The sequence below is a fragment of the Pongo pygmaeus genome, chromosome 5 (assembly GCF_028885625.2).
Source record: "Pongo pygmaeus isolate AG05252 chromosome 5, NHGRI_mPonPyg2-v2.0_pri, whole genome shotgun sequence".
NCBI classification, from domain to species: Eukaryota; Metazoa; Chordata; class Mammalia; order Primates; family Hominidae; genus Pongo; species Pongo pygmaeus.
This window is the reverse complement of record NC_072378.2, coordinates 79135130-79279308: the sequence shown is the minus strand read 5'-3', so window position 1 is coordinate 79279308 and position 144179 is coordinate 79135130. Positions and strand designations below refer to the sequence as shown.

Genomic DNA, 144179 nt, shown 5'->3' with positions numbered 1-144179 from the left:
TATGGGCATTGCCACATGATTAAACCCCACTAAATATAGTGCTTCTACCCAAATTTCCAGTCAAATATTAATTCTTGTAATTGACAATACCTGTGAAATGTGAAAACCTAAAAATGGGAAATATTTAACATAATGCCTCTGATGAGACAGCCCATGAAAAATTTTATGACCAAAATGTACAGGGAAATACCAGAAATCTCTCTCAAAGTTTCGCACTCAGCTGACATGGATTTTAAGGTCATCACTGCTTTAATTTTTAAATTTAAAAAATTTTTAATTTTTCTTTGAGAGTTGAGGGGGATAGGTTGGTGTCAATATCAAAACACCTATATTAAATGATCCTGTTCTACATAAAACTTTGAAGGAAATAAAGTTGCATTATGCACCCTGCTTTGGTGAATTTGTTTTCTACATCTATATAATTTATTTATTTATTTTTTATTTATTTTTTTGAGACAGAGTCTCACTCTGTCACCCAGTCTGGAGTGCAGTGGCGCGATCTCAGCTCACTGCAACTTCTGCCTCCCAGGTTCAAGCGATTCTTGTCTCTTAGCCTCCTGAGTAGCTGGATTACAGGGGTGTACCACCACACTTGGCTAATTTTTGTATTTTAGTAGAGACAGGGTTTCACCATGTTGGCCAGGCTGGTCTTGAACTCCTGGCCTCATGTGATCCGCCCACCTCGGCTTCCCAAAGTGCTAAGATTACAGGCATGAGCCACTGCTCCTGGCTTATATAATATCTTTGGTCTTCAATTTTCATCTCTTTACTTAACAAAAACTTAATCCCAGAAAAGGAGCTGATAAGTTAAATCCTATTAAGATATAAACAACTGGAAATTGACTCCTGGGGTTAAACCTCAAGCCAACACTAAAAAATTCAAACAGTGAAATTTTAAATAAAATCACATTTTAAACTCAAAAATATGTTAAAGAAACTGGAAGTTTTGCCCCAAAGCATAAATAATTTCCATGAATGAAATACCTTAGCTAAATTCTGCATTTATAAATGGATGTATATAAAATTTTGCAAGTTCTAGTCATTTTTAAATTTATTTAAAATTCTATGGTGAGCCAAAGTCATTTTGGAAAATTTCTTTATCCATGGTGGATGCATGTGACAATATATAAATGTGTTTACATTCATTATTGCAGTATTTATAATAGCAAATAAAAAAGCAACGGAAACAATATAAATGTTCATCTATAGGGCAGTGGTGAAATGATTGATATACAATGAAATATCATGTAACCTTGTTTTGGCTATTTAAAAAATTGTGGGCCAGCTGTGGTGGCTCATGCCTGTAATCCCAGCACTCTGGGAGGCTGAGGCAGGAAGATCGCCTTGAGGCCAGAAGTTTGAGACCAACCTGGGCAACATAGTGAGACCTCATCTCCACAAAACAGTAAAAAAAATTAGCTGGGTGTGGTAGTGCCTGCCTGTAGTCCTAGCTAATCAGGAAGCTGAGGCAGAAGGATCACCAGAGTTCAAGAGTTTGAGGCTGCAGTGAGTGGTGATTGTGCCACTGTACTCTAGCCTAGGTGAGAGAGAGAGACCCAGACTCAAAATAAATAATAAAAAATTGTGATAAAATACACACAACATAAAATTTATCATTGTAACTATTTTAAGTGTACAGTTTAGTTTAGTGATATGTAATGTGAAAATTGGCAGAATCAAAATGAGGTCATTTGTGCTTTAAAAAAACCAAAACCGGCCAGGTGCAGTGGCTCATGCCTGTAATCCCAGCACTTTGGGAGGCCCAGGTGGTTGGATCATGAGGTCAGGAGATCGAGACCATCCTGGCTAACACGGTGAAACCCCATCTCTACTAAAAATACAAAAAAAAAAAAAAAGCTGGACATGGTGGAGGGAGCCTGTAGTCCCAGCTACTCAGGAGACTGAGGCAGGAGAATGGTGTGAACCTGGGAGGCGGAACTTGCAGGGGGCCGAGATGGCGCCACTGCACCCCAGCCTGGGTGACAGAGTGAAACTCCGTCTGAAGGAAAAAAAAAAAAAAAAAAAAGCTAAAACGCTGACAAATAGAACTGGGAAAGGCGATGAAGGGAGGTTTTTCGTGAAAAATGCCTGATAACAAAAACTATCACAAAAGACTGCAAAAACCACAACCTTGCAGTTTTTACTCAAAAAATACTTCTGCAAGAACATCTGCCCAGCAACTGCCTGTTTAACTTCAAACTGGCATCAGTCTTGTTATTGATCCTTGCAGCCAGGGACAATTATCTCAAAACAATTATGTAATCATCCTCATTTACCTTTAAAAACTTCTGTCTTCTTTTACCTCCCTGAATACACAGCTAGCTGACTATGATACACATATTCCCACTGCAATGCCATATTCCTGAATAAATATCCTTTCTAGAGAGCTTTTCTCTGTTAGTTATTTAGGTTGACAGTAACTATTTTAAAATGAAGTTGATCTACCTGTGCTAAAATAATAAAAACTGAGATACATAGTAAAATGGCAAAATACAGTGCAGAATGGTGTGTATTCAACAAATCTACCATTTCTTCTTTGCTTTTAAATGTCTTATTTGAAATACATTTTAAAATAAGTAATGTACGGATAATAATGTGTCATCCATGAACCTACTCTTGCAACTGGCAATTCTTAACATTGGTCATATTTCTTTCAGAGTGTGTGCGTGTGTGTGTGTCTGTGTGTGTCTGTGTACGGTGAGTGTATATGCAAAAAAAATCCAGACAAATTTGAAGTCTTTTCGTCCTTCATCCCCTGTCCCTTGCACCTTACTCACCTCTTGAGAATCACATGGGTTTAGTTTGTATCTATTTTTATATTTCTCATACATATGTAACATAGATACAATATTATTATTTCTGTTCCTTTTAAAATTTGCATAAATGCTATGACCTCTTCAATTTGCTTTCTTATTTTTCTACACTCTGAAGCTTGTTTTCTCCATTCAACATAGTTTTTGAGTATGAATGCCAATTGTGTTTTTTGTTGGAAGGATATGTATATATGCTTGTTTCTGCACTACAGCTTCCGGGTGAGACACAAGATGCTGTTAATGGCATTCACATCTGGAAAGAGGTGATGGGAATTAGTAGTGGGAGTTAGGACTTTAACTTTCCATTTTACACCTTCCAAAGAGTTTGAAATTTTACAATTGTTGTCATTTTGTAATAAAATAGTTAATCTAAGGTACAAAAGTTTTATCCTGCTCCTGTGGCAAGGGGTGTGAATACATTATGGCAGGTTATATGGGTTAAATGCTTTTTCCCTGACAACACACCATGTTGCTCAGGTGAAATGGGGCTGTGCAGTACACGGTGCATTATGATGAAAGCAATACAACTTTTGGAGAAATTATAGGTTCTAAGGGGTGGGGATGGGGCAAGAGATTACACAGAAGGGGCCCACTACCTGAGCTTAGTAAAACTGAAGGAAATCTGTCTGCTAGGGATGCAATTAAGAGGGATGGAGAAGATGACTGACAGGGCCACACATTACATGTACAGAGGAAACACATTGTAATGGGAGTGAATAGATCTGATTTCAAGTACTGGTTTAGTCACTAACAACCATGAGTTTGGCTAATTTACTTAACTCTCTCATTTTAGTTTTTTAGTTTTTTTCCCTCGATAGAATGAGACACAAATTTCTCATTCACTCATTCATTCGTTCATTCAGTAAATGTTTACTGAAGCTCTAGTAGATGTCAGGCATGCTAGGCACTGTATTAGGTGCTGACAATATAAAGAGGAACAAGGTGGAGTCCATCCCTCATGGAATTCTCCACCTTGTACCACTGGAGTCTGGCTGTCATTTTGAGTCTAGCCACCAAAGGCTAGAAATAGGCAGAGTGCCAACCAAAAGATGCTAGTGAGTTCTGAGAACTTCCCTGGGCAGATTTGATGTTGCTACAGCAGAGGCCAGATGATGGAGAAGAGAATAGTTACTCTGTGGGTCTCAGCAGGAGTCCTGGAATGAAAACAGAAAAGATTCCCCTTTTTCTTGAAACTGGGGGAACTTGGCTTCAACTGAGGAGAAACAGATGAATTAGAACTATGGCCAGAAGAGGGATATAACATGAGTGACAGAGAAGGAGATATTTGATTTTTTTAAAAACTTAAATCAAGATAAATGAGGACACAAAATTTATTATATCTGAAGTTCATACTTAAAATCTCTTTAATTTTTTAAAGTGTGTGAAAAAATGGCCAACCACCATCTCATGGAAGATGGATAAAATGGGGATGATAATAGCTACTTCACAGGAATGCCATAAAAAAAAGAATAAATTTTAAAACCTGTTAATATGTGATATAAACTTATAAAGGACTTTATAAGCATGAGTTTTTTATTATTATTATTTTATTTGGAGTTCTATTAATATAAGATGTAGATAATATTCTTTCTAGAAGTTGTTTCATTTCCTGGGTTCGTGAAAAGACACAAGTCCAGTTGGCCCTATCTATCTGAAATCTCATTTCCACCTTAAACTCTTACATATTTGTAAAGACTGTCATTTCTAGAGGCTGCATTATGTGACCTAGTTCAGCAGGGGCCTGGTAACACTTACGGAAATTATGACAAAATCCAGGAGGGGAATTCAGTTGGGCATTTAAGTCAGAAACACACAAACATACCCCAGAACCTTATAAGTCCTTATAGGGTTTGGCCTGTGAGGCAAATGTGGAATTTGTTTTCCTTGGAGCCTCTTCTATTATTCCTAATTATAGCACATGTATTTTCATTAGCATCTGAAATATTAAAAACCATGTTCAATGCCTTCTAAGTTAATAATGACTATGGTAAAATTTGTGTAGTATCTCTTTTTAAAAATATATTTACACCATTCTACCAAAAAGACAAATGCACCTGTATGTTCATGGAAGCACTACACATAATAGCAAAAACATAGAGTCAGCTTAGATGCCTATAAATGGGCAATTGGATAAGAAAATATGAGACATATACACCATGGAATACTATACAGCCATAAAAAAGGAATGAAATCATGCCCTTTGCAGCAACATGGATGCAACTGGAGGCTGTTATCCTAAGTGAATTAACCCAGGAACAGAAAACCAAACACTGCATGTTCTCATTTATAAGTGAGAGCTAAACATTGGGTACACATGGACATAAAGATGGGAACCATACACACTGAAGATGAAAAGAGGGAATGGCGGGGGGGAATGTTGAAAAACCACCTATTGGGTACTATGCTCACTACCTGGGTGAAGGGTCAATCGTACCCCAAACTTCAGCATCACACAATATACCCTTGTAACAAACCAGAAAATGTACCCCTTGAATCTAAAAGTTGAGAAAAAGAGTTTACAATTTTTATCACAGAAGATACAGCATTCAATAGCTACATGTTTAGAAATAAATAAGCACATGTTTAGAAATAAATAGGCCCCAAGATAAAATACTTTTGAAATAGCATGTTTTTGTTGCTGTTGTTTCTGTGAACACAGTCAGGGAAGGCAATTTCATAGCCCAATACAATCAGTAGCCTCAAAAGATTTTCTGGTATTCTAATGACGGAATGTCTTATGCATACATAACTCAAATTCAACAATTTCTAGTCATCATTTAAATGAGAGACTTAAGTATGTTAACAATTTAAGAGATGTTTACATAAAAAGAAATCATCTGGACTTTATAATTATCCAGTCCAAAAGAAAATTATGGGGCACTTCTCTGTATTTCCCAAAGGAAATGGAACAGAACAATTGAAAAGGAAAAAAATAAAATATAATAAATATTTGGAAAACAAAAAGGGGGAATCATATCATTTGAAGAAAGACAAGTTGCCATGATTTGTGCGATAGCTTTTGGCTAATTCAAATTTTGAGAGAGAATTTCGTGCATGTGAGAGGCACATACATCTTTAGAAAAAGCTCCAAAACTCATTCCCCTTTTGAATTGTTCTCCTCTTTAACCTTAGATGATGTGGAGATAAACTCAAAGCTCAAACGTTAGGAGGAAATATCTGAAAGAAAGTCATATACCAGACCAGCACAATTCCTAGAAACGAAGGACAACTAGAGCAAAATCCAGTTAAGGAAATACTCTTGGCCAGAAGCAGTGGCTCATGCTTGTAATCTCAGTACTTGGAGAGGCTGAAGTCAAAGAATGGCTTGAAGCCAGGACTTCCAGACCAGTGTGGGCAGTATAACGAGACCCCCATTTCCACACACACACACACACACACACACACACACACACACACACACGGAAAACACTGTCTAGGTTTCCACCAAGCAGCAGAGAAGGGACAGAGGTGCATTTACTCATTTTGTAGCAAATGGAATACAGCCCGATAAAGAATTCCAACATATCCAAGTTTCAAAAATGAAAGTTTCTATTTTTTTTCCCAAAAACTACTACTCTATTGACACTGCACTTAGACGCATTTTTCCAAGTAGGTAATAGATTACCTCAAACACATATCAGACTGATTCCATAACTTGTCAACTTGCTTAGTTATTAAACCAGGGTGATTGTCTTTCTTAAGAATGAGTTTCTTCCACTTAAAATTTCTGTTTCACCTTTAATTTAAAGATCTCACCTTTAATTTAAAGATCTCACCTTTAATTTAAAGATCTCTTCCACAGATGAGCTTGAAGCTCTGGAGGCTTAGATGGGAGGACATGGAGGGGCTGTTGGGTCAGGGAGGATGGAAATGTCTTTATGCAGCTACACAGAGCACGTTGCTTTCCCTTTCATGGTGTTAACAGAGACAACCCTGCCTCCATGGTAAAGAGGTCGCTGTCCTTATTCTTTTGTTGATATAGCTCCATTATCTAGAATTATCCCAAACAGCTTTCCTAGGCACCATGGCCCAACTCGAGGGCCTCAGTCACAGGTACACACTTGGAACTTTGGAGACAGTGCTGTCCTTTCCACCAGGATATGCCGCTATACCAACTTTCTCCCACATGGAAACACCGAGGCAGGTCATCAAGCTCAATGACTAAGAATCATTCAAGACCAGAGATGTACCAAGGGTGGTGGGAAGGACCCACCCCTTGCAGGCAATAGGCAGCAAATTGTCTGTAGAGAATTTAAAAACAACAATAAAATTGACTATAAGTCAGTCTGCTTTTTTATCATCACCACACACTGACAATACTATGTAATGTCAGTGATAAAATACTTCTCCCTATAAATAACTTTTGTTGGTCTAAGTTCTGAATAATAACTGATTATTGTGTGTATGTGCTTCTGATTAATAGATTTTTATTGTTATCCTTTATTAAATATTCCATATGGAACTTAATTTGGAGAAATCCCTTTTAATCAGTTGGCTCCCAACACACAGGGATTCAGTAATTTGCATTCTTTATGATGAGTAAGTTTATAAAAAATAAAGTTTGATTTGGACATAACCATTGTGGTACTCCATGTTTCTACTTTTAAATAGTGACTCAAAATTAAATAATGATAGCACAGAGATTGGAAAGAGAAGGAAACAGAATTAGAGAACTTCCATTCTGTTATTCTATGTGGGCCCTTGGAGATTTTATTTGTGTTTCAGATGTAACAGAGTAAAGCAGTGCAAAATGTTAGGTATGGTACATCTGGTTGGTAGATGGTAATTTCAGTTTGTATATGCAGTATTTTAATGAATTTGAATAATAGCTTTAAAGAGTTGAAATATGCTTTCCTTATTAAATTGTTGACTAAAGAATGAATCAAGAAAATAAAATATTAAATCAGTGGTATCATTTAGTAGTGGCAGATATTTTTAAAAGCATAATACTTAAGAATTCTTTCTGCTAGCATTCTCCCTGCTTCAAACACTGACACAGTGTGCAAAGTGGTCAGAGATGACCATGCTGAAGATGGTAAAGTTGAAATAAAGGAAATATTTTATTCTTGGGCTTCTTTTCTATTTCTGGAAGACTGTTGCTGAGCTCTCAGAAGAGAAGTTGAAACAACTGAGTGGTGATGGGCAGACATAATCGTCTCTTGTGGTCAATGATATGACAGATACTCACAGTGGTGACAGGCACAAATCAAAGAAATAATTCCCAATCTTTATGCATATCTTCTGTAAACAATTATTTGAATTTTTGCAGGGTTCACTCTTTTGGAAGCATTGCTTTACACATGGCTCTTTTGGTATTTCAGAAAACAATTTATTCATTCATTTAACTCTTACCTCATTGATGGGAAACATTGCAGAATGTGCCTGACAATGAAATAGACCTTCCCAGAGTAAATGGGATGCTCATTATAAAGCTGCACAATCCAAGTAAGTTTGAAAAGTTAATTTTGATCTTCAAATACTATACAATCCAAAAAAAATATGGACCCAAGAGGATTAGTTTAAAATTCTTCTCTGTTGCATGCAATTGTTTTTCCTGCGTTACCTTTTTTAGTTTGAAGTTTTAGATGAGGCTAAGATCCCACAATATTTACAGGCAGCCCAAATCAGTCTTGAACAATGTACAGTGAAAAACAAGCTTTAAAGTTGTTGCTTGAAGATCAAGACACAGAAATTATGAAGAAGACTGTAATTATGCCATAAAACATTGAAGGGACCAAAAACCCACCAAAATGGAATCAAAGTGAAAATATCTGAGCTATAGCAGATGCAGAAAGAAATCTTACCTGAACATTTTTGTCTTCTATCTAAAGCAGAGCTTAAGAGAGTCAGCTGCTACAAATACCCTTCACCTCCCAGAGGGGGGTCTCCAGTTAGGGAAGTAACTGACCTTAGACCCCAGGACATTTCCCCCAAAAAAGTTGTGTAAACAAGCCTCACAGAATCTTTCATCCTTGGAAGCCCTAATACCACTTCCACTCCCCTAATTAAGCTGGTAGAGAAATTGTATCCCTAGATGTCTGGGGAGCTGCTTTCTCTAGACAGCACTCTGACATATGTAACTAATTTTTCTCCTGTTAATCTGTCTATTGTCCATTCTCGGGTTCCTGATCATTCAGACCTAAGTTGGCAGAGCAAAAGTTTTCTCCCACAACAACATGTAAGAAAATGGGTATTGACATTTTTAAAAATCAAATTTTGCAGAAGAATGCGAGGACAAATAACAGGAGATGCTGGTCATACATTGCTAGGTGTTAGAAAAAGGGCTAAAATTGAACCGCTTTATTGTTCTTACCAAGAAATGGACATTAGTTCTAAAGCAAAGGATCAAATAAAGTCTCTGATTTTTGTAGCAGAAGAAAAGCTTTGAAAATTTTAACAAAATATGATATAAACTTACATACATTTACTTAAGGTACTTTAGTGAACATTTTTTGATTGAGACATTTTAAAGCTGCTAGAATAAAACTCAAAGAAAAAAAATGACATTCTCAGTATTGCAATTTCTGTATTATCATGAGATGGGATTTTTTTGAATCTTTGCCGAACTTAAGCTTAAGACCTTTCCCTACTATTTGTAGGGAAATTCACATGTGTTGCTTTGTGTGGAAAAAAAGGCTTTGAAATTAAAATTAATAAAAAATGTTCTTGGATCAACCATGAGGAAAGATAGATTGAAAAATCTGGCTATACAATCATTGAACGTGAATATGCAAGGAAGATCCATCTTGACAAAATTAAGGCTTGAAACTAGAACCTGTAATGTTATTCATTACTGTGACAGGTCAATATGAAGACATACATTTTTCTCTTTTTTTAAAAAACTCATTAATGTAATTAAAATATAGTAAACCATTACTTTTTCTTTTTTTCTGCAATAGTTTACAATTTAGAATGACCAAGAGGCCCGTTATTCAATCACTTCTTCTGTTGTATCATCATGATCACATTTACAAAAATCAGTACAACAGTTTTTACTGTTTACATTTCTTTTCTGCCCATTATTATTACTTATTTCAGGTTGTGATCATGATAGTGCTTTTCCAGATGCAAAAATGTCATTTGAATATTTCATAAGAATTTGTTTATGTAGACATTCCAATTGCTTATATTCTCAGTCTAGTTACTAAAGACTGACTGGGTAATACCAATGCCTCTTTGGCTTTTTCTACCAGAACAAAGTCACACAACATCATATATTATAAATTATATGATAGTAATTTATAAATGTTCTTTGTCCACAGAATCAGAAGAGCATTGAACTCTGAAGAAACCCAAGCAAATTAGAAATCCATATAATAGAAAAATTCCGCTTAAAGGGGCATAAGCAGATTAAATTAAGATTTAAAATGTATTAATTTCTCTATTTACTGAAGTAATTTTGTCATAGAGGAGTGGGGCACAAAAAAAATGGTTGATTCTGGGTGTCAGATGTCCTAGGTGAGCACTGGGTGTGCCAGTCATTGAGATCCCTCCTCCTTAGCCTTCCCTCCCAAATTTGCCCCCTCCCAGCCTGTCCCTCATCCCTCTGGGCTTTCTTATTTTAATCAGGGAATCTGAGATTTAAATGGAGGTCTGGTGCTAGCAGGAGAGATCAACGAACCTTAGACCTATTGATAAATCAAGAAACCATAGACACCCTTCTATTCATTTTTTTGTGTTAGAATGCAGAGGTACTGAGTACCTTTTGTTCTCAGAATTGATTTTGGTCTCCAATTCTGGAAAACAGGAAAGATTTTGATCAGCCCCTTATACCACCACACAATTTAGAATGACCAGGAGGTCTGTTATTCAATCACTTCTTCTGTTGTACAAGGTAGGCATTGCTAAATGTGAAAGCAGTGATTTGGGTTTAATGAGATAATTTCAAAACTTTCCTTAAAAATAACTTTTTCAATTCTCAGCTTCAATTTTAAGTATCTTACATCACTTCAACTTGTAGTTTTAAAATAAAGTGGTAGATAATTTAAAAATATGTAATAATATAACTTTAATGCACAGAGGAAAATAATATGAGAAATTCACTCTTCTTTCCAGCTGCTGCAATACCAACAGGATTTGCAGTAATGGAAAACTCAGCTTTCGTTTCCAGTTGAAATGGATAGAAATGGTGCCAATATGCAGTGTTATTTTGTAAAGATGTACATTTATTAAATTAGATTTTAAAACTTGAGACTACATGACATAAATCCTCTCTAAAATTGTTCGAAGTTGCTCTCAGGCAAGTCATATTCCAATTTCTTCATCTGTTTTTGCTTCCCTAGGCCAGAAATATGAGCATTTGAGGGCAAGTGATTCTCTTTGTGGTTCCCTCCTGGGGAGAAGTCATCAGTGCAGCCCTGCAAATGAGCAGCTGATGCTGGTTCCCTGGTCGATGAACCAGAAGGCTGGGCAAATGGAAGCCAGCTTTTATTTTTCTCTTTTCCTCCTGTTACTGGCTGGTAATTTAGGGACTTGAGATCAGCGTGTATTTGATTTTCTCTGGGTATGCCAACCCCTTCAGGTGGAGCCCTTGCAATAGCATTGCAGAAAGGGAAAGAGAAAAACAAGATAAAGAAACTTATGTGTCTTTTGATTTGGAAGGAGGCTTATGAATTTTGTTATACCATATACTGCATGAAAAGAGAAACTAAAAGAGAAACTTCAGGTTTTTGTATGTCTGCTCACCATTTAAAGAGAATATTGGTTCCAGTTCACTAACACAGAGGCAGGAAAATTTGTAAGCTGAATGCAATTATCATGATTAGTGGCTTCCTCAGAAAATCTTTAAAATTATGCATCTTTCTCTTTTAACAAAAGGATATCTAGATTTGATATTCTAAAAAAGAATCCCAAAATGTTGAAGGACTGATACTTCAAAGGAAAACAGCTAAATCATAAAGGGGATACAATATGGTCTTGATCTACATAATAAGTGTTTTTAATTTGGGCTATCCCAATGGTTATTAGGCCATTTCTTTCCTGTCATTTCTTAAAATATCAGTACTTTAATGAAATACACTGGAACTGAAATAAATATTTTCATATTTAATGAAGAGTAGCTCCCTTTTCTACAAGTCACAAACCATTTTGGTTGAGTACCTCAAAACTTTTTAAAATTTCTTAAACCTCTCTTTCAGATCAATGCTTGCCTAGATAAGAAATCAATTGTGAAACTACAAATAGATGTGAACTTGAAATAAAATACTAGTTGTGTTAATTTTATTAATTTATGCCTCATGACATCAACTGAGGCTACTACTGGATTTTGTCTGTTCAACAGGCTTTCTAATCCCCTTCCTTTCAAAACAGACCCTGGTCCTTTGGCCACAGAGATGGGTTTAGGTGTGAGTTTCTTATCCAGCTGGGCCAATCACCATTCTTCCCTGGATTGATAAATGAACACTCAAGAAAAAAGTTCTCTCTTTCCAGCTGGGCTACAAAATTGGGACTGCCACAGGATCAGTACCCTGCCATAAGGAGACCAGTAGGAGACAGTAACCATGCACATAAGATTTGAGGGCAGGTGAGGAGAAAGAATCCTGGCCCCAGTGATCTCCAGGTCTCCTCTCTCAGCCCTGGTTCCTGAAACCCTTTCTTTAGATTTGTCATCTACCACAGTATCATCTCCAGCTTCCTGAGCAAAGAATCAGCTCTTTTTTTTCCTGCTAAAAAATCGTTTTAGTTTCTGCAAGTTGCAGCCAAAATGTCCGCACTAATATATGTGCCATTTTTACAGCACTTACTTTTTAAGTTTAGTCTTTTGTTCACATACAGGAAGCCTTTTTTTTAATGTGTCATTATATCTGATCTGTTACCTTTGAAAATGCACAGAGATGTGTAAGGATCACCATAATCAAGATATGCAACAGTTTCATCATACCCCAAAATACCCTTGTGCTACCTACCCCTTTACAGCCAATCCCTGAACCCAAGCTCAGCCACTGAGAACAAATAATCTGTTCTCCATCCCAATAGTTTTGCCTTTTCCAGATTGTTATATAGATGGAACCATAGAGAATACAGCCTTTTGTATCGGGCTCTGTTCACTTAGCAAAGGGATTGGCAAACTTTCTCTGTAAAGGGCCAAGTAATAATTATTTTTGTCTTTGTAGGCCATATAGTCTCTTGCAACTATTGAAATCTGCCATTGTAGCATGAAAACAGCCACAGACAATGCATAAACGAATGGGTGTTACTGGAATTGGCTGCAAACCAAAGAGTTTGCTGACACCTACTTTAGCATCATACATTTGAGGGTCATCCATCTTGCCTGTATTAATAGTTTGTTCCTTTAGATTGCTGAGTAATATTCCATTGTGCAGATGTATCACAGTGTATTTATCCATTCAACAGGTGAAAGGCATTCTGATTGTTTCCATTTTTTGGTGATTATAAGTAAAATTGTGCCATAGTCTGAATATGTCCTTCAAAATTTATATGTTGAAACTTAATTACCAATATAATAATATTAAGAGGTGGGACCTTTGGGAGGTGATTAGGTCATGAGGGATCCTCCCACGTGAATGGAATTAAGGCCCTTATTAAAGAGGTTTTATATAGGGTTCAGCCCTTTTGCTCCTCTAGTCTTCCGCCAGGTGAGGACAGAGCATTTGTCCCCTCTGGAGGATGCAGCAATAAGGTGACATCTTGAAAGCAGAGAGGCTGGGTCCTTGCCAGATTCTAAACCTACCGGAACCTTGATCTTGGGCTTCTCCACCTCCAGAACTTTAAGAAACAAATTTCTGTTCTTGCCAGATGTGGTACTGTCACTTATAGTACCAGCTACTCAGGGAGCTGAGATGGAGGATTGCTTGAGCATGGGAGTTTGAGGCTGCAGTGAGCCAAGATCATGCCACTGAACTCCATCCTGGGTGACAGAGTGAGATCCTGCCTCAAAAAAAAAAATCTGTTCTTTATAAATTACCCAATCACAGGCATTTCATTACAGGAGCACAGACGAGATTAAGACAAACTGCTGTCAACATTTGTGTACACATTTTTGTATAAGCTTGTTTCATTTCTCTTGGGTAAAATACCTAGGAGTAGGATTGCTGGGCTGTATAGTTGCTTGTTGCTTGTTTAGCTTTAAAAGAAAATTATGGGGGTCGGGGAGGGGCCAAGATGACTGTCTAGAAGCAGCTAGTTTGTGCCACTCTCACAAAGAAAAGATAGAGTGGCCAGTAAACACTAGCTCTTCAACTGGATCATTCCGGAGGGCACATTGGGATTCATCAAGAAAATAATGTGACCCACAGAAAACAGGGAAGAGCAAGAAAGGACAGCTGCCCACCAAGGATTGGCGTGGAGCCAAGGGAGGGTCCCCACCATGGAAAAATGGTGAATGAGTGAGATGCCCTGGGACCTACACTTCTGCCATGAACCTTTGCAATCCTAGGCACAGGCGATCCCCCCAACCCCTACCCACTAGAGCCTTCAGACTGACACTGAAAACATACCAAGCACTCTCTGAGACAACAAGCACAATAAAATTAGAAATCAGTACCAAGATCTCTCAAAACCATACAATTAAATGGAAATTAAACAATCTGCTCCTGAATGACTTTTGGGTAAACAATGAAATTAAGACAAATATTAAGAAGTTATTTGAAACTAATGAAAATAAAGATGCAAAATACCAGAATGTCTGGGACACAGCTAAAGCAATGTTGAGGAACGTTTATCATGCTAAATGCCCACATCAAAAAGTCAGAAAGATCTCAAATTAACAACCTAACATCACACCTAGAGGAACTTGAAAACCAAAAGCAAACCAATCCCAAAGCCAGCAGAAGAAAAGAAATAACCAAAATTAGAGCTCAACTGAATGAAATGGAGATGAGAAAAACCATACAAAAGATCAATTAAACCAAAACTTTATTTTTTGAAAGAATAAATAAGATTGATAGACTACTAGCTAGACTATTAAAGAAAAAAAGAATATCCAAATAAAGACAAATGAAAAAGCGGACATTACCACTGATCCCATAGAAATATAAAAAAACCCTCAGAAACTACTATGAACACCTCTATGCACACAAACTAGAAAACCTAGAAAAAATGGATGAGTTACTGGAAACACACAACCTCCCAAAATTGAACCAGGAAGAAATTGAATCCCTGAACAGACCGATAATGAGTTCTAAAATTGAATCAGCAATAAAAAAAAAAACTGCCAACCAGAAAAAGCCTTGGACCAGACAGATTCACAGCCAAATTCCACCAGATGTATAAAGAAGAGCTGGTACCATTCCTACTGAAACTATTCCAACAAATTGAGGTGGAGGGAATCTGTCCCAACTCATTCTATGAATCAGAATGATACCAAAACTTGGCAAAGACACACACACAAAAGAAAACTTCAGACCAATATCCCTGATGAACATAGACTGAAAAATTCTCAACAAAATATTAGAAAACTGAATCCAGCAGCACATCAAAAAGCAAATCCACCATGATCAAGAAGGCTTTATTACTAGGATGCAAGCTTGGTTCGACATATGCAAATTGAATGTGATGCGTAGCATAACTATAACTAAAAACAAAACCGCATGATCATCTCATTAGACACAGAAAAGGCTTTCAGTAAAATTCAACATCCCTTCATGCTAAAAACCCTCAATAAGCTAGGCAATGAAGGTAAATGCCTCAAAATAATGAGAGCTATGTTTGACAAACCTACAGCCAACATCACACTGAATGGGCAAAATCTGAGAACCTTGAGAACCAGAACAAGATAAGGATGCCCACTCTCACTACTCCTATTCAACATAGTACTGAAAGTCCTAGCCAGAGCAATCAGGTAAGAGAAAGAAAAAAAGGCATCCAGATAGTAAAAGAGGAAGTCAAACTATCTCTCTTTGCAGACGATATGATACTATACCAAGAAAACCCCATAGTCAAGGTGAGGGAGAGCATTAGGACAAATACCTAATGCATGCAGGGCTTAAAACCTAGATGATGGGTTGATAGGTGCAGCAAACCACCATGGCAGATGTATACCTATGTAACAAACCTGCATGTTCTGCACATGTATTCCAGAACTTAAAGTAAAATGAAAAAAGAAAAAAGAAGCCCGGGCATGGTGGCTCACGCCTGTAATCCCAACACTTCGGGAAGTCAAGGCAGGTGGATCACGAGGTCAGGAGTTCGAGACCAGCCTGACCAACATGATGAAACCCTGTCTCTACTAAAAATACAAAAATTAGCTGGGCATGGTGGTGCACGCCTGTAATCCCAGCTACTCAGGAGGCTGAGGCAGGAGAATCACTTGAACCTGGGAGGCAGAGGTTGCAGTGAGCCAACATCGCCACTGCACTCCAGCCTGGGTGACAGAGCAAGACTCTGTCTCAAAAAAAAAAAAAAAAAAAAAAAAAAAAAGAAAAGAAAACCCCATAGTCTTCTAGGCTTCTAGGTATAGCATCTTTCTTCCAGGGTTTATAAAACCCTAGAAGAAGACCTAGAAAATACCATTTTGGACACTGGTCTGGACAAAGACTTTATGATGAAGACTCCAAAAGCAATTGCAACAAAAACAAAAATTGGCAAGTGGGACCTAATTAAACTAAAGAACTTCTGCACAAAGAAAGAAACTATCAATAGAATAAACAGACAACCTCCAGAGAAGGATTAAATACTTGCAAACTATGTATCCAACAAAGGTCTAATATCTAGAATCTATAAGGAACTTAAATAAATCAACAAACAAAAAACAAATCACCCCATTTAAAAATGGGCAAAGGACATGAACAAACACTCTCAAAAAAGACGTTCATCTGGTCAACAAGCATATAAAAAATGCTCGATGTCATTAATCGTTAGGGAAATGCAAATCAAAAGCAAAATGAGATGCCATCTCACAGATGTCAGAGAGCTTCTGACAAGCTCTCTCTCTCTTTGCCTGCTGCCGTCCGTGGAAGATGTGACTTGCTCCTCCTTGCCTTCTGCCATGATTGTGAGGATTCCCCAGCCATGTGGAACTGTAAGTTCAATTAAACCTCTTTCTTTTTTAAATTGCCCAGTCTTGGGTATGTGTTTATCAGAAGCATGAAAACAGACTAATACAGGGAAGGATGTCTTAGTCTGCTCAGGCCCTTATAATAAATTTCCATAGACTGCATGGCTTGAAAACAATAGAAATTTATTTCTCACAGTTCTGGAGGTCAGAATTCCAAGATACAGGTGCCAACATGATCAGGCTCTGGTGAAGGCCCTTTTCTGAGCTGCCTACTGTAGACTTACCACTGCATGCTCTAACAGTGAAAGGAGCAAGGCAGCTCTCTTGGGCCTCTTTATTTTTTTTTTTTTAGAGACAGAGTCTTACTATGTTTCTCAGACTGAACTCGAATTCCTGGGGTCAAGCCATCATCCTGCCTCAGCCTCCTGAGCAACTGAGATTACAGGTGCACTACTGTGCTCAGCTGGGGCCTCTTTTATTAAGGGCACTAATCCTCACCATGAGGCTCCATTTCCATGACTTAATCATCCCCCAAAGACCCCACCTCCTGATATCATCACCTTACAGGTTAGGATGTCAACATGTGAATTTTGTGGGGGAACAAACATTCAGCCCATTGCAAAAGGGGATCCCCAATATTCAGCTGCATCCCTTCCCCAGTCTTTTGGCTAGAAAGAGGTAGTTTCTCTGGTAATTTTTGTTGTCCACACCCACTGTGCAGTTCCCAGAATTGGCTTACCTTCAGGTCAAAGTTGGGAGATTAAGGAGAGAAAGAAATACAGAAATACAGAAAGCTCATGATTGTGTTGGGTTGTGCTTCAAGTTTTGGTGTTCCTTCCCCATCTACATGCTATTGTTTACTTTTCAAAGTCCTCAAGTAGTTACTTTTTAAATTTTGTCCAGATTTTAATTATCATCAGTGAGGGATGGTCTATATTGGGCTTACTGAATCTTGGCCAGCACCAGAAGTACACACTGCTTATTTTTAAGGCTAGTCTTTAAGGTTTTTATATTATACTAAAAATTGAAAGTAATTTTTTTTCTCCTTATTTGGAAACTATGTTCTGTTTCTGTTTACGATGTCCTATTATGTCAGCCTCTATGCCCTACTGAGATTATGCTCTTAATCTGGCCCTTTATCATCGTACCTATAACCTGAGAAATCCTTATTTCCTTTTTGTGTTTGATTTGTATATTAGACTATAATGAGACAGTTCAATGAGAAAGTGCCAGATTATTAAAAATAAAAATCTTGTATTATATGAGTTTTTGATTCTCTCAGAGAATCTGATCACTTAGAACTACCAAAGATTCAGTATTTATCTGATTTTTCAACTGTATTGGTTTTCTTTTGACGTGAAAGATATGAAAGAACACACCAGGAGAGAAAGCAGAAGAACAGAACTATGTGTGCACATCCTGCTTTCCCATTACCCACGTTCCTGAAACTTCTTAAAAATGCACAATGGGTCGTACTCCAAATTCCCAACAATTAAAAGTATAAGACAAGAGAGATGAACTTTAATCCTGAAGCTACCATTTGCTGGTTATGTGACCTTTGATAATTTACTTAATTTCTTGGATTTAATTTTCTTGTTTGTTAAATGGGTTAATGGGACAACGTCTCTAAAACTTTTCTTACATATACACTATGGAATACTATGCAGTCATAAAAAATAATGAGATCATGTCCTTTGCAGCAACATAGATGGAGCTGTAGGCCATAATCCTTAGCAAACTAAAGCAGGAACAGAAAACTAAATACCACATGTTCTCACTTATAAGTGGGAGCTAAACAATGAGAACACATGAACACAAAGGGGAAAAACAGACACAGACAACCAAAGCAAAAATTGAAAAATGGATTAAATCAAGCTAAAGAGTTTCTGCACAACAAAGGAGACAATCAATGAAGTAAAGGGACAACCTATAGAATGGGAATAAATATTTGCAAACCATCCATTTGACAAGGCATTAATAACCAGGCTATATAGTGAACTCAATTCAATAGGAAAAGAACAAATAATCCAATTGAAGAATAGGCAAAAGATCTGAATAGACGTTTCTCAAAAGAAGGCATACTAATGGCCAAAAAATGTGTGAAAAAAAAGATCAACAGGGAAATGCCAATCAAAACCACAATGAGTTATCATTTCACCCTAGTTAAAATGGCTGTTATCAAAAGACAAAATAAATGCTAGCAAGGTTGCAGAGGAAGGGGAATGCTTGTACACTGTGAGTGGAACGTAAATTAATACAGCCACTGTAGAAAAGAGTATGAAACTTCCTCAAAAAAACTAAAAATAGAACTACCATATGATCCATCAATCTCAGTTTTTGATAGATATACAAAAGAGATATCTGCACTCCCATGTTTATTGCAGCACTATTCATGATAGCCAAGATATGAAATCAACCTAAGTGTTCATTATTGGATGAATGGATAAAGAAAGTGTGGTACATATACACAGTGGAATATGATTCAGCCATAAGAAAGAATAAAATCTTGTCACTTGCAGCAATGTGGATGGATCTAGAGGACATTAAATTAAAGGAAATAAACCAATCACAGAAAGACAATGTTGCATGTTCTCAATCATTTGAGAGCTAAAAAAATTGATCTCATGGAGGTAAAGAGTAGAAAAATGTTTACCAGATGCTGGGAAGAGACATCAGAGGATGATGAGAGATTGATTAATAGGTACAAAAGTACATTTAGATAGAAGGAATAAGTTCTATTTAATAGCACATTAAAGAGATTATAGTTAAAAATAATTTATTATATATTTCAAAATAGCTAGAAGATTTGAAATGCTCCCAACACAAAGAAATGATAAATATTTAAGCTGATAGATATACAATTACTCATATTTGATCAGTACACATCATATACTATATCAAAATATCACATGTCCCTTGTAAATATGCACAACTGTTATGTATTCGTAAAAATTCAAAAATATTTTTAAAGAATTTAAAATTTTAAATAAATCTGAAAAAATAAGAATGTCAAATAAACACATACAATGTTTTTCATAAAACAATTGGAAAAGTCTAAGAAATTGTGACAACAAATCACCAATAGATGAAAATATTAACTTTGGGCAAATTTGTTAGGTTTGGCCAATCTCAGTTCCCCTTTCCTTCCTGTGGTTTTATACTTTAGAAATTTAGATAAATATTACCATACCATATGTATATTTTGAAACTTTCTTTTTCCTTCGACTGTAGCCCACTGACACCTGCTCCTCTTGTTCATTCACATGACCTGCTTTATTGTTTACTATCGAACAACTGTACAAACATTTATCCATTCTCCTTTTGGCAACTGTTATATTGTTTACTGATTTATACTACTGCAAACAATAATGTCTTGTTTCTACCATCTTATTTTGTATTTTCTGCTTTATTTTTCTTTTCTTTAAGTTTTCCCCTCCAATATTTTATGCATTACAAATTACCCGTATTTTTTTAGCCAGTCAAATTTAGCAGTGGGTTGGGGGGGGAGTATACTACTCTTAATTTTAAAATATAAATATTTAGCTATATATTCTTCTAAGAATGTTTAAGGTTTTTCAGTATTTTAATCTTACCGTGTAGGACATAGACCTTAGCATGCTTTAACTAGTCATTGAGCAACTCTCCTGTTATTTTCATCTGATTTTAATTTTTACGTTTTGTTAACAAAAATTAGGAGAACCTGTATAGTCAATAGCTAATTAAGACTTGTTTTATGATGAATTTTGTTTATTGTAACTAAGGCCTTTTGAATTTGTTTCTTTTTGCACAGTCCATCCTTTAATAATCTTTCAGTGTGGGTTCATGAGTATGGGTATGAAAAATATCATTTTTTTCTTTACAATTCAGTGATTTAAAACATTTATTTATTTATTTTGAGCTATAGTTTTCTATCTTTATTTCTCAGGCACTTTTACCATTAAGAAATTGTTTTTAGATTTTTTATTTATTTATTTTTTATTTTATTATACTTCAAGTTCTGGGGTACTTGTGCAGAACGTGCAGGTTTGCTACATAGATATACACGTGCCATGGTGGTTTGCTGCACCCATCAACCCGTCATCTACATTAGGTATTTCTCCTAATGCTATCCTCCCCTAGCCCCCCCAACCCCCTGACAGTCCCTGGTGTGTGATGTTCCCCTCCCTGTGTCCATGTGTTCTTATTGTTCAACTCCCGCTTATGAGTGAGAACATGCAGTGTTTGGTTTTCTGTTCTTGTGTTAGTTTGCTAAGAATGATGGTTTCCAGCTTCATCCATGTCCCTACAAAGGACATGAACTCATCTTTTTTATGGCTGCATAGTATTCCATGGTGTATATGTGCCACATTTTCTTTATCCAGTCTATCACTGATGGGCATTTGGGTTTGTTCCAAGTCTTTGCTATTGTGAATAGTGCCACAATAAACCTACATGTGCATGTGTCTTTATAGTAGAATGATTTATAATCCTTTGGGTATATACCCAGTAATGGGATTGCTGGGTCAAATGGTATTTCTGGTTCTAGATCCTTGAGGAATCGCCAGACTGACTTCCACAATGATTGAACTAATTTATACTCCCACCAACAGTGTAAAAGCGTTCCTATTTCTCCACATCCTCTCCAGCATCTGTTGTTTCCTGACTTTTTAATGATAGCCATTCTAACTGGCATGAGATGGTATCTCATTGTGGTTTTGATTTGCATTCCTCTAATGACCAGTGATGATGAGCTTTTTTTCATGTGTTTGTTGGCCGCATAAATGTCTTCTTTTGAGAAGTGTCTGTTCATATCCTTTGCCCACTTTTTGATGGAGTTTTTTTTTCTTGTAAATTTGTTTACGTTCTTTGTAGATTCTGGATTTTAGCCCTTTGTCAGACAGATAGATTGCAAAATTTTTCTCCCATTCTGTAGGTTGCCTGTTCATTCTGATGATAGTTTCTTTCATTTATAATTTATCTAGCCTTAATAAAATTCTGGACTGGAAATTTTTGTTCCTTTAGTACTTTAAAGATATTAGTGTATTATCCTCTGTCATTCATTGTTGCCAGTGATAAATATGCTGTCTGATTGGCATTCCTTTGTAATAATAGCTAACATGTTTCAAGTGCCTACTCTGTACCATATGTTGAGTACAAATTTTAACTCACTTCTACTTCACCACAACCCTCATAGGCAAGCATTGTTAATATTTTCTTTTACTAGATAGGGAAACAAGAGCACCAAGAGTTGAAGTATCTTGATCAGTGTCCACAGCCAATTAGTGGTAGAGCTGGGAGTGTGTATTTATCATGCTCTGAGTGTGTTTTGGGACCAATGAATTATATCTTTCTCCCTTTTTTTCTTTTTCTTTTTTAATGAAAGTAAATTTATTAAGTGAAGGAATAAAGAATGGCTACTCCATAGGCAGAGCAGCCTGTATCTTTCAACTCTGCAAAATTCTGAGCTCAAATCTCTTCAAAATCTGTGCTTTTCCACTATTCCCTTCTTACTCTTATCAAACTCTTATGTTGGCAAAGGCATTGTGCATGGTTGTGCAGATAACCCACTGCATGACCCTGGGGGCTGTTCAAACCAGAGTAGTCTATGTGTCTTCTCTTTTTGACTTATTTTCAGGCAATTCACCAAAAGACATTTTCATCAATTATCAAAAAATTGAGGTTTAAATAAAGAAATTTCTACTACATGTTTGTAAATTAGCTATTACATATCTGGTGTTCCAGGGAATAAAATTGTTTCGGATCACTAACTGCCAAGTAATTCAGGTTGACCTCAATTTCTCAAATAAAAATAATAATGACAATGATAATAATACCTTTCTTGTGTGTCATGTTCCACTGTCTTAAAAATAATTCATGTGCAATATTTAACCTAATTTTTACCACAACCCTGTGAGTTCGTTTGGAAGTATGGAATAATTATACCTATTTGACAGATAGGGAACCAGATCTTAGAGAAATCAATTAACCAGATCTTAGAGAAATCAATTAGCCTATGTAAGGTTACAAAGCTATTGAAGGCCAATTGGACCCATGTCTTCTGAGTCTTAAACTGTTCTTACAACATTTTAAAGAACTAAAAACATTCACAGAGAGGTTCAAGAGCAGAATAAGATCTTTGGAAATCAATAAGGTCTAGCGTAGCACCATTGACTTATCATTACTATGATTAATTTTACCATAAAATAAACTGTATTAAGTAACACAATAAAATATAATACAGGGTGAAAAAAATTTTATTAGACATGCAGTTGTTTAATTGCCAGTGGTTTTCCATGACTGAATGAAGTCTAGGCACCATAGCATGGTATACATTGCCTTTTACATTTTGGGTTCTCCTCCCATTTTTCTGGTAGCTTTTCTTATTATTCCTGTTCCTAGTACTCTAATTTTTCATCATTCCTAAAATACCTTTAGCCATTTCAGAGCTGGCATTTCTCTTTTCTCTGATTTCTGCCTCCTCTACAGGGCCCGTGGAGCAGATCACCTGTGAGGTTCCTGTGGATGAGATAACCTAATCTGTGACTTCTTTGCCAGTTATCTTCTTTTTATGTGTCTCTTTCTTTTCCACTGAACTGTGAGCTCCTAGAGAATGGTGGCTTGTCCTTATTTAAATCCACACAGTTCTTAGCACAGGTCTTGGGCCACACACAGTAATTACGTTACATTTTATGAATGAATGGACAAAATGAAACAAAAAAGTACTTCCAATATAACATTTTTATGAAGTTCTACAATTTGAAGCCACCTTTATATGTCAATGCCTGCTATGGTTTGAATGTGTCTCCAAAATTCATGCTGAAGCTTAGTACCCATTGTGGGGGTATTAAGAAGGGGGGCCTTTGGGGAAGTGATTAAGTCGTGAGGGCTCTACCTCATGCATGGATTAGTGCTTTACAAAAGGGCTGGAGACAACTAGCTTAGGCCCCTTTGCTCTTTTGCCCCTCCACCATGTGAGGACACAACATTTGTCCCCTAATACTGATGCCTTGATCTTGGACTTCCCAGCCTCCAGAACTATGAGAAAATAAACTTCTGTTGTTTATAAATTACCCAGTCTCAGGTATTTTGTTGTAATAACAGAAAACAGATTAATACCTAACCTTTTACTTTCAAGCTCTCTGAAAAATACTAAGTACTACATTAATATATGACAAAGGAACGATGAAAAAATTAATCAATGAATGAGTTAGTGGATCATAACAATAAAATATTTTAATACTTCTTTTTTTTTTTTTTTTTTTTTTTTTTGATACGGAGTCTCCCTGTCACCCAGGCTGGAGTGCAGTGGCGCGATCTCGGCTCACTGCAAGCTCCGCCTCCCGGGTTCACGCCATTCTCCTGCCTCAGCCTCCCAAATAGCTGGGACTACAGGCACCCACCACCACGCCCAGCTAATTTTTTGTATTTTTAGTACAGACGGGGTTTCACCGTGGTCTCCATCTCCTGACCTCGTGATCCGCTCGCCTCAACCTCCCAAAATGCTGGGGTTACAGGCGTGAGCCACCGCGCCCGGCTTTTAATACTTCTATCTGTGGGGTTTAATAATACCTACTCTCACTTTAAAATTTAATGTAGTCAGTTTCATGTACAACTAACTCTTACTTTGCTGACATTTAAATCTATAAGCTCACAAACTTAATCCCTAAAATAAATGCAATGTAAAAGCTTTAAAATTTGTCAAGGAATCTGAATGAAGGAGTATGGGCAAATACAACTTGCCATGTTAGATATTGATTTCATCATTTCTGACCCTGGAAAATACAATCGATGTTTATCATGGCAGCCGATGAGGAATGGTGGGGGTTAAATGAGCTTCCTGTGTGTATTCATTCTGATTATAAGTGAAACAAAAGGGATCCACCATGAATTATGTCTGTGGTGAAGTTGATTAAACCTGTATGCACCGTCACAGTGTGACTGAAGTGTTATCGAATCTGTGGTAAGTTGCCCTTCTGAATGCTGTTTGCCTTGCGGGAACAGCAGGCAGGCAGCTCTTCCTCAGTTCAGTGATTTTACTGCATATATACAATCTCAGCCAAGTGCAACAGAAAATACTCGGCAGCACTGGAAAGACAGCCAAGCCATAAATGACACAATGGCTGTTTCAGAGAGTCCCAATGCAAGGAACGGTGCTGTTTGATAAGCGTTAAAAAAGGGGCAAAGTACGCAAGGCATTCCATTACATTGTCAAAGCCAGATTAGAGAAAATCCTGTCTGTTAATTTTGTAAGCAGGCAAGGAGGGAGAAATATAAGCAAATATTCAAGGAGAAAAAAATATAAAAGCACTGTTTCACACCTGACCAAGTACATGTACAACTAACTCTTATTTTGCTGACATTTAAATCTACATTATAAGAGGAATTTAAGAGCTATTGAGGGAGGTGCTACTACGGAGACAGAAAATTCCATCATGTGGTTCTGTGTGCTGGTCTACTGTCCCTTATCCATTTAAAAAATATTAATAAGGCTCTTGCTAGGATACATAAAAGATGTAAAGGAAGAAGTCTTTGCTTGGTGAAAATGCACTTTGGCATTTTCAATTGGATTATTGTCAGAGGTTATAATGCAGAGCACCAGGTTTTTGCATGAACACATTTCCCTACACAGAGTCCAGACAGTTCTGTGTTACACTGCATTCCATGATCAGCTTATCATGGAGATATTTCTTTTGGGAAGCATTTAGCATCTTTGGGGTTTAGGAATGTTGTTTAGGAAATGATTTCTTCCAGTCCCTTAGCATTAGTATTTATTTTAGCAGAGGGCAAGAGTTAGGGGTGTTTTACTTATTTACATGTTTATTCAGCAATTTACTTATTTCCTAAGGCTTTTTATTAATCTCTTCTTTTCTTAGGCCATCTTAGAAATCTCTGTAAAGCATGTCAATAAAAACTGAATTATACTTCCTTTGCAACTAGATATTAATGCTAGGTGTCAGTCACTTATAAAGTCCTGCATCTTTTTTACTAACACAATCATGAGAATGAGCACAGGCCCAAAATCTCATAGGCTAAAATATCTGCCAAAATGGAAATCAGGAGGCACTTTTCCTTGTGTGGGATTCTGTTTTTGGGCTTTCAGAGCAACTGGCTACAAGCATGTTAATGCAATCATCACAAGTTGAACATGAGAATTGGAGAAGGTGGGGGAAACATCAGGAAATGTGAGTACAATGCATTTTGGAGGCCTTACCTTATTTAAAATAATACTCCGATATGTTATTCTAGGCTTCTGAGGGATAAGCTGCCTCTCTCTGTTTTGACTATATTTTCTCAATTATTTGGCATTTGGAACAAATACTTTTTACATTGCATTACACTGTGTAATTCAACAAACATTTTAAAGCTTCTGCTTACACTGTTCAACCGAGAAATGTCAACATTTCTTAGGAGACAAGGAGCCCTAAGACCCCGCTGGTACTCACCTCTGCACCACAGAACCAGAGTTCACTCCCTTCTCCAGAGTCGTATGTTAGAAAGTCTAACTGACTGGAGCATAAACAGCGGGAAGTTTCTGGAGTCTAAATTTTACATAGGAGGCTATTTAACCAATTTTATGTTAAAATTACTAATACTACATGATAGAACTGAATGTAAAATTCACATGAATTTTTAAGATAAAGCACAGCTCCAAAGAAATACCCTCCTGAAGCAGTCTGAAGGCCTCTACTCCTCTGCTGTAAGTGGTACCTAGGGAGAAACTGTGAGAACATTCTCTGCAAGACAAGTTATTCAGCATGGAGCACTGGGAAGTAAAAAGAGTTTAGCCAGGGTCTTTTTTACTCGTGGAGCTTGTAATTAGGAAGTAGCAGAGGTGTTTACCATGAACACAAACAAAAACTGCAGAAAGATACCAGGGAAAGATCAGTTCTGATAAACAGAACTACCATGTGAGTGTTGGTACCTGAAAAGGGCCTAGAAATTAAAGTAGAGTTTCAACAGGTAGAGTGTGTGGAAGGGCTTTCTGGGAGGGTTCAGCCTATGCAAAGGCACAGAGGCATGAACCAAGATGACAGATATATCAAGCCGTGTCAGTGTGGCTGCAATATAAGGTAGGGCACTGGGAAGAAGACTTATCAAAAGTCATGCTTATGTATATATTTATTGTGTTATTTCAGACAAACCAATGTCCAGTTTTTAAAGAAATCTTCTAGTGAATAATTCACTTTGTAAAGTGAAAATGACTTTCCCACTTATCTGTAAAAAAGAATGGGTTTTTAAATTGCTTTAGATTGGGGCACAAACACATGATAGATTTTATAATAGATACGGTGGGCAATTTTTCCTTCAATTGCCCACAGAGGTATTTTGTTTGTTTATCCCACAAATATGTATGTAAAGGTAAATGGTAAATGTGTGTAATGGCAATGTCTGTGATTACCAGGCACAAAGCTGAAACAAACTGGCAAAAAAATGCCTCCCCACTCGACAAAGAATAGACAGAAATGTCAGGAATATTCCTTTCTTTTTTTTTTTTTCTTTGAGACTGAGTCTCCCTCTGTTCCCCAGGCTGGAGTGCGGTGGTGCGATCTCTGCTCACTTCAACTTCCGCCTCCTGGGTTCAAGTGATTCTTCTGCCTCAGCCTCCCATGTAGCTGGGATTACAGGTGTACACCATCACACCCAGTTAATTTCTGTAGTTGTTTTAGTAGAGATGGGGTTTTGCTGCGTTGGCCAGGCTAGTCTCGAACTCCTGACCTCAAGTGAGCTGCCCGCCTTGGCCTCCCAAAGTACTGGAATTACAGGCGTGAGCCACCGCACCCAGCCAGGAATATTCCTTCCTAATGACTGATCATCCACTGCCATTCAGAGCATGCCTCTGACACAGGATCTTGGGAAGGCACAAAAGGTTGCTTGACAAAGCATGGAATTGGAACAGCGGAAGGTGGGAGTTTGATGGATGAATCATACAGGTCTCAGTGCAATAATACAAAAGTGAATGACCTCCGTTGCATTAGGGGAAGCAGAATAGTGTTGAGTGGGTATATTTGGGGTTCATAATTTGAGCACAGCCCAGCCACGTACTAACTATATAACCCCTGGGATAGATATTTGGTCTCTCTTAAAGTCTCAGTTCCCTCATTTGTAAAATGTTATGTGAGTAGTAGTAATAGCTAACACTCAGAGCAGTCACAATGAACCAACTAGGCTAAATGTCCGGTGCTTTAGCTATATATATATATATACACACACACACACCCCCACATATATATGTATCTCAACTGACAACAACCTTTAGAGGCGAGTGCTATTATTATTCCAGTTTTGTAGATGAGGAAACAGGCACTTCCACTTCCTACAGAAATGATGAAGGCTCATCCCTTCTGTGATGAATTATAAATGTCCTATTTCATGGTAGCAGGCATTACTTTCTCCAGATTTCTCCTGGAAGTAAGTAAACTTCTCTCTGCAATTGACTCTTAGGGGGTATAGAAGGGCATGAACTTTGGTTCTGTGGTGCTGAGGGGAGGACCAGTGGGGTCTGAGGGCTTCTTGTCTCCTAAAATATTTAAAGTCGAATACACATCATGGCCTAAGATATAATTTTATTTCCTCTTTCATTCTCCAAATTTCCAACTAGTCCATGAAAGTAATTCATATTCTTTTAAAAATATTTTTACCCTTATTTTGTGTCAATTAGTAATCCTGACTTTAATTTCTCAACTGCATTCCCACCTTCACTTCTCCACAGTGTATTCTTCAGCTTCCCCTCAGACTAGGAGGAAAGGAGTCACGCCAAAGCATGGCTCCTTCTCTCTTGCTTTCTCCCATACCCTTGACATAATCATATTTCACTCTTTTCACCCAGCCACAGAAATTCATCATCTAGTGGCCAAAATATGAACATTTGCTAGATCATGTGTCTTTTGTCTCTAACCATCATGGAAGAAAACACTCCCAAGCTCTTTCATAATGTGTGTCACACACCCAGATAAGAATAAACCCGGCTGAGGAGGTGCTGTGGACCAAATATTTTTGTGCCCTCAAAATTCTCATGTTGAAGCCCTACCCCCCTACCCCATGTAATGGTATTTGGAGATGGGGCCTTTGGGAGATAATTAGGGTTAGATTAGGTCATGAAGTAGGGCACCCAGGATGGGATTAGTGTCTTTATAAAAAGGGACACCAGAAAGCATCCTCTCTCTGTCTGTCTCTGCCTTGTGGGACACAATGAAAAAGTGGCCATCTGTAAGCCAGAAAGAGAGCCCGCACCAGAACATGACCATGCTGGAGCCATGACCTCAGACTGCCACCTCCAGAACAATGAGAAAATATATTCTGCTGTTTAAAGCCACCCAGTTTATGATGTTTTGTTATGGCAACCCGAGCTGACTAACGCAGTGAAGAAAGCTTCTAACCTGTTCTTCCTACCCAGATTACCAGAAGCTTAAAAATAATGACCAATTATTTTGAAAGGCAGGTTATAATCTAGGTATGGCAAGGCTGACAGATCAGGAAACAATTGCTGTTGAAAAGATAATTTGTCATACTCAGAGATTCAGAGAGAAAAATGCACACCACGCCATGGGGGGCACATGGAGAGGCACCTGGATTGGTCAGGAGGCAGAGGGAGCTATGGGGAAAATGTGGACAAGAGCCTTTATTGTGGTTCCTGTTGGAAGAATCTGGTGAGGCAGGGTAACCATGCCTAGAATTGACTGGTTTGAATAATTTCAGTGGACTCTAGGGCATAGGGATATCCCCAGTTGTCTGGTACCTGACCCTGGGTGATTAGGGCAGGTGGATAGTGGTCCCATGTGTAAGAGCTCAATAAAGTTAGGTGATTGAGAGGGTATAGGCTCTGAATTGGTTGGTGTGAATATGATAGGCACAATTACAGGTGAGTTGTTTAGAAATTAGCTAACCCTGAAAGGGGTAGTCTCTCCAGGGTCATCAAGGACCAAGATGTCAAAGCATCAAAGAACAAAAGACATGGTGACTACAACAATGTGGTCAATCTGATATAGGCATGAATATTAGAGAATCTCATTAATTCAACCTTTAATAAAGATTATAAAAAATATTTTATAAGTTAATTTCATAACTTAATGAAGAGAATAACTTAATGGAGACCATATGGAATAAGAACTATAAACAAATTACTCTAAATTAGTTCGTGCATAGTAATTTACTACAAGCTACAAACATTACACACACTGGTATTTATGAGTTCCAATGCACTAGAAATCCTCGGAACCCTTAGCAGCATGGCTAAAGAAAGGTTTTTTATTTTTTTTTTCTTCTCTACTTCAGTCCAGATATCCCATTATCTGTTGCTCACCTCTTCCATATAAGTTTATTGGAATGGTCACATCTTCATATTCATTACAACTAATTTCAAAATGTTTCGTGCTCTTGTTCACCAACCACTGAAAACTTCGATTTTAGAAAAGCAAAATCTTCTCCAACGGCATTTCTGCAACTTTGTCAGTCTATTATTAACTTTAAAACTTGTTCAGGAGTTCCTCATGAACGGCCCATTGACAATTACTTAACCTGGGAATCATGCTGATTGGCAGGGTTACAGAATTCCACTGATTTGTGTCTTGCTTAAGAGGTTTTTATCTAATACTTGGTCATGAGACAAATTACATTCTCTTCTATCAGCCTTAGAGTTTTACCTTTCAGCTTAGCTTTAATCGATTTGGAGTCCACCTTGTCCCTGCTGTTCTTCCCTACGCTTCATGAAGACTCACTCTGCCTTTGCAGAGCTCTGCTAATCCCATGGAGGCTTTAGTGTGCTTTCACAAGGTGAGAGGCTTTTGTTGGGGGCATTATTGCATTCTCCCAAATCAAACTCTATGCTCAAGTCCTCTTTCTGCCACTTAACAAATGCATGATATTCAGCAAGTTAACTTAATCTTTATAAGCCTTAGTTTCGTCCTCTATAAATGAAGTTCATAATAATAATACTCACTTATAAGGTTATTGTGAGCATGAAATGACATAATGCACATAACACACTTAGTGCAGCACCTGGTACATAATAAATGCTCAATAATGATTACAGTTACTACTGCAGATATCCCAACTTTGTTTTTCCTGAGAGGCTTCCTATATTTTGAGGTCATTTTTTGCAAATTATTGACCTCATTCATTACGTTCATTTTACTAATTTAAGTCTCAAAATCTGTTTTTCTAAGTTTAAGTACTAACTTCTGGACCTAGAATGCAGAGACTCTTGTAGTATCTCCCAGGTTTTATCTAATCTGAAGTTTTATAAATTCCTGTACATCTGAACCTAAAGTAGGTAGGGCTGTATTATGACTTCTTTGCTTTCCTCCATTAAAAATAATAAAAATTTATATTTGTGACTGAGTTGGTATAAAGACAAATATAATCCAGTCTGCATTTATTATTATATTTATTATTGTTATGTTCTTTTTTAATTTTAAGAGACATTAGAATGAAAACATTTTTATGAAGCCCTAAAAGTATCGTGGGCCTAGTGCCTCCCATACCTAAAGGTGAAGTCAGCCCTAATGGTGGACTCAGACCACAATGAGATTCAAAAAGTCTCAGTGAAGACGCGCTAAAGATATTGCTGTAGCTCTTTTGTTGATGGGAACAATGGAGCTATTACCAAAATCATTCTTGTAGTAAAATATTATAGAGTGAAAACAGTGTGAAACCTTCTTGAGCACAGAGTTTAAGAGCCATAGTTCACTGATGTAAATTAGATTCATTGTCAAGGTGATCAGCTTGGAGTCATAAGGAGGGTAGAGCTAGGACCCAGTTCTCTTGATCACCAGGAGGTGTTTTCTTCACCATACTATCTATTGCTCTTCAAAGTTTTATTTAAGCTTATGCCAAAATATAGTTTAAAATCTTTTGTTCCCACAGCAAAGCAGTATCCTCCAGTTCTACACTACCATAGATATTATTGACCCTCATGGAATTGAATATGACCTGTTACTTATGTGATGGGACTTGAAATCCCTTTTGCATTACCAGCAACTATGTTTCAGTGTGAACTGACATTAGATTTATTTAAAATAGCTCTTATTAGTTCTCCTACCTGAGACAAACCAATTTAGCCATTAACAGATGAACATCAGAGCCCTGATATACTTGATGTCTATAGAAAATGACATGCTTAAATGGGAAGAGTCAAATAGATGGAAAATAGTTAATGATGTTAAATATTCAGTCAGTCAACAAATACTTGTTGATCATCTATCCTGTACCAGGTCCTGTGCTAGGCACTGGTCATAGAAATTTGAAATGAAAGAATACTTTTTATCTTAATCTACAACATTATTTACTCAGTGTTACACATATGAGTGGCAGTTTTGATTTCTGATTATAGAAGTAACATATGGTTATAGAGAACTATTTGTAAATTATCCTTTAACTTAGACATTGCATTTTATTTTGTATGTACAGCACTTATAATGAACATTCTTGGCTTTTATTTGTTTGAAAAAATAGTTTCTGTGAGCATGAGCATACAATTCTAAAAGTTGGTAGTTATTTTCCTGCAGCATTTTGAAGATATTATTTCACTGTTTTCTAGCTTTTATTGATTTTTGTTGAAAAGTTAACATGTTAGTCTAATTTAGCATAATTTGTCCTTTTTTCCTAGAACCATTTATAAACTTTTCTGTGTCACTTTACATCAATGTGTCTAAGTAAAAAATTACTTTTATTTATCTGGTTTGGGATTTGTTTGAGTTTCCTGGACCTGAGAATTTGAACCTTTCTGCAATTTTGGAAAATTTTCAGTATTTTCTTAGATATTATCTTTCTTTATTCCATTGTCTTTTTCTGAAACTCTTAACTGAATATAGTTAAACTTCCTTACTATAGACCTTTCTTTTTTTATCTTGTTTATCTCTGTCATTCATTTTGAGTAACTTCTTCAGATTTAATTTATAGTTTACAAATTTCCTTTTAGCTAGGTCTAACTGCTATTTCACTTAACAGAGTTTCTGATTTAAATCATTATATATTTTTATTTCTATAAGTTTTATTTTTTAACTTGCTTTGCTTTGTTATAATTCTATTGGTCCCATTCATATTTTCAGTACTTTTAAATAATTTTAAAGTACATTAACATTTTATATTCTGTTATCAAATGTTTCCAAAATCCATATTCTAATTCTTCAGTTCATTGTTTCTGCGAACTCTTGGTTATGGTGGCTTATGTATTCCGGCATTTAGTGGTTTTTAGTTTGAGCTCATGTTTCCTGGAACATTCTATATAAGAATTTTTTGTGTTCTGGGTTTACAATACTTACAGTAGAGAGGAATAGCATTTGCTATGTTGTGACACTGCTTGGAGCAGCTTGTACAGAATTAGATTTTCCCTCCATCCTGCCCACAAATTCCTCTAGGGTACCTCTATTCCATGGAGGTAGGTGGTCTGGTCATGGCATCCCTGATGAAGGACTCCTATAGAGGTGGTACCTCCTTAAGGACTAAAGTCTCAAAAGCCAGGAAGCAAAGGGGAAAAAAGGGAACTAACATTTGTTAAGTGGTTATTACATTACAAGGTCCAAAGTAGTTTTATATGCAATCTACTTTTTTTAATTTGGAAAGTCCTTATTGATATCTCATATCTTAAGATGCCAACAACCTTACATGCACATCACTTGCTAAGGGACTCAAACAAGTAGGGAAGCCTAGAATGAACTGGTCTCCTGAATATACTGGCCCTTTTAGACATCATCTTGGTCTTGACTCACAATTTTGTGTGAATTCCAACACTAACTTAGCCTCTTGGGTTGTAGATCCAGGTTTCCCCAAGATCCATATGTATTTGAATATCACACCCTCCGGCAGGATGTACCAAGCAGCTGGGCAACAATGATTCCAGCTTTGCAATAATATACAGGTTAATTATATTCTTGTGACAGTTCCAAAAGTTTGGCTTTATAGCCAAAGAAAGATTATGTTTGTTGACAGTGATTAAGTATCTATTGACATTTCTGAGAAACGTCCTGGCACTATTTCACAGCCTTCCTAATCCATCTTGATCAATAATCTTGCAGGCAAACTACCAATATTTCCATAGGATAGTTTCCATATGGATCATCCCATGTTAACTATTAAAGCATTTAAGATGAAATATTCAGCCTAAATGGAGAGCTTTAAGAATGAAGACCAGCTGTTGTGTCTATGCACTTAGTGATTAAACAACTAGAATCGATATAGCATTTGGACACATGGCTGAAGATGTACTTTGTGTGAGGAATGTGCTCTTGAGGGAAAAGAAGCTTTGCATTTGTATACAACTAATATGAAAAACAAGAGAGAAACTTAAAAGCCAGGTACTGGCCAGGCGTGGTGGCTCATGCCTATAATCCCAGCACTTTGGGAGGCCGATGCAGACGGATCACTTGAGGTCAGGAGTTCGAGGTCAGGAGATCACTTGAGGTTAGTTCAGCCTGACCAACATGGTGAAACCCTGTCTCTCCTAAAAATACAAAAATTAGCCAGGCATGGTGGCATGCACCCATAATCCCAGCTACTCAGGAAGCTGAGGCAGGAGAATCACTTGAGGCAGGAGAATCGCTTGAACCCGGGAAGTGGAGGTTGAAGTAGCTGAGAGCATGCCATTGCAGTCCAGCCTGGGCAACTAGAGTGAAATTCCATCTCCAAAGAAAAAACAAAAAACAAAAAAAGCCAGATACTATCTTCAGCTACTTGACAGGAGTAAAAAGTGAAAGCCTTGAAAGTTATTGATTACAAGGCAGCCATGATAAACTGTGGAGTTTTAATTAAATCCTACACAGTGGCAATGAGGGCTCAGACCCAGTATTGTCTTATGTTTTAGGAATCAAGCATTTATAGAGCCCCTAAGGGTATCTAAGTGGCCTTCCCATGGTAGGTCTATGCTGCCCAATGTGGTAGCACTAGCCGTGTGTAGCTATTTAAATTTAAGTTGATTAAAATTAAGAATAGTTTAAAATTTAGTTCCTCAGTCTCACTACAGGCTGAGTGTTCCTAATTCAAAAATTTAATATCTGTAATGCCGCCAAATGTGAAACTTTGAGTACCAACATGATGCTCAAAGGAAATGCTCATTGGGCATTTCAGAGTTTTAATTTTTAGATTAAAGATGCTGAACTGCTAAGTACGATGCAAATACTCCAAAATCTAAAAAAAAAATCCAAAATCCAAAACTCTTCTGGTCCCAAGCATAAGGGATACCAAACTATATCTACATTTCAAGTGCTCAAGAGTTACATGTGGCTAGTGGCTACTGTCTTGGACAGCACAGATAGAGAATAGTTCCATCATTGCAGAAAGTTTTCTTGGACAGCCCTGTATTAGACGTTCAATAAACACATGTTGATGGAACACAGTTCCATCATTGCAGAAAGTTTTCTGACAGCACTGTGTTAGATGTTCGATAAACACATGTTGAATGAATGAATAAATGACTGCCCAACATTCAAAAGGGGAGAAAAGATAATGCTCTGGCAAAAAGTTGAGCCAGTCCTTTTAAAGAGCACAATCTTATTTGGGGGGAAAAAAGAAAGAGGTGAAGTGATAGAATGACACTGTAAGAAGTGTAATGTCACAGTTCCAATGGACATTGCCTGGATTTCGGTGACAAATTCCTCCTTTGAAATCTTCAGTAAAGTTTGTTTTGTTTAAGAAGACTTGTGCGGGTGGAGACTTCATCGAGGAGCTCAGTGGACAGCGTGTGTTTCCTAGGAGGGTTAGCAAGGTGTAGAAAAGAGGGTTGACCTAAGCAGGAAGGAGCCGGCAGATGAAGGAGGCCATAAGAGCATTTGTCCACCAAAGACAGACAGGAAACTTAGGGACAGCTTTGAAATTCCATAGGCCGTGAAACCGGGCTCAAGCCCATTTTGTCTCTAATTAAAGTGCCTTGCCTGACGTCTAGGCTCCACTTTTATACACTGTTTCAAGGGTTGGCAAATTATAGTCTGCAGGCCAAATCTGGCCTACCACCTGCGTTTACAAAGCCTACAGTCTAAGAATGACTTTTACACTTTTAAATGATTCTACAAAGTAAAATAAAAAGACTGTTTAATGACCCATAACACTTACAGGTAATTCAAATTTCACTGTTTATAAAACTTTTGTTAGAACGGTCACCTCATTTGTTTATGTATTATCTATTGCTGACTTTGTGCTACAGTAGCGGAGTTGAGCAAGTATGACAAAGACCCCATGGCCTGCAAAGCTTAAAATATTTATACTCTAGCCTTTTATAGAAATAGTTTTTCAACATCTATATTATATCATTAATAGTGAGAGCAGGTATGTGCATATTAGATACAGGGGTTGAGTATCCTTTATTCGAAATGCCTGGGACCAGAAGTGTTTTAGATTTTGGATGTTTTCAGATTTTGGAATATTTGCATTTTATTCAGCATCCCTAATTTGAAAATCTGAAATCCAAAATGCTCCAGTGAACATTTCCTTCGAGCATCAAGTCAGTGCTCAAAAACTGTCAGATTTCGGAGTATTTTGGATTTCAAATTTTTGGATTATGGAAACTCTGCCTGTGTCACAACATTGGGGCAAGGAATGGGCTGCACTAACGTATTCCTGCTTCATGGGAAACCAGAACAAAACAGAAGCTTTCAGAAGATGAGAGATCAGGAGGAGTAGAGAATTAGTTAGCAGGAAAAACAAAGCAAACAAACAAAAAACAACAAACTCTACATCAAATGCAAACTACTAATTTTTTTTTTTTAATGAGATAGAGTCTTGCTCTGTTGTCCAGGCTGGAGTGCAGTGGCATGATCTCGGCTCACTGCAGCCTCCACCTCCCAGGTTCAAATGATTCTCATGCCTCAGCCTCCCAAGTAGTTGGGATTACAGGCACGTGCCACCACACCCGCTTTTTTTTTTTTTTTTTGATTTTTAGTAGAGAAGGGGTTTTGCCATGTTGGCCAGCCTGGTCTCAAACTCCTGGCCTCAAGTGATCCACCTGCCTCAGCCTCCCAAATTGCTGGGATTACAGGCATGAGCCACCACGCCCAGCCCAACTGCTAAATTAGCGTGAGCTACCACGCCCGGCCCAAACTGCTAAATTATTTTTATTGATGATAGTATGAAATCGGACAGATAAACAGAAAACTTTGTGAATTAAGCCCATTAATCATCTCAGCTTTCTGCGGATCAGTTCAACATCATATGCTCTTCACTCCTCATCTGGTTATTTTGAAGTTCAAATGCAAAAGTATATGTGAAAGCACTTTGTTATACAAGTATGAGGTATAATTCCTACTGGTAATAAGTAGGATAAAGAAGTTGAATACATATTGGAGACAGATCAATAATACTTCACATGGGAGTTAGTGGACCAAGTGTTCCAAAATAACTAACAAGAATATCACTGAGCTGCAGCCGGGGCCAGATGACCTCCCCGTAGCAGGCAAATTCCAAGTATGCCAAGCAGTCAACTGAATTAGCAACTGCCGCTCACATGCTGTCACACCCCCTCCAGCCTGGGGAAAAGGACAAGCTGTCCACTGGGCAGCAGACAATAAATGCCCATCTTTGATACAGAGCAGTCCACCACCAGATGCTGCAGGCCATTTGTTCAACAGACACCTAGTTAGTGCCCCTCATTGGAAGGCCCTGTGCTAAAGCCAGCAGGACAGAAGGATGAGAAGTGGAAATGGTGGACCCTGTTTTTCAAAATGTATAATCTCCTTGGAGCAATAAGAAAATGTGTTAAATTATTTATGATTATCAAGTGGCAAATGAGAAATTCTGGAAACAAGTTATAGAACTGTTCAAAAAAGAATGTGGTAAAAAGTCAGCAGAAGTAGTCAAGAAAAGCCTCCTAAAGAAGAAAGGGGGAATTGGATTGAAGCTTAAAGACTGATTGCAGCAAGGGGTGGGGAAAAAAGGCATCACAGATAAGGAAATGGAGAAGCCATGGGTATGCATAGGATGGGAGAGAGAAACACTCCAAAAAAGGAGCAGTCAGCAAGGCTGAAGCAGATGGGTATAGTGGGGAGAATCTGGAGATGGAGCAGAGAAGGAAAGCGAATGATGGGGGTTTTGGAAGATTTTTGAAAGCCAGGATGAAGGATTTGTCCAATTGACAATGGAGAAACTTAGCATATTTATATAAAGAAGAGGAGTAAGAAATTGGCATTCATCAAAGCAATAGCACAGGAAAGAGTTACGGAAGCACAAAGGAGACAGAAAATTCTGATGGCATTCTAGCAGGAGAGAGATGAGCAGTAAGAAACAGAGTATACAACTTGGTCCTTACAAGAGAGGAAAGAAAACATCAAATAGAGCTCCTGAGAGTAAAATATAGCAAGGGTCTAGGAATAATCTAGGAATAAAGGTAGAAATTGTGCAGCTAGTGCTGTAAATTTAGGCACATCACAGTACTTTACTTACAAAATAACTTGATGAACATCTTTGAAAAGATAATGAGTACAAGCACTAGCCCGGGTTACTTGCTCACCAGAAAAATTTTCCTATACAACTGGGGAACCACAGATGTTCCCAATCTACTGGACAAAGAAAGATTTAGAATAAAAGGGAAAGTGGCTCCAGAGGAGAGAGATTCAGAGGACACTTGCTAAAGTTATTGCTATAGTCTAAATGTTTGCGTTCCCCAAAATTCAGATGTGGAAATCCTAACCCCCAGGATGATGTTATTAGAAGGTAGGGCCTTTGAAAGATGATTAGATCATAAAGGTGGAGTCCTCATAGATGGGATTCAAGCCCTTATAAAATTATAAGAGGCCCCAGAGAGCTGCGTTGCCTTTCCCCATGTGGGACACAACAAGAAGACACCATCTACAAAGTAGGAAGCAGGCCCCTTCACCAGACACTGAATCTTCCAGCACCTGATATTTAGTTTCCTATCTTCTATAACTGTGAGAAATAAACTTCTGTTGTTTTTAAGCCACCCAGTTCATGGTATTTTGTTATAGCAGCCCAAACAAATTGAGGAAACCATCAACCTTGACTGACAGAGGGAAAGGCATTCTAAGTGGAGCTCAGGATACATCTTATTATCTCTTGACACAGCCTTTCCAGAGCTTCTCTATGAATTTGTGAAGAAAATGTGGAGGAAGTGTAATACTTAACAGTGAATCAAACCCACTATCTTTACTATTAGGAAAGTTTCAGAAAACACACAGCACAGTCACCCTCTTTAAAAAAAATGTTTTTTTCATCTTCTTTTTTGACCTAAGGTAGCATTTTCCATTTTAGTGTGGTAATAATTAGGGCGACATAGTGGCTACACCAAACTCAGTGGCCCATAGGTGACCACGTCCTCATTGGTTTGTTGAGAAACAGTAATCGAAGCTCTGAAGGTGGAAGAAGACCATCAGAAGGATGCACACATGAAGGTCCATGACCACCTGCCCATGAAGATGATAGGAGGAGTGTAAAGACTCCCATTTCACTGAAATGGCTAATGGCAGATGCTACTGTTTTGTTGTTGTTGTTGTTGTTGTTGGTTTGAGACAGGGTCTTGCTCTGTCACTTAGGCTGGAGTGCTGTAGTGCGATCATAACTCACTGCAGCCTTGAACTCCAGAAGTCAAGTGATCCTCCTGCCTCAGCCTCCCAAAGTCCTGGAATTACAGGCATGAGTCATCATACTGGTCAGATGCTACTGTTTTTACACTGCCTTTATGACCCAGATTTTAACCATTCAAATTGGTGACCAACCCTAAAAATTTTGGCTCATACAATAAAGCAAAAAATGTTTTAAATAAATTAAAGAAGAATATTTTTGTTAGTTTTTCCAACAGATTTAGCATTGGGTATAGTTTTTACTAGGAGTCAGTGAGTCTCAAAGGTGATGCTTTAAAGAAGACTTTTATTACCATGTCAATGACCCCCAGTTTGAGCCAATCAGACTGGCCAGGAATGAATCACCCAAAGGCCACTTTGATCTTACATGGGGATGCTTGTCAACACTGACATAAATTCACTTATGCTTGTAAAAGAATAACATGACTGGAGAAAAATAATAATAAATAAAACCTATTCCATGATTAAGATGGCTCTTACAGGTATGAAATAGAAAATAACCAATTATCAGATTGATCTTGCATGCTTGATAAAATAGTCTTGTTAGGAAAAAAGTAAACAAAATCTTTAAGCCACCACTTCATGATGCATTATAATGCATCACTTCCATGTACAAGTAAATTTAGCATGAATGGTGAGAAGATATGTACTATTCAGTTTTATATTTAAGGAGATGTCCAAAACATCTAAACCTTTTGCTAATCAATCCACAATCACTTGAGTAACTAGAATGGACAAGTATTGATAGCACTGAAATTGAAACATGGTTCTGGGCTAATTTCTTAGAATACAGTGATTATACTACTAAATGCACTAAATTCTATGAAGAATAGAGATGTAGTTGTCTAATATCACATGACATATTTCTGCCAACAGAGAGGGAAGGACAACAGTTAAACTTAAAAATAAAAGGTAACTGCTTTATTTCAGAAAGTGAATCCAAAAGCTTTCCCATTGTTCATTTTTTAAAAAAACTTCTGCATTAAATTCTTCCTATTACGTTTTAATGTGGCTCTTTAGGCAATCAGAGTTAGATTATAGAAATTCTAAGAAACTTCCAAAAGTAAATTAAAAAAATGTCAAGAGAAAAGACAAATTGCTAGCATGGAAAAAGTATTTGTTTACCTTTCAGATGAAAATAAAACACATTCAAATGTTCAGGTGCTTAAGAAGGTTATTTTTTAAATCATGAAGTTCAGGTCAGTTTCTACAATGAAAACTAATAAGTGGTGAATAATTTTGGTACATTCTTCAATGCCATAAATTCAACAATTGTACAATGTGAAAATAAAGGAATACATTTACTCATCTGTTGGGAGTACCACTTCCTGAACTCTAATTAAAGGACAGTGCATAAAACATTTTCTTCTTAACCAACCTAACATATTTGGAGTTGGGATACTATCCAGGGAATATAGATGCAAATGAAGAAGAGAACTTGTTTGGGTAATCGTTGTACTTGATTATTAAATGTCTCTCTCTTTTCTGCTTAAAGTTGAATTGCTCTGAGGGAAATGTTTATTTTAAAGCAGAAAATCAGGAAAATGGAGGTAAATACAGCAAAGTCTACAATTTATGGGGCAAAGAAATGCCTGTAGTTGGAATTTAAAGTTAAACATAATTTAATTAACATTCATTTTTTGGCTAGGACAAAAAAGAAGCACCATCTTTTTATTCAAGGAACACGTGTTTTCAGCACAAGTAAGTCCAGAGGTAGAAACCATGGCATATGGCAGAAGTGCCCAATACAACCCACATCAATGAAGGCATTGTGGCTCTCTAGCTAGCAAGTGTAGGCCACTGAGATGGTTATTGTGGACCTGATGTAGGGGGTCTCTGCTCACTGACACAATGTGGAATTCAACAGAGAATAAAACTGTCTCTATCAGAGACTAGAATCATTCATAGAATATTACAAAATGATGCTTCCAGTAGATAGACAATGCCAAGATATACACTTGGTACCCCGCCTGGGAGCCTGTGTCCTACAGCACTGGGAGAAATATATCTGCAGGTCCAGAGAACACTATCGTTGAATGCTAGCATCACAGTGGTTCATCATAACATAAAGCCTCACTCTTTTAGGAAAAACAAGTTATTTAACTGAATTGATCAAGATTTTCTTCAAGTTTTCATGGGTGGATTTAAATTTTATCAGTCCTGGAACTTACACAAAATGCAGAATACAAAGTTAGGTATGAAAATAAATTTTTGTAAGAATGAGAAAATATATCACATCAAATTATAAATTTTTAAAAACAGCATTCCCAAATCTAAAAATTAACATATTTCTTGTAATTAAAAGTCTAACACATCTATGTAATATCTTTTTTCTATAGTGTTGGTAGTATGTCCTTTGATCACCTCTTCATATGAAAATTATTTTGTAATCCAATTTGGAGAGAAAATAGAAATAACTTATTCTTTCTTTTAGCATAGTTTACTGAACTTTTAAAAATTATTGATAGTTTTGAAAAGTTTTTTTCTGACTTCACGACTCATTATTGGGAATGGCCTGTATATTTGTAGGAAACTACTATCAAATTTCTTTTATACATGTGTTGTAAGATTTCAGGGCATTTCAAGTTTTCATACACAGTGACCAATTCATAGCATTCTCAGAACTCAATTTTGTGGGTCATTCTGTTGGGAACCACCAGACTATGTCAGGACAGCATGTATTCGAATTGCTAAGATGCAACCCAATATATTGGGATGCATAAATATGTCATGTCACATACAGATATGCTCGCTGATTTGCTACAGGTTTGTTCTTCCAAACACAGGAATTCCAATAAATTTTATTTCACAAAATTCCAATAAAAATGGAAAAAAGTGTGTAGTGCTTTTGTAATTATATATGCCACTTATTGTCTATACTCCTGACCAGAGAGAACTTATGTTTTGACAAAAGAACATCAATGAAAACTGAATTCTCTGTCTACAACTTCACACACTGATTATTGGAAGAATTTTCTACAATCTAGCTCATGGCTCTGCACATTACAAACTTTTCTTTTTTCTTCTATGTCTATACACTTCAATGGCAGCTGCTGTTGATTGTGTTCATGGCATGATTCCACTTCTGGCCCTGCATTGTTGTGCCATGATGCTGTGAGTCAGCACAGAGGGCAGTGGGCATATTCCTGAAGTTCTTCCACACCTAGCAACCACTTCTCTACACAGAGAAGGGACTGCAAACCACACAAATACTTCTCAAACTCAGAGTATTCCCAATTCAGCTTCCCCTTAGTCAAATTTTGACCTATGGCCAATCCAGCATAGTGACACATGAGAAATGGTGACGGAGTATATCAGAAGGGAAAGAGACAACAGTCTTAGTTGGTCTTATGGTTAATTTTACACAAACATATGATCATGTAAGTATATTGCTAGGGCTTCCTCCCTAGTCTTGAAAAAAGATTGCACATGAGGAGCCCTGAAGCTTAACAATCATGATTAAGTTCATCTCTGCTAGTTATTAACCCACCACAGACTTCTTGGTTTCTCCAAAAAACATTACTTATCATAAGTTAATCTCTTCAAGCCTGATCAGTGAAACTGAGACTAGAATGTCATAACTAAACTTGAAGAGCTTCCCTGAAGGTGCTCTAAGCTAAACTCAAATACCTATATTCAGAATTAGCTTGGGCAATTGTAAAACAGTAAGCATCACTTTAGTAATCTGAAACAGCAAATTCCAATTTGGGAGCGGATACATTTATGTAATTACTGTGTTGGAAAGGCATGTTCTTGACCAAAGTCGAAGAAATCCTGGCACTCTATGCTGTTTCTGACTAGTTCCTTTACAAAGTACTTCAAGGCTTTGGCACGACAGAGAAATAAACTCCCATGTTGTTTAAGCCACTGTAACTGGGCTTTGTCTATTACTTGCAGCCCAAACTAACCGCAAGAGGGTAGTATCAGGATTACCTGGGGAGCTTTGCTGAATTATCTCCTCCTCCATTCTGCCGCCCTCCAACACATGGAGGGGCAGAGCTCTGAGGCCTGCTGCCGGGGAAGAGGAGTAAGAAGAGAAACACCACTTGGTGCAGTGAAACACACCACCCTAAAAATTTAGTGGATTAAAACAACCACAGTTTATTATAATTTTTCATGATTCTGCAGGATATATCAGCTCGGCTGGGCAGGTCAGTTCCACATGATGTCAGCTGGGATTTCCCGTATGGGGAGGCTGGCTGGGTCTCTCCACGTGGTCTGTCACTATGCAGTAGTCTAGCCTGAGCTCCTTTACATGGTAGCTGGAGCCCAAGACAGTGAAAGAAAAGGCTGCCAAGTCTCATAAAGCCCAGGCCTAAAATTAGAACTTCCACCACATTGTACCGGTCAAAGTAAGTCACCAGGCCAGCCAGATTCTAAGGGAGGGAAAAGAGACATTCCCTCTTGATGAGGGAAGTGGTCTGTAAGTACGGGGTGGAAAAATGTATTGGCAGCTGTCTTCATAGACAGTCTACATGCCTAGAGAAGTAAAATGATTGCTACGAGGACAAAAAGTAGTAATGAAGTGGAATCCAGGTTTTTGTCCTCTTGGCACCAAGAACTCCAGTCTGTATCTGTCAGACTCCCATTCCTCTCCCTCCAGCCACTCAATCACTTGCCCTTGTAGAAAACTTAGAGTGCTGGGAAAAGGGATGCCATCTGCTCTCTGAGACTGGGCCAGCCAGGGTGGAGCAACCATGGCAATCATGTTCCACGGTCTAGCCTTCAGCATTGCAGGCCTCCAAACTGAATGAGAAGTGTCAAGAGCATTGCACAATAAAAGAGTAAACATCATTCAATATAGTTTTATTATTTGGAGTGTGTGTGTCTGTGTGGTTTTGATATGTGATATATTTCTCACCGTGGCTCATAGTCAAAAAGTTTGAAAGCCACTTGCTTAGAACATAGCAGGTGCTCAATATGTGTGTTAAACACAATATTTCCATCATCCTGTTAGGGTCCCTTCTGGGACTCACTGACAGATTTCTGCTCTTTGTCTCCCCTTTTCTATGGGGACTACTCTCCTTCTGTTCACATTACTTCCGGTATCATATTGTGATCAATTATGCTATCATCTTCTTTTACATTGTAATTCATGTCCCTGACTGTCTTAAATAAAGTTTGGCTTTTCACAAGGTCTTATCACTTCTTGCTTTGCATTTTTTTTTCCCCTGATCATTTTCAGAAAATCTCCAAGTGGCTAGTTTCACTCATCATTTGGAATGTGAAAGACACCTGTGGTTTTCACCTGACCATCATTGCTTCTGTCATCTGGCAATAGCCCCCTAACTTTTCTTTTGGGGAGCTATCCTTTTCTACTCTGTGTGGTTCTGGTAGGCTGTCTTGTAGAGTGAGCGTGTGACCCAGGCTGTCTAAAATTTTCTATGATATTCAGCATGTGGCCCTTAGTTTTAAAAACCATGAGAACCTGGAGCCATTTTTCCTTCTGCATGTAAGACCTTCTTTGGGGAATGAAGCTAGACCCAGATACAGGCAGAGAGCTGGAGAGCAACAACTCTGGCAACATAGGGGGAGCATCAAGTTCCAGCCATGCCTGGTGTGTTGACTTCAGTTCTCAAATGAGCATTCTGTTATCATTGCTTGAATTTAAGAAAAGGGGTTGGTCCCACTTATCTCATAACCAAAGTGATCTGTGGCAACAGGTGCTGGTGATGTGAGATCTTACTGGACACCAGGCTGCCCAATGAGAAGGACTGCTATGGAAAGTGGGGTGGGCTTAAAGAGGCTAGCAGCTGGATTCAGTACCAGTTGAATCTAATTATGTAAACTATGCAAGTGGGAAGGAAGTGTGAAAACTGGGAACGATGACAGGAAACAAATAGTGTTAAATGAATAAAGACCATGTATGGGAGGTCTCCCTGTAGGGCCAACAATTGAACTAATTCAATTAGCAGGCAATTAAAAAACTTTCAGATTTAGTATGCTTTATTTAGAGGAGGAAACTATTGTATACAATGACTGCATAAAAATAAAGACTCCTACAAGTATAGCAATTAGTCTCTTGTTTTTCATTTTAATTACTTTAAAAAGACAAGAAGCACAAAAATTATGGGAACAGAAAAGAATATTTTCAAATTAAGTTTGAATGAGTTATTCTAGAATGGCAGAAGGTAAAATTAGACACAGCTAGTCACCCAAGTGTCTGTGATGTTTTAATGTTTCTATGTGATGGTCTTCCCGTGGGCTTTGTTTCCTGGGTAGAAGATCCCTGGAAGCATACATTTTTTTTGAAGATACTAAAAAGTAAATTACTGTGATTTAAAAAACAGCTCAATGTAGCTCACAGAATATGATAAATTAATACTTAATTAAGAACCTAATGAAGCCTCCCCAGTTTCTAATACACTAAAGAATTACATCTGGGAGTGAAATGCAGCAAGCTTCCAATACACTGTGTAGCATGAACAGCTGACTGAGAAGCTATTAGTTGTATAAGACAGTAAGAAGGCTTAACTCCACATACCTGTTCTTAATGAGACAGCACAAAACTTATGTCGTTCTAAATGACCAGTTTAAAAAGAAGATTCACTCCTTTCTTTCATCTGTTTTCCTTCTGTGAAAATCTTTAGAGAACCTTAAGCATCTCTGATCTCCATTTTCTCAGTTTTTACCTTATTGCTGGGCTCCCCATGTTTCAGTGGGCTTTTATAAGATTTCTGCCAAAGCATCCTCATGTTTAAGTGGCTAAACTGCTTCCATGAGAGTCCTTAAAAATAACACCTGCTACTAGAATTATACGTGTCCCAACTTACTTTGCTTTTAGTAACTTTCTCTGGCTACCACTGGCCCTATTCCATTTCTATTCACTATTGCTCAATTTCAGTAATTATTTCTGAATTTTTGGTACATTAATAATTAAGGAATTCTCCCCAAACTCCCAGAATGTCAAATCTAAAGGATATGCTCTAGTGTTCATTTGACCTGACCTTTCTCTGAGACTTTCTTCCCCTTGGCTTTCCATACAATGCTTTCTACTGGTTTTCCTACTTCTTCAGATTTTACTTCCTTTTCTGTTCTTCAGAGCTTCCTGAATTGTCACAGTCACGGTGCTGTTCAATGGTGAAATTATCCACCTGACTGTTTCACCTGTGCTTCAAACAATCTCAGGATGTCCAAAAGGAGCTTCATTAAGCTCCCTGTTTTGGATAATTGCATCTATTAACCAAGCTAGAACATTTGAGTCCTTTACTCTCCATTTCCCCAAGAGTTAATAAGACATCTCCATGGCCATGACCCTAGTTCAAACTCTTATCATCCATAAATTAACTTTCTAAATGGTCTCTGAGCCTTTATTCTTCCCCACATCACCTTCTCCCATACCTCATCTTCTCTTCTCACTGCCAAACTCTGTGATTTCCTGAAAACACAAATATGATTTCTTCACACTCTTACTTTAAATCCATTGATGCTTTTCAATATCTACAGGACTGCTTCTCACACATTAATGTGACCCTGAATCACCTGGGGATCTTGTTAAAATGTGCTTCTCACCTGGAGTGGAGTCTAGCAAGGTTCATGTGATACTGCTGGTCCTTGGACCACACTTTGAGTAGTGGGGGTTTATAGGTTAATTTTCAAATCTTATAGTATAGCTACCAGGCTCATTACAATCTAGTCCATTGCCCAGAATACATCTGTGATACCTCTATCATGTGTAACCTTAATTCCACCTCGATCCCTTGCACATGCTATTGCCTCTGACCAATGCTGTCTCCTCCCAGCCTTCTTCCCCAGGAAACTTCCTTCTACTGATTAATTAATTGGTTGATCATTCATTCATTCATCCATGATTGATCTTAAGAATGACCTCCTCTAACAAGACCTTTCCGGCAGACTCTCCAAGACAGAATTAGTAAGTGTCCTTCCACCGTTTTAGCAGCACTTTCATCCTGGACACTTTTCAATTCTATCATCTGACATAGAAAATAATGGAGCTGCTTACACATATATGTTCCCCACCCTTACCTTGCAGCCACTCTGTGTTTCCTTGAGGGCAAACTCTATCTCACTCTTTTTTTTTCCTGCAGGCCCAGCACAACGCCTGGCACAAAATGAGCTTTCAGATATTTATTAAACTTTGTGCTTTCCTTATGAAACGTCTCTCACCAACGTTGCAGGCAAGGGGTCTGAGTAGGTCAGGAGACTGAATTAATTGACCTTCACAATTTCCTAGCCACATTTCTTATATCTTTTGTCGTTCAGGAAAATAGGCACCAGCTGTAGATCTGTCCATATTCAAAAGATAAAAATCAAATAAAATTTCCCTAATAACAGAGAAATAGATGTTTTACAAGCTGTTGGTATGAAATGGTTCAATAATATCACATTTGTTTCACATTTCTTAACAATTCACCTTTGGGTCTTTATCATGGTGATCTTTTTTTCTTAATAAAAATCTCACTAAAATTTTTATGAGGGCAGTGGTGAGAGAACAGAACTATATTAAGAGCCTTATGAAAAATATATTATACATCTTTCTCTAGAAACTGTCTTAATAATTTCATTGGATCATCAATTGCTTATCTTCATTCTAGCTTTGTAGCTCCTTTTTCTTTTATCATTAGAAGTGGCTAATAAAAAGGTAGATTAAAATACATTTGGCTGTTTGACCAGGTTTGAACATAATTTCCAACAGCATGAACACTGGGAAGCAATGTTTATGTAAGAGAAGATCAACCTCCTCTTTTTTGAGCCCAGAACAGATATTATCAGTGGAAGAACAATCTTTCTTAACACAGCTGAGCCATTAGGTACAGTTTCATCTTCTGCCACTTTCAGCAACACAATCCAATATCTTGTTAATCACGGAAACTGCTGAGCTGTTTTATACATTTCTATACTTTAGCATATGCTCTTTGCTCTGCTTAAAACTCCCTTTCCACCCATCTGTCTAACTCTTCCTGATTTGTCAGACTTAAGTCAATTATCACTTGCTTGGGGTACGTGAACTGATTACCTCAGCTGAGCTAGCCTCTTCCTGAGTTATCTGTAGTCTTTTGCACTGCTGGAAAATCTGATTTATTTGCATGACCCCAATCCCATCCCATCAGAGGCAGGGACTTTATATCTCCTGTGCCTGGTTACGTGTAGGCTTATATAATGCTTGTGGTAAGTGGAATATAATGCCCTTGCCCTCCTTCCCTCAACCCCACCCCCAGAGAGATCACGTCCCAATTTCTGGCACTTGTGAATGCATTGCCTTACATATGCAAAAGTGACTTCGCAGATGGAATTGAGGATCTTGAGATGGGGTGTTTATTCTGGATTATTATGTGGGTGAGCCCAGTGTAATCACAGGGGTCCCCTTTAAGATGCAGGTAGGAGTGTCAGAGTCAGAGTGATGCAGCCTTGAGCCAAGGCTTATAGGCAGTCTCTAGAAGCTAGAAAAGGCAAGGAAACGGATTTTCTCCTGGAGTCAACAGAAAGGAAAGCATCGCTACAGACACTTTGATTTTAGTCTGTGAGATTCATTTTAGACTTCTGACCTCTTGAATTCCAAAACATATTTTCGTTGTGTTAAGCTACTAAGTTCGGGTATAGGAAACCAATACGGTGCTCGATTAATGTTCTTTTGCAGAACGCATGAATAGAAAAGTGCCTCTGGGCTCATCTTCTCTGCCGTTATGTTCTAGCTCCCTGAGCGGCATGGAAAGCCCAGGTGAAGGGAACCCCAGGTGATGGCTCTCAGAGTACCTTTCACGCCCCCATGGCTTCTGTCCCCAGCGTTCTGCTGGCCCAGCTAGCACAGCAGTGTGCTCTGCACTACAGCACTCCACCAAAATGCAAAGTCATGTTTATGTGCGTATTTTCTATTGCTAACCAATGCAAAATCCTGTGATTGATGCTACAGGGAATCTTATGTGGTCTATGATTTATTTTAAAATTCTCTAGAACTCCTTGAGAATGAACACTGCAATCACGTGAATTGGAGCATAATGCCTCTGGCCATGGGCTCCTGCTCCCTGTCAGGTCTCTCCGTCCTTGTTCCCACTAACAAAAGGAGAGGAACGCCCACCTCCTTCCAGAACCCAGGTTTCCTGACCCGCTTAAGTAACTTTCTGAAATACTGCAGCTTCCCCTTCCCCAGACCTTCATTTCTAATTTAACATAAATAAATCTCATATACTATAATAGACTTTTTTAAAGAGTAGATTTTATTTTCACAGCTATCTTCACAGGTTTTTTTATTTACCACGGTGAGGGTTAAAATGCAACACAAAGCCCACCCTGTAACTATACTCAGAGATGAGGCCTCTAGGTGTCGCTACCACCCAAGTCCTGTTATCAAAGGGCACTCGGCTGTACACATATGTGCCACACGTTTAGTATTTTTTCAAGATTATACATCATATATATATTATATATATATATTTAATCACAGAACCTCACCATTTTCCTCTGCTCCATACTAACTCAAGTTTTTTGAGCAAAATTCTAAATGAGAGTAAATGATATACCTGATTACTTTTACATTTTGTTCTTTAGTTCTGTTTCCCATGTCAGCACTAGAACATTCTGGATTTGCTTGACTATCAGAAGTATTTGTTAAAGGTGCACCCAGTTCCACAGACACATAAATAATTGTTTTTTTAATACAGCACTATTTTTTTTTTTTTTGCGGTATTTTCCCTTCCACTAGATTTGCACACATTTTTTGGAAACAACTACGAGTTGATTTGGGTTTTTGAAAGCAAGTGGCAGCAAACATTAAAGGGCAGATGCACTTAGAGTTCTGGAAATACCCTGAAACTTCACTAGTCACTAACACTTGGTCCTTTCCCATTCTAAAATTTCAATTTATAAATGTATATGTATGGTATTTTGAATCTGAAATGAACGCTGGGTGGGAGAATTTAGAAGAGTTTGGAAAGGATGAAAACCTGCCCTCCAGTACTCCCTTTTCTGATTTCATGAGAATGTTTCTACACATTGCTAAATTTGGAAGACTTGCCTGTCTTGATCTGAAAACATGCGACAAGCTTTTACAAAAACCGTCAGTTCCATTTTTCCTCTTTATGCTAGAATTGTTTCCTTTTTTCATGTGTCCTTATTTATGCCATAACATTGCATGATATTCTTCCTATTACACTGATGTGTAATTATTGCATTTTACTTCTGATGGATGTTGTAGGTCACATTTCATAGCCTAGGCTGAGACCTGAATAATTGGAATGTTTTATTTAAAGATAGTCCTTGCATCACTCTCTCTCTCTCTTTTGAGACAAGAGTCTCACTCTCACCAGGCTGGAGTGCAGTGGTACAATCGTGGCTCACTGCAGCCTTGTCCTCCCGGGCTCAAGTGATCCTTCCACTCAGCCTCCCAAGTAGCCAGGACTATTGGCATGGACCACCACACACGACTAATTTTTCTATTTTTCATAGAGATGGGGTTTCACCTCGATGCCCAGGCTTGTCTCGAACTCCTGGACTCAAGCAATCCCCTCGCCTTGGCCTCCCAAAGTGCTGTGATTACAGGCGTGAGCCACCACACCTGCCTCTCACTTTTTTAAACTGAGACTTAGTAGAACTAAAAATTAAGACTAATGTCCCCTTATATATGTACACATGTACTAACACATACACACACACACACATATATATCTAAAAATGAATGTTTTCCAAATCTTACATTTAATATTTATGCAGTCATTTTCTGACAGATTTGCATATAACCAAAGTTATTGTTAGGCAAAGAACTTTGACTACAATCAAGGTTATTGTAAGACGAGAGAACATGCTGTTTTTATCATCCACCCACTTGCTCTACCCAAGAAAAATACTGAACAGCAGTTAGCTCATATTAAGGGCTATATCTAGTAACTGCTAAGCCGTCAGACTTCTGTCAGGCAAGCAATTCATGTTGATTTCTGACTTTAGAGCTGAAATTAATAAGGAGCCCATGAAGGCCAGAGTTTTTCTCAGGGAAACAACCCAAAGGTTATATTAGTGACTGAACTGACTGTGCCAGTTAAGGGTTAAAAAATGTGTATGAATATAAAAGAACATCAGTCAAATGGAAATAAGTGGGCAGTTACATAATAAAATAAAAATAAATAGTCTCATGATTTGGTCTGCTTTCATTGTAAGCCAGCAGTAACTCTTCCTTTTGGCTGTTGGTGAAACCAGAATGTTCAGTTAACTAATACTTCTGTAAAATAATAGTCCCAGATCTCCCTATCTGTCCCTAGCCTCCATATTAATGCCTAACAAATTCTGAGGTTATGGGGTGAGGTTAACTAGCTCCTGGAACTAACACCAATGTTAAGCACTGATCTGTAGACATCTGCAAAATCCATAGCATAGAGCCTATGAATTAAATGGGTCCAGAGGCCTCTAGTACAGCCTCCTCGCCAACACAGATTCTCTGCTACTGTGGGTTTGGCCACACCACAGTGATGTAAACACTGCATAATAAGCTCCTAATATGACAGAACCACACTGGAAGTTACTTTCATATTCATTCCCAACAAAGTCCAGAATGGCAGGGGTACTGTGAATACCTATTTGCTACTCTTGACTTGATAAACATGTCTTGATGGTAGGAAAAACCCCAAATATCGATGGGAAAATCAACAGAAAACAGGCGCCTACCAAGGGCTCAAGCATCAAGCCGGAGAGACACTGGTAAGAAATGACATGTCCTAGACAAGCCATCTTTTGAAACCAATTGCTTTCTCAGTAAAATTAATTTTTCTTTTACTTCAGCCTTGCTTAAAGTTAATAAAGGGAAGATATCTGGCAGGATCATCTATCCATTTATCACCACCCACTTAATCACTAGGCACCATGGACCGAGAGTCTGGGAAGGCACAGAATCACCAGATTTAATTGGATCTGGCACCTCCTATTTCCTAATCACCTTTGTCTTCCATTATAAGTAAGACCTTTTAGGGTGAATGAATAGGTCAGAAGCTACAGACAATTTTTTTTCAAGTTCCTATTTGCCACAGGAGTGACTTAAAAACAAAAAGAGAGCCAATATCTAGGTCCTTTATAGAACCATTGGGCTTTTTGTATTTATCATTTTGAAATTAAAGAGAAATTCTAGGGCTGGGCTAAGACCAAAGCTCTAAAAATAGATTCGTGTATGTCACCAGAATAACTGATTACATGAAAAGTCATTTTTATAAGCAGTAAGTATGCACTTCAGCACCATGCTCTTTCCTTTAAATAAAATTTCAACAGCTTTGTGGAACCCAGTATAGACCCACAAAGTAAGGATGGCCAGAAGCCCATGTTATATTCCCAACCTTGCGTCCTCCTGTCAGTTATATCTCTTATAAGCCACTCATTAGCTTGGTTAATAACTGAGTTGCTAGCTTCCCACAATGAAGTTTTGGATACTTGATAGCAAGGCATCAGTATTTCCTGTAATGCAAATTTTCACTTAAATTATCTACACTTCACAAAACACTGAAACCTTTTGCTGTTAATGAACATGGCTAATTGCAGATGAAAAGTCACTAAGAGAATACTTTTACAGAATCGTTTTATGACATGTACCAGTTTCCAGTTTATTGCATCTTAGCTCCAAATTCATGCTTCAATACCTGTTCTGTGATCATGGACAGAAATCCTTTAAAATTTTCTTCTTCACATTGAGCACAATGTTAAGCCTTTGTGGTGGAGAGTGCTGAAGGGATATTGCAGGAGGGAGGAGACTGTCTTGCAGTGTCTGGTTGCTGCACGGTATGACAGCAGTGCAGGTAGCTCTGCCCCAGCTCAGCGGCCCAGAACACATGGCCTCTCAGGAAAGTTGCAGCTCTGGTCTGGCCTGGTGATAACCTCACACAGCCCTCTTGATGTGAACACCATGTACTCCAGACCTCCTGTCTGCACTGGTGCCCCTTCTCTCTGCAAGCTCGGTCACTGGCTGAGGCTCACCTGGCCCCAGCTTGCACTCTAGAGGGTTGCTTCCTGCTTGCCCAGTGAACTTCTCTACCATCCTGTGGGCTGCAAATACAACTTTACAAGGAGTCTGAAGCCCAGCATCCCTTCCAAGTCTGTCCTTCCTTGGATAGTCTCCCTTACCCCTAAGAAAAAATACAGTTTTCTTATATCTGATAGTCACTCTTTTATCAGAGTTCAGCATTTCTTTATATTTAACTTCCCCTGTTTAAATCACGGTGTGATGTTTATCTCCTAATTGGTCTTAGACTGACAAAAGATATTTCAAACTTTCTAACTGAATTGTCAGCAGAAAAGATGACAGGAATCAAAGTTCTAGTGATACAGTAAGAAAAAAACTAGACTTTTCAGTCCATGGCCATATATTTATCAGATAAACACATACTAATAAACCACATATTTCATTTGACTGTAGCGTCAGTTTTTTAATGCAAACTTATTGTATACAAGTTTAAAAAAGGACATACAAGTAATTGCTCTCTTTGGGTTACATGACTGATATGGTCTGGCTCTATGTCCCCACCCAAATCTCATCTTGAATTATAATCCCACATGTTGGGGGAGGGAGCTTGTGGGAGGTGATTAAATCATTGGGGTGGTTCTCCATGCTGTTCTCCTGTTAGAGTGAGTCTCACAAGATCTGATGGTTTTATAAGTGTCTGACATTTCCCCTGCTGGCACTTCTCTCTCCTGCCACCACGTGAAGAACATATTTGCTTCCCCTTCTGCCACGATCATAAGATTCCTGAGGCCACCCCAGCCATGCGGAACTGTGAGCCTTTCCTTTATAAATTACCGTCTCAGGTATTTCTTCATAGCAGCGTGAAAACGAAGGCATACAAAAGCTGACCCAAATTAAATAGCACAAAATAAAAAACACAAAAAAAGCAGCTCCTGAGATACTAAACAGTGAACATTTATGCTCACAGGTAAGTTACAGAGCGCTACACTTTCTTCAACAATATAATGCAAGCAAGTATAATACTCAGTATCAACATACTCCATAAAATTGTCTTAATACAAGATAAGAGATAATGGATTTGTTTTTTATAACAACATATTTGGGTTTAAACTGGTGACTGGTGATTATGCCCTTACTGAAATAAAAGAAGGTTTATTTTCTCCTTTCTCAGATGTTCATCAGGTAAAAGACACAAACCAAAGTACAAAGAAAAAAAATTACTCGTTAGCACAAAATTCTCAGGCTTTGGCTGACAGCTTATTTGTTGATGCAAAGGATGCTATTTCAATCAGAAAAATATTCGAATTAAATTATAAGGTATTGAAAAATATTAGCAATAAAAGGGCCATTTGCGTCAGGGAGACTAATAAGCAGTTTTCAGTTATGGTGAAAACATTGTGGAAATCAGCTCTTCATCAACACTTAAAATCCACTTTCTAAAATGTGGCATTTCAGGGAGACAGCTGTCTTTTCAGGTAGACACCACCACCACCTAAATTCCTTCAGCATCAACTTGTCATTTTGCCTGCATCTATCTGATTCCAGCAGTATCTTGCCCATCTACGCTGCAGATTTAACTGGTTACATGTTTTGGAGTTTGGGTAAAGTTACCCCTAGAGAACTGGATCACTCTGGAATGTTTTCACTTAGAGGCAGCCTAGTGCCCTCAATGGGTCAATGATAGGGCAGGGCTTTCCTGCTGCTGTTGTTCAGAAGCCATCCACAAGTCCGAATGCTGGAGTCATTTTAACCTACTAAATATGTAACTGCTAAAATTCTGTTTGCACAGCCCCCTTATGACTAGGATGGAAAAACTGTCATTATTCAGCTCCTCATCTAAGATTAGGATACAGCATAATAATAAACATTTACTAGGTATGTAAAACAGTACAGTAAGGGAGGCTGCAGTTGGAGTTATTCCTTCTGGTTCCTAGTCTGGGAAGTGAAAATATTGCTGTTGTCATCACTTTTGTTAGCCATACTAGTTGGTTAGGACATGGCTAGGAGCAGATTGTTTAAGAGTGGTTCACCACTAAAGACAGGAAAGAAGGGAGAAAAGGATTCCTCTGGGCTAGGGTCACAAAGTCCATGCCAAATTGCTGGTCTTTTAGCCCAGCTATTGATCTCAGAGTTGGTCTTGGAGCCAAGCTGTGGGCTGTCTCAGGGCCCAGAATCCGTATTTCAACCTAGTGATGTTATTAGTACATGACCTGAAATAGACAGGCAGGGAAGAAAATAAAAGAGAATGTAAACAAATGGGATAACCATATCAATAAACTAAATCAAATTATCATGAACAATGTTTGTATTTATCCGGGACAAGATAAATACAGGCAAACCCAAAAGCTAAATCTCCAAAAGCTAAATCTCACACAGGTGTGTGTAGTAATTTATTAGAATGACAAAAGATGAGACCCAAAGCAACACGTGAAGTAGCTACACCACACAGAGATGGCTGGCATCTCCTGGGCTTGCAAGGGTATAACACAATCACTCTTATTTCAGGAAAGGATCCCAAACAAAATTATGCAAAAAAATTCCTCCACTCAATGAGTGCTGTTACCATCAATTATAATGAAAAAATAATACTGGTTTTCCCCCCGAAGTTACTATGCTAAGAGAATAGCAAAAAGAAATGGTTAAAAAGCCTGGGCAGGACAGGCGCAGTGGCTCATGTCTGTAATCCTAGCACTTGGGAGGCTGAGGCGGGCAGATCACCTGAGGTCCAGAGTTCGAGACCAGCCTGGCCAACATGACAAAACCCTGTCTTTACTTAAAAAAAAAAAAAAAAAAAAATTAGCTGGGCGTGGTGGGGCACACCTGTAATCCCAGCTACTTGGAAGGCTGAGACATGAGAATTGCTTGGACTTGGGAGGCAGAGGCTGCAGTGAGCCAAGATTGTGCCACCACACTCCAGCCTGGGCAACAGAGTGCGACTGTCTTCAAAAAAAAAAAACAAAGCTTGAGCAGGGAAAGGAAGAATTTTCCCTTAATAATTACATGTTCTGTTTTTAATTTTTGGCAATAATGCCCAAAGGAACCTTTTTTTTTTTTTTGAGACAGAGTCTCACTCTGTTGCCCACGCTGGAGTGTGGTGGCGCGATCTCAGCTCACTACAACCTCTGTCTCCCGGGTTCAAGCAATTCTCCTGTCTCAGCCTCCAAAATAGCTGGGATTACAGGTGTGCACCACCATGCCCAGCTATTTTTTGTATTTTCAGTAGAGACGGGATTTCACCGTGTTGACCAGGGTGATGTCCAACTCCTGACGTCAGGTGATCTGCCTGTCTCGGCCTCCTAAAGTGCTGGGATTACAGGCATAAGCCACCGCATCCACCCCAAAATTAAACTTTTTAAAGGCAAATTATCTACATATTCTTCTTTTTTTTTTCTTGTAAGACAGGGTCTTGCTCCATTGTCCCGGCTGGAGTACCATAGCGTGATCATGGCTCACTGCAGTCTCAAACATCTGGGCTAAAGGAATCCTTCTGCCTCAGCCTCCCTAATAGCCTCCTGATTACAGGTGTGTGCCACCATACCTGGCTAACATTTTTATTGTTTGTAGAGAAGGGAAGGGATCTTGCTGTGTTGCCCAAGCTGGTCTTGGATTCCTGGCCTTAAGCAACCCTCCCACCTCAGCCTCCTAAAATACTAGGATTAACAGGTATGAGTCACTGCACCTGGCCAGATTATTCATACATTCTTACAAGCTCAACTGAGTTTTATAGATACAAAGAATTAACATTTTAGAAAATTTAGGACTAAACCCTATTAATATTCATCACTGTTCTGCAGATTGTAGATGGTATCCATGTGGTTCATTAAGTTCCCTTTTTTAAAAAAAGGAAAAAAATATACAAATGCCACTATGATTTAATTCACAGATATAGACCAATTCAACAGGAAACATCAACTTTATAAGATGACAGAGTAACAAGAAACTGGACACAGAGACGTTGCAGTTGCATTATTATTGATAAGCTATAGTGTAGGTGTGTATACACACACACAGAGAGACAGGAATAGTATTCAGCCTTAAAAAAGGAGATCATGTTGCCACAATATGGATAAACTGGAAAAAAAAAAAAAGGTCAAATATAGAGAGAATAAAACAGTGGTTACTAAGTCTGGGTTGGAGGACAAGGTGGAAAAATGTAGGTCAGAGGATATAAAGTAGCAAATATGTAGGATAAACAAGCCTAAAGATCCAAAGGCACAATATTAGGCCTGTAGTTAATAGCATATTCTATTCAGGATTTTTGCTAAAAGCGTAGATTATAGCTGCTCTTGCCGCAAGGAGGGAAAATGGGTAACTATGTGAGATGATGGATATATTAATTTGTTCTATGATAGTAACCATTTTACTACAAATATGTTTCTTATAACATCATGTGGTATGCCTTAAATATACACAATAAAATGTATTTTAAAAAATACAAACATGCCACTATGAATTAGTTCACAGAAAGCAATTCAACAGGAGACTGAGTTTATACGACGATGCAGTAACAACAGACTGGACACATAAAGAGATGTCACATATTATGAGAACATACAAACATCATTCTGTTTTTCCAGGAAAAAAAAAAAAACTTCTCTTTCACTACAAAAACTGCTTCAACCTAGAGGGACAAAAAAGGAAAATGAGAAAAATATTTATCTTGGCAGCAGTATTAGAAAACTATGTTCCTGAAGATATTCACATTTCCTTTCAGTATTACAAAGGAAAGAAGGTGACATTTTGCCAAAACCCAAAAAGCCTTTTAAAGGTATTAATTTCTCTATTGTAAATTCAGGTAAAGAGGTTTGTACAGAACAGTATTGTCCAGTAGAAACATAATACAAGCCATATATGTAATTTTAAATTTTCTAGTGGCCACCTTAACAAAAAGGAAAAATAAATTTTAATATTTAATTTAACCCAATATATCTAAAATATTATTTCAATATATAACCATATAAAAATTATTAATGAGATATTTTACATTCTTCCTTTCACACTAAGTCTTCAAAATCTGGAATATATTTACATTCACATCACAAAGTCAACTAGGCACAATTCAAGTGCTCAACAGCTATATATGGTTTGTTGGTACCACACTGATAGCACTGTTCTAAACTACAGAGCTTTCGTTTCTGTAACATTAGTATGATAGATTCTTGTGCTAGAGCTTTTTTAATGGAAAGTTTCATTATAATGAATTTTATTATTATAGGGCCAAAAATCATGTATATTACAACAGTGTGGAGTGCTATTTTACAAAAAGGTCTAAATCTTTGTCCTATTCATTGTAAGCAACACCAAGTTTTCAGTTAATGTGCTTTCAAATACCAGGGTCCTCAGTCTATCAAAAATGTCATGCCCTCAGTTACCAGGGGCCCAGAAGATACGACTGCATTCTAGTTTCTTGTTCTTCTACCTGACAGTTGGCTTACACATGGGAACATGCTGCCACCACAATACACTGGGTCATATTCAGCATGATGCTGATCTACCTCACTCAGCTTAAGGATTATTTAATTGGGTATGGGTTCAATACAATCTCCTATTACTTAAAGAAGTAATTTTTTAACGTTCATTTACGTGTAACATCATTTTGGCCTATTGCTCTAGGCCCATTATATGGTGACATACTAAGGAGATGTGCATAAACATACAGTCTATATAAAGGTTTCTTGTTGGTGAAATTCTGTAGCAGAAAACTAGATTATAACATTAATAAAATTAATTTATTACAAAATAACTGGAATTGATGAGCTTTAAAATGGCTTCAAAGAAGACACACTTCTAGAGCACAGAGGAGTTCCCGAAGTCAACTGTTGGCTGATATGCTGACAAGGTAAAAAATAGCACACAAGAAAAAAAAATATATATGTATTTAACTTTATTTTCTACAAATAGAATATTCATATGCTTAGCATATTTCTGGAAATGGCCTCAGAAAAGTTTTCTACTCTAAATCTGGTTTCTCTTCACTTTAATGATTAAATAAATGTTGACCAATTAAATATTAAATATAAAGAAACTTTAAAAATTAATCATTAAAACACAACTCAATAGGAAGAAAGGCAAAAGACATGAAGAGGGATTGCCAAGAAAAAGAAATAAGAATTCCCATAATAAAACATGTTCAACTTACTAATAATCAAAAATTTACAAAATGAAACCACAATGAGGTAACATTTTATACTCCCCAGCTTGGCAAAAATGCAACTCTGACAATCTCAAACATTGGCAAAGATTTAGAGTCCTGCAAATTCTAGTATACTGGTGGGGAGCATAAATTAGTACTTTGGAAAGCAATTTGGCCTTATCTATTAAAACTGATGATGTGCTTTTATTGTATAAACCAGCAATTCTATTCAAGGTATACATCCATTCTTGAGTATATACACCAGAAGTCACATAAAAGAATATTCACAGCAACATTACCTTTTTCTATTTCAAACAAAGATGCAGTTCAATAAGCACCAGCTGGAGAAGAGAACGTGATATATTCATAATGGAATAATATTTAGCAGTGAAAATACTTCGATGGCAATGAACATAAAAAGGAGGTGACAGAAGAATACATTCAGTTTAATTCCATTTATTATTCTTTAAGGATACATACATGGAGATAAAGTGATGAAAGACAAGAAGGCTATGGTCAACACAAAGTTCAGTATAGGGGTTCCCTCTATCAGACAGGGATAGAGATAGGTTCAGGAAAGAGCACACGGTACCTCAAAGGAAAGGCAGTAAGGTGGGTGGTAGGCACACAGGGGTTTGTTTATTGTCATTATTATTACTCTTTATACTTTAGCATATATATTATATGTGTATATACATATCTATATTCCATTGCATGTATGAAATTTTTTAAAAATTCAAATGGCTTATGCCAAAAAAAAAAATTATGTATAATGTCTCAAATGGTGAATCACAGCCTGGAGGCTCTTAATTTACCTCCACTCTATCATTGAACCCTGGCTAAAACTGCTGCTTTGTTTCTATTCCCCTCATACTTGAGAGTAGAGATATTGCCCTGCTCTGACAATACTTACCACATTTTAGGGGCTTGATCCATGCTGACAGAAAGGATGAACAAACAAACCTGATGTGTATTTCTAGAAGAACTAGGAAAACTCTGAAGATTTGAATCACAAGTAGGCAGTGATCATTTTGGTTTCACACATTTCTGCAAACCTACAGCTTGTTCCCTCTGATCCCTTCCTCCACCCTCCTTCTGTTCTGGTGCGTAGGGCTTGAAATCGTTCAGTGCTGAGATCAACCTCAAACAATGCCTTCAGAAATATTGTTTTCTTCTGCTTTCTGTTGTGGCTGCTACAAAGGTAATAGGGGCCGCAGCCACTCTGCCCTTGTCTTCTGCACCCAATTCAGGGAACAGGGCCACCAGCCCGTGGCTTCAGTGTACTCAGGAGATCAGTCATCCATTTGAACCACCCCACCCAACCCAGGGGCTGAGTGATTTAACTCCATCCTCGGTCCTGATCACTGTCTGAGATGAATTTGTGGTGTCCTCCCAACACCCTCGTGCAGGACCTCATGTCTGGCTCCTTGAATGATCACACGATCTGCTTGTATTTTTACAATTTAATGTGCTGCTTTCATGCATGAGGTTCACAGGCAAGAGTAAAATCACAGCCTCTCAACTAAACAGAACTAAAATTAAGAGAGGTGTGAAAAATGGTAGGGAACAAACACTCCATTTTCAGAATATGTGTTTTCTGGAATTTATTCTCCTTTATGCTGAATATAAAATATGTGATTTCACCAATGCTTTAAGAGACAAACACATACAAGTTGAAATCTGAAAACAATAATTATATGGAGCAAAGTGGAGCCTGACACTTAACAAAAGCTGTTAAATGAAAAGTATCTCTAGAAAAAGCAAAACCCTATAGTAAAATCAAACACAACAGAAAGAAGCTTTGGTACTTTTCAATAACAGGAGACAAAAAAAAGTTTAGTTTATTATTAAATTCATGTAATATAAAAACATCTATGTGGAGGTATTGAATTAAATCTATAAAACAGAAACAAATCTAGAATATATTAGAGTCTGAGGTGAAAAAATACCTTGCTTTCCTCTTCTTTGATTGTAATAAAACACCAGAATTTGGAAAAACAAGTATTTTCCCAACTAAATTTTCTTCTGGTCTGTACACACCTAGCAGGATGGCACTCCATATTTTATCTAATTTTAAAATGGCATAAGTTGATTTTTAGCAGCACATTTCCTTTGCTCCAACAAGCCTACTACAGGAAATAAAAATTCTGTCTTGAAATGCCCTTGATATGAAATCTATGCCTATAATTCCCATCCACTTCTTTCCTAGTATTTTAAGACTGTGATTATCAAAATCTAAAGGCAGCTAGTTAAAGAAGGGAACAAGAAAATCATTATTATATGTTTCAAAATCAGCTGATAAAAGAATACAAGTAAGGACCCCATATTCTCTGAACTAAGTGCGGTCCCAGAGGGCAACATCTCGGTACTCTGTGGAGCCTGGGTACCATGTAAATGCCACACACTGTGCTGCTGCTTCACTCATAACAAGCACAGCACCACTCGAGACTGGTCTCCTGTATTTCTTTGCTGATCAAAAAAAAAAAAAAAAAAATGGGGTGGGGAGATGGTACATAACTGTGATGGTAATTTAGCATTACTACCCACTAGTCTGCTTACTATAATCATAATAGGTATACTACGGTTAACTCAAAAATTATAATATAAGACAAATCTGGGTAGCTTTGTCTAGCAAGTATGGTATTGATCCTATAACCCCAGCAGTTAACTTGCAAAGCCTCAACCTTACCAAATTGGTTCTTGGCACTCACTAGCAAGAGTAGACTAAATGTTAGTTGAGTAATGAATTACAACATGACAATTTTTACAACTGCTTGAAAAGAAATTCTAAGTTTTATCAGAAGACTCACATACTCAAACACAATATCCAGTTAAAAAAAATTCCTGGATAGTCCCTGGGATTTGTCAAATGGAATTTGACCTGGATCTTACTTAATGACAACTAACCAGTAATATCCATAATTTGACAACAGCTTCCCTTGAAGAGAAAATTGTGGATCATGTGTCCATTCTTGTTAAGTAGAAATCTGTCATACTTTCCTTCTGGTTGTAATCCTGGACTACAAATCTCAGGTTGGGATTTCAGCCTTAGCATTCAACAAGTTCTTTAGTCTACATTTAGCAAGGCATGGGGCGGAGTGCTAGGCACATGTGACAGGGCTGTAATTCTTCTGCTCTTTGAATTTCTTATAAATTTCCTGCTCAGAATTATAACGAAAAGTCCAGAATCAGGATGCTAGAAATAAAATATTTTAGGCAGCCCTCTGAAAATTTATCCTATTCAAGGCTGTTCCCATGTTTGGCAATTTAAAACTCTTTAAGTTTTTTTAAAAAATTAAGCATCCCTGTTATAGGGACAAGAATGCAGAAAAATAGCCTCTGCTCTAATGAAGTAGATATGTTCGATGTTTATCAGCATCCACTCCAATAGGAGTATAGATTTTTCTTGACAAGTACAATTCCAGGTTACTCTCTTTCTCATATGTGTTGCTCTGAAAACTTACTTGTGCTCATATACGGAATGAGAACAAGTATCTGTATTACTCTGAAAAATATGAGGCTGTACATTGGCCAGAAATATGAGCAAGCAAAATTAGAGGCAAATGAAAAGTAACAAAAGGAAAAATTAAATTTTACTACAACATTGGTATATTTTAATATGTCTAATCAAGGGTTCACAAAATATATCTAACTGAGATTTTCCTTTCTCAAAAAATATAGTCCCTTCACAAAATAGAAGCAGCAGCTGTCTGTTAGGGGAGTTGCATTTAAAAATATATGAACTTATGTATTATAAATAAATTGCTAGAGCCGAAAATGCCTTCAGATACTCATCAGACAATTTTCCTATAAATTTACTAATTAGTGCACCACTTAAAATATAACTTTCAAGCAGTCTTAGGCATTTGGGTGAAACTTGCCCCTTGCAAGAAATAAAGAAGCATATATTTCAAATAGCAATTATTGTCATCCCAGTAACTTAGTTCTGATCACTTGATGTTACAATAGGGATTTGTAAACATCTGGAGGAGCTTGGATAATATGCGGGGGTAAGAGTTTCCATTACTAAAACAAGTCTAGAATATCTAACTTTTTCACCAGGTGTTATTACAAAGCATGGGAACCGTGATGTCTGTAACTGATTCTGCAGCAAAAATCTTCAACACCCTTTGTCAACCAGCGCTGCTTTTTTTCCTTCTGATTCAAAGATTCTAACAACTTGGCAGACATATTTCAAAGATGCAATCCAGGCAGCTTAATGAGAAGTGGGTTTACGCAATGCCGACATCTACTATAACCTAGGGCAGATCCAACATTTTCTCTCTGACGGTGCTACCCACTTATCTTTCAGTCATTAAGAAAGTACACCTGTAACAGGTGACGGTATTTCCAGGTGAGTGAGGCAACTGCAGGCAAATAGAATAAGAAAAAAAAAAAAAATCCACCACCTGATTTGGTTTAAAGCAATCATGCAATTCTCATTATAGCCACATCTTTCAAAAACACCTTTTCCGTGGCAAGCAAAGTTACTGATAATGCGTGTGGCTTTTGTCACAGTGATGCATTAGGTAAGCATGTGTGTGCTGAGTACCAGGGGGTGCTTCAAAATGCATCTCCGTCATCTTCCACTCTTCTTCTCTAAGGTTCTGCCTATTAAAAAAAAAAAAAAAAAAAGGTCGGTTATTGCATTACATTGACAAGAAAATTCACCCTTGGCAGGGGTTTTTTAAATGTCAGGAACAGAGATGTTGGAAATCATAACAGATCACCTCCATATGATTGATAAGAGAAAATCCTGGATTTCAGCATCAGAGCCCAGATTTAAATCACACCCACCCGACCTGCCAAATATAAAAGTGGAAAGAAAGCTGCATGTTTTCAATGACCTACTGAGATTCCTCTCAGAGGTACTGTTCCACTGGTGTATGGCTGGATAGGGGGTTACCTTGCTCAGAGGGCCTGCAGAGATGCCCGTTAATAGCAACCCAAGATGAAGAACCACTCTAGTACGACCATATCTGTTAGTAAAGAGTCGCTGCCCCAATCCCCCGACTGCCACCCCTGCGCACCCTCCCCCTTGAGACAATGGATAAAGAGCTGACATCTGGCACAGGGGGCCTCTGTGGCCTGCTCAAGCTCTGGCCAGTCAGCACCCAGTGTTGACCAGTTGTTACCTACTTTGGATATTACCCCTGAAAGCTAGGGATCTGAAAGTACAATCTTCTATGACAGGCCCTTCTTGGGGTCTACTAAATTTTAACTTTGATGGTTTTCTACCTAAAATGTATTGGTGAAATGGCCTCCCTTTCTCAGAATTAGTTGGCTATCACAATGAGCCAGCCACTGTGGGCTCCAGCCAACTACAAGGGAAACTGAGATCCCCCCACCACCCCCACCAGGGATTCCATACCATCTAATATTTACATACTTTAAAAAACCTCTTCACAGGACAAACAACATATCCAGCACCAATGTGGCCTGCAGGCCACCATCTAGAGACCTCTAACCTACCTTTGCCCCTCCCACTACGGAGGGCAGCCCAGTCAGAGCCTACACTGCACCTGGGCCTGTTGGGCCCGTGAATGTCCTCTCCTACCAAGTAAGAGCAATTATAGGTGCTAATGATGTCTTTATGTTTCCTGATAGGCTTTCTTGCCATGTTTTTTATGTGTGTATACTACACAGGGAGTAGGAAAGGAAAAGAGAAAAGAGGGCTTTCATCTTTTAGTACATTAAACCTGTGAACACTCTGTCAAAGCCTTAGACTATAGACTGTATAATGAATCACTACCAAGGTAAAAAATAGAAGATTAGAAGAGAGAAAACGCTAAATTGTTCTTGAAGACATTTTCACTTCTCTCATACAACGATGAAGTATGAGTTACTATTAGCTTTTAAAGCCCTAAATGGTTCATGGAGAGTGGCACAGACCTTGTGCTATGGACATCTGCTCTGGTCCCAGATACTCCTGCCCAGGTATAACTGATTTAGGTCCCTGAAAACAGTGGGCTGAATGGGGGCAGTGTCCAGGGCCCTCACTGCCTTTGGGATGGTCCCCTGAAATCAAGTTAACTTCAGTGACACCAAGATCAACTTTAATACTGTGGCCACAAACCATGTGAGAATGTATATTTCACAGACCACAGATTTCCTAAGAAACTGGTGAGAAAATACATTTCTTTGAAGAACAAAGAAGTCAGCCCACAGTCTCTAAAGAATTTACATATTTGGGGAAAATGGGAAAAAACAGTATTTTTTAAAAGGTTTTTGCATAGACAATGACGCCCGCTGGATTTATGTATCCATTAGACTACTCCATCCTAGTTTTTTCCAGTTCTTTGAAGATAAATCTGGACTTTTAATATCTCTGGATGAAATACGTTATAAAAATACTCTAATTTTCCTAACAAGTATTCAAATGTTCCATCTTTATAAAAGTAGTTTTAAGAACCTTTAAATACGGTATGCGTGGGTTTTGCCTCTGCTTAAAACATGTGCATGGAAACCACCCACAACCATCTGTGGACTTACTGATGTAAAAACAAAGCACGATTTCACATTGGCTATGCAATGCAGATGCTGGTGTATAATTTATGTTATTGAGGGTCCCTGCCTTCTTCCTACAGGTATGCCAGAGATGGTACAAATCCTGGGTAGCCTCGAAAGACCTATTATTTTCAGACATCAAAGTTCTAGGAAATGTACTTTTATTTCAGTTGTGTTAAAAATAGACATATTAGAATTCAGTCTCAATTTGAAACACTCAAAACTTCAATTACTATGTATATAAAGACTGCAAGGAAATATAAAAAATGTCAATGTGGTTAGCTCTGGGTGGTGATTTTAATTCTTTGTTTTAACCTTTTTCAATATTTTCCCAATTCAAAAAAAGGAGTCTAGGCTACTTTCATAATCAGAAAGAAAATGTGTGTTTTAAAAGAAGAAATAATATCAAAGTAGTACCTTACTTAATAAAGAAATGTTTTTTCTTTTTTGAAAGTGAATCTACAAGCTTAATAAAGTTGTGATAACACACATCATTTCTAGTGCTAAACATGAGAAAATATTGGCTACTTTATGTTTTCTAAAAGACATATGACTTAATAAAGTGGCTTCAAAATATTTTGATTAAGGACTTGAAGATTTTTTTCCAGGTTGACCATTTATTATTATAGACCATCTCTTCTCCAATGAAAGTAAATTTAAAACACCTTTAAATATGACTCTGAGTCTGCTATTTCAAAAAATGTAAAGTAAAAAAATTTGCAATTTTAAACAGAAAGCACCTACTAGTTTTTGCTACCTTAAATTCTTGGAGGAATGAGGTATAAATTAAAAATAAGGTAATATTCTAATTTATAGCAACAATTGAAAAATTGGGGGGAAAAACAAAAAACTAGCCTCTGTTGTATGTTTTAACACTGGGTAGTCTCTAATTATGCATCAGAGGAAGGAAAACCCCCAAATCTAAGAAACTATATATGCATTCCTCTAACACCATCACTCTACATCTCTAAGAAAAATTCAAAAGAGATGAATTCTAAAACAAGAATAAGAAAAGATTTACCTACCTTTGATGCCAACCGTGGTTTCAGGCCTAAAAATGAAAAGACTGTGTTGCTTTCCTTGGATTCGAAAAAACTGTCATAATCCTAGAAAAAAAGGGAAGGAGAAAATAAACCAACAAAAGCAAACAATTATCTTTATATTTGGTGCTTTGGACAAATTCTTTACGGAAGTAAAAAATGTACCATTGCTCCGTCCAGATCAGGGAAAAACTAAATAAATCTGCTGAATTAGTCTGCTTGCACGTAAAAATTTATTTTAGTATGATGAAGAATGTAACAAGTTTTTAATCCAAAATCTATGACAAGATTAAAATGTAAAACATTTGGTGACAGAAATGAAATGGGAACACACTCCTTTTCCTTTGTGGGCCAAACTAACATTTGTCTGTGTGAATCGCTCTGACCTAAGATTTTACTCTAGGTCTTCAGTATGGAAGGCTGCCTCCCAATTCCACTCTTGATATTTTGTTATCTAGGGCTTTGAAAAAATCACTGGGTAAACAAAGCTGTAAAGGTCTCCATATGTCAATGAAAGTGTGTCTTATTCTGCTTCTGAAGTTTTCCACATTCTTTGAGACCATCTCCTTAGAGGGAATAAAAAGATCAAATAAAAACTAAACAAAACTATATACTCTATAATATTTACCTTTGCCTCAAACATATAGAACCATTTTTCTCTTCCTACCTTCACAAGAAGGCACCAAGGAATTCTGGTCAATCTGTTCAACTGTTTCTTTTCAAAAGTTTGCATTTATCATATGTAAAGCAGTCTTAAAATTTGGTAATTTGGTAACTTTATCCTAAGGATAAATAATGTAAGCAAATGATGATCACAATCATTTTAGGCATTTGCTTTGTGCTAAGTGTCTTATAAATGTTATGTTATTAAATCTTCACCACAGCCTGCCAGGTTAGAGACTGGCTCAAGGCAAAGAAATACGTTGTCCAAGTTTGACAGCTAATAAGTTAAAGAACTGATATTTGGGCTCATGTTTCACTGACCTTGAAATTCACATGTTCTGTACTCTAGGATGCATCCTGCCCAAAAGGAAACCAAGTATGGGGCACCACGTGTGCTGGAGTCACTGAGCGCTAATGAATCCATTGTTAAGCCAAGCCAACGGCATCTAAACTTGTAGAGATTCGCTTCCTGCAACGCATGCCTTGTCTGATTAAAAAATCTTTGAATTATTTGGTTCTGTGTACAGATCCTCTTCTCCAAAAGCTTTAGCAATTGACTCTCGTGGTTTGGAAGGCAGTAGCCTCAGGTTTTTCACGGCCTGCTCCTTCTGTCATTTAGGATCAGCTCTAAAGAAAGGCCTCCCTTGACCAAGCCAAGAAAGAGCAACATGTCTGAAAAGAGAGATTTGGCCAAGTCTTCTTTGAAAACTGGCATTTAAGCTTACATCTGAAGGATGAATAGAGTTAGCCAAGTGAAGGACTGGGATGGGAGCATTCTTGGGCAGGGAGCAGCACTAGTGAAGTGTGAAGCTGGCAGGGTGGACAGGAATCAACATATGCTGGGCTTTGTAAACCAAGAAAATGATCTTGAGTTTTATCTTAAGTACCAAAAGAAATAATATAAGGGTTTTGAGCAAGGGAGAAAAATGATCTAGTTTCTTTTAAGAAAATACCTAAATAACCGTGTGGACAGTGGCTCAAAAAAGGGCAGCAAAAAGGAAAGCAGGGGAAAAAAGGGAGTACTTTGGCAATTGCAGTAAGCAATGGTGGCAGCCGGGCTGACGGCAGAGGGCAGCAGACAGGCTGCAGATACATTTTGGGGGTAGAAGTGATCATACTTGGTTGTGGATTTGATGGGGGTGATTAGGGAGAAATAAGAATTAATGTGGCTCTGACTTTCTGGCTTGATGAAAAAGACGAGAAAAAATCTGAAGGGAAGGTTGGAGTTCAATTTCAACATGTAATATTTGAGAAACTATATGAAACATTGAGTAAAGAAGATATCAACTGAGCAACTGGAGGTTCCTAACGGCTCTAGGATGTAGAGATTTCATGGAATTTGTAAGAAAATTTGTAATTTCTTGTAAGACAAAATATGATCCTAACTATGCCACAAAAACAGGTCAAAGTTTGACATGAAATACAGGCAAAATCTCATGGACTAAAAATGTTATATTCTTTGTAATGAAGCTATTTCCAAAGAGTTGAGTAATAATTACCTCATGAGAGTTCAAGAAATAATTCTGTTCAAAACATACTTTCTCTACCTGACAATTTGTTGACCATACTGAATGTGGTAAGAGGAGGAAGAGGGCTAAATTACAGCTAGATTTGTTCCATCCTTTAAGATATCCACTGTATGTTAACTTAGTATACCTGTTCTCTCTATACCATATTCAGCCTCTACTCAGTCGAAAGTCTTTCCCTTGGGAAACTCATTCATAGCCATGGCCCTGATTAAATTCACAATCTCTTGCCCTGACCTCTCTTTTGAGCTCTGCTTCCATAAAAGTCACTAACTGTTCACAGACTCTTAAACACAACAGGTCTTAACGACAGTTCATGATCTTCCACTCCACAAACTGGACGTCTCAGAAAATGGCACCACTATTTACTGCGCCCTGTAACTCCAAAATTAACACATCACAGGACTCCTTTCTTCCCTCAATCACTAGTTTATATATCCCTTAAGCCTCTCAATTTTTCCACATTGGTCTCTACCAACCTGATCTAAGCTAGACTTCTGCAACAGCACCCCAACTTATCAACCTTTGTCTAATCTCACTATTTCTACCCCATCATTCTCTCAAAGTGAGGACAGACTGATTTTTATAAAACCAGATTTGATCTCACCCTCTGCTTAAATCCTTTCCTTTGAGACTTCTCACTCCTTGTAAGATACAGCCTAAAATCCTTAATGTAATGTGAAAGGCCCTACATGGCCTAGCTCTAATTCATCAGGTTTGGGGAGAAGAAGGATCATTTTTGTTGTTGTTGAGATAGGGTCTCACTCTGTCACCCAGACTGGAGTGCAGTGGTGTGTTCACAGCTCACTGCAGCCTCTACCTCCTGGGCTCAGGTGATCCTCCCATCTCAGCCTCCCAAGTAGCTGGGACCACAGGTGCGCACCACCACACCGAGCTATTTTTTTCATTTTCTGTAGAAAGAAATCAAAAAATTCATCTATGTACATGAGAGAAATTATTGTAGAGATAACCCGTCTTTTTAGAGAAAACTCCCTCTACAAAGAGACCACCTCTCTGTAGAGATGAGGTATCGTTATGTTGCCCACGCTGATCTTGAACTCCAGGGCTCAAGCAATCTTCCTGCCTCGGCCTCCCAAAGTGCTGATATGACAGGCGTGAGCCACCATGCCCAGCCAAGAGGGGTGTTATACTTCTACTTGCACCAACCACTGTCTGATGCAACCACAGATTCATTTCTGGAAAACTGAGTGGTGTATATGTTTAGTCAACCGTGGATGTGATGTCCAGCAAACCACTATGAATTATCTATGACCTCGACCAACTCCTTTAACCTTCTCAGACTTTCTTTCTTTCTGTATCAGAATACTAGTGAAATCCCTTGGAACTCCAGAATTCTAGAAAATAAAGGAGAATCCAGTAGAGTTGCTCCTAAATGGACTGTTAGCTGTGTCCAGGTGTAAAGCCCAGCCTAAGTATTCCTGTTCCTGGGGATATTTATTTGGAAATTGCCCCTGTCTTGTTTAACTGAATAGGTAAGGGAAGAGATATTAATGAGAAAAATTGAGGGCTAGTAACTTGATCATCAAAACGTTGTCCCTGTTCTTGTTTTAAAAGGCTACCATCTGTCTCTATGTGATTAAACATATCTTACGTGGTCATTTGGGGTGGCTCACACCTGTAATCCCAGAGCTTTGGAAGGCTGAGGTGTTAGGACTGTCTGAGGCCAGGAGTTTGAGACAAGCCTGGGCAACATAGCGAGACCCTGTCTCTAAAAAAAATAAAAAAATTAGCCAGGGATGGCAGCATGTGCCTGCAGCTCCAGCTATTTGGGAGGCTGAGGTGAGAGGACCAATTGAGCCCCGAAGTTCAAGGCTACTTGCAGTGAGCAATGATTACACCAGTGCACTACAGCCTGCATGGGTGACAGAGTGAGGGAGGGCCTATGTCAAAACAAAAACAAAAACAAACAACTCTAATGTCAGTGTGAAATGCAGGAATGAAAAGTTAATGAAATGTAAAAAAGAAAACATAATGCCTCATTCAATCTCTATAAATGTAGAACGAATTCTACTTTCAAAAGATTTAAGTGGTAACACGAAAATACTGTGCATGTAAAAGAGCAAAAGGCAAGGTACAATGAGACTTAATGTTTATATTTCAGGTTTCAGTGTTTATAACTAAAAACCTTAATCTTAAAATGATCCCAATGTCCCAAATCACAACATTGGAAATAAGGTAGATTCTCACATGCAAGTTTCATATATATAAACCAACATCTATAAAATAGATAGATTTTGAGGCTGCAGCCTCAAAATTTTGAGATTGCACCACACTGCACTCCAGCCTGAGCAACAGGGCAAGACCCTGTCTCAATTAAAAAAAAAACAAAACAAAACCGTGTATATATAACATTTTCTCTCATGCAGAGAAAATATGTAACATTATTAATAATCTATTTGTCCATAATAATTGAAACCATTCTTAAAGTTTCGGTCACCAAGAAAGGTATTTAAAAATGTCAGATGTTTAGAAATCTCAGAATAGCAACATTTTTTACTTTTAGAAAAGAAAAATTTCTCTTAAGCTGCATTTCTCTCATAATAATTATAAGTGTTATTTTTATGTTATGAACCTTTAATTCAGTGCTCTATCACTATTGCCAGCAGGGTGCTTCTTATCCAAAAATTGAATGGGATCCACCCAAAAGAACAGAAATTTTTATTTCAGGTAATTAACTCCTTCCAAATGACAAATATAAAATTTGGTAATTAGCTTGAAAAATAGAATGATTTAAAATAAATCATTTTTAAAAGTCAGTGTTAGACTAGTACCTGACAGACACCAGGTTACCAATAATTTCTGTCATGTAGATAGATGAATTGCATTTGTTAATTAATGACAGGCCATGTTTTAGGTATATCATGTCAGTAACAATTAAGTAAATCCTATTTCTATTCTGTTATTTACCAGTTTTAAAGAATTGTGTGAAAAATTTACTTTCTAACATTCAAAAGCTTTTGAGTGGCCTGATGAATCCTAAGGTATATAAATATAAAGTGAAACTATTAATATTTCCTTTGTCACATTTAAGCAAAAAGTAGATATGATAGAGATAAGTTAAATTGCATGTGAAATAATTTAAGATTAATATAGTGTTAAAAATTTAAAACTACTTCCTATTAAGATACAAATTCTTATGGTTGTAAGCATTCTTAAATAAAAGAAAAAATCTGCTTTCTTATCATCAAATTTGTTTTACTTGTCAGGTTTATACATATTTAAAAAACACCTTAGGGTTCCTACTATAAAGGTTAAAAGCACTGTATTTTTAAAACTCACATAAAGTTTCCAAATAGGCTCACTGAATTCCTTACAGTCTAAGGCACTCTCCCTAAAGTGTTTTGTAAATATACATCTGTAGATTGCACATTTCAGGACAATCAACCTTTTGTAATTACAGAATATGATGATTAGTAAATATTTACTTTGCAGAAAGGTATAGCCACATAAATCATATTCAAGGTAAAATTGCCCATTTCAGAAGCTGGTACATTTTCATTCCATTTAAGACAAAGGACAAAAAATTCACTTTGTTTATAATGCCAATTGCTGACAAAAAGAAAAATCTCTGAACTGTACAGATAATAGCATAACCAAGCTACTCAAACTCACTAAGGGAACATTTATCTAAATGCTGTAATTTTAAGAATATAGCAACCTAAACAGTTGTGGTTTTTTGATTTTGTTTTTTTTTTTAAATCTCTCATCACCTACACTTCTGTTTATGTTCAAGTGAAAACCACTGTTAGAGACATTTCTAAGCTCATGATAAAATCTACAACAGGTAGAGTTAACAACAGTTTTATTCCTCCACAAAGCTTACTTAAGGACATTATCTGTGCACTCCGATTAGACCATTATGGACTAAGCAAGCATCTGAGATAAACACCTTAATGTTCTTTGCCCTTTCAGTGTCTCTGGAGAGAACAGTTAGGAAAGCCCACAGCAGCCACTCTGATAAGCTGTGTTGCTTCCCACAGCTAAGTCAATCACAATTAAGTGACAGGCCCACATTATTTCTTCATACCCAGGACATGACCAAACAGAAAACTGGAGGGAACAAAAACAAGGAAATGGTACAGCAGCAACCAGTTCTAAATGAGCCAAAGTAAATTTGTTTTACCCAAAAGAAGAATATTTTTTAAAAAGCAGTTTTTTAAGACTATAGGAGTTGCTGCAGCTGCTTAAAATGAACAGTGGCTGCTTCTCAAATTTTCTTTCAAGCCGAAGGGTAGCCTCTAAGCAGAATTTCTTGATTTAGTGGATAAAGGTTGTTAGTGCTATAGTCTACTTTATGAAATCTTGCTATAGAAATCAAAAAACAGTAGACAATTCCAATCCTGGCAGGAGAGATAAGATGCAGTTATCTAAAATAGCTTCATTTTGGCAATTTTTATGCCAAATACCAAAATATGAGCAAATCCAAAGGTGAGAATCTCAAATTCCTAATTCATGTTTAATAGTTCTGACCATACAGGTTCAAGACAACAAAGCAAGCAAATACATCTACCTCCCCTCTTACCCAAGAGCCAATTTAAACTGGAGGGGAAAAAAACCTAGGAACAGGAACCAGCCATAAAATTTTAAGAAATACCCAGAATACATAAAATACAACCAAACAGGTAGAGAAAACACAGCAGGGGAAACCACAGCCCAAACCAATAGAAGAACAGTCCTTCCCAAGGAGCCTGCACAGAAATCACAAGCCTGAGACAATGAACACAACAATCTGGAGCAGGCTATGGCAGGGCAATCAATGTAAAAAAGAAGTACATTTGTAACGGCTTAGGCAGTTTTTTTCCCAGTGTGGCCAGAGCTCCAGAGAAGTGCTCTCCAACGAACATTCGCTGCCTATATGCTGAAAACTCCTGGTGAGGCTTCAGGGGCCTGAGAGAGGCCAGCACAGTCTGTGGTCACCCTGACCCCCCATCAGACACAGAAAGGGAAAAATGGAAAGGAAGTTCACCCCGGAGGGACACGCACTGAAGTCCATTGCTGCCTGGGTGTGGCTCTTTCACGGGCACCTGAGGAGTTCCAGTCTGCTTCGTGCTACCCCCACTCTCTTACACAGTCTTATTTAGCCCTCCTGCTCAAAGGAAAGCAGGCCTGTGAGTTACTGAAGGAAGCCAAGCTGGCTCCTAAGAAAGACAAAAACTAACAACTAGAACTAATGCTGGAGAACACAGAGATAACTTATAGAATATACAAAACTTAAAAAAATGCTTTTTAATATCCTTGGAGAGATTAAAGAAAATGCTGCATCCACAAAACAAGAACAAGCCACTATTTTTAAAGGAATAATAAGAAACAAAAGAGCTCCTGAAAATTAAGTTTGACTGCCAAATTAGAAAGTAGATAAAAAGAATAAAAAGCAGGATAGCATAGAGCTAAAAACCAGGCTAGAGATCCAGAAGATAAAAGTTACGAATGCCTTTCAGAATATAGAATATCAAGACCAAGAGATGGAAATTACTAGATAAGTCAAGAGTATTGAAAGTTAGAACATAAGAGTAAAACTTCATCCAAAAGGAAAAAAGATCCTGAAGATGAAAAGGAAAGACAATGGAAGGGAGGGGGGAAAAAAGGGCAAAGAAATAACAGAACTTGCCCTCAAGTGAAAAAAGACATTAGTTTTCAGACTGAGCAGTCCTATTAACTGCTGAGCAGAATGTTTTTTAAAGGCACATACTGATGAAATTCCAAAGCTCCAAGAAAACCCTAAAACTTTCCAGAAAAAGAAGCAAAACAACCTACCTTTAAGAATCTAATCTAGCAGACATGAAGTCTTCCAATCAATACAAAGAATATGGAAAATAGAACAATGCTTCCTGGGGGAACTTGGTTTTAAATCTAGTCTTTTATATTAAACAAAATGATCAATTAAGAATGAAAGACTTACAAAAAATTAAAGCATTCATAAGGTTTACTAGGTAGGCACACTACATTAACAAAATTATTTTCAGGACACACAAATTAAAAAAAAATACAAGAAGGAAAAGTTATTTCTCTCATAGGTTTGCCAGACAAGTGTGAAGTGGAAGAAATGAAAAGGTTAAAATGTATTAAGAGGTTCCCTTGGACACTGACATTTGTGTCATTCTCCCTTAAGCCACAGGGATTTAGTAAAATAGGATTACATACCCTCCTCTATCTATGGCTGCTCACACTAAGCAGTTCTTTAAGGAATAGTATTTATATAATTATAACAATATACATATAATATACATTTATATAATTATTATAGTTACAAAAGAGAGTATGACATATACTTTAGCAATTCATGTGTGTATGTGTATTCATATATCAAAATAGGGGAGAAATGAGAATGTCAATTTCTCTTCAACTTTCAAAGGAAAAAGTAAATGCTGTCCAATATTTAAAATCAAGGAATATAGATATTAATACATGAATGGCAAGAACTTAGAAAAATGACAAAGCAGAGCCTCATGAAAAGACTACATGTTGGGAAAATGAGGGAAGCTGCAGAAAGAAAAGCAGACGAAAACCAACTTTTCACTTGGGACCCTTTGTCCAAAGTGATATTAACATGGCCTGATTGTCTTAACAGTTTTGTTTTCTCTTCATTAACCCCAATTGCATAAGGTTCAGAAAGAGAGAGAATTTGAAACAGTAAGAAAACCACCAGTTTGGCTATTAGTTAAGATATACTGCTAGCCATGCAACTGGGGAGGCCTCAAACTGTCTGGATGAAGGCTTTCAGTATTCACAGCACAAGTCATCATTTTTATGAAAGTCACATCCCAGGAATTCATCACTGTAGAATATTAAGGCAAACAACTCAGGAAGGTGAAAATGGGAGATTAAACATTTATAGACAGAAGAATAAAAGCTAGAGTTATACCGGAAAGATAAAACGCAGAGAATATCTAATTACATCTCTGTGCTTCCGGGCATGCAGTTGATCAGCAATCAACCATAAAGGAGAATTTGTATCAGACCCTCTCTACTACTCAACTTTTCCCCTCCTGGTATCTGGAAAGATGCCACATAGGAATATTTACAAGAAAACATCTGATGGAGAATATTCTCCTTGATTAGACAACTAATCTTTTAGACAGAAGGCCTTGGAATACAGATTTTCAAATGCAGATAAAGTTTCCTAAGAAAATGCTACCTGTGGGATAGGTGAGCTTCTAACAGTTAGTTTTCTAAACAGATTTCATTGTAAAACTTTAAAAGTAGATTCAATAAGATTGCTTTTAACAATCTGGCTTCGAACTTTATTAATAAAATGGGAATGCAGCACAGTCTGGCTTAACGGACTTCAAACCATGTACAGCAAATGCTCAGAACCTTGACAAGGCATGTCCCAACAGAATAGGCTGGCTACCTCCTGAGCTGAAAACACCACTTACCCATTCATATAACCATGTTTGTTAGGTATGTTCTGTGTTTCCAGCAATCTAATGGATACCAGATACTAAGATAAATAGGGTAAAGGTGAGCACAAGGTGCTTGGAAACCAACTGAAGGCAACGACAATAAAAAAAACCTATGAGATAAATATCATACTAGCAGTAATAAGGCACAAGTTTGCTGGGCATGGGGGAGAAGAAGTAATAACCAGAGTCCTAGTTAATTAGAGAAAGTGTAATAACAACACAACTTTGGATTGAGCTTTGAGAGAGAAACAGGGCAGAATTATAGATGATGTAAAAATTACAGGATTTGGTAATCAACTGGGTATATGAGGTATGAAAGATCAGTGTGGGGTGATTTTTAGGGCTTTCCCTTAAGTATCGTATAGTAGATGTAGCCATTAGCCCTAAATAAATAACATCCATAAATTCGAAATAGAGCGCAATCTCCTGTGGATAACAGTTACTATTCTGGACTTTTGCTTTTTTGTTTGTCTGTTTTCCTCACTGACTCTAAACAGAGCTCTAGTAACCCATTATTACTGCAGATAGGCTATGACGTAGGTCAAAATTTCTGTCCATCATTTTGTTCTACTCCATTCTACCAGATGACACACTCAATTGTCAGGACAGAGACCTGGGAAACAGCCAATCCAGTATTTCTCAAATATATCCACTAAGGAACTCCAAGAGGCAGAGGGAAATGTGAATGGAATGTCCAGAGCAGGGGCAGACTACGGAAGGGACTGTGAGCTAAGAAGGATGTTTATGGCCGAGCGCGGTGGCTCACGCCTGTAATCCCAGCACTTTGGGAGGCCAAGGCAGGAGGATCACAAGGTCAGGAGATCAAGACCATCCTGGCAAACATGGTGAAACTCCGTCTCTCCTAAATATACAAAAATTAACCAGGCATGGTGGCATGCGCATGTAGTCCCAGCTACTCGGGAGGCTGAGGCAGGAAAATTGCTTGAACCTGGCTGCAGTGAGCGGTGACCGTGCCACTACACTCCAGCCTGGGCAACAGAGCGAGACTCCATCTCAACAAAAAAAGAAGGATGTTTACATTTGTAAAGGTTGGAAAACAAAATAAAAACAACTAATAAAAACCAAAACAGAAAAGAATATGCAACAGAGAACTACGTGGCCCTCAAAGCCTAAAATATTTACCAGGTGGCTTGATCCCTGATCTAGAGGATTGAAGGACAGATTTTGAAGCAGGTCCCATAAATGTGAAATTCCTTTGAATCTTTGTTTAATCTTAAAACTTAATGGAAATGAGACATCTTGCCCTATAATATACCAGTGTTTTTTTTATTATTATTATACTTTAAGTTCTAGGGTACATGTGTACAACGTGCAGGTTTGATACATAGGTATACATGTACCATATTGGTTTGCTGCACCCATCAACTCATCATTTACATTAGGTATTTCTCCTAATGCTATCCCTCCCCCAGCCCCCCACCCCCTGACAGGCCCTGGTATGTGATGTTCCCCACCCTGTGTCCAAGTGATCTCATTGTTCAATTCCCACCTATGAGTGAGAACATGCGGTGTTCAGTATTCTGTCTTTGTGATAGTTTGCTGAGAATGATGGTTTCCAGCTTCATCCATGTCCCTGCAAAGGACATGAACTCATCTTTTTTATGGCTGCATAGTACTCCATGGTGTATATGTCCACATTTTCTTAATCCAGTCTATCATTGATGGACATTTGGGTTGAAGTCTTTGCTATTGCGAATAGTGCTGCAATAAACATACGTGTGCATGTGTCTTTATAGTACCAGTGTTTGTTTTGCTATTAAAAATATTAAGTTTTGCAACATGATGAAAATCTTCAAGTCCAGTGGATGTTCCGGGGAGATGGGCAGTCTTCTCTGACTTTGGGCACCCCCAGGTACTGAGAAACCCAATTCTGGTTTTATCAGCAACACATAATAATCATCTTGTCATGAAAGGAGACGAGGAGATATGTTAGCATTTTCTCACCATTTATGGAGGCTCAGAAGCAGAGCCCAAGCACAACTAAGTGTATACAGCTGCTGTTGTTCTCAAGTGCAGTGTTTATGTAAGACTTTTAGGAACGTTGTCTTGCGATCATATATTTTAAGTGCATTTGGGATCTGTTTTGAAGCATGAAGAACCTAATCCCATTATTGGGACTTCAGCCTGGGCTACAGAGCGAGACTCCATCTCAAAAAATAAAAAATAAATAAACAAATAAATAAATAAATAAATAATAAAAAATTAAAAAGAGGCAATATATAAAGCAAATGTTTGCAGTCTTCTTTGAAAAGTAAAACTGACTGTTCCCCCTTTTTCCCATTCTCATTTGTCAAACTTTCTGTACTTGCATATTGATTTTAGTGCTGGGGAAATGAGCACTAATAAAAATATTGCTGAATAACCAATTAATTCATCATAAATACTTTTAAATATCTCTTTCCAGTAACTTTTTGTCAGACCGTAGTTGAAGACCATATTTTATGTTTGTGTGTGGGCACTTAAAATATGTGTGTGTGTGTGTAGTGTGTGTGTATAAAATAACAGTGTAGTGATCTTTTTTAAAGTGAAAACTTTTTTTTTTTTTTTTTTTTGAGACGGAGTCTCGCTCTGTTGCCCAGGCTGGAGTGTAGCGGGGCGATCTCTGGTCACTGCAACGTCTGCCTCCTAGGATCAAGCGATTCTCTTGTCTCAGCCTCCCCAGTAGCTGGGACTACATAAAGTGAAATCTTATATATGGATCGGGGATTTGTAAAACTGGTAATAATGGGATTAGGTTCTTTATGCTTAAAAAAAGATCCCAAACACACTTCTGATCCCAGGATAGTGTTCCCAAAAGTTTTACATAAACACTGCACTTGAGAACAACTGCAACTGTATATACTTAGTTGTGCTTGGGCTCTGCTTCTGAGCCTCCACAAATGGTGAGAAAATGCTAACACATCTCCTTGTCTCCTTTCATGACAAGGAATGAAGAGGAGAGGAGACACCATAAATACCAACTGCTGGTAATTTACCCTTCATACTCCTCCTGAAAATTAGTCTAATCAATCTCTAGCCTACTTTCAGGCCTCAATTAACCAAGGCAATATGGGGGAATGCAGGCAGTTAGCCCCAAATCACTACTTCACAAAACTAGTAAAAAGCTTTAACATAATCTTATTTGGTTAGCAACTCATCCAATGCTAAGGCACAAATCTAACATTCCACAAACAGCATCTAAAAAAAATTAACTCAATAGTTTTAAAACATTAAAACTCATGGAAAATGATATAAAGGTTATTTTTTGGTAAAAACAGTTTGCCATCTGTCTCTCAGCTAAGCTGTTCTTTCTTCATTATAAAACAGAACTTTACATGGCTAACTCCAACCACATTTTCAACCCCACTTGGTTTTTCTTCCCAGTTTCACCTAATGCCTGACTCTAGATATGGCATCCTCAGTCAAACTGCACCAATCTGTCTTGACTATCTGATTAGCCACTGTGTATTTTTCCCCTTGAGGGTTAATCCACAAACTAGTTAATGTGGCCCCTAGTCAAATGAAACTTGACTGAATTTCCATTTCCAACTACCAGTTAAAAAATAAAAATAAAAGAGAACTAATAAACAAATTTAGCAAAGTTGTAGGATACAAAATTAACACACAGAAAAATCAGTTGTGTTTTTAGACACTAACAATAAATAACTGAAACAGAAAATTAAGAAAACAATTTTATTTGCAATAGCATCAAAAATAATAAAGTAGTTAGGAATAAACCTAATCAAGTGGTAAAAGACTGAAAACTACACTGAAAACTACAAAACATGCTGAAAAAAATTAAGGGAGATTCAAATAAATGGATATCCCATGCTCATGGATTAGAAGATAATATTATAGATGTCAATAATACCCAAAGCAATCTACAGATTCAACATGATCCCTATTAAAATTTCAACAGCAGTTTTTGCAGAAATAGAAGAAAAAAATCCTAAAATTGATACAGCAAATCAACGGACCCTAAACAGCCAAAACAATTTTGAAAAAGAACAAAGTTAAAGGACTTACGCTTTCTGATTTCAAAACATATTACAAAGCTATAGTCATCAAACAGTGTGATTCTACATAGAGACAGACATATAGACTAATAGCACAGAACAGAGAGTCCAAAATAAATCCTTCTGTGTACGGTCAAATAAACAGACAAGCATACCAAGACCACTCATTGAGAAAAAAGATGGTCTCTTCAACAGTATTGGGAAAACTGGGTACGTACATGCAAAAGAATGAAGTTAGATCCTAATGTTATACTAGGTACAAAAGCTAACTTGAAACGGATTAAAGACACAAACCCAAGGCCCAAAACTATAAAACTCCTAGAAGGAAACACAGGGGAAAAATCCATGACATTGGATTTGGCAAACACTGATTTCCCGGATATGATACCAAGAACACAAGTAACAAGAGCAAAAATAGACAAATGGGACTACATTAAGGTTAAAACCTTTTGTTCATCAAAGGACACAATCAACAGAGTGAAAAGGCAACCTATGGAGTGGAGGAAAATATTTGCCAATCAGATAGCTGATAAGGGATTACTACCCAAATATATAAAGAACACCTACAGCTCAAAAACAAAAAATCAAATAACCTAATTTTAAAATGGGCAAAGAGCCTGAATAGATACTTCTTCCAAGATAATATACAAATGGCTAACAAACATATTCAAAAGATGCTCAACATCACTAATCACCAGAGATATACAAATCAAAACCACAATGAGTTATCACCTCACACTCATTAGAGTAGATACCATTTAAAAAATAACAAAAAAAGTTGGTGAGGATGCGCAGAAGTTAGAACCTCTCTGCGATGTTGGTAGGTAATGTTGGTAGGCAAAATGGTACAATTGCTATAGAAAATAGTTTGGCTGTTCCCCCAAAATTAAAAATAGAACTACCATACAATTTAGCAATCTCACTTCTAGGTATATATTTAAAAGAAACTATCAATAGGGTAAACAGACAACCTACAAATGGGAGAAAATATTCACAAACTATGCATCTGACAAAGGTCTAATATCCAGAATTTATAAGGAACTTAAATCAACAAGCAAAAAACAAATAATCCCATTAAAAGGACATGAACAGACACTTCTCAAAAGAAGACATAAAAGCAGCCAAAAAAAAAAATGAAAAAAAAATGTTCATCATTACTAATCATCAGAGAGATGCAAATCAAAACCACAATGAGATGCATCTCACATCAGTCAGAACGGCCATTATTAAAAGGTCAAAAAACAACAGAAGCTGGCAGGGCTACAGAGAAAAGGAAAGGCTTATACACTGTTGGTAAATTAGTTCAGCCACTGTGGAAAGCAGTTTGAAGATTTCTCAAAGAACTTAAAACAGGTATCTTTCAAGCCAGCAATCCCATTACTGTGTATATACCCAAAAGAAAATGGATCATTATACCAAAGAGATACATGCTCTCATATGTTCACTACTGCACTATGCACAATAGCAAAGACATGGAATCAACCTAGGTGCACATCAATGATGGACTGGATAAAGAAAATGTGATACATATACACCATGGAATACTATGCCGCCTTAAAAAAGAATAAACTCATGTCTTCTGCAGCAACATGGATGGAACTTGTGGCCGTAACCCTAAGCAAATTAACACAGGAACAGAAAACCAAATGCTGCATGTTCTCACATATAAATGGGAGCTGAACATTGAGGACCCATAGACATAAAATGCAAACAACTGACACTGCGAACCACTAGAGTGGTGACAGAAGGGGATATGTGTCAAAAAACTACCTATTAGGTACTATGCTCACTATCCCAGTGCAATATACCCATGTAATACACCTGCACATGTACTCCCTGTATCTAAAATAAAAGAAATATAAAATAATTCTAAAAATTAAAAGAACTGAAAACAGGATTTCAAAGAGATATTTGCACATCCATGTTCATAGCAGCACTATTCACAATAGCCAAGAGGTGAATTTAATCCAAATGTCCATCAATGGATGAATAAATAAACAAAATGTGGCACATACATACAATGGAATATTATGCAGTCTTAATAGGGAAGGAAATCTTGTCACATGCTAGAACATGGATGAACCTTGAAGATATTATGCTAAGTGAAAGAAGCCAGTTGCAAAAAAAACAAGTAGTGTGTGATTCCACTTAGTTGAAGTATCTAAAGTAGATACTTTATATAGAGAAAGTAGAATAGTGGTTACCAGGAGCTGAGGAAGGGGGCAAAGGGGAGTTGTTTAAGGGAGATAGTTTCAGATCTGCAAGATGAAAAAGTTCTAGGGATCTGTTTCACAACAATGTAAATACATTTAATACTACTGAACAACTGTACACTTAAAAGTGCTTAAGATAGTAAGTGTTACACGTTTTCATCATAATAAAGAAAATTTAAAATAAAAATAAGAAAAATTATATAAAGAAATCCAAATCATCTGTTTGCTGAATAGATAGAGAGAGAAAAGAAATGAAAGGTAGTAGGTATTTTCCTTTAGTATAAGTGGGTGAGTTTTCATTTCTGATGCATTGCACAAATGCCAGTTCCACAGAGAGAGAACAAAGGGTTAAAACCTTGGACATGAGGCCCAGAGCTTTCTAAAATCCAAATCAGACACTACAATTCATCATAAAAGCCAAAGTGTTGGGTCCTTTACCTTTAGAATCTCATCACCCACATTTTCAGAGAAGGAAGAATCCTGCTCACAGTAAGGATTGATTCCACTCCAGGGAATCAATAAGAACAAGTTGTGCCAGTTTGGGTTCTTGATGCAAACAACTGAGAAAGATACTAGCAACTTTGAGGAAGAGGAATTATGAATTATGGAGGTATCATAGGGAGTTGGCAAGACTCCACATTAAAACTAGAGGACCAGTTTAGAAAACAGAAGGAATTTCCCTGTCTGGGTAGCCAAGAATACACTCATGTCACACCCCAGATCAGCTGCGTAAGGACACCAGCCACAGCTATGGTTGGCCCCATCACCCCTGGACACTCATTGCCATAAACAACCTCCAACTGACTCCGTATTTCTACATCATCCCCTCAATGTTCAAATTCTGGGGTAGAAAAAACTGATTGGTCATGCCAGGGAGATTCCATTCAGTGGGGAACCCCTTCCAAAAGGCAAGATATTCAACTGCTAAATGAGAGAGAAGGCAATTGTCCACACTGGTTACCAAGCAGCTTAGCAGCTGTTTACTCTATGCCTCACATGCCTAGCTCATCCAGGTTAAAATAATAATTTTCTAATTCCAGGAAACAGAATAAAAATGTACAAGCTTTCTGAATCGTGTCACTTGCAATGTGGTAGGTTTCTACAGGTTAACCAACCAGATGAGACCAGTCAGAAACTATCACTAGGTAAAGCAAGGTGCACAGAAGCAGGTGAGATGAACAAGGCCTATGGTTAGTTGCCCTCTAATGCTTAAGTCAAAGTCAAATTTACCTAACCTTGATAAGAGCCGACACTGTCTCAAAACTCTTGCCAGAACAGACTATGATGACAGTGCATATGCCAATAGCTGTCATGACCACCACCACAGGACTAACACCGTTCAAGCAGAGAAGATGCCATTTACCTGGCACAGTTTAATCAATATGTAATATAAACCTCTAGTCAGCTCCCAGATAGTCTACTTGAAAAAATTTCCACAGACTTCAAAGGGCAAAGATACATAGACAGCTAGAAGTCATAAAGAGATAAAAATAAGGAGTAAAGTTAACTATATTTTACATTATATTCTTCTATTCATTCAATATATTCTTCTACTCAAACAGCACTGAACACTTCTGCTTTTATCATGACAGAACAAAGATGTCTCTACCTCCTTTCTCTCAATAAGTCAACAAAACAACAAAGATTTTCAAAATATATTTTATATATATACATATACATTTATATACATAAAGACATAAAGCTAGGAGATTTAATCTAAAGGCCTAAACCACAATATAAGCAGTAAGTGGGAAGAGAAATGGTGAAAGATCTTAGAAAAAAGAGAATGGCCAAAACTCAATGTCTACAGGAGCACTAACAGCAAGAAGCAAGGTGTAGGGCTCCATCAAAGGTCAGGAACTGGAGGCATCATCTATTGTGAAGGTACGGTGAGTGAGCAAAAGCAGAAAACAGAAAAATTGTTTGAAAGTCTGTATAAGCAGCAGTTAGATCCCAGGGTGCCTCACTCTCCTCGAAGGAGCTAGAAGATATTAATACATTATTAATAAACATGGCTTCAGGGAAGCAAAAAAACATATACATATGGGCACTGAAGAGAGACTGAAAATAGGCATAGAAGTAAAAATCTGCATGCTAGAGAGTAAGACCTTCCATTTCCCTCACCCTACATGTCCAGAACTCCAATAGCCAGGCAGAGATTCCCAAAGCAGGAGACTGAAAGGCCATTCTCTGGAAAAATTAAACCACCATCTGAGAAAAGACCTACAGATACCACTATCAATATCGGCAATGAGAATGCTAACAGGCTACTGAGTCATCCCACAGGGAAACAAGCCTGCATTCATATAAGACACACACGCAGCTTCTAGTGAACTTCCTAGTCTCACCTCTTACATGAACAAAAGATGAGGATCAACATACATATAAGGAAAGCCCACCCTACCTGAGAAAAATAACCAAAACAAAGTGAAAAAAAAAATCAGTGAAAACAGGAACAACACAAGTAACAGAAGAAAACTTCGAATAAATCATATTTAATATCTTTAGTTAAGATCTTGTATTCATTTAGTAGAAATACAACATTATTTAAAAGAATCACAGAGTAAGAAATGGGGAGAAAAGAACAAAAATTCAATGAAAGGATTTTGTTCTGTCTCAGAAAGAACAAAAATCAAACAGGTGGACATTAGAAAAAAAGATTAAAGTATTAGAAAATCAATGTAAGAAATCCAATATCCAAATTAATAGGCACTCAAGAGAAAGGGAACAAGGAAAAAAGTAGGGAGAAAATTTTCAGGAAAAATAATATAAGAACACATGTAATCAGCAACCACAGAATTTCTTAAAAGGCATACTGAGCACTCAGCACAATGAATGAAAAATAGCTCATTCCATAGTAATTTACCAAAAGATGTGGTGAATATAGATATGAATAAGAGATTAAAATTTTTCATAGAAAAAACTGACAAAAACATAAACAATCAAGGAAAATGGCATTAGATATCTCAATTGTAGCAGTGAAAACCAGAGGACACTGAATCAATATCATCAAAATCCTTTCCAACCTAGAATTCTGTACCCAGAAACTACCACTAAACCATGAGACTAGAATAAAAGCATTTTCAAAGCCTCGAAGTCCGAGGGACAGAAAACTGCTAGATTTTTGTTTTAAGCCTTCTAGCACTATTTGACTTATAGCTTTATTTTATTTTGAACTATATACTTTGCAAATATTTTCAGCTATTACTTCATTTAAGTCTGCAGGCACAAGAGTACATTTTATATCCTTGGTAATCATGAATAAAATACACCCTTGGTTACCACACACTTCTCTCAATAAAATATAAAATAATGATATTAAAAACTCCATAAAATAACAATTTTCATTTTTATATAATAATATGCTTAAGAAATGCTTTTGAAATGATCAAAAAGTAAGCCAGACATTACCCCTTGCTTAAAGATAAGAAAACTGGGGCTTAAAAAGATAAGTAACTTTCCAAAGGTGTCCCAGCCGACATAAGGCAGTACTAGTACTCAAACTTATGTCTAATGCCATGTTCAGGATTCTCCTCAGGATGCTACAGGTAAGAATTCTCTGTATAATCTACACATGGCTTTATATTGCAACTTCTCATTCTCCATTACGCACGTCTGGGAAAGGATTGTTTTCTTTGAAGCCACCAAAGGCTGTTATTCCTTTCCTCCATGCTAATTACAGCCTAGCTATTTATTTAATCTCAAGCACCTCAGCTCTGTAGCTCCTTCTTCTTTAGACCGTCCTTAAATAACTATAGTACAGGTCCAAAAATAAACACTGACTTAGATACTTAGAGATATGGCAAAAGGTAAATCCTAACTTACTCATTAGAAAGAAGTTTCTCAATTATTTTTCTTAACCTAAGGAGTAAGAAAGTGGGTAAATAGATGAAAGTGACTTCTTCATCTTCTCGTACGCTACATGCAGCAGGAAAGCACCTGATATATGTTCATATATGAGGTGCACTGATATTCTTAATGATCCCTCTGGCTCATTATCATAAGAAATGGAACTCTGGTTTACAATCAGCTATTAGCAGTTATTTATACCATAAAGGGATATTCAAAGATAATTATCCCCCTCTACTACTCTGCCCCCTAAAATGTATTAATCAAAAAATAATTTGATTAATAATTTAATAATTAAAATGATTATTTTTAATGCTCCAAAATTTAGAACATAATACATACATACATACGTACTTACATACACACACACACACACACAGAGCTTCCCTTCCTACTTCTGTTTCCAAAGCAAAGACAGAGCTCAGATTGACAGACACACGTGCACTTACATTCACATACCACACTACCCTCACACATACACACACAGTCCATGACCTTGGGACTCACATCCCTTGTCAACTTCACCCTCTGTTAGACATGCGGATCTGAATGGGCATTGGGTGAAGAAGTCACAGTCTTCACTGGAAAAACCCACCTGCACTCTAGATGACATGTGTTCTGAACAATAAAAAGAAACAGCATGATAACAGTCTAGCCACTTACTCCACAGTATCGGTCGCCATTAAATATCTGAGGCGGCAGGGGGTTGCCCTGAGTGGGTTTCTTTTCCAGGGGGACGTTTTTGTACATCCATTGCCTCTGTTCTTCTGACATTGTGATATCCACCTCCTCAAACTCTATCTTGTTGGCTTCCAGAAATCTAACCACATCTTGCTGCTTCTTCTTTATCTAAAGAGAGAAGACAAACAAATAAGTAGATATGCTTATCTGAAACAGTATGTATATACTTCCAAACTGAATTAGATTTACGTCACTGATACAAAAAAAGAGGTGATTTATGTAGGTGTCATGCACTGCCCACTCACTAGATATCTAGTGGAAGACTAAGCCAGTCCCAACACAGTTGTTTCTTTGATGTTGTTGTTGCTGTTTTGAGATGGGGTCTCTCTATGTTGCCCAGGCTGGTCTCAAATTCCTGGGCTCAAGTGATCTACCCACCTCGGCCTCCCAAAGTGCTGGGATTACAGGTATGAGCCACTGCACCCGGCCACTAACACGGTCGTTTCTTCAGCCTAGATTCCCCAGAACTCTGAAGCACAATTCAGGTGGCTTGGAAAGAATGGACTATGAGATAACAGAGTGACTTAGTTCTCAGTGGGCCATAACCACTCCCCATCCCACCCCAACCCCACCCTCACCCTTGCAAGAAGTTGACATTTATAGTCATAAAAGCTCCCTTTGCCCAAAACCATCTGAAAACCACGTATAGACTATCTGAGATGTCGACATTTCATTGATTCACGACAGCAGCAACATTTTTATTCCCCTCAGCAGCCTTCTTCAGAAATTCCACAGCTGTAGCCACTACCATGAAAGCATCCTTTCATCAATTCACAGGAGAAAAATGTTCTCCACTTCTAAGGTGAGAGTAAACAAAGAATATCATCTTACTTTGAACTCTTGTTTCTTAACCCTTTTCATTCCTCTGATCTTTCACTTTTCCTTCTTCAGTCACTAGGGGTCAGATGTGCTCTTGAGGAGCTGCAAATCCATCTCTGCAAAGTTTTCAAAATGTTGCCTACCTTCTTAATTTAAGAGTACATACTAACTAATTGAGATGGAATGAAAACACAGTAGTCTCTCCTTATCCATAGGGGATACATTCCAAGACCCCCAGAAGACACCTGAAATGACAGATAGTGCCAAACCCCTATGTATACTATATTTTTTCAATCTGATGACCAGGAGGCATGTCCAGGTTTGTGTTTTAAAGAGATCACTTTAACACTATGCAGCTTAAAAAGAAAAAAAGAGAAGCTCTGTATGTACTGTTAACACTGTTATGAAAAGCTCTCCAAGACATATTAGTAGGTTAAAAAGAAAAACAAGCAGCAGAACTATATGTAGACTAAGCTCACTTTTTAAAAAATGGAGAAAAATAAGATCGCATTTATATTTGCTTGTATGTATATTGTTTTAAAAGATTCTGGAAGATCATGTAAGAAACTAACAGAAGCGGTTATCCAAGGGCTAGGGGAGCACGAATTGGGTAAGGAAACAAAGTGGGAGCAAGAGTTTCACTTTAAAATGTTTTGAACATTATAATAAATGTGTTAATATTCAAAAGAGTAAAAAGAAGAAATGTATTTTAACGAGAGAGAGGTGGCACCCTAGCTTCCACAGAACAGCTTGGAGGATGGCAGTACACACCACAGAGATGCCCTGTTTTATACAAACCACGTTTTCCCAATGTGACATGAAGCAGAACTCAAAGCATTTTGTTGAGTCACTGGCCCCCATGATTCACTTATAAGAAAGGGCAGATGATTAAAAAGAAGACATGAAAAAACAAAACAGGTAAAACCTTAGAAAATTAGCTAGTACTATAGCAAATCACTCAAATAACAAGGTAGGAGAAACTTAATCCGTAGAAGGAAGTTTTCAAGTGGATGTTTGTGATACTAGCATCAGGAAGGAAGATGTGTCACACTACCACAGCCTGTTTGTAAGGTCTGCAGAGGTGAACATGGCCTGGAACTGACAGCACCCACCCTAGGGTGGCGGGGGCGGGCAGTTCAGGAAGCAGGAACTTAGAGGAACACATCAGCCTACTGGGCGGGGCCCAGGTAACAGAGAGGCTTCCCATGCGGCAACAGGAAGCCATCAAGGGCACTTCATGTGCTGGGCTTAATTCCAGAGTCCAAATAGCCATAATATACACAATCATTTCCTTCACACAATGAATTTTTTATTCTCCCCACGTTTCAACTCTTCTGAAATGAAATGAATCTTACAATCAATATCAAAAGGAATTTCCTAAGCAAATGGAAGAGAAGTAAATTGTGGGCCAACAGTCACTGCTTTCATCTATGTCATTTTTTTGTTTTGTTTTGTTTTGAGACAGAGTTTTGCTCTTGTTGCACAGGCTGGAATGCAAAGGTGCGATCTTGGCTCACCGCAACCTCCGACTCCCGGGTTCAAGTGATTCTCCTGCCTCAGCCTCCAGTATGTGCCATCACGCCTGGCTAATTTTTGTATTTTCAGTAGAGATGGGGTTTCTCCATGTTGGTCAGGCTGAGCTTGAACTCCCGACCTCAGGTGATCTGCCTGCCTCGGCCTCCCAGAGTGCTGGGATTATGGGCGTGAGCCACCATGCCTGACCTCATCTATGTCATTTGATCCATGGGTGGAAGGTACCTTCGACTCACCTGTTTTTTTTTTTACTTAAACATCCTTGGAAGCAAAACAATGGTAGTTATACCCAGTAACCAATCTCCCTCTCTTTATAAATACAGAAGGCTGGTTTTACTTAGAAAAGCAATGTGCTCAGCTACAAAATCATGTTTACCCAAACACCTCTATTGTTAGAGGTAATCACATGACACAGTTCTGACCAATGAGATGTGAGGCAGACAGTCCTCGGGAAGGCTTCACTTAAATGAATGAAAACACAAAGCAGGCTTTTGCCCTTCTCTAGTCTCCTTACTTGCAGAAATGCAGATATGGTGCCTGGAAGTGCAGAAATCATTTCACAAATGTGAAAACAAACACCATAAATATGTGAAAATACTATATGCTCAAGCAAAAAGCCAGTAGCCTGGGTCCTTAATGACATTTTGTAGCTGCCACCTCAGTCTCTTCATGCACAACCTATTCTACACCTTTCTGTATTAGACAAATAAACCCTTAATAAGTTAAGCCACTCTTCATCCAGTTTTCTACAGCTTGCACCCAAATGCAATTCTTAATTGCTGTTTAAAATGACTTCAGAAATACTGTGTTATGATGAAGGATTGAAAATAACAGCTATTACTGCACAGTAGAGCCTGGCAATAAAAGCTGTAAGACATAAAATTAATATATGTGAGTGAATATTTGTCACTGGATAAACAGAGGAATTTTCTTAATCTACTCCACAGAGCAACAACCAACATGTTGGAACTAAAACAGGCAGGTTATCTAAAAGGATGAAGAGTGCATTTCACCCTAACATTCAAACACTACTACACATCATACAAAGCAATTAAAGGGAACACAGAATCCCTTGCATTAGATTGGGAGTAGGCAAAATGTGGCCCAAGGCCCAAATCCAGCCCACTGACCATTTTTGTATGGCCTGCAGCCAAAAATGGTCTTTATATTTTTAAACCGTTGGGGGAAAAAAACAAAAGAATAATGGTATTCCATGACATGTAAAAGTTACATGAAATATAAACACCAGTGTCCATAAACAAAGCTGTATGGGAACACAGCAACACCCATTCACTCACATATTGTCTATGTCTGCTTTCTCCCTGCAATGGCAGAGTTGAGAAGTTACAACAGAGACTGTGTGATCCCCCAACGCCTAAAATATTGACTAGCTGCCCTTTATAGAAAAGGCTTGCCAACCTTTGAGCTAGATCACAGATCTTCATTTCTGGGTCAAAGTTCCCTTTCTCAGTGAGCCCTCCTTTGACCACCTGATTTTACACTTTTACCAGCTACCCCAGAACTCTCTACTTCCCCTCCACTGCTGTATTTTTCACCACAGCACTTCGCATCTGACGGACTGTAGATATTACGTATTTGTTTGTCCATCTCCCCCACTAGAATATAAATCCCCCGGCTGGGTGTGGTGGGTCACTCCTGTAATCCCAGCACTTTGGGAGTCTGAGGCGGGGGGATCACCTGAGGTCAGGAGTTTAAGATTAGCCTGATCAACATGGTGAAACCCTATCTCTACTAAAAATACAAAAATTAGCCAGGCGTGGTGGTGCATGCCTGCAATCCTAGCTACTTGGGAGGCTGAGGCAGGAGAATCACTTGAACCTGGCTGCAGTAAGCAGAGATCATGCCATTGCACTCCAGCCTAGGCAACAAGAGCGAAACTCTGTCTCAAAAAAAAAAAAAAAAAAAAAAGAATATAAATTCCCCAAGGCCAGGAGATTTTGTCAGTTTTATTAAACATTTGTTAATGACTAGACAAGACATTCACAGGTAGAAGGCCTGGGAGATGGGGAACTTTCCTCCCAACCAGCAACAGGGCTGATTCTTTTATCCTTGAGGGCTCACCTTAAGTATCACCTCTTCAAAGAGTTTTATTGCCTAAATTTATTAAAATTTTATTTATTTATATGTCTCTTTATTTTTGTTCTCACTTCTCTCTCTGCAACGTCAATTCTGGAAGCAGAAGGACCAGCGTGCAGGAGGCCCTCAATAAATATTAACTGAATGGATGATTCAAGAATTATTCCAGTCCTAAACATCAAAGATTTCCAGGTGATATTCAAGAGAAACTATTCAAACTAAGTGAGTAATTTAATTTAGGAACAAATGTAACTTACATTTAGCCCAACAGGAATGTGGATCAAATGACAGTATTTCTCAATCCCAAAGCAGCACAGTTTTGAAAAGCATTGTGCTTAGGATGGTACATCTAACTGTACATAGCCGAAATAATTCAGAAGTCTCTAGACCCTAATGCGAAAAAAGACTTTGCTTCTAACTCTGACAATGACTGAAAAAGAAAGTAGTATGTGGTTGCATGTTTAAATAAATTCTATTGTCAGTTATTTTAATAGTTGCAAGTGCATAACAAAACAAAAAGTGTTTTGTTTTGCTCAAATGGTTTTATTAAATTGTTGATACATTTACAAATATGGCAATTGAGATTCAGGGTATTTCCCTGAATCTGCTTCCCATTACGACCTTAGTACTCTATTACCCTCAACCACTTCCCCCCACTAACTTCAGGAGCTCTGAAGCAAACTCCTCCCTCAGATGTGCTTTGAAGCAGCCTTCTTGGCCACTGAATGGATAAGCCTTTACCCTTTGACTCCAGATCTGTGAATCTCCTGAGGACCCCAATGCCTGCACCCAAGCCCTGGTGACTCACCCCCACAGGGCCCTGGGCAGTAAGCTGCGGAGTCTCCTGACTCCATGTGAACACTCAATGACCCGTGGAAATCTTAGTGAAGACACTTGGAACCTTCACTGGCAACCTCCTGGCTCCAAGAGTCCCTAGGGATTGGATCAGAAGACAGGCTAAATAATTACCTTGCATGTGACTCAGCCTTAACCCCCTACTCTGTGGCACTGACTGCTAAGTAAACTTGCACACCTCTACTCTCTTCTTTAGGATTACTTCTTTCCCGGGAGGATGCCAGTTAACTTATATAATTAAGCAGCCCCTGCCAGATTCCTTCCATAGGCTTCCGGACACGTCTAGTCATGTTTGAATTCCAGGGTATACATAGTTGATGCTGCACCATGGGACTCACTAGCTGATGCTGGAACCTTGGGACTCACTAGGAAATAAAGAGACACAATCAATTTGAATAAGAGTTTTTTTTTAACATTGAGATTGAATACGAACAATAATGGGAAAGCAAGTTTAACTGAAGACAAATGAGCCACAGAGGACAATGAGGAAAACTGGGGGGAAGGGGGGCCGGGGGAAGTATATATTTTAGAGTCAGATTGTCCTGGTTTTAATTTTGACCCTGACAGATGTGTAGCCTTGGAGATATTACTTGGCTTCTCTCTTAGCTTCCATTTCCAAACCTGTGAAATAAACTGCTAAATTAAGTTTAGCCTAAGGCCAGGAGTGGTGGCTCACGCCTGTAATTCCAGCACTTTGGGAGGCCGAGGTGGACGGATCATCTGAGGTCAGGAGTTCGAGACTAGCCTGGCCAACATGGTGAAACCTCATCTCTACTAAAAAATACAAAAATTAGCTGACTGTCATGGCATGTACCTGTAATCTCAGCTACTCAGGAGGCTGAGGTGGGAGAATCCCTTGAACCCAGGAGGCGGAGGTTGCAGTGAGCTGAGATCGCACCACTGCACTCCAGCCTGGGCAACAGAGTGAGACTCTGTCTCAACTAAAAAAAAAAAAAAAAAAAAAAAAACTTAGCGTAAAGCTACCTCCTTACATATTTTGAGTTCAGCCTAAAGGTTTCTCCACCCATAGTGAACTGTAACCTAACTAGATACGTAAACAGATTGTAACCTACTCTTGGACCAATCACAGCATTTCAGCCAATTAAGGCAGCCAACTATTCGAACTGTGTCCAAACAAGGCAAGCGCCAAGCTGTAACCAATCTAACTTCCATTAGATTATTCCCGTTTTTGTACCTAACTTCCTTTTTCTGTACATAAATTCTTTGTGACTATGAAGCAGTGTCAGAGTCCTTCTGAACCTATGCTGGTTCAGGGGGCTGCCCAATTCACAAAATATTCTTGGTTCAATAAAACTCTGTTAAATATAATCTCCATAAAGCTTTTCTTTTAACAGACCCCAATTATCTTTTTTCCATAGGTTCAGTGGAAAATTAAATAAGAAAAGGTCTAAGCAGTAATGGGCACCTGCTCAATTGTTTCATTCACTCAAACATACTAGCTTTTCTATCTTTGCCCTAGATGTGGCCTCTGTCAAAACTATAGTAACTTCTGAGTGCTTTCAAAGGCTTTAGATATTCCACACAACAGTTCTTTATTTCACCTGCTTTCACACTTCAAATACACAGCTTTCTTTATTCTGACTTGGGGTAGACATAAGGCTGATTAGGACCTCTTATGTATCTCAAACGGAAAAAAGTCAAAGACAGTGAGAGAAAATAGAAGGGAAAAGTTTTTTTTAAATAGCTTGACAAAATTTACAAAGGAGGGCCTGGACTGGATTAAGGAAGGTAGAAGGCCGTAAGAAGATTCTTCCTTTCAACTAAAAATGGAGGAAAGGACTGAGGCTCTTTCCCTTGTCAAAGACCTCAGGAACTTTCCAGTGATTGAGTAGGGTACCTTAAATATACCTAATTTCATGGCAAATTCTTTAAATAAAACCCCATCCTTGGCCTTACTAGGCATTATGCTGTCATAAAAAAGGATGCAAATGGCAGAAAGTACTGTGGCAGACATTAGCCTAGTTATACCAAAGCCATTCATGATCTGCCCTGTGAAGTCTAAAAAACTAAAGCTCCAGTTTTCCCAGCCACACTTACAGCTGAAGCAGCCACGTGACCCAGATCTTGCCAGTGAGCTGTGCACCCAAGTGTGCTAGGTGGAGCTTCTGGACAGAGCTTGGCTTTCCTGCTGAAGCCCACAGATTACAATGCTAAGGCCCCTTGTCCCTGCCCTTCCTCATTCTTCCAGCTTGGCATCCAGATGTGAGGGCTAGTGGTGCAGGGCAGCCTTTCCACCTTGAGGTGACAGGCATCAGAAAAGGCCAAGAGAATCCCAGCAAGGCAGGCCTTCAACAAGTTCAGCCTCCAGACTTACCAGGAGAGACTGAAACACCTCTGTTTAAGCTCAAGTTAGACAGGTTCTCTGTTACTTGCAAATGAACACACTCCTAACTGAAACCCTCAGCAGTATGCCTCATTGTTGGGGAGTAGGGCAGGGGTGTAGAGTAACCCCCAAGAAGCCATTTGCTAACTGGCAATGTTCTAATGCTGCTTAACTAAATGAGAGATTATACATAAAGTACAGTGTCTCCAGTTTCTATTTCAGTTTATCTTACTAGAAAGCAAATACCAGATTACCAAGCCAAGGATAAAGAGGATGACTTACAAAAGACTGAAGCTTGAGTTTTATAGAATCACTGTCAGAAAGACAGATTATAAAATAAAGGTCAATTTTTGAAAAACTGTTAGTACATGTTATAAATTGAAACAATATAATTTTAATGATAGAAAATGCTGTGGTTTTCCATCTATGTATCACTAGCACAGTCCCTGGCACTTACTACATAGGTATATATTTGTATTAAACAAATAAATATTATTAAGCTTGAATTCATACTTTTAACTTTGGTTTTCTTTTTAACCAGTCAATATTTTTGGTCCTGTTTTCTTGATCAATTTGCATTGGTTTCTTTTTTACATGTTTATAATATGGTAAATCGTCTTTCCCATTTGAAATTTTTTAATTTTAGAAAACCCATAATCTCATCATGCTGAGGCTTTTATTTTCATAGAACCTTTCAGGGAGCCCACATTTAGAAGTAGACTCTATATAGTTGCCATAATAACAAATGTTTTGGGGAAGGATGTTTCTGTTGTATTACGAATATTTTTTGTTTCTAAAATCTCCATAGTTATCTTATTGCATGTATGAATTATATTGAGTACTTATGCTAATGTATTTAAACATTATTCCAACTTTGGAGATTTAGGTGTGTTCTAAAGATGTTTTATAGAAAATGTAAGTGTTTCAAATTTGCTGAATTTTTATTTTTTTACTTATTTAGAGACGGACTCTCGCTCTGTTGCCCAGGCTGGAGTGCAGTGGCTCGATCTCAGCTCACTGCAAACTCCTCCTCCTGGGTTCAAGCGATTTTCCCATCTCAACCTCCTGAGTAGCTGGAACTACAGGTGACCGCCACCACGCCTTGCTAATTTTCGTATTTTTAGTAGAGACGAGGTTTCGCCATGTTGGTCAGGCTGGTCTCAAACTCATGACCTCATGATCCGCCCTCCTCAGCCTCCTGAAGTGCTGGGATTATAGACGTGAGCCACCACGCCTGGGCAACTTTTTCAATGAAAACAAATGGTTATTAGCAGTAGGCTACCTAGCAGTACTAAAACACAGGGACTTTACACAGATTTTTCTAAATCTTGTCTCCTAAAGTCTTTCAAATGAAATATTTCAGTGAGTTGTTTTAATGTAACATCTTTCCGTCTTTCCCTTGGTTTCCTGGAATAGCTAATTGACATCATGGAACATAACATGATTTCAACTATCAAACTGTTAACAAAAACCTTTATATGACTGATGAATGGGAAGTAGTTCTGGCTGCTGCAAGCAGGACACTGAGGTCTGTGTGGGACGCTGGTTGGTCTGTGAACATGTGGCTTTGCTGGACTGAACATGGTAACAGTGACACCAAAGGCAGCAGCCTGAACCTCAATTGGGCCAGTTGGCTTTATTAATGTTCTAGTCCTGAACAGTCAAAAAGAGTTGGGTCTGTGTCACCTTGGCCAAGTTACTTATTCTACCAAAGCCTTGGTTTCCTCATCTGTAAAACACAGATAATAATTCAGCATAGAGAACTGCAGTGAAATTTAAATGTCATAATGTTCATAAAGTTCTTAGTGCAGTGCCTGGCATGCAAAAAGAGGTAAACATTAAATCCAATCACAAGTCCATTCCAAGATGGGTCAATAGGAACAACTCCAGTCTGCAGTTCCCAGCGTGATCGATGCAGAAGACGGGTGATTTCCGCATTTCCAACTGAGGTACCTGGTTCATCTCATTCGGACTGGTTGGACAGTGGGTGCAGCCCACGGAGGGCGAGCTGAAGCAGGGTGGGGCGTTGCCTCACCTGGGAAGGACAGAGGTTGGGGGATTTCCCTTTCCTATCCAAGGGAAGCCATGACAGACTGTACCTGGAAAAACGGGACACTCCCACCCAAATACTGTGCTCTTCCTATGGTCTTAGCAACTGACAGACTAGGAGATTCTCTCCCATGCCTGGCTTGACGGGCCCCACGCCCAGGTAGTCTTGCTCACTGCTAGCACAGCAGTCTGACATCAACCTGCGAGGCAGCAGCCTGGCAGAGGGAGGGGCGGCCACCATTGCGGAGGCTTGAGTAGGTAAACAAAGCGACCAGGAAGCTCAAACTGGGCGGAGCCCACCACAGCTCAGCAGGACCTACAGCCTCTATAGACTCCACCTCTGTGGGCAGGGCATAGCTGAACAAAAGGCAGCAGAAACTTCTGCAGACTTAAACGTCCCTGTCTGACAGCTATGAAGAGAGCAGTGGTTCTCCAAGCACGATGTTTGAGCTCTGAGAACGGACAGACTGCCTCCTCAAGTGGGTCCCTGATCCCTGTGTAGCCTAACTGGGAGACACCTCCCAGTAGGGGCCGACTGACACCACATACAGGTGGGTGCCCCTCTGGGACGAAGCTTCCAGAGGAAGGATCAGGGAGTAATATTTGCTGTTCTGCAATATTTGCTGTTCTGCAGCCTCCGCTGGTGATACCCAGGCAAATAGGTCTGGAGTGGACCTCCAGCAAACTCCAACAGACCTGCAGCTGAGGAAACTGACTGTCAGAAGGAAAACCAACAAACAGAAAGGAGTAACATCAAAATCAACAAAAACGATGTCTACACAAAAACACCATTTGTAGGTCACCAACATCAAAGACCAAAGGTAGATAAAACCACAAAGATGGGGAGAAACCAGAGCAGAAAAGCTGAAAATTCTAAAAACCAGAGCACCTCTTCTCCAAAGGATGGCAGTCCCTCGCCAGCAACGGAACAAAGCTGGGCAAAGAATGACTTTGATGAGTAGACAGAAGTAGGCTTCAGAATCTCGGTAATAACAAACTTCTCTGAGCTGAAGGAGCATGTTCTAACCCTTTGCAAGGAAGCTAAAAACCTTGAAAAAAGGTTAGACAAATGGCTAACTAGAATAAACAGTGTAGAGAAGACCTTAAATGACCTGCTAGAGCTGAAAACCATGGCATGAGAACTTCGTAACACATGCACAAGCTTCAATGGCCGATTCGATCAAGTGGAAGAAAGGATATCAGTGATTGAAGATAAAATTAATGAAATAAAGTAAGAAGACAAGTTTAGAGAAAAAAGAGTAGAAAGAAATGAACAAAGCCTCCAAGAAATATGGGACTATGTGAAAAGACCAAATCTACATTTGATTGGTGTACCTGAAAGTGATGGGGAGAATGGAACCAAGTTGGAAAACACTCTGCAGGATATTATCCAGGAGAACTTCCCCAACCTAGCAAGGCAAGCCAACATTCAAATTCAGGAAATACAGAGAACACCACAAACATACTCCCCGAGAAGAGCAACTCCAAGACACATAATTGTCAGATTCACCAAGGTTGAAATGAAGGAAAAAAATGTTAAGGGCACCCAGAGAGAAAGGTCGGGTTACCCACAAAGGGAAACCCATCAGACTAGCAGTGGATCTCTCGGCAGAAACCTTACAAGTCGGATGAGGGTGGGGGCCAATGTTCAACATTCTTAAAGAAAAGAATTTTCAACCCAGAATTTCATATCCAGCCAAACTAAGCTTCATAAGTGAAGGAGAAATAAAATCCTTTACAGACAAGCAAATGCTGAGAGATTTTGTCACCACCAGGTCCGCCTTACAAGAGCTCCTGAAGGAAGCACTAAACATGGAAAGGAACAACTGGTACCAGCCACTATAAAAACATGCCAAATTGTAAAGACCATCGATGCTATGAAGAAACTGCAACAATTAATGGGCAAAATAACCAGCTAACATCACAATGACAGGATCAAATTCACACAAAACAATATTAACCTTAAATGTAAATGGGCTAAATGCACCAATTAAAAGACACAGATGGGCAAACTTGATAAAGAGTCAAGATCCATCAGTGTACTGTATTCAGGAGACCCATCTCATGTGCAGAGACACATATAGGCTCAAAATAAAGGGATGGAGGAAGATCTACCAAGCAAATGGAAAGCCAAAAAAAAAAAAAAAAAAGCGGGGGCTGCAATCCTAGTCTCTGATAAAACAGACTTTAAACCAACAAAGATCAAAAGAGACAAAGAAGGTCATTACATAATGGTAAAGGGATCAATTCAACAAGAAGAGCTAACTATCCTAAATATATATGCACCCAATACAGGAGCACCCAGATTCATAAAGCAAGTCTTTAGAGACCTACAAAGAGACTTAGATTCCCACACAATAATAATGGGAGACTTTAACACTCCACTGTCAGTATTAGACAGATCAATGAGACAGAAGGTTAACAAGGATATCCAGGACTTGAACTCAGCTCTGCACCAAGCGGACCTAATAGACATCTACAGAACTCTCCACCCCAAATCAACAGAATATACATTCTTCTCAGCACCACATCGCACTTATTCTAAAACTGACCACATAATTAGAAGTAAAGCACTCCTCAGCCAATATAAAAGAACAGAAATCACAACAAACGGTCTCTCAGACCACAGTGCAATAAAATTAGAACTCAGGATTAAGAAACTCATTCAAAACTGCACAACTACATGGAAACTGAACAACCTGCTACTGAATGACTACTGGGTAAATAACGAAATGAAGGCCGAAATAAAGATGTTCTTTGAAACCAATGAGAACAAAGACACAACATACCAGAATCTATGGGACACATTTAAAGCAGTGTCTAGAGGGAAATTTATAGTACTAAATGCCCACAGGAGAAAGCAGGAAAGATCTAAAATCAACACCCTAACATCACAGTTAAAGTAACTAGAGAAGCAACAAGAAACAAATTCAAAAGCTAGCAGAAGGCAAGAAATAACTAAGATTAGAGAAGAACTGAAGGAGATAGAGACACAAAAAACCCTTCAAAAAATCAATGAATCCAGGAGCTGGTTTTTTGAAATGATCAACAAAATTGATAGACTGCTAGCAATAAACAAGAAAAGAGAGAAGAATCAAATAGATGCAATAAAAAATGATAAAGGGGATATTACCACTGATCCCACAGAAATACAAACTACCATCAGAGAATACTATAAATACCTCTACACAAATAAACTAGAAAATTTAGAAAAGATGGATAAATTCCTGGACACATACACCCTCCCAAGACTAAACCAGGAAGAAGTTGAATCTCTGAATAGACCAATAACAAGTTCTGAAATTGAGGCAATAATGAATAGCCTATCAACCAAAAAAAGTCCAGGACCAGACGGATTCACAGCTGAATTCTACCAGAGGTACAAAGAGGAGCTGGTACCATTCCTTCTGAAACTATTCCAATCAATAGAAAAAGACGGAATACTTCCTAACTCATTTTATGATGCCAGCATCATCCAGTTACCAAAGCCTGGCAGAGACACAACCAAAAAAGAAAATTTTAGACCAATATCCCTGATGAAGATCAATGCAAAAATCCTCAATAAAATACTGGCAAACTGAATCCAGCAGCACATCAAAAAGCTTATCCACCACGATCAGGTCACCTTCATCCCTGGGATGCAAGGCTGGTTCAACATATGCAAATCAAAAAACGTAATCCATCACATGAACAGAACCAACAACAAAAACCACATGATTATCTCAATAGATGCAGAAAAGGCCTTTGACAAAATTCAACAACCCTTCATGCTTAAAACTCTCAACAAACTAGGTATTGATGGAATGTATCTCAAAGTAATAAGAGCTATTTATGACAAACCCATAGCCAATATCATACTGAATGGGCAAAAACTAGAAGCATTCCCTTTGAAAACTGGCACAAAAGAAGGATGCTCTCTTTCACCACTCCTATTCAACATAGTGTTGGAAGTTCTGGCCAGGGAAATCAGGCAAGAGAAAGAAATAAAGGGTATTCAATTAGGAAAAGAGGAAGTCAAATTGTCCCTGTTTGCAGATGACATGATTGTATATTTAGAAAACCCCATCATCTCAGCCCAAAATACCCTTAAGCTGATAAGCAACTTCAGCCAAGTCTCAGGATACAAAATCAACGTGCAAAAATCACAAGCAATCCTATACACCATTAACAGACAAACAGAGAGCCAAATCATAGGTGAACTCCCATTCACAATTGCCACTAAGAGAATAAAATACCTAGGAATCCAACTTACAAGGGATGTGAAGGACCTCTTCAAGGAGAACTACAAACCACTCCTTAAGGAAATAAGAGAGGACAGAAACAAATGAAAAAACATTCCATGCTCATGGATAGGAAGAATCAATATTGTGAAAATGGCCATACTGCCCAAGGTAATTTATGGATTCAAAGCCATCCCCATCAAGCTACCAATGACTTTCTTCACAGAATTGGAAAAAACCACTTTAAAGTTCATATGGAACCAAAAAAGAACCTGCATAGCCAAGACAATCCTAAGCAAAAAGAACAAAACTGGAGGCATCATGCTACCTGACTTCAAATTATACTACAAGGCCACAGTAACCAAAACAGCATGGTACTGGTACCAAAACAGAGATATAGACCAATGGAACAGAACAGAGCCCTCAGAAATAACACCACACATCTACAACCATCCGATCTTTGACAAACCTGACAAAAACAAGAAATGGGGAAATGATTCCCTATTTAATAAATGATGCTGGGAAAACTGGCTAGCCATATGTAGAAAGCTGAAACTGGATCCCTTCCTTACAACTTATACAAAAATTAATTCAAGATGGATAAAGATTTAAATGTTAGACCTAAAACCATAAAAACCCAAAAGAAAACCTAGGCAATACCATTCAGGACATAGGTATGGGCAAGGACTTCAGGACTAAAACACCAAAAGCAATGGCAACAAAATCCAAAATTGACAAATGGGATCTAATTAAACTAAAGAGCTTCTGCACGGCAAAAGAAACTACCAGCAGAGTGAACAGGAAACTTACAGAATGGGAGAAAATGTTTGCAATCTACCCATCTGACAAAGTGCTAATATCCAGAATCTACAAAGAACTTAAATTTACAAGAAAAAAACAACCCTATCAAAAAGTGGGCAAAGGATATTAACAGACACTTCTCAAAAGAAGACATTTATGCAGCCAACGGACACATGAAAAAATGCTCCTCATCACTGGTCATCAGTGAAATGCAAATCAAAACCACAATGAGATACCATCTCACGCCAGTTAGAATGGCAATCATTAAAAGTCAGGAAGCAGCTGATGCTGGAGAGGATATGGAGAAATAGGAACGCTTTTACACTGTTGGTGGGAGTGCAAATTATTTCAACTATTGTAGAAGACAGTGTGGCGATTCCTCAAGGATCTAGAACTAGAAATACCATTTGACCTAGCAATTCCATTACTGGGTATATACCCAAAGGATTATAAATCATGCTACTATAAAGACACATGCACACATATGTTTATTGCAGCACTAGTCACAATAGGAAAGACTTGGAACCAACCCAAATGTCCATCAATGATACACTGGATTAAGAAAATGTGGCACATATACACCATGGAATACTATGCAGCCATAAAAAAGGATGAGTTCATCCTTTGCAGGGACATGGATGAAGCTGGAAACCATCATTATCAGCAAACTATCACAAGGACAGAAAACCAAACACCGCATGTTCTCACTCATAGGTGGGAACTGAACAACGAGAACACTTGGACAAAGGGCAGGGAACATTACACACTGGGGCCTGTCGGGTGATGGGGGCCTGGGTGAGGGATAGCATTAGGAGAAATATCTAATGTAAATGATGAGTTGATGGGTGCAGCAAACCACCATGGCACATGTATACCTATGTAACAAACCTGCACACTGTGTACATGTACCCTAGAACTTAAAAGTATAATAAAAAATAAATAAAATAAATCCAATCACTTCATTTAGTTCCTTAACTGAAACTTGGGCAGGTGTCAGAATTTACAGTCTACTGTTCTTGAGTTTAAAGGAATATTTTAGAACCGATCAAAAAGAGGTTACTACTGCTTTGCCTGTGGCTGGATGCTTCTTCCTATTAACTTGAATTAAGTCTAATCCACTACTAACAAATTATTATCTGTACATAATTTCCAACTAGGAACTGTATTTTCAGAATAGGTTAGTCAATTCCCTTCACATTCCAGATCATACATTAATGAAACAATATTTGCTTTTAATTATTTGTATAATTTAAAAATGGCTAAGTAGGATAATACTAGAAGTGAATTAAAATTTAAAAAAATTAATTAGCCAGGCATGTTAGTGGGTGCCTGTAATCCCAGCTACTCAGGAGGCTGAGGCAGGAGAATCGCTTGAACCTGGGAGGTGGAGGTTGCAGTGTGCCGAGATCGCGCCATTGCACTCCAGCCTGGGCAACAAGAGTGAAACTCTGCCTCAAAAAAAAAAAAATTAAAAAAAATTAACAAGTCTATAAAACCTGCTACCTCAAATTTAATAACTTTACTTCTCAAAACTATGTTTAAGTTTTAATTCCATAATTACCTGTTCATGTTAAAAGACTAAAATCAGTGTCTTCCACAGCCCTTTCTCCCTACAACTCCTCCACCAACAGCTACAAGAGCCACGTCCTCTTCTGGTTTCCTAGTAACCACAAAGTCATCTCCTTTTCTTTCTTCTTCACTGTCTCCTTCAGCTACCAAATACTGGAAATTCTACTATTCCTTACATCTTGCCTATTTCCCCCATTGCTATAGTCCCTTTCCTATCCCACTGATGCTGATACCTCCAAGAATTTCTTTACTGTCCTACTCTCTCCCATCTAAAAGCAGACAAGAGTGTTCTTCTCAAGCGCATATCACTGCCTTTTCAGAATTTTATACTCCTCATTGGCTCTTGATTTAAAAAAAATAAAGTTCCATAGTCTCCTGGTCCTACTCTCGTCAGCCATTCCCATGTTTATCTCATCTTCAGAACCCTGGAATCTAATCTTGCTGCGCATTCCTTTCAGAATTGACTGCAACCTCAAACCTCTCGCTCCATCTCTTTTCTCTAAATTATGCAAATTCATCAGGCTTCAAAAGACTTGTACACACACCCCTAAGTCTAAACAATTTGGTGACACCTTTATTTCCCACTTTCTCATGTATGTTCTTTATTTTAATATACAGTTACTGCAGGTTCAGTGTGTGTGCACACACATTCATATTTATGTTACAGTTGTCCCTCAGTATCTGAAGGGAATTAGTTTCAGGAGCTCCCCCCAACCCCCATACCAAAATCCAAGGATCCTCAAGTCCTTGATAATGGTGTAGTATTTGCATATAGCCTACACACATCCTCCCTTATACTCTAAATCACCTGTAGGTTATTTATAATACCTTATACAATGTAAATGCTATGTAAATAGTGGTTGCCCTGTATTGTTTTTTAAATTTTTATTTCTTTATTGCTGAACTGTTCTTTTTTTCTGAATATTTTTCATCCACGGATGGTTGAATCCAAGGATGTGGAACCTGCAAATACGGAAGGGCCAACTGTACTTATGGTCCTTGATGTATTGTGATACGTCTTCCCAGGAGTATTTTCCACATGGTATATACTCAAATGTTATCCAATGTTTCCTCTAGGAATTGCCTGGAAGAGTGGATTCTAGAAGGAAGAATGGGTGACTAAGATTTACTCACATATCAGAAAACGAGAAAATTCAGAAGATCTTAGCGATGGCACCACCACCCATTCACCAGCTTAATCTAGAAACCTGGACATCATCATTGACTCACCTTGATGATGCAATTAACCACCAAGTCATGACCTCTGTGCTTTCAAATTTTTTTTGAACCCATCCACATTTCTCCATTTTCACTGCCACTGGCCCATGCCAAACCCTCATGTCTCCTCTAGAGCTTCCTACATTTTCTTCTAGCTAGATTTCCTCTAAACCACTTTACACAGAAAAGCTAAAATGAATTTCTTTAAAAAACATAAATTAGATGGTTTCACACCTCTGCTTTAAAAACCTTTCAGTAACTTCTCATTATCCTTAAGATGAAGAAAAAAGTCCATACCCGGGCCCAGGCAGTGATAAGAAGTGCCCAACTCTCCAACTCCCTGCCCCCTCCCACTCCCTCTGCAGGTGGCTCTCTACCCTTGGGTGAATCTGGGTCACCTGGAGGGCTTGTTAAAGCACAGATTATGGAAGGGTGAATAGCACCCAGAGTTTCAGATTCAGGAAGACTGGAATGGGGCTCAAGAATCTGCATTTCGTATCTTTAAACAATGGAATATTATCCAGTCATAAAAATGAAGTACTGATACATGTACAACATGGATGAACTTTGAGATCATGCTAAGAGAAAGAAGTCAGTCTTATAGGATCACATATCATATGATTCCATTTGTATCAGATGTCTTGAATAGGTGACCCTGTAGACAGAAAGCAGATCAGTAGTAGCCTTGGGCTGGAGTGAGAAAGGTGGGGGGCTCGGGGACCCATTGCTAAAGGGGTGTGAGATTTCTTTGTGGGGTAATAAAAATGTTCTTAAATGGTGGTGATAGCTGACAATTCTGCAAATATCCTGAAAGCCACTGAATTGTATAGTTTAAATAGTTTAAATGGTATGCTAATCATATCTCAATAGTGCTGTTTTAAAAAAAAACTGAATTTACAAATATAACAAGTTCCCAAGTAATGCTTAACCTTAAGGGGCCACTGCTCTACACTAACCCTATGCAGTCTCCCTTCATCTGCTCAATTGTACCCATGGTACAAAAGTAGTTTAGGGGAACCACTAACCTTCCTGTATCAAAACTTCCCATAAGGTAGTCAGCAGCTCATGAAACCTCTTTCCAGCTTCACCTAGCTAACTCATATGCTCCCTCTTATGCCCTCAGCTTTAAGGTCACCCTCTCAAGTAAATCTTCCCTGACAAAAGCACCCAGGTATTGCACTACTGCATTCTAGACTGGGTGGCAAAGTGAGACCACATCTCCGACCCCCCCACAAAAAAAAAACACCCAGGTTAGGTAAGATTTTTGCTTGTAAACATTTTCAGTGTCATTAATTCCCCCTTTATAAGATTAATTACACTTTTAATGAATTAAGTAGTAGGTTACTTAAAGTGTACCTTCATGCTAGGATGTAAACCAGGTTAAAACAAGGAAGAATTGTCACAGTGTTCTCAGACACATTCCTGGGGCAAGCCATAATAGAATCAGATATCTGCACCGGAGAGGAATAAAAGTAAAAGGGATCAAACCTTAACATCACCCCCCTCAAGCAGGTACATGACACTTCCAATCCCACCTGCTATTTCGTCCTTTTGTCCAGGTGTGCATCAAGTTCTCTAAGAGGAAGACAAAGAAACATCTATCAAAACATTTCTCCTAGACCTCTTGAAGCTTGTAGGGAGAGTAAAAGAATAATACAGCCAAGAACAACAACCAAGATGAAGCATAAATTTATTCAGTGGGTTTAATTCAGCTCACCCTTGGCTTTGCAAACCCAACAAAATCGTGATCAAGATGGAACAACAAAAGCATATCAAGTTAGGGGGTTCACCATCGGTGTTTATCTGTAAAGGAGTAGAAACTATGAGAAAAGAAAACAGAACGGGGACTAAAACAGCATTTGTAAAAATCAAAACAAAGACTCTGAACTCTGAGCTACAATGCACATATTGTCAAACAAAATCCCACACAAATTCCATCCATTTGTTCACTGGAAAGGACTGGAAAATTCACTTGATCTTTAGCAAAAATAAATCATAGTGTGGTAATGCCACACCAAATATTCTTACCTTTCCTTCTCAAAACTTCAGTGAATACAATCATATTTCATAAATAAATGAATAAAATAGGATTGTAAGCCACAGTACTTCACATCAGCTATGTTAAAATAAGTGGCAATTGATTTGGAGTATTTTTGTAAGATTTGGACTATTAATGAAAAAAATTATTTCTTTTTTCATACACTACAGCAAGTTATAAAAGTGTTCACAAATTCTCTACCTTGTGCGTCCACACCCTGACACTGTGACAATGCAACTATTCTCACCAAGAGATGGAGTTTACTTCTCCATCCCTTGAATCTTGATGGATTAGCAAGACTGATATAAACAGAATACTGAAAAGTACTTGGGGCTTTCCTTCTTACCACTTTTAGAACCTTGAAACCACAACCAAGTGAAGAAGCTTGAGCTAGCCAGCTGGACAATGCAACATACACGGCTCAGTCACCCTGGCCAACAGCCAGACCATTCTCCACCCCAAAACCTGCTGCTGCCATCTCTGGGGTGCTTTCCAAATCTTTGCCGGTTTCATGTGTTTATGCCCACTCTTTCTTAAGCTCCTTTCAATTACTCTTTTCCATACCCCATCTCTTTCCTCACTTCACTGCTAATTCAGGCACAGACCCACTAACTTCACTATGAAAACAGTGCCAAGGGCACAGGCCTTTCTCTATTCACAGAAAATGTAAATGAACCAAAATGTACTCTCCTTTATTTCTTTAAAGGACAGCTATAAATATTGCCAAATAATCACAAAAGTTACTTTACACCAGACGTTAGACTGTTTACAAATCCCAACAGCCAGGACACACATAATTTGACAATAAGTTCTAAAATATATAAATTACAGTTTCGAATAATTATGGTTCCAGGGTAAGCAATTAGAAAGGTTCCTAAGTGGAGATAATCAGATGATTTAAAGACTGAAACCACAGAGACAGACAAAATGATATTAAATATGAATCACATGTGAAAGGGAACACACCCAACTTTATGTTAAGGTGAAACCAGCAGTTTGCTTCTTTTATTAGTAATGTGGATCGATGTTTTCTCAGAGTAACTCATTGTCTTTTTTGCTTGAAATTTTTGATCTTGTCCTGAAGACTAGCTACTGCTAAAACAATGCTAACCTAAAGATATAGGAGTCTCTTTGACAAAATGACCTTCAGGTTAAGGGGAAATGCTGTTTATCTACTCAGACATGCATCTGTGATGTTCATAGCCTTGTTTCAGTTATAATAGTTGTCTTGTTTTTTTCTTAATTGATTTTGTTAATAATACCTTAACACAGGGTAGGGAAAGGTGGCACAGTGTATTGCATTATATACATTTATCATTGATTTACCTAATGTTACATTGTAGATTAAACACTATTAAGTGTTAATACTTGAAAAGGAGCACTTACACCATAAGTCTTAGGAAATAATGTTTGTAATAAACTTAACTATGTTACATATCAGCAGGCAAAAATATAGAATGTTACAGTGTTACATGATGTGATTATAGTTCCTGTTTTAAAAAAAAATTTCTAAAAGTCACCCCCAACCCAAAATATCCACTAAGTCCCCCCTCCTTACTGCTAGGTCCATTCTCCTCTGCATGGAGGTTTTCCAGGCATTGATTCATCCTGAAAATATTTATTGAGTACCAGGCCTAAGATGTCAGGCACCGTGAGAGATCTCAGAAACCACTCTGACTCCATGCTCCATCTGGGCCATACCTAGCCTACCTCATGTCCTACTGTACACCTGAAATCCAATCTGGTCACAGCCTCTCTCAAAGTCTCAGTGGCCAAGGACCAGTTTGCTATCGTTCTTATACTAATGTTCCAATCTGTTGCAGAATGATACTTTTATAAAACAAGAAACTAATTTCTAGAAAAATTAAATAACAAAGATAAGCTATAAACCTGAAGTTTTCATTACTATAGTTGATAAAATTACTCAGTAAAGTCGCTATAAAAGTTTCTAAATGATTACCCTCAATTGCAGTACTTACACTGGTAACACAGTTAAGTTCATGGACCACACTTTGAGTAGCCCTGCTGCAGACACACTTCTGAGTCTTCACTTTAAAGGTTCTTCTCCACTAAAATCCCCTCCATATTGCCCATACTTCCTATCCAAGTTCTAATTATTCTTCACAACTCAGCCTCAAATCCACATTGCACTCAACTAAGCCTACCCAGTGGTTCTTAATTGGAGGTGATTTTGCCCTCCTGGGGGACATTTGGCAATGTCTGAAGACATTTTTGGTGGTCACAGCTGAGGGAATTTGGGAGAGGGATACTACTGGCACCTATAAGTAGAAGCCAGGGATGCTGCTAAAACATCCTAAAATGCACAGAACAGCCATCACAATAATGAACTATCTAGCCCAAAATGCCAGCACTGCCAAGGCTGGGAAACCCTGATTTACGCTAACCACTGCCCTCCAGAATCATCTCCTTCACCAAACTCCCATTTATACCCACGGTCACCACAAACTAGCATTTAATAATATACAGCCTTGCACTGTTTAATAACAGTTGCATGTGTCTGTGCCTCTTTCCCTGACAACCATCAACTGCTCTGGAGGATGAAGACAATGTGCACGTCACACTGCACCCCCATGGGTCTCAGTCGGGTAGCTTCAGAGGGGCTGCTTATACCCAGCAGCTGATTTATTTCCCTGTTTGACGTAATGCAAGTGGCTCTAACTACTTTCTCCATCAACATGTGTATAACAAACTACTTTTAGTCTGCATTAAAAAAAAAAAAACCTTAATACTTAGTGATGTAAAGCCTTAATAAAACATTAGCAGAACCATGGAATAAAAGATGAGGGTGGTTGGATTTTACTGTTTTTACATTTCCTGTCAAGATTGTATGTTTATTTTCTAAAGAAAAAAGTCAGCCAAGCATAAAATATGAATTTATGATGCCACTATTTGATGAGATTCTCTCTGAAAATTATATACAACTCTTCATACACGTGCCTCCTGTTAATTAGAGGATACTTTGTAGAAGACCAGCTACAGTAAAAATTGCTGTAATAGTCAAAATCCTCCACAGTAAGAAGGAAATCCTGCTGAGGATAGTATTTTCTATAGACAAGAATTGCAGGACTCCAGCCAAAGGCCATGCCTTTATCAATGTGCGTAGATGCCACTCTGCAAAAGAATGTGTTTTGTAATATGTTGTTCTCATTTCTGTATCAGTCAGTCCTCAAATGTGTGAAAAGTTATCCTAACAGATTATCTAAAAACTACTTCTATTTACATTTGAAAAATAATAAAGAACTGGATGATTTCCAGAATTACATTTTAATAATTATATAATTATATATTTACATAATTATTTATATATTTATACATTATTTATATATTATTTATATATTTTTATATATTTATATAATTATTTATACTTATATAATTAGTTCACATTTCCATAGTAGGCATAAATTGATATACTTAAGGGAAAGTCTGGATGCCCTCACCTGCTGATAATTTGGATATTTGTCTTTCAAATCCCACATTGAAATCTGATTGTCAATGTTGGAAGTGGGGTTTGGCAGGAAGTTTTTGAGTCATGGGGGCAGATCCCTCAAGAATGTCTTGATGCCATTCTGACCAGAGTGCATGAGTTCTCACTCTTGTCTCCCCCTTGAGAACTGACTGTTAAAAGAGCCTGACACCTTCCTCCCTTCCCTCTCTCATGTCCTTCCTCTCTCCATGTGATGCCTGGCATGAATAGACGCTTTCTGAAACCCTCACCAGAAGCAGATGCTGGTGCCATGTTTCTTATACAACCTCCAGAACTGTGAGACAAATAAGCCTCTTTTCTTTATAAATTACCCAGCTTCAGGTATTCCTTTATAGCAACCAAATGGACTAAGACACCTGCATTCTATGGACTCACCTTCTGTCTTGAGTTGGTCATCTCATCGGTACTTTCCTCCCTCCTTGGGCTACTGAGTAATGTTAGCTTCCCTGTCTACTGAAAACTCCAACTATCTAACTTTGGCTGGAGACTCAATGCTATTTCTGTCCTACATAACTGCCACTGGGAACTTTTGTATCTTTCTGAAATCTCTACAGGCACTTGCCCTTCCCTCAGATGATCCTAATTCCTGCATTCCAAATAGAAGAATGTCCAACTTGGAGTGTGCCTCCAAATTCTGGTCTCTCCACCCCAGATTTCTCTGTATCTTCAGCCATATAATTCTCCATTCCATCTTGACTCCAAAGAAAAAGTGAAGAAATTAACAAAGGAGAATTAGGGTAACTGTGTGTGTGTGTGTGTGTGTGTGTGTATGAGAGAGAGAGAGTACATAAGAACTAGCATTAAAAACAACAAACCAAAACCCTTTAAAAAGATCAAGAGGTTCACTCAGATGTTTACAAGGACTTTCAATGTGCTAGACACTTCCTGAGGAACTAGAGAAACACAGGTGACAAAACAAAGCCTCTAATTTGATGCAGTGCTAAGTCTAAAGGGAAGAGACAGAGCTTGCTTACAAGAAACTTCAATTTGAAATTGGCATTAACAGAGGCATGCCTATAGAGCCAGGGCAATCAAAGGGAAAAGTGCATGGGGGCTAAAATGCTACACCTATGTGTAGACAAAGAAGAGAAGCACAGCAGCAGAAACATAAAAAGGAGAAACACAAAAAGAACAGCTCCTAGGATGATGGGAAAAGAAAGTCTGTAAGTATTATAACAAAAGGTAAAAAGAAGAGATGATGAAAGGCAAAAAAGGAGCTGCAAATGTGGGGGCCAGAGTTAGGAGCAAATAACCTATTTTCTCCTGGAATTGGAAATTAAGGTTTTCTGTATACTTGAAGCTCACCCTGCCAAACACAAATTTATTATTATATTTTATTTTAAACTACTTCTATTTAGAAATCTTTCTAAAATATACCACATACATTTCTGCATTGTAAAGCAAAGACATCAAACCAAAATATGCCAAACCTGATTTAATCTGTTCTAGACTAAGAATCTTCACGATGATCCATTTTTGTACTTTGATGTGGTGTGCTGACATTCCCACAGTCCATTCAAATGTAAAAGTCTGCTGTTTCACTCTATGCCAAACACAGTCTAAAACTATGCTTCTGGAATTCTCCAATTCTGCCTTAAGAAGGGAGCTGTCACTTCTCAGAGCTTCCCATTATGACTTCCCTCACTTGGGCTTTGAGGACTTCTGCCTGTTTCATTAACAGTCCTCTGGGTGAGGTGGTCCTACAGGGTTGGCCCTCTGCCATGAAGAATGTAGAATGAAGAGCTAATCACCTCTCAGTGGCTTTTCTGCTTCCTTCCAGGTCTCCTGCTTCATTCTACATGGATCTAGAATTCTGATATCGAAATAGAATTCTACAATAAAGTTATCTTTAATAACATAGATTCTTCCTGCCACTTATTTAAGAGCAGTAAAATAAATCGTGTCCCTCACAGCCTTTATGTTTTCCAAAGTAGACTTCTAGCTACACTCTAATCCCGTTCCTCTTTGACATGGTCATAAACTCTTGATTAGCTTTATTCTGATATGGAAAATACAGAAACAGTGTTTCTTTTGCACTAATTCAATAAAATACTATGTGCCAAGTGCTCTAAAAGGAAACGTGGGGGAATTAAAAGATAAACAGAACAGGTCCCTAACCGTGAAGAACTAAGAATCAAAGAACCTTGACTGCACTGAGGCCAGGAGAAAACATTCCACAATCTACAGCATGGAGGGAGGTGGAAGAAAAAGTCTCTCAGTTTGGAGGCAAAGGTGGAAGGGAGGGGAAAGAATAACCTTCATCAGGAAATAGCAATGCCACTGGCTTTGAAGAAATGAAGCAATCTTACGAGACACAATGCAAAGTGAGCACAATAAGGCAAAGGAAATAGCATGAGAAAGGGACAGGAAATTGAGAGAAAAAGCAAAAAGAAGCCATATATATATACATATATATATATATATATATAAAATGTCACATATTTTATATATATATGTCAAATATTTTATATATATATATGCCAAAAGAATAGAGAGAGAAAATGCTGCAAAGGTAGGTCAGAATCAGATCACATAGGGCCCAAAATGCCAGACCAAAAAGGCCTTGAAGCTGTAAGCTCTGAAAGGTCAGTGAAGTTTTTCTAGGTTTCTGAACCTAACACACAAGATTTAATCTTGTTAACAAGATGATTTTTTTCCCTTTAATGGAAAAAGAACTCAAAGGTGAATTATTAATCATTTCATTTGTGTTAATTATCTCTCAGAACCAAGCTCGCTATTAAAACATTGCTGTGGAATTAACTACAGGGTAGCCACTTGTCTTGCTCGCACACTACAGGAAATACATACAAATGGAAAAAAGGGGTCATTAAGTCTAAAACAAAGGGCAGTGTGGATATACAAATCAAATTTATTTATTTGACAAAAAAGAACAGGGAAAGCGACATCTGTTCCAATTCACAATAAATACAAAATATTTAGGTCTTTTAACTTCCCACTGGCGTCTTTTAAATAAGTAAAATTTTTTAGAATCTTAAAAACAGCCACCTTCCCAACTCAAGATTTGCTATTTTTCTGTCTAGCACTGATGACTTTCTTTGCCTTCATCCAAATAGATATACCTGCCCTCCTGACTTACCTACAGGATGAGTACATTTAGGATTATATTCCATATGAGCCTGTGTTGTCCCAATTTTCTAGATCATCTTTGCTCCCCAAGATTAAGAGTTGTTTGGGGGGAAGGATCATGCCATATACTCGTTCTGCATCCTGAACATGGCTGAACACTGGACAATAGAAGATATTCATAAATACATAGGAGTTGATTAACCCAATTAATTTCCAAAATATATATTCCCTAAAGACTCAATTCTGTTATTCATATGGTTTGTGCAAGGAATAGAAGAAAAATCTGAAATTCAGAGCTAGAAGAGCTTTAAAAAAAAACATACCCACGACCACTTCTTAAAAAAAAAATCAACATTATTAGTCATTAGGAAAATGCAAATCAAAACCACACTGAGATACCACTGCATTCTCTAAAAGTGCTACAATGAAAAAGACAAATAATCACAAATGTAGGAGAGGATGCAGAGAAACTGGAACCCGCATACATTGCTAGTGGGAACGTAAAATGAAATGGCCACTTTGGAAAACAGTTTGGCAGTTCCTCAAAAACACAAAATACAGCATTATCATACAAACCACCAATTCCACTCCTAGGTATATGTCCAAGAGAACTGAAAACATACGTTCATAAGAAAACTTATACACAAACGTTCAGAGTGACATTATTCATCATAGCCAAAAAGTAGAAGCAACCCAAATATCCATCAACTGATAAACGGATAAACAAACTCTGGTATATTCATACCACAGAATATTATTCAGTCATAAAAAGAAATGAAGTGCTAATACATTCTACAACATGAATGAACCTTAAAAACATTACTCCAAGTGAAAGAAGCCAGACATCAAAGGTTTCATTTATGATTCTATTTACATGAAATGTCCAGAAGAGGCAAATCCATTGAGTCAGAAAGCAGACTAGTGCTTGCCAGGAGCTGAGGGAGGTGAAAATGGGGAGTGACTACTAATAGGCATGAATAGGGGTGATAAAATATTCTGAAATTAGATTATTGCACAACATAGTAAACATACACACAAAAAAAAACACATTGGGACATACAATTTTTAAAAGTTAATTTTATGGCATGTGAATTATATCTCAATTACAAAATAACAATAACAACACAACAAAAAACCTGAATCCCAGAGAAGCCAAGTTTCTTGTCCAAAGACATAAAGCTGATTAAATGGCAACGCCAGAACCAGATTCCAAGTCTCCCAACTTCCAATGCAGTATTCTAGCTCCACAATACACTGCTCTAGAAGTATTAGGACAATGGATCCTGAGCTTGGAAGCAATGTAGACTTGAACTAGTCGTTTAACAGGTCATACCTTACCAGAAGAGGAAGATGAATTAAATGATCTCTTCAGTTCCTTCCAGTTTTAAAGCAATCTGAGTCCTCTCAGATTGAGACCATTTCCTGTCTGATACTGTAGAGGGGTGGTTCTCAATCAGGGGCGATTTTGCCCCCTAGGGGACATTTGAGAATGTCTGGAGACATGTTTGGTTGTTGCACCCAGGAGGAAGGGTGCTACTAGCACCCAGTGGGTAGAAATAAGGCAAACTGCTCTATATCTACGATATATAAGACAACCCCCAACAACAAAGAGCTGTCCAGCCCAAAATGTCAATAATGCCACTGATGACAAACCCTGGTTTAGGGTATGATCAACTATTTTCAAACTTTTCAAGGCAGTTCCACCCTAGAATTAATAACCTCAGAGTAGCAGTTTTGAGATTACAGAGTGACTAGAGGCTGACACCATGCTAGCACCAAGCATATAGCAAATAGACAAGTACTTTTTAACCCCACAGTAGTCAACCTCTCCAAAGAATCAAATATTCAAATGCCAACAGAAGTCAGACAGTTAATAATATGAAATAATGAAGCCAGCAAACAACTAATAACCATTTAAAACTATTATTTCCTTCCTTTTACACATACACACAAACTTGCTGGCTCCCACTCTTCTTGAAACATATATATAGCCTTCTCGATATAATCTTATGGTTTCCCACTTTTGATAGACATAGATGCCAAGAAATACTTTCTATTATAAGATAAAATAATATACAAGCTCAGTAGCAAATGGCTCAGAGTTAGGAAAATGGTGAGAATGATGAGGGGCTGTGTAGACACCAAGGATACAGGCCCTAAGGCAAGGGGGCATCACTACTCAGTTCCAGTGGATCCATGCCAAGATGCCATGATGCCACAATGGAGTGAGGTGCCAGGATCAAGTAATCTTCAGATGTCTTAAGAAGAATGGGAAATCCAGGTTATGTTCGTGTCTAGGAAAGATATCTCCCAGTATTTAAAATATTTGCTCAAAAGAATTTAAAATGGTATGTTAACTCAAAAGAGGGTGTTTCAGACTTGCAACCAGATTGTGACTTCCAGCCTACACTAACCTTAATAAACAATGACAGTTTGGGGTGTTCCTAGGGCTATGTTCCATCTAACTCAGGACCTATTTTTTTTTTTTTCTTTTGAGACAGACTCTCACTCTGTCACCCAGGCTGGAGTGCAGTGGTGCAATCTTGGCTCACTGCAACCTACTCCATCTCCTGGGTTCAAGCAATTCTCCTACCTCAGCCTCCTGAGTAGCTGAGATTACAGGCACCCACCAGCACACCCAGCTAATTTTTGCCTTTTTAATAGAGACAGGGTTTCAACACTTTGGCCAGGCTCGTCTCCAACTCCTGACCTCACGTGATCTGCCCGTCTCGGCCTCCCAAAGTGCTGGGATTACAGGGTTGAGCCACTGTGCCCGGCCAACTCAGGACCTATTATCTGATTATTTGAACATTATTTTTTCCTTAATTAAATCTTTATAGCTCATTTAAAGTTGAAAAAAAAAATCAGAAAATTATTGCCAACTTAAATTTAAATGACACTCAATAATAATAATGGCTGCAATTTCATTAAGCTTCAACAACTTTACAAGTAGATTTTCTGAGATCCAGAGAAGTAAAAAGGCATGTTCAGCCACCTTGCCCATTAGAGTATCAGATCCATAATTCAAATCCAGGTCTTTCTGCCCCTAGAGTCTACATTCTTTCTACTCATCACTGCCCTTGTATCACACAAATTTCTTCTATCTACCAAGCTTATGAGGCTCTCTCAATAACTTACATATAAATAATCTAATATTAGAGAGATGGTTGACAATAAACAAAGCACAATGATCTTGGAGCAATTAAACTGGACAGATGAAGAGTGTAAACAGCAGCTGCACTGACCACTCCCACAGGCCTCCTCCCTACCGGTGTGTGTTGACTGAATCTTTCCCTTTACAGATGGAGGCTGTCTATACTCCCCCAGACCCTCAATTCCCTCCCTTCCACCAACAACCCCAATTCTGGCCTCCTACTTTCTACTCCCTCTCTTGCATTCAACTCCCTCGGTAGGCTGCAATATATTGATAAACTCCTTCCACTCACAAGAACACTTTTGTGCAGAGCATACAACAGGGAATAATCAGCATAGAGAACATTTCTCCTAGTAACCTAGGGTTCAAGATGTAAAGGATGAGGGCACACACCTTCACAGCAACCATTCGTCCCCATGGATCTGTTGCCCAAAAGGCCCCAATATATTAAATATCTCTGCCTATGACCCCATCTCTGGGTTACAGCCATCCTGGCCAACCTTTCTTTCCCTGTATTACCTATTGCCCTCCCATCCAATCTTGCTCCCTCCAGTTCAACCCATCAAGTTGGTTTTATTCAGCTTTATCACACACAGCAAGAGAACCACATTCGAAGGAAATCATACATTTAGTTTCAGGACATCCAACAAAACATTAAACAGTCTCTTCCTCATTTCTTTTAACTTCTGAAGTCTTCCTGTGGCACACGGCCTATAGGAAGAAGATGGTACAGATCTGGCTATCTGAACCTTCTGGGTTCTATGACAAGGCAAGTTGTTTAAAGTTTGGGTTTCTTACTCTTCTGTGAGGGGGCAGGGTAATTATGAACAGCTACTATACCAAGTTACTTTAAGGAATACAAATAACAAACGCAAGGCCCCTAGAACTGCCTGCACATGTGAATGGTACTCATTATTATTATCACGAAATATTAGTTTTCAATTTTAAATCATACTCCTTTTAGCTTCCATCAGTCTCTGAAGAAGCAAAGCCATTGCTATCACATGCTCTAAGGACATCATGCCTACAATTATCAGCTCAGCAGCTGAGTGGAGACCCCTGGAACCACTCCTCAAGAGTCCTGCACAATTCCCTCTCTTTATTACAGCTTGAGCTCAGACACTGTTATTCCAGCATGCTTGTTGTGATAGCACAACCCAGGTTCTCACCAGTCTCTTGGTCAGAGGCTCTTCTGGTGAGCAATGTGGGGCAATATAAAAAGTACCAGGCACAAAATCAGAAGAAAAGGGTTTGAATCTAGGTTTTACCACTGAGCTGAATAATCCTAGACATGCTATTTAATTATTCTGTGTCTAAACACTCTCATCTGTAAAATGAGTATAAGAAATCATAGTTTGTAGGACAATTGTAAAGATGAAATGACATAAAGTAAATATTGTACCACATTGCTGGACACAGATAAAGAGTAATTGTTCAGCTGCCCTTTCAGTGTTCCAAGGCTCAGCACAATGGGTCCCCTCTTCCAGGTGTCTTTTTCCTTCTCCTGTCTCCCACATTTTCCACAAAGCCCCCTTACTGCTTTTACCATCATCTACCTGCCCATCTGCCAGCCCAACTTATGTTTCACAGGTATTCAAAATTCACAGTGTTCAGATTCACAGTCAGGATTCTAGGAAATTCCATTCATCTTCATTAAACACAGAAATCCTGGCCCTTCACTGCCCCCAACCCCCACCAAATTTGGGGTGACAGACAAGGCATGATGTTTGCAGAGGATATCCATCAATTCAACTTGGTGTTTCATATTCCTTTTCCCTGTTACTCACAGACTCAACATATTCTATATCAGTTACAAGAATCTGAAAGACAGAGTCTAAATACATGAAGTCTAAGGCACGGACGGCAAATACGTGGCATAAGTCCTGATCCTCTCTCTGGTACCAGAGCAGGCATCAACAATCAATCGCACTGTTTTCCTGCTGATCCCAATCAAGGCTCCAAAACCCCTCTCCTGGCTCTCCAGGCAGCTACTATCCAACAGTCAGAGTTATCATTTGGGATGAAATCTACACATTATTCAGCAATCCTTAAATCAAGCCAGGGCTCTAAAAAAAACACACACAGTATATTTGGTGTCCCTTAGATACCAAAATCTTTGGATGCTCAAGTCCCTTATATCAAGTCGTATAGTATTTGCATATAACCTATGTAAAACATGGTATAATTTAAATCATCTGTAGATTATTTATAATATCTAATACAATGTAAATGCTATGTAAATAGCTGCAATACTAAATTATTTAGGGAATGAAGACTAGAAAAAGTCTGTACATGTTCAGTACAGATACAACTGTCCACTTTTTTTCTGATTATTTTTGATCCACAGGTGGGTGAATCCACAAATATGGAACCCACAGATACCAAGGGCTGACTGTATCATGTATAGCAAAGAATAGTGACCATGTGCATAGTAGTAAGCACTTTATAGGGAGTGAAAATATGATCTGAATGGGTTATGCACAACATGCCATGTACCTATAAAATATCCAAACATTACAGCAGAACTCTAACTAATGGTATGTTTGGTGAATGGCCTGCTCAAATTATAATGTTCTTATACGTTTGAGTAGAAAACCCTTTACACTTAAATTTACTAAAATCTCTCCTAAAATTATACCTGTATGCATTCTCAGCCTAGTAAGTAGTATGTACTATATATAATATTTGGATTGTTAAAGAACTTACACAGTTCAAGGTCATCGTGATTTTTTTTACTGTTATTACTACTACTGCTGAAGATGATTATGATACAGAAAAAGTAGGTAACATGCGCTGAGTACTCAGTATGTTATGGCACTCAGCTAAATGCCTAATGCAAAACCATTCATTTCATTCAAAGCTCATAAGAGCTTTTCTATGCATAAAATACCATTCCTATCCCACTTTTACAAATGAAGAGACTAAGGTTACTTGTCTAAGGTCATGCCTTTCATCAGTGGCAGAGCTAGGATTTGGACTCAGCCCCTGCCTTAACCATAACACTGTTCTCTAATGATAGATTGCCATAGCCAGCACAGAGAGGTAGGTGCATGGGTTGAATATAAACTGACTCCAGAATTAAAGAAATCAGCGCATACTCAACCCAAACATTTATTTTGGCTAGTAAGCAGTTTGTTTCTCATAAAAGAACAGTGAAATCTAAACTCCCATCAATGAAGGGCCCAGGCTTATAAAGGTGGCCAACTCCCATTTGAAGAAACTGCACTAATGAACATAATTATTAAAAGAGAACCAGTGAAAGATAAGCAGAGACTGTGATTTAAAACAAACCACACACACACACGCACACAAAAGGGCGAGAGAGAGAGAACCACTGAGCTTTAATACACATGGGAATGTCATGAATGAAGAAGACCACTCCCACGCCTTGTGGAACATGCAGAAGGAAAACAAGCTAACTGAAAAGCTATGCTTATTGCTCTTTGGGTTTTTTGTTTTGCTTTGTTTTGTTTTTAATATCAGATCGGTATGTAGCAATAGCTGCTGACTTTAACTATATTTGCATTTACCAAATACCACTGAACTGACCTGTCAATCAAGTCACCTAATTGTGTGTCTCTTACTCTCAGTCCTCCACTCTCAAAGCCACTAGACTGAAGATGACAAAAAGTCATTTCAAATTTGGGCCATAACCCAGTAGGAAATGGCAAACACATCCTAAAGTAGTTAGAACCCCCTGCTCTCAGTCGCACCCAACATTCCCTGTCTGCTCCAAGAGCTGAGAAGCAATGCTGGCAGAGGGCCTGCCAAGACCCCACAGCAAAGCAGACACACCCTGCTGGATACCTTCCACTTCAGGGGTCAGCTCCAGGAAACAACCCTTGGAGTTCTGCCAAATACTGAACCAGCTCAAGAGTCAGATCCCCTTGGGAATAAGCTGTCAATAGTAACGAAGGTGACCAACAAAATTGTTCCCAAATTGTCCCAGAGGCTGTGCCAGCCTAAAAGTGCCTAAGTTTGTAGGGAGGTGGGGTCCCATCCACCTGGATGCTGGCATCTGAGTTCAGCTTTCCATCCCACTGCAAAGCTGTCATGAGCCAGAAGGGAAACATTCAATTAAGTGCTTTTCCAAGATTTATTTCTTTTTTAGAGTTAGAAAATAAAACCAATCAAATATAAAAGAGATAGCAATACTAACCCTTTAAATTACCACAGTCCAGTTCCTGAGAAACTAGCCAGTGCTGACAGATGAAGTCAGATAAGCCTATTAAGAGAGGGAGACAGAAGGGAAACTGCACTGCCTTAAATTGGGTTGTGCAGTTTCTAGCTGGTACAGGCTTCCAATCTCCAGCTCCTCCCCTCCTGTCCTACTCCTCCCAGCCACCCCAGTGTCCCTCAAAAACTAAGACATGGCACATATTCATCACTATCTAAAAAACACTAAACAGAAAGGCTCATTGATATGTTCTTAAGCTAAAACTAGAAGGAGGATCCTCAAAAGACAACTGTATATAACCTGAAGTAGAAGAGTCCCCACAAAAGTTAACAAGCATTTGCCATTTCACAGAAGAAAGAAAATGTTCACTAAATTTTTAAGGCTAACCTCTTTTTTTGCATCATGGATAAACAGGATAAAATAAAATTAATCACAGAAAAAAATGAATACAGGAATGTGGCTTAAATAGAACTTAAATCTCTAACTAACTCTCCAGCTAAAATAATACCCATTTAAAGGAATTCCTGCTGAAAAACTCCTGAAGCCTAAAAGGGTCTCCTGAGTTTAGAGCTTGAGGGTGATTTTTTAAAAAACTGACATTTAGCAGGTGAAATAATAATTTCTAGACCCCATTTTAAAATATGCATTTCGAAATAAAGTATTTTTGTTGGTGGTGGTGATGGTTTTGGGGCTTGTTTGTTTGAGACAAGGTCTCACTTTGTCACCCAGGCTGGAGTGCAGTAGCGCAATCTCGGCTCACTGCAGGCTCGACCTCCCAAGGTTCAAGCACTCCTCCTGCCTCAGCCCCCCAAGTAACTGGGACTACAGGCGCATGCCACCATGCCCCGCTAATTTTTATATTTTTTGTAGAGATGGGGTTTTGCCATGTTGCCCAGGCTGGTCTCAAGCTCCTGAGTTCAGGAGAGCTGCCTGCCTCAGCCTCCCAAAGTGCAAAGATTATAGGCATGAGCCACTGCGCCTGGCACATAATAAAGTATTTTAAACTTTCATATATAATGATCAGTAAGTCATGCTAATTTCTACTCTAGAAAGTGAAACATTCACTATGAATCTAGATTTTTTTCTATTCTGACACCCATTTCTAATTTGATAGAAAAAAACACAATTCATTTAAGAACTTTTTATAAATCAAAGATGAAAAATAACTAAGGAAGAAATATTGTTTAGTTAATATCTCACACTGCTTCTTGTTGCCTGCTGAGTTTTTCACCATCAATAGCTCTTTTCCTTTTCAATTTTTGATTTTTAAAAATTGAAAAACAGAGAAAAATCAATACACCATCTTACATGAGTCTTCCTGCAATGTGCAAACCACCTTGTTTTTCATATTATAAATATATGTCAAAATTTAGTTTCCTCAACAATCAACAGAGTGAAAAGACAACCCACAGAATGGGAGAAAAGGTGCAAATTATGTGTCAACAGGAGATTAATATTGAAAATATACAAGGAACCCAAACAACAGCAAAAAAATAAATAATCCAATTAAAACTGGATAAGTGATCTAAATAGATAGCTCTCAAAAGAAGACATACAAATGGCCAACAAATAGATAAAAAAAATTCTTAACATCAGTAATCATCAGGAAAATGCAAATCAAAATGATAATGAAATTGCATCTCACCCGTTAGAAAGACTATTATCAAAAAGACCCTAAGTAACAAATGCTGATGAGGATGCAGAGAAAGAGGAACTCATATACTGTTGGTGGGAAGCAGTATATGAGTACAGCCATTATAGTGAACAGTATGGAAGTTTCTCAAAAAACTACAAATGGAACTACCATTTGATCCAGCAATCCCACTACTGAGAATTTATCCAAAGGAAAGGAAATCAGTATATTAAAAAGGTATCTGCACTCCCATGTTTGTTGCAGCACTATTCACAATAGCCAAGACATGGAATCAATCTAAGTGTTGAACACACAAATGAATAATATGGTATATATACACAATGGAATGTTATTCAGCCATAAGAATAAAGTCCTGTACTTATGGCAACATGAATGCACCCGAGGACATTACATTAAGTGAAATAAGCCAGGGACAGAAAGATAAATACATGTTCTCAACTAGATAGGAGGAGTAAGTTCTAGCATTCTACAGCATTGTAAGATATTTCCAGATAGCTAGGAGAGATTCTGAATGTTCCCAACACAAAGAAATAATATTTGAGGGGACTGATAAGCCAATTACCCTGATTTGATCACTATACATTATATACAGAAATATCACTAGATACCCCATAAATATGTATAATTATGTGTCAGTTAAAAAAAACTTCTAATTCTTCTATTTTCTTAATAAACATAGTTTGTATGCTACTTATAATGGGTAAAAGGATATTTGCAGAATTTGAAGTATCATTCCAGAATTTAAAGCTTATCTTAATGTTTCTTTCTAATAGCATATAATTTTGAAACATCATCATATACGTTTTTCTTCGAATAACTGGGTCAATGAGAATTTCAGGGAAATAAAACACCACCAATCTCTGCACTCAAAGACATAGTTCTTGATCAACTCGATTTGTTTTCTTCTGTAATTGTAAGTGAAATACATTTTCTTTCTTTCTTTCTTTCTTTTTTAGATGGAGTTTCACTCTTGTCACTCAGGCTGGAGTGCAATGGCACAATCTCGGCTCACTGCAATCTCCACTTCCTGGGTTCAAGTGATTCTCCTGCTTCAGCCTCCCAGATAGCTGGAATTACAGGTGCCTGCCACCATATCAGGCTAATTTTTGTATTTTTAGTAGAGACGGGGTTTCACTATATATTGGCTAGGCTGGTCTCGAACTCCTGACCTCGTGATCCACCTGCCTTAGCCTCCCAAAGTGCTGGGATTACAGGTATGAGCCACTGTGCCCGGCCACATTTTGATTTTCAAATAAATTATTTTATCTTGGCTAAAAAAAAATTAGTTTCTTCAAGTAGACTGAAACACTTACAGCATCCAAATACAAATGGGTAAACAGCTCCTAATTTCATAAAGGAGTCCATACCCTTGATTATATTTTTAAGTTTAAATGTTACTGAAGAATGGATTAAAAGCACATCAAATCTGGGAAATACTAAAATGTACTAGAAAAACTGAGGTTAGATCTTCACTTGGGATATTAATAAACCCCATTTTCTAGCAAAAGACCTCATACACAGACTATATAGCTCCATATACTCCAATATCCCACTGCTGCCTTTAAGTGTCAAGAAATGTGGCCCAGTCTTTCCAATTAAATGAGAAAAACTCCATAAATTAGTCTTTTTATTTCAATCCTCATGTTGCACGCTATTATGTGTTATGTCTCACCCAAAAGATACTGAGGTCCTAACCCCCAGTACCTATGAATGTGACCTTATTTGGAAATAGGATGTTTGCAGATAATCAAGGTAAGATGACATCATTAGGGTAGGCTCTACTCAGTATGGCTGTGTCCTTATAAAAACAGAACATTTGGACACAAAGATACATGCACAGAGGAAGAATGCCATATGAATGTGAAGGCAGAGATGAGGGTGATACATCTAGAAGCCAAGGAATGTCAAAGATCGCCAGCAAACCACCAGAAACTAGGAGAAAGCATGGAAAGGACTCTCCCTCACAGCCCTCAGAAGGAAGCAACCCCACCAACTCCCTGATCTCAGGCTTCCAGCTTCCAGAATGTTGAGACAAATTTCTGTTATTTAAGCACCCCAGTTTTTGGTATTGTGTTAATGACAGCCCTAGAGAACTAATATACAAACTTTCTCACTCTGACCTTCCATCACCACCACATCCTCTCCTTGGGCCCCCAACTTACTCTTGCTTCTTCTGATCACTTGTATGCTCCCAACTCTTCCCTAACCTCATTCCACACCCTCCTCTGCCAATGTCCTTCACCCCTGTTTCTGTTCACTGGGTATCACTTGCATTTTGGATAGGGCAGTTCTCTGTGTGGAGCTATCCCACACACTGTAGGATGTGAAGTACCCCTGATACTCTCATTCCCCCAGGATGCTACAGAGCCCACAGGAAGAACTTCTACTCTGGCAGCTCTAAAGCCACCTGCCCACCAGGGTTTGATTAAAGGTCCCCCCACCTACTGAGTATGATCTCAATCTGGTCAGCTTGCTTCAGTCTCTTCCTCTGGAAAATGGGAATAAATATTAATAATTACCCTGCCATGTGTCAGTGAGGATCCAATGAATTAAAGATCCTAAAGTGGCCAGTTATACTCTCATTCCTGTTATTAGAGTAACTTAGGAATTAACACACACTCTATTCTACATGATGACATCCTGACTTTAACTGATGTTAAACTCATCAGTTTAAGATGTAGAACTCTTTTCTGAGGTGTCCTTACACAGTGAAGCCTCACTGAATACATTCACGGGGATGCAACACCTTACCTGATAATTGTGTGTATAAAATAATTATAAATCACTCAAAGCAGTAGGTATGCACTTTTTACAGTTGCAAACAGCAAGACAACTCTGAGCATGGTTTCCATGTGTTCCCCTTCCACACCCACCCTCACTTGAAGTCCTATCCATGATTTCCAACTTTGCTTCCAATACCTTTCTATCTTTTGCTCCCAGTGATGGTTGCTCTCCAACATCCAGGGATATACTGATGTCTAGCTCATTTCATCCTGCCCCATGGAAACATCTCCCAAGCCAGCATCAGTCCTTCACTATCCTTGATTAAACAGTTTGCATCCCAAGTCTCTGAACTGGAGAGAGACAGCACTGATTTATGCCATGAGGGCAGAGTCCATGTCTGTTCTGACCACCATATACACCTAGCACCTAACATCACCTAATACAGAGCCTGGGTAAGTAAGTTTTCAGTGATTGTCTGATGAATACATGAATCATTCAATGCATGAATGAATGCATTCAGACATCAGGAATCTGGCTTCCTATGAAATCTCAGCTCTGCACTGACTGGACATAAATGGCTTCCGGGAAAGCCACTTAAAAAATTAGGTGGTTGGGCTTCACTAAAAATATCTTTAGTTTTCCGTCCAACTCTAACAGAGCCCAGGACTTTAATGAAGAGTAAAAGATTTTATTTACATTTTGAGAAATCTTAGTCAAGGCAAGCAGGAAGGTAAAGATTCTTCTGAAATCACACAACTAGGGCTCCCCCACTGCCAGGCAGCTCCATGTTCCCTGAGAAACAAAAGGCTCCAGGCAGCAGACAAGCTGCAGAAACTAAAGACATCTGTGAGATGCTAAGCACTACAGAGTTTGTCATCATGGGCTTCTTTCAGTCTTCTTTCAGGAGTCTACCCTGTCCCACCCAAAGCTCCCCCTTTCCAGCTTGAGCAGGATGGGCTCAAGAACTCTCTCCCAGGCTCCAAATCCAACCCAATTCCTCTCCCTGCCATCTGCCTAAGGCTCCCACATGCATATTTTACGATTTCTGGCATATTTCCTCTTTATCTGACATCCTGCAATGCATCTCTCTGCCTCCTATATTATTTCTATCTCTGGTAAGAATGTTCCTGCAAGAAGCATGTGTCCTTAGGCTGTACTTTACTACCTTTCCTAACTCATCTCCTACCTGTGAATTCCTTGGAGACACAGATCACACCCTCTATTCTCTGGCTTCCCACAAGACCAAGGACAGAGCTAGGCAAGCAGCAGACTCTTAGAAAATACTTGTTGAATGTGTAAATGAAATAACTGACTGATGGAATAAATGAAATAATTGATAGATTTCAATGTTTTTAAAGTAAAAAGTCATATTCACATATTTCCTGGACAAAGTTACTAAGACTTCCCCTTTCAGGAATACATCCAGAATAAATTAAATTTTAAAACGACATTTCTATGAATATACTATTTTCTTAGAACTGAGAACAAAAAATTTCCCTACAATACAATGTGAATGAATAGCAACATGGTCAGTTGAGTAAGAAATCCGATTTTCAGGTATCTGTAGCATAATAATGTGGCATTGCTTTTGTTTCCTAGTAAAAGCTGACTTCACCTGGAGCCAGGGAAGACAAAAGAGGAATCATCCCTTGGTGTTAGTTATTCCAACTGCTGAAGCTGGAGAGCTTAGGGGAATCAGAAGAAAATAGGATGATTTTCTCTAAATAGATTGTTTAAATCTATTGATGATTGAAGCGGAGCATCTTTTTGGAAATTCTGGGACTTACTTGGCTAAGTCTAATTCTGGTCACATCCCTTCCTTGTGGTTTAATAAACTTCAGCTAAAACCAAACTGACTCAAGAATCAAATTATTTGTTCTCTCATGCACTTGCTGGTCACAGTTGGGTACCAAATGAAACACTATCAACAGTCAACCCAACACTTCTGGAGGGAACACACCATGGCTATGCCACTAAAGCTTAATATAGCTTAATGCTACTGGCCCCATTAGCCTCGCCAGCCCAAGAATTGACCTAAATATCCTCACTGGTTCTTAGAAATCATTATTCTTACATATGAACATAACCTTAACATCACTAAAAGTATGGATATTACAGATAAACTGTGTACTGATATAGGAGATAAAACTACAATTGGGGAGACTCAATGAATAACTGTGTATTGATATTAAGATATAATTGAGGAGACTCAACAAACAAGGATTTTCTAAAACCTGAAAAGACTGGGTCTTCAAACAGCAGAACATTAAAATAGATAATTAGTGTTTATAGTCTGTAAGCATGTGGTAACTGCGTATGTCTTCTAACTCAAATGAAACCATGTCAGAACACATGCTACGAGACCGGGCATTGAGGGGATCTGAGCCTTCACAGTAAAATGTCCAAGGAAAGAAATTCACCTTGAGACTAGTAGGTAGGTATATTGTTCAAGCAAAAGAAGCTGTTATAAGGATTCATCCATATTCGCTCACCTAGTGAAGTCAAAATACTTTAAAGCTAGAGTGCAATTCTGAGTTATCCATGAAAATCCTTCATTTTACAGAAGAGAAACTCAGGCAGAGATGAGGCACCTTATCCAAGCTTACACTGCACTAGTCCGGGCCCACACTAAAACTTGAGTCTCTTAATTTTAGCTCCATGTGTAAAACACAAAACATTAAATTTAAAAGTTAAAAAGGCACACAGCAGGCAGGCAATAAATATTTGCTAATGGCACTGAAAAAACAAAGATGTGGAATAGCAAAACTATCTCAATATACTACCTGCTAAGAGAATAAGCCAAGTCATTATCTTGACTTGGTCCGACTTGCTCCAAAGTAGCCTAGGCTTTATCTCTTGTGGAAGGGATAAAAACCATTCCTTCCATAATCAATATAATGCTATTGGGACAATTATTGAAGCATGCAAGTCGGTGGTGAAACCAAGAGCTTTGTAGCATTCTTAGTAAGGAGTGCATTTGAACAAATCTACCCTTGAAACAGTGCCAGTTTGCAAACACATGAAGTGTGGCTTCAGTGGGGAGATCTACAAAAGGCAGGGATGACTAAGCAACCCAAATAGCTAGAAACACCAGAAACTGTCAGAAGTCTGAGGACCCCAACATGCCTGCACATAAGGATAAGTTGGATTTTCCCATCTATTGTTTCTAGTGCAAATGGGGGTGGAGGGGCTTTGTATGATCGTGTTGGTTTCTTTTTAAATAAAAAACTTCAGTGGTTTACAAGGATTTTCAAACAATATTTTATTCCATCCTCCACTTCACCCACTTAAGAAACAAATTTTGGAACAATCTGACTGAGCTACTGGGCAGACAATTGACCAGACCAAATTTAAGCAACCTACAATGCACTTTTTGATGTTACTTGATTATATATGTCACAAAAGAGGCTCTTAAATCTATAGTTGAACACTTGGTTAAGGAAACCAAGTCTCAATAATCATGTAAAACACATGTGCTATGTCCCTTAGTGGGCTGTCAAATATACTAACTACTGAATTTTCCTTAAATTCTGACATCTCTAGCTATTTAACTTTCCTTTCTTTAAAAAAAAATTTTTTATCTAAAAAAATTCAAGAACATCCACCAAACAGAATAGCTAAAAATAATTAAATAAAAAACCACAATTCATAGATCCCCAGGATAAAATTTCCACAGCATTACAGGTGGAAAGAAAATGCGTGCATACACACACATTTACATAAAGATGTAAAAATACTTATGGCACCCTAAGAAAAAAAATGACAGTGAAAGCAAACAATCCTACCACAACAGGACAAACCTAGTTTTACTATTCTCTTTGCGCAGGTACAAAACTAAACAAATGCACTTGCTGGCGGGGAAGGGAGGACAGAGAGCAATTCCCACTTAAACTTGCTTCATTCAGGAGCTAGGTTAACAAACCAAAGCAGTAGAAAAGGCTCCCGTGCAAAACATAACCAGTCTGAAGGTCCCAAATCGGAAAGAACTAAACTAAGGGAAGGGGGACCCCCGAAGCTCTTGAACAACCCGTTCCCCAAATTTCCATGCCACACAACAGGAGCTGGGGGCTTCCCTCGGACTCCATTTTCAGGCCGCGTTGTCTGCCTTTCAGGCCACGCAGGGTGGGCATTTGGGTGAGGCCGGGGTCCCCCACCCACCTTTCCTCTCCGCCCTCTTCATTGTTGTCGAAGTGTGATGGATCACCTGCCGGGAGCGGGCTCCCGCGAGCGGACGCGCTGAGCGCAAGGACGCGCAGTGACGAGCGCCGCGCGCCTCCCGCAGGACCCGCGCCCCGCGACCCCAACCTGCTGCCCGCCCCCACCGCGCTCACCGCCACGAAGCCCGAGGAAGAGGCGATGAACACGCGGATGACCATCCTCTCGGTGCGCCCGGGACAGACCCCTTGCCCCCCGGGCTCCGGGCTGGCGTGGACGCAGAGCTGAACCCCGCTACGAGCCGCCGGCAGCCTCTGGGTAAAGCGCTGCCGTCTGGGAAGATCGCTGGGATCTGGCTCCCTCCCGCTGGGTCCTCAGATAAAAGCCCAGCGCCGCCCGGCCGCAGGCTGAAGGGGAAGGAGAGGGAGGAGGAGGGAGCCGGCTGCGGGGCTTGATGGGAGTTGTAGTTTCCGTCTCTCCCTGGAGTGGCTAGTGGACTGAGCTCCCCTCTTGACTGCGCTTTGATCCCGAACACGCGCAGGTGGCTGGAGGGGAGCCACAACCCGGGCAGAAGCTGTGAGGTGGGTTGGCAAGGATCCTGGCTTGATGAGGAAAAAGCAAACTAGGCAAAAGGGCTCGGTTCAAAGTCCAAGCTTGGGTTCTGTATTGTGGTTTACTGGTTTGGAGCATCCACACCCAGAAGTGCCAACAGACAAGATCGTGCTGCGGGCACACATCGTCTCAGGGCCGCTGGCGTACCGGGCAAACCCCAGCTACCTGAAGCAGGCGGGATCGGCGAGCCGGGTGCTCGGGAGGTGTGGGCAGTGGGGTTGGGCTCGTTTGTCCAGTAGCACTGGAGATTGCAGAAAGGTGATTCTTTTGGGTAAATGAGAGGTCTTCTCTTGTCTGTACACACTGAAAATTAGAAACCCAGATGGGAGCACAACCAATATTTTATTTTTCTTAGCAAAACTGTAATTGTAGTAGAAAAAAATAAATACCAAACGAAATTGGAATCCTTCTATCAACATTGGAAATCAGGACCCTACCTGCCCCACCCCTCCCTACACAATGGCTTCTCCTCTGTGCACCTAATATTTACAGTTCAGCCAAATCTGTGCCTTTTTCAGAACCGCTGCACATTCCAGCGCAGTTTCCCAGGAGGATGCTGTTAAATAAAAAGCTTTTATGTAGTTGCTAATAGTTTAGGAATAGTTTTTTATCAAGCGCTTTCTGTTTGACAAAAGCTCAAGCCTCTCTCACAGTTTTGTTGAAAGGAACCAGTTTTCCCTGCTGTACTGTATTTACTTTTTTCCTTTCAACACGGGAGTTTAGCAGAGGTCTGGGAACAATGTTGATTAAGAAAAAGTAAGAAATTAGATGATGAGGTCTCTGGCTCTTTGATACATTTCTTGCACAAAGAGCAATCATTATGAAGTAGTTTTTAGGGCAGTTATGAATATTTCAAGTTTATAACCTTTCCTATTGCTTTTCTTAAAGCCATTTCTGTAGTAGGAATCTTTTTAAATTTCCTTCAGTAATAGAAGAGACAATCCTAATGGGACTTTATTTCTTCTTCGTGTTTAAAATTTTAAATAGAAGTTTTGCTGTCTTTAGTATCTCTCAGCAAATGTACTTTAATTTTGCTACCATAAATGTGGAAATGCACGTTTATAAAATAGAAAATAATTTTCTTAAAAGTAGATACCGTATTTCCTATATAAATGCAAATCTTTATAAAAGTCAGCATTTTCTTCAGTTTGGAATTATTCAGCTATGAAGATATAGTTAAACTCAAATAATTGGAACTCAGAGCCTACTCTGTGAAAGGTACAAGAATGGATAAAAAGTTGAACAAGTCATTTCTCTGTCAGCAGAGCACCTATTGTCTAGGGAAGAAAAAGACAGATACAGAAATAGTGACAGAACAAGATACACTGTACTAATACAGTGTTGTATGGATGTAAAGGAAAAAGGTGGCCATTATAGAAGGTACTTTAAAGATGAGTAGAATTTCTGTCTGCAGATAGGGAGGATGCAGGGTGAGATTATTCAGGGTGTGTGAAGAGAACAGCAAGGAGTTGGTTTTGCTTCAGAAAGGAATATGAGGGGACTAGTAGAGGACAATGCTGAAAAAGTAGGTTTGAATGAATGCCAACAAAGGACTTTCTCACTGGGTTATCTGCTCAGCTCCTTGGGATTTCTGCTCCTTTCCTCTGATCCTGGAGGTTGTAAGGGTCCCCAAAGCCCTGTACATACAGCAGGGCCTAACCCTCTGACCACAGCTTATTGATCTAGGAGTGAGCACCCGAGCCAAGTAAGGCCAAGCAACATTTCTACCCTAAAGATTCAGAATTGGAACTGGGAAAACAAGAGAGCTTGAATTTGTGACACAGAAGCTCAGAGCTTCCAACATGAGAATCAGAGAAGCTGAAGAAGCTAGTCAGCAGAAAGAGAACAACAGAGAATTTGTAAAAAAGAGTTGGAGATAATAGCTCTAAGTTTTAGAAAGAGTGCTGACAATACTGTAAGCTAAGGGTCCTCAAACTGTGACCTGCATGTCAAATGCACGTGGCTACCTGCTTTGTAAATAAAGTTTTATTGGAACACATTCCTCTTGGTATTGTCTATGGTAGACTGACAGAGGTCGTATGGCCCACAAAGCCTAATACATTTACATCTGGCGTTTACAGAAAAAGTTTGCCAATCTCTGATCCTGTTCAACCTGTTCCTATATCCCTGCTCTTGAGGGCTGTGTAATATCCCTGTATCTATAAGTTCCTCATCTTGCTTAAGCCACCTGAAATAGGTTTTGTTTCATGGAACCGAAAGTGCCCTGAGAAGTTCATAAGCATTCTGTGTCCAAATGCATTCTGAGAAACAGAAGGATATAATCAGAACTATACTTCAAGAAGAATCTTCTATTTTTTCTACCCTGAATGAAAAGGTTCACCTTTCGACCTTGTATGCAGGAGAAAATATGTTAGCAATCCAGTAAAACAGCAAGGCCGGTATGGAGTTGAGACCCAGAGTTAGTAAACAAAGTGGAAGAGTAACTGAGAGCAGAACGCACTCTAGGATAAAAGATAGAGGCCCAAAGATCAACACCAGCTTATCAGACCACAGAGAGTATTAGGTGCCAATCTGACAAATAAGGTCTACAGATAGAGCGGGTAGCCAAAACTGAAAGATAAGACTAAGAAAATTGAGCAGGTCATTAGGCTTGAAGAAAGTGGCTCCTGTGTTGCCTAGGACTTTATCCCCTTTACAAGTCCTGCTAGACCATATGGCTAGAATGTTTTAAAGTAGGGGTTCTTGACCTTTTTTTTGTGTGGGAGTAAGAGGAGTGCCAAGACCCTTTAGTAGTCTGATGAAATCTATCGGTGGTTTCTCAAAAAAAAAAAAGTTTCTAAATGTAGAAAATTTGAAAGTATCAGGTTACAAAGGAAACTATACTGCAAAACAGTTACCAAAATGTTAAAATTTTGATATGATAATATGTATGATTCTTTATTAATGTATTAAATATTAAGATTGGTGGATCAAATGGCCGTCGTGATTTTGAAGTAGTAATGGGAAAAGATAAAATTTTGAGATATTTGCAATCATTGGAAAATATGAAAATGCCTGTGATTTCTATTGGTAACAAAGTCACAGTGTTGCTGCTATTACAATGGCTTAACTACATTCATAATTGAAGGAATTGGTAAATTTCAGTTAGAGTTTAGTGAAAAGATAAAGATGTGATTTTTTTTCTCATTCAAGTCCATGAACCTCCTAAATTCTATCAAGTCCCTTTAGGCTGGGGGTGAGGGGAGATCCAAGAACCCCAGGTTAAGAAATCATGATGTCTGAATATATCTAAATCTACAGAAGCCTATTATTTTGCCTAAGAAGAAAATATGGAAAGAGACAAGAGGAGCCATGAAGAGTCCCTTGGAGATCTCCTACACTTAAGAATTGGAAGAAGAACAAGGAATTAAAAATAGTAGAGGAGCAACCAGAATAGTACAAAACTGAAAGAATATACTGTCACAGAAACCAAGAGAAGAATTTTAAGTTTCAAAATGTAGACTATCTAAGAATGTTAGCCTGAAAGTCAAGAAAGATTATATTGAAAATGGAGACTTTCCTTTGGCAAATTTCATCACCTCCATAAGCCTCAAGTTTCTTGTCTACAAAATGGGTATAAACAATGGCTATCAATCAATATTCTAATGATAATTGACTACCCTTAGGATATTATTTAAGTTATGCCATATAGTGCCTGTCAACCCACAGCCCTTCTAAAGGAAACTCTCAGGCTACCTGGTCACAGATATTTGGAATATTTGGACCACATTTGTGTAATTCCCCCAGCATGACCTAATGTAGCTTGTAATTTACAACATATGTGACCAGGTTGGAAAATACATGCAGGTCCTTCAAATTCCTCTTTTAGGAATTTATAGTTAGAAAATTTAAAGACTAGGGCAGTTAGCAATAGAATAAAGGGGGATGGTATGAGGCTGGGATAGGGTTGAGATGAGAAGCTTTGAGCAAGTTGAGGCAATGAAGGGAATGAAATGAGTAAAAAGAGGAAGCTAGTCTGTGGCCCGGGGAAATGGAGTCACTATGTAGTGAGAAGCTGAGACACTAACAAGGAGGCTGACAGCTGTCTTGCTTCCAGTCTCAGTTTTCATGAATCCAAGTCTGCCATGGTTCCTGCCCTTGAGTTTCTGTTTCATAATCCCCCTCCTTTATCTTGAGCTAGTTTAAGTGGGTCTATTTTCTTTCAACTAATAAATCCTGACCAGAATACCTATGTAAAGCGTGGGTAGTAACTCATGCTTCTTTAGGGATCAGGCAGGTGATATTGATTAGGGAGGTGAGGAAGATCCAAGTGCAAATATATTCACTTCGTGCAAAGGGTGGGCACCATGAGGACTGTAGCTGCAGTATTCTGGTTTTTGAATGTTGGCTTGATTTTTTAAAACTGAGCCCACTAAACTCAGGTTTGCTCACTAAACTCACTGTCTACAGGCACAGCCCTATGGGCCTCCAGGTTTCTCTCTCCATTGTAAAGCACTGAGCCCAGGGTTTGGCACCCAATAAATCCACAAGAAGCACTAGCTGTTATTATGGTAATAGTTTATTATCATTACTGACCTTTGTGAGAGTGCTTCCAGTAGAGAGGTGGAGGCAGAAGCCAGATTGCAGTGTCTTGAGGACTGGAACCCGATGAGGTAATAGAAGCAATGATACATCCTTCATCTCTCCTCTTTGGAAATTTGATGGTAGAAGGAAAGAGCAAGGGCAGAAGCTATAAAGGGAATCAGGGAACATAAATATCCTTCATTAAGGTTTATCTACAGATTAAATAAAGCGTTCTTTTAAACAGTTTGAAGTCTCAACCATCCCGATTTTATTTTTATTTATTTACTTATTTAGAGACAGAGTTTTGCTATGTTGCCCAGGCTGCTCTTGAATTCCTGGCCTCAAGCAATCCTCCTGCCTCAGCCTCCCAAAGTGCTGGGATTACAGGTGTTAGCCAGCACACCTAGCCCAGATTTTAATTTTAGAATGGAATTGAATCTGACTGATAATTTTGTTCTGTTAGGGCTGCCCTGTTCTTAACTATTATTACCTGACTCCCCAAGGATTTAACTTTTCAAGGGACTTCACAGTGCCCACATCATGCTTGTCACAATCCCTTTCCTATTCTAAGTGGTTACTCCTTCAAAAGCTGAGTCAGCACCTTTGGCTGTTAGTGGATGATAGATTTGTGGGAGAGGAGGTTAAGGGAAGGGGTAGGCCAGAGGGGTTAAGGAATGGGAAGCCATACCTGCATTAATGTCACAGCTATATGACCTTAGGCAGCTGCTTTAACTTGCCGATACCTCATCTTCCTTATCTTCCCGGTTGTTGCAGGGCTTAATAGAGATGAGGTATGTACAGTGCTTTTTGACACCATGCCTGGCACATAGTTAGGACTCAATAAGTGTTAGGTATTATTAATCACGCAAAATAAATCAGGGAAGGGCCTGCATTCACACAAAGCATATAAACTCTATAAATATTTGTTTCATGTGTGTGATTTTAACTTTCTAAATGACAGGTATCTGGTTTTGTATAAGCCTCTTTGTACAGTGCCATGTTCAATTAAAGTATTAACAAAGTCTTTTTGATGTTATTGAAGTTTAGAGGTCATAATTAAGATAAAAAGAATATTTGTGAAATGAAGCAGCAATAAAGTCAAATAATGCAGCTTGAATTTCATAAAAAGAGAATTTATCTACTGCTTTATGTTGTTTCATCAGGCCAATTCTGTCTATTCTTGATCAAATAAAATCTTAATTAACAGGAACCATACTAACCAATCCCTGAATTAAATGGAACTTTCAACATTCATGATTAAGGAATGGAAGTAAATTATGTGTGTGTGTGTGTGTGTGTGTGTGTGCATATGTGTATATATATGTGTGTATATATGTATGTGTCTGTGTATATATATATATTTTTTAATAGAGACACGGTCTTGCTCTGTTGCACAGCTTGGGGTGCAATGGTGCGATCACGGCTTACTACAGCCTTGACCTTCAGGGCTCAAGTGATCCTCCCACCTCAGCTCCCTGAGTAGCTGGAACTAGAAGCATGCGCCACCACACCTGGCTAATTTATTTATTTAATTTTTTTATAGACATGGAGTCTATATTGCCCAGGCTGGTCTGGAACCCTGGGCTTAAGCAGTTCTCCTGTCTTGGCTTCCCAAAGTGCTCGGATTATAGGCGTGAGCCATGGAGCCCACCTAGGACATATTCTTGAATCAGTTCACATTCCCCTCAACCAATAGGGTTCTTTATCCTATCTGACAGGAAAAAAAAAAACCCAAAAAACAGAAAACACTTTCATTCGCCCAGCACCTTATTCTTACTGTAAAAGTCAGCAAACTGAAAAAGAGAAGAGATGGAAGAGAGGTGACTGGCACAGCTGCCATCCTGCAACTATAACAAGGAAGCTTCGAGATATGCTGGTAGGGTAACCGCTGGATAAACTGAAGCCCTTGTGTGCAGTTCATTTCTTGCAGCTATATTCACTCAGTTTCTGCCAGGTGCTATACTAGATGCTGGGGATTCAGCAGTAAATCAAACACAATCCCTACCTTCATGGAAATTATGGCCTAATTGGGGAAGATGATACTGAACATATTGTTACAAGTATGCTTAGTGCTTAAAGGAAAATATCAGATATTGTTTTTTGTTCTTTATTTTTATTTTGATTTTTAATCTTGTAGAACTCTCCTAGTCATCTTTTTTGGTTAATATATATCGTCTATATATTAACGAAAAATATTAATAATAGATACTTTTGTGTTTTTGATTAATATATAGATGATATATATTTATTATAATAATATATAGATGATATATATATGATATACTATATATAGTACAGACTATATATATACGTTTTTCCAAGATTGCATTCCAGGTCAGGAGATGACAACACTATAATAAAATAAAGATTTGATGTTGATTATTGCTGAAATAGTTTAGGCAACACAAGTTACAGGGATTTCCAATACTCTATATATTGGTTTTATTAGTCCACCACTTTGTAAATGATTACCATGTTATAATAAACATAAAATTTGCATTTAGGTTATTGTTGAATTCAGAAACTATTTTGATTCCTCCTAAATACACTGCTAATAAGTTTTTAGAATTCGTTATAATTTCTCATTATGCTAGGCATAAAGGCCATTTAAAATAATTGCAATAGGGGAAGTATAAGAAAATGTTTACATATAGATACAATTAGAGAAAATGGAAAAGTCAGGTTAAACAAACATAAGTCTTATTATTTATGTAGCAATTATTTTTATTATTCTTTTTCCTGTGATTTTTGAGGGGCCTACTGAATGGAAATTATGAACATTTGCTTTTAGTGCTTTTTAACACCTTAGCCATAAAGAGTTTAAAAAGAACAATTAAGTCTTCACCTTTAAATTTCTCAAATTTTTCCTGAATGTAAAATCAGAGATGAGAAAAACCAGACACCTTAACATTAGCTTACCACTTCTTTTCCTCAGTTCTTTGTGTCCATCTCCATCTAATACATTCAGAGGCAATTCAAATTGCAGATGTCACTCTGGTCTGTACTGCAATGACAGACTTTGGGTTTAAATAGCAGCTTTCAAGGGGAAAGCATTTTTGCATTAAATGGAAATAGATTTAACATTGATGTCAGTGAACACTTTCCTATAAATTCAACATACCCTACTCAGAAGCCCTTATCCGACCCAGGTTTCATGAAGTTTATGACAAAACGAAGTACTCATTGACAGCATTTAGTCTTTCCCATGTTAATTGCCCCCTGATTGTAAATCAGACATTTTTTTTTTGTGAGGCAGAGTCTCACTGTATCGCCCAGGCCAGAGTGCAGTGGCATGATCTCCAATCACTGCAACCTCTGCCCCTCAGGTTCAAACAGTTTTCCCACCTCAGGTTCCTGAGTAGCTGGGATTACAGGCGCGTGCCACCATGCCCACCTAATTTTTGTATTTTTAGTAAAGACAAGGTTTCGCTATGTTGGCCAGGCTGGTCTTGAACTCCTGACCTCAAGTGATCTGCCTGCCTCAGCCTCCCAAAGTGCTGGGATTACAGGCGTGAGCTACCACGCCCGGCAATCAGACATATTTTTAAAGCTCATTAAGTTCTTTATGCCCAAAGAACAATGTAGTGAAATGCCTTATTTTACTTTAACCAGTTTACATTTGCCCAGAACACAATGGTCTTTTTAAAAGACCATTCTGCTCAATTCAGTTTATTTGTTGAACACTTGCTCTTTATCAGTAACTTATCAAACTTCCTCTCTTCAGCAATTTGCATTTCTTTAAATTGTAAATAATTAATTTTTAAAAATCATCTCTCAAAACCAGAAAAATGTTAATATGTCCTGGTAATTCCTAAAAACCCAATGACTTAAGTAGCTATTCAATACAGAGGATATCAGACAATTTTAATTTCATTTATCAAGTTGCTAATATATACTAGACACTGTACTAGATGCTGGAAATATGAAGATTAATAAAACAGAGAGGTGTGTGGTGGGGGATGGGGTGAAACAGTTTTAGCTAGCACAAACTGGAATCCTGGGTAGAAGCACAAAGGTCATGAGTGAGTGGTTGTGTGAGAACCATGCAAAGAGACACAGAATCTGGGGCCTTTGAAAGGAATCTTTGAGGTATGGTCTAAAGTTTACTTGCAACACATATCATTACTGTTCTGGTTTTAGATAGTAAAGTAGAATAAGTAATAGTTTAGGAAATTGAAATCTCATCAGTGCCTATTTTCTTATAATTTGCTGCATTCTGCAACTGTTCCTCAGTTAAGAGTAACAATTGTCTTTGTAGTCAAGGTTGTGGAGGGGAGGTGCTGGAGGAAATGAATTCTGCAGCACTAAATAGCAGCCTATCAACCTAAAATGAAGACAGCTTCCTGCTTCCAAAATCTGCTTCTGTTCCCATATTAACTGATATACATGCAGCTGCAAGTTTGGTCAAATCTGACAAATTTCCAACAGCAATAGTGACATTTGATTCTTTCACATAACAAGATGTGTACAGGGAGGTTAAACCAGGTTTACTACATCAGTCTAACAATGTCCTCAAAGCCCCCAACACTCCACTTTCCATTCTGCCATCTTCTGCATGATGTTCTTCCTTGGGCTTGTTACCACCTCATGGTTGCAAGGTGATTGCCACAACCTCAAATATGGCATCTTCATACCATCATCCCAAATAGGAAGAAAGAAGAGGACAAGCAAAAAATATGATTTCCTCTTATCAGGGAGGAAGAGCTTCCCCAGAAGCACTCCAGCAGACTTCTTATATCTCACTGGTCAGATCTGGGTCACATGGCCATCTGCAAAGGAGGCTGAGAAAGTGTATATCAAGAAGAAGAATGGGAGAGCCACGACGGGTTAAGGTCTGTTATCGTTCATCCCCTGGGACTGAAACTACTGGGGTTCTCCTAGCAAGAAGGACAATGGGGGATGAGTGGCAACAAATAGTGACTGCCACAATCATTTGCTTTGTGCAATCTTGGGTGAATTACTTAACATCTGTTTTGGTCAGCTTGGGCTGGTATAATGAAATACCATAAGCTGGGTAACTTATAAACAACATGAGTTTATTTCTGACAGTACTGAAAGCTGGGAAGTCCAAGATCAAGGCAGATTCAGTGTCTAGCGAGGGCTTCTTTCCTGGTTCATAGATGGCACCTTCTTTCTGTGTCCTCACAGGGTAGAAGGGGCTAGATATCTCTCCAGGTCTCTTTTATATGGGCACTAATCTCATTCATGAGAGCTATACCTTCATGACCTAATCATCTAGAAGCCCCCATCTCTAAACACTATCACATTAGTGATTAGGTGTCAATATATAATTTTGGGGTGAGAAGGACACAAACATTCAGATCGTAGCAGCACCTGCGCCTTGATTTCCATATCAGCAAAATTGAGATAGTGATAAAACCTAACTCCTAGGCTTGGGATGAGAATTAAATGACATAATCCATGCCAAGTGTTTGAATAAGTGCCAGGTACAAGGTCAACACTCATAACTATTAGCTACTAATAAAAAGAGACATGGCTGGGCTCGGTGGCTCACACCTGTAATCCCAGTACTTTAGAAGGCTAAGATGGGAGAATCACTTGAGACCAGGAGTTCAAGACCAGCCTGGACAACATAGCGAGACCCCAACTCTATTTAAAAATTTTAAAAAAGTTTTAAAAGCCACTATATTTCCCAAAGTGCTTGATTTACACCAAATTCCTTAGATTCCCTGGATAGCAAGATGTGCAGAAACAGAATTGGAAAACATGACTTCCAACTCTCAGCAGATAATTCTTTCCATCAGACTTGTGTCTCTAACATAGTTTAGATCCTTTTCATTCTTCTCTGTGCTATCCCCCAATCCTCTCCCTTTCTCCTCTTCTCTTCTCTCCCTCTTCCCCACTTTTCTGTCACATCTACTCTTTTATCTCCTTTCCGCATACATGTTCTTTTTCTCTCTCAGGACCCCTTCCCCTTTTTTTCAGGCTGGGAAATTATCATTGCTTCACCTTCTGCTTGACTTAAAGGCTAAAAAGGATGCCAACCGTCACACAGGACTCTCCAAAGTCCCATGAAAGAGTTATCCTCCGAGGACCAATGGGTGATATATTGAGAACATGGTTAATTTATTCTGCATGTGCTAAAGCATAAGTAATTCACAAGCGAGGCAATAATCATGAGCCTAACATGCGTCAATTGTCTGATAAACGCACCTCATTGCATTATTTTCTTTTTGCCATTTCACTCTCATAAAGGTCAGAAGGAAATCAGGCAAAAAAAAAAATTTTAAATTTAACCAAATTAATTTATCCACCATTTTTTAAAAGAGTAGGACAGAAATAGGACAAACAACCTAAAAAATGAGCTTTGTAAAAGAGATTTGCAAAATAATTATCCAGCAAGAAAGAACATTAGTTTATTATTCCAGGGGAAAAAAAAGGGAGAACCAGGCTTCTATGAGAACGGTAAATGGAACACAGCAGGAAAGAAAAAAAACAACAACAACTGGAGAATATGTGTGCTATGACCTTTGGAGATGAGCAAGGAAAAAAAAATCAATATAAAGAGAATTCACATACACACATTTAAAGCTATTCTGAGAGATCAGAAACATTTGTTTTTGAAAAGGGAAGCTCTAGCTTCATTGTGCAATATTTTTCTTTGCTTCCCATTAAAACCAAATGGTGTGACTTCTAAATGTTAGTAAAATCTCAGGTTTCTTTTCTTTTTTAAAATTGCCTTTAAATTAGCACAAGAGGGAAGTGATTCTCACTTCTGTCTACTATAGAAGAGAAAAGGAATAGATGCAGAAGCTAAAACCAAGGTGTATTAAAGCCACGCACCTCCCCTCATTCATCCCTCTCCATCATCCCACCTAAACTTGAAAAAGCTCAGGGTGATGGGGCTGGAAATGGGGGAAACAGCAGCAATGGGGGTCCTGCTTATCTTCATCTCCTGCAAAGGCAAGTGGAGTTGATGTGATGAATTCTCTAGGAGTCAGCTGTACCTGGCATTCTCTGCTTCTGCCCATCTGGAAAGCCTTAGCAGAAACCTCAAATGCCAATGAGGACCAGGAGGGTATAAACAAAGGCAACAAGGGCAAGTAAGAAAATATAAACTAAACCACTTGTTTTGAGACTAAATAACAACAACAACAGCATAGGACTGCTGACTGAAGTATACAGTAACAATAAAGAATGAGGAAGGTATGTATGTACTACATGGATTTTCCAGGATAGATTGCTAATATTTTTAGGGAGGGAAAAAAACAAGGCACAGAGCAGGGAAGACAGTTTGCTGTCTTTTGTGTAAGAAGGGAAGGAAATTGTACATACAGATATATAATAAAACATCAAACAAAAAGAGACAAAATAATTGGTTACCTAGAGGGGTCAGGAGGTGGAGAGGAATAGAGGCAGGGTGGAGGGGATATTAATGAATATAGTAGATTTTCCTAATCATGTTTTTATATAGTTTCGAATTTGAGCTATATGGCTCAAATTCAAATAATGGCTCAAATATGTTTTACCTGTTAAAAATTAAAATTTATTACTGGGAAAAATTGAAGCAAACTAAATTTGAAATCAAACTGAAGCAAATTATCTTAACTGCATTACACATGGGTGACTTTCGAGTGACTTTGCAACAGAGCACATTTACTGTTTATCTTTTTTTTTTTTTTGACAGAGTCTCACTCTGTCACCCAGGCTGGAGTCCAGTGGGGCGTTCTCGGATCACTGCAACCTGCCTTCCAGTTTCAAGCAATTCTCTTGCCTCAGCCTACCGAGTAGCTGGGACTACAGGCACATACCACCACGCACGGCTAATTTTTGTATTTGTAGTAGAGACAGGGTTTCTTCATGTTGGTCAGGCTAGTCTCGAACTCTTGACTTCAAGTGATCCACCCGCCTCACCCAGGCTGGAGTGCAATGGCTTGATCTCGGTTCACCGCAACCTCCACCTCCCGGGTTCAAATGATTCTCCTGCCTCAGCCTCCTGAGTAGCTGGGATTACAGGTGCATGCCATCATGCCCAGATAAGTTTTGTAGTTTTAGTAGAGATGGGGTTTCACCATGTTGGCCAGGCTGGTCTCAAACTCCTGACCTCGTGATCCACTGGCCTCGGCCTCCCAAAGTGCAGGAATTACAGGCACGAGCCACCGCGCCTGGCCCAACCTGGCCATTTTCTTTTGCCAAAAAATGCCCAAAGAATGATGGGGATATCTCAAAAGGACAGAGGAGGAAGCCAAATTTGGGTCAATTTGAATACCAAGATCAGTGACTGCAACTGATTATAAAAATTGAATAAGTAAAAATCCACATAGTCCATAGAACTGTTGAAAGAGAGACAAAAAAACTAATTTGCCATCCTTGAAAGTGACTGTTGCAACTCCTTATTCTGAAAATTAGCAAAAAGAAAGAATTAAGCACTTAGCCTGGCTTTTTAAAAGGAAATATAATTCATCCCCAATAGGTAAGAAGCTCTTCTTTACATAGATATACTTGCAAATAAATAAAGAAGAAATTATAATTTAGAAAATTACCATGTTTCGTTTATTAATTAAATAATCTACATAATTACATAAATATCAATGGATGCTAATACCATCAAATATAAGGTTACTATGGAACCGATTATTTACCAGCTGCTGGCTGCTTTCATGGAAATTCCATACTTTTACAACGGAAGGACCTGTGTGTCATCACTGTAGCCAAGTGATCATATTTTATGTCATCATTGTGGGACAATCTGGCATTAAGTGCCTCCTGATTGTTGCAATTTGAAGTGCAAATCACCTGTGAAGTATCCCTGCCAAAATAGTTAACCTAATTCCAATTCAGACTCTAGATTGAACTTCCAGTTTACAGGAAAAATTGGGAGAGAGCAGGGAGTTAAGTAACATCACAAGCAAACAATCAGACAAATCCAGAATATGGCTTAATCTACCAGACTTTGGTTTGGACTCTTCTAAAAGTCAATGTCATGAAACAAAACAAACACACCAAAGTTTGAGGGACCGATCTTGTTTAACTTGCTTAACCAAACACAACAGGTAGAACTTGATTGGGTCTTGATTCAAAAAACTAAAGTATAAGACCTTTGAAGAGAAGAAAATGCTAACCTAAACAGGATATTAAACTTCAGTATAACTAGGGAGCGATTGTTCATTCTCTTAGGTGTGATAATAATATTATGATTATGTAAGAAAATGTCCATATTCTTAGGAGAGGCAGAACAAAATATTTAGGGATAAAGTTTCAAGGTATCTACTACTTAATTTCAAAAATCCAGATAGAAGTACGTATAGATAAATGCAGAATAATCAAATATGATAAAATGTTAATAATCATTGAATGAAAGTGTTTTATTTTTTCTTTTTCTTTTCTTTTTTTTCTTTTTTTTGTTTTGAGACGGAGTTTTGCTCTTGTTGCCAAGGCTAGAATGCACTGGTGCGATCATGGCTCACCGCAACCTCCGCCTCCTGGGTTCAAGCGATTCTCCTCCCTTAGCCTCCTGAGTAGCTGGGATTACAGGCATACGCCACCACGCCTGGCTAATTTTGTATTTTTAATAGAGATGAGGTTTCTCCATTCTGATGGTTGGTCTCAAACTCCCGACCTCAGGTGATCTGCCCGCCTCGGCCTCCCAAAATACTGGGATTACAGGCATGAGCCACTGCGCCCAGCCTTGATTTTTTTCATAATCAAAAGTTGAGTGGAAATTTGTGTATGAATTACTAACCACTCCATGCACTTTCTTTTTCTTCCCTGAACCCCTGAGCAGAGCTTCCCAAAACAACAAGGGCAGCATGTGACA

At 38.4% G+C, this 144179-nt stretch overlaps 1 protein-coding gene across 1 annotated transcript; it reads right to left on the bottom strand.

The window, feature by feature from the left end:
* Window positions 1-59727: 59727 nt before the first annotated feature.
* Window positions 59728-129687, bottom strand: SH3BGRL2 (SH3 domain binding glutamate rich protein like 2). The gene is made up of 4 exons (XM_054492510.2): window positions 129442-129687; window positions 87189-87374; window positions 66820-66900; window positions 59728-63898 (listed from the first exon to the last, which is right to left on the bottom strand). Exons 1-4 carry the CDS (start codon window positions 129484-129486, stop codon window positions 63887-63889), a joined length of 324 nt encoding a protein of 107 aa, XP_054348485.2. The 5' UTR covers window positions 129487-129687; the 3' UTR covers window positions 59728-63886.
* Between the last annotated feature and the right edge of the window lie 14492 nt (window positions 129688-144179).

Coding starts and splice junctions, on each gene's coding strand:
- SH3BGRL2 (XM_054492510.2), bottom strand. CDS start 129,486: ATGGTCATCCGCGTGTTCATCGCCTCTTCCTCGGGCTTCGTGGCG. Junction 87,375..129,441: donor CTTCCTCGGGCTTCGTGGCG/GTGAGCGCGGTG, acceptor TTCTCTCTTTAG/ATAAAGAAGAAGCAGCAAGA. Junction 66,901..87,188: donor ATGGCGACCGATACTGTGGA/GTAAGTGGCTAG, acceptor CTTTTTTTCTAG/GATTATGACAGTTTTTTCGA.